The sequence below is a fragment of the Grus americana genome, chromosome 2 (genome assembly GCF_028858705.1).
Source record: "Grus americana isolate bGruAme1 chromosome 2, bGruAme1.mat, whole genome shotgun sequence".
Taxonomy (NCBI): Eukaryota; Metazoa; Chordata; class Aves; order Gruiformes; family Gruidae; genus Grus; species Grus americana.
In genome coordinates this window covers 16,952,812-17,096,990 of record NC_072853.1, presented here as the reverse complement: position 1 = coordinate 17,096,990, position 144,179 = coordinate 16,952,812, and positions in this window count along the sequence as shown.

Here is a 144,179-nt window from a genome sequence, read left to right as displayed (position 1 = left end):
TTTATTGAGGCAAAACACCCACAGAGATCGGTGACAGCCTTTTGTGTTCAGTCAGTTCATTGTTTCCTGTGCTTAGTGAGCTGGGCCACGATCCGACAATTGGATCAGCGGTGCCGGCATGGGCTGAATGGCAGGATCAAAGCTCATGCATTTTATCCCTGTTTTGTGCTAATTTATACAGCAACAGGGAAAAGAGGGAAGTTCTTTCAGAACAGAAGAAATAAAAGGTTGGACTCTAGCACAGGCTGAGTGCTGTAAATGATGTTTAACTCCTCTTCTGAAATTCCCTGTGTTTCAGACATGTATCTGAGTTATTATGGCATAGAAGAATGAAGCTGATGAATCACACATTCCTTAAACAAAAATTAATCAATGCAAAGAAGAATTTTCAATTATTGTTATATATAAATAAACACATGTGTATATATATATATATCTATATAAACCTTAAAAACAGCAGAAAGAAAATAAATAGAAACATTTGGAACAACTTGGCACATAACACATTCAGTATGAGCAGCTATAAGACTGCCAGTCCTTGGCTGTTGCTGAAGGCGGCAACTTGATTTGGGGAGAAGCTAGGCAACGTTTATTTACCTCACTAGTAGTGAAATAACACTGTCACATTTTAATGCAAATCCCTAACCGACAGCCAAAATTTTGTTAGCATCATACACTTTTGTGTTCGTGTATACTGCTAAATCCAACCTTAATGAAAACAGATAAATAATGCTCAGTATTTTTTTAACGTACTATGCAATGTGGAATTGAAATAGTATAGACAAAACAGAAGAATATCATCCTGCATAGTCAGCAAATAAGAGGAAAATGTTTATTATCACCAAAAAACCAAATTGTAGTTTATCAGACATTTAAGATATATTTATACGACCCAATTTCAGCCACCCAATTCAGGCAAATTAAAATTATAGTTGATAAAATTCCTCCAAAACTACCCATGCAGAGAGGAAGGTGTCCCAAAGAGTATTTCAGCTTATTTAAGGTCTGCTATGACTTTTCCATAGCAGATAGAGGAAACCTAGAGCAAGGGGCAAAATTTCTAACTGTGACTCATATATCTAGCGTTAAACAGGCTGATATTTGACTCAAATCAATCAGGATGTAGACTTCTGACTTAAAAACTTTCTTAGCCTTAGTTAATATGGGATAAAATTATTGAAAAACAGCAAATGATCAGAGCTGAACAAAGATGTTTTTCAATTTAAATAACACAAAATAAATCTGAGAAAAAACAGCATGTTTTATTTCAACATTTTGAAAATAAAACATTGATGTTTGCATAAAATCAAAATTCAATTTTCAAATAAAACAAAGTAATATATTTGATTAATTTTCCATTTTTTATGTTATCTCAACTAAGCAAAATATTTCAAAACACACCTCACTTTTTCCCCAAAAGTACTTGAGAAGTTAAGAAATTTTTTTAATGTTTCTTTTGTGTACCCAACCTCAGGAATGAAACACACTTCCTTATTATTGTTGCTAAAGTTTTGATGGTGTTACAGTAGGGAATAGTAACTTTTATTGGACCATTTGGTACCTTTAGAAAAATTGAAAGAGCTAACTTTTTTTTTTCCTCCTATTATATTTTATCCAATAAAGAATATTACTTTTCCCTGTAAACTGTGGTCTTCTTTATTAATATGAGTATATTAGACTATGTGAAAGAAACCTCTAGATGCATACATTTCAATGATTTATTTAAAGAAGTACTAGAAAAAATGAGAAAAAAACAAACTGGGCTGTCATCAGCACCTTTTCTGGCATCATAGGCTACTTACAGGAAAGATCACAAACCTTCCAAATTACCTACATAGGATATATTTGTCAGAAATAGCAAAAACAAAGTAGTTTATAATATCTCAAATGTCAATAAGAGCCTACCAAGTGAAATTATACATCTTTTGCATCTTGGATCTCCGTCTCGTACTGTCCTTCAGGTTTGCACTTTGTAAACGGATCTAGGAGGTCACCAATTTTCTCCTTCACTTTGCCATCAAAAGATACTTTCAAGTAACCGTGCTGTTTTATGAGACTTTTTTTTCCATGACTCCTCTCCTCTCTGCATCATGGAAGCAGCACTTGCTTGTTGGCTCCTCTACAATTCTCCCTCTCTTTTTCATTTTCACTTTGAATACAAATATCACAAACATGATCTATCTGACAGCCATCAAGCTATTTGATATGTGGATCAAGACCCATAGGACATAAATGGTCCCTAAGAGCTCCATAAAGAAAGATTAAGTTAAAACTGCTGAGATGAAATCCTGGCTTTGTTGCAGTTAATGGATACTTGGTATTTACCTCAATAGGGCCCAGGTTTTATTCCAGTATGTGTTCCAAGTTATTTAAAAATTGCTGTGACTTATTCTGTTTCTAGACCATTCTTTCATTAAGGTAAAGGCAGCTCTCAAATAGACAGGAAGTATGATGGAAAATAGTTTATATGATGGAAAATAGTTTATATCTTCAGTTCAGATGCCATCCATTCTTTTAAACATTCTTATTCGAGCTCTGTAGGAAACAGAATCTGAGCAGGAGTCTGTTAAAAGTACTTTATCTTTTCTTTTTTTTTTTTTTTTCCTTCCTTCCCAAACACTGCCATTGCTTGTGGCTTAGTCTCACTTAAAAGTACATAATCCATACTTTGGGAAAACGCTCCTGGATGTTGATACAAAAGGGCTATTTAAGCGATTAATTGATGTGTTGGATTGTACAGATTACAAAAATTCATCATATGACCAGAACATAAACTTTTTTTCATCAGGAGGATATGGAGTCATCATTCAAAACTGTAGGTGATTTAGGAAGATGCAGTAGCTACCAAAGGTAATACAGAAAATCTTAGCTCAATGCCCAGCACTTGATCAGATTTTTCTGAAACTACCAAGTAAATCTGTAAAAGAGTAATCTGTAAATATTAGTTAGACAAAGAAGTTGTGCAGCTGACAATGCTAAAACTTGCTGAGGAGAGGCTGACTCTTCACTGGTTTTCCGTACCTTAGAGAATCATTTATTTTGTAAAAAATGGCTGTAACATGGTACCGGTCAGACACTATCTGCTTACATAGGGTTTGTATTATCACCCAAAGAACCTCTCATTACTGTCAGAGAATCCTTGATCAGATATTTACATTACTATCAGTATCTTATACCATCTTTTCCAAGATTTAAATTATTGCACAATATAGAGAACTGAGTTGAGTAAGGCAAAATCCTTAGCTGAATGATCAAAGTCTTATTGACATAAACAGTAGTGCTAGAGAAAAAGAAAGGAAGGATTATATCCTCAGGTTGAAAATTCACCAAAAATCCAGCCTAAGTATTAAAAAAAAAAAAGAAAAAGAAAAAGAAAAAGATAAAAGTAAGTTTTAGTGCTCATATCAAAGTATATACTTGATTTTGAGATATGCAAAATAACTTGCAATTTACATCTAAGATTAATTTACCTATTAAATATTTTTTTCAAAACTGGAATAGCAATTACCCATGGTAAATTTGTGTGGGATTCCTTTCATCAAACTTAAGTTCTTTAAATATTAATAACTCAGTGCTGACTTTGAGGTCTCTGGAGAGAAAGGTAGCTCCAAAAGCTGAATCACCTATGTTAGAAACCTTTCACAGCAAAGGATGAATTGCACTTTTCAAGGTGTCCGTTTCTCTTCATTGACTGTAGAAGAAGCTTGGTTGAGTAGCTTAGACCACATGCAGCTTAGGCTGTATTTAAAGCAGACTAGATTTAGACAGCTGATGTTGGATAAAATTATTTCCACCCTTCTTATACGTAGCCTGTTTTAAAGTGCAGCGCGCTCAGCAATTCTCACCGAAACCAATTACTGCACATTAGTTTTTGATTATCCAGCTTTAGATTTAGGAGCCTATGGCCGGGGCATGGCTTTCCCTTTGCAAGCAGTGGTGCCTGATGTACAGACTGCTGTTGCTTTCCCTCCCACTGCCCCACAGCAATTTGCTGCTTCTTTTCAGTTGCAGGTTACCATCTCTTCACCTCTGCCAGCAAAAAAGATCATGTACGTGCTCTTCCTGGTCCCTTGCAGGCAGGCAGGGAAGCAAGCGGGTTACACAGAGGACAAAGGTGTTTGGAGTGTACCCGGCTGACTTCATCTGATACGGACCTGAAAGCCCTCCCACAGCTCCTCCATCCTGCAAAGCAGCAGGGGAATTACCCTGCGAGCTGAGAGACAGACTGGAGGCGAAAAACATCTGCAGGTAGTGCAGCTACATCCACAAAAGAGCATCCCACTTCAGAGGATTTTTAAGATCTTTAATATTTTTCTTTTTTTTTTTTTTTTTTTTAAAGAGGGAATAAAGTCTAGCGCGGGATTTTAAGATGTTTACAGTAACAATTTAAAGTATCTTATTTAACATTTTGAAATATTGTGATTGCACAGTTATTAGAATACAGAAAAAAATGTGGAGTTAAATAAATATCTTAATTATTTTTAGTGATGAATTGGAGTAAAAATGGGGGGAAAGTCTCTTTTGCACTCTAAGGATAACAACATTACTCTTTTTAAGTGATCCTTTGTCCTTAATCAATATTCTACAAAAATAAAAAAAAAGATCTTATTAAGAGAAATAATTGCCACAAACCTCCTAAAGCATTGAAAAGCAGATGATACACTTTCTCGTTATGAATGGTTATAACAATTACCTTTCGAAGTGGGATTTGAATGAGTCATATAGAAATTACTGCATCAACTTCCACACACTGAAGCCTTTTCTTATATGTTTTGACCTAATTTAAAATTAGAATTTCAATTGTGTCACAACCAGATACTAGAACATTTTGTTCTATCTTTTATGAATGCAAGCAATTATGAATACATATTCAGTAAAACATTACTGTGGGAGAAGTAATTTTGTTTCACAACTACTGCATTTATTGTGAAAAACTTATATGAAAGGTCATACTTTTGTACATGAATAATCTGTCTTTGAAGAAACAGTAAGGGTGGTTTTCAGCAGAGTAGTGAAGTTATAGTTTTAGAAGCTTTAACAGACTTAATATGACACTTCACTTTCGGAAAAGTTTCTCATGCCAGTGAGGGGGTTCATAAGGAAATGTATTTGGAAAAGTGGGTTATAAATGTCATAATGAGTTTTCAAATTAAGCTGTCTTGCATAATGTTAATTAAACATGAACATTAATAGTATTATGCCACAACAATATCATGACAAAGAAATAAGTCATCAGACTTCCTTTTTGGCAATTGTAGTCCCATTTTTAAGGCCTAGGAATTGTTTTATTAGAAGTATATAGCATATTTCAGTTTTATTTTCTTGTAATCCAATTTTTCAATTTTGCTAAAAATTACAGTATTGGAAAAGAAAGGATTTATATTTTTATGAGTATGTGAATTTCAATACTTAGAAAAAATAGTGACAGCAACTTGAATATATTTTAAGACTTCAAAGTCTATTGTTCTTGAATGTGTTGGTTACTTAATTTCTATTCCGTTATTGAGGGTTACTACTAAAAAATTCTCCAAGCTCATCTCTCTCAAAATACTAAAGCATACTTGAGACTGGTGATTAGGAAAGTTACTTTAATCTGACAACAACAATCCAGGGCAAGATGCTGAAACTGAAGAAGAGTTTATTTTGCTCCCAGGCTATCTGTCTCTGCAATGAGGTTTTCTCACACTCATTCTGATGCCGATTTACTCTGACTTCTGTCGTGCACATTTTCTTATAGAAGAGCTCAGTACCTGTGTCCACAATCTTCAGTCACCAAGAGGAGCTGTGTTACCAGCAGGGAGTGTTCTTTTATGTTATGCTGTGCCTAGGGTAAACAATTATTTTAAACCAAATATCTGCTCACTTCACATTTTATGTCTGCCTTTGCAAAACCATGAGGATAAAGATCACAGGAGAACTGGTTAAAAAGCAGACAGGAGAACACCTGCACAGCTCAAAGAGATCTGTCTAAAACTTCTTTAGCATTTATCACAGAAAAATTTAAACAAGATGAAAAGTGAAATCCTTCCTATTCTAGCTATTTGACTTTGAGAAACAGTTGGAAACCTGCCAGTCTGTCCCCTCCAAAAGTTATCATACACACAGAGAGTAGGGAACTATGAAGACACTAATCTGTTTTCAAGAGCAGATACCCTGGGTGCTTGAAACGATACGTCAAGCACATTATCTTTTGTTGCTGTATTGTAGGTATTATTTCAAAAATGTATAAGAAGGCAAGAAGGACAAACCCATGCAGTGGCAGCCGAAGCGCTGGTTAGCTGGTGGAGGTTACCCCACAAACGCAGTAAGGGCGCCGAGGGGGTGCAGTGCCCCTCCCGTTGTGGTGTGTACCTCTGCCCTGGCGTGCCGTGGTGCGGGGCTGCGGCCGGCGTGTGCACCCTCCCTGCCTCGCACCGGCGGGAAAGGACACGCAGAAGGAACCAGGGGGCTGTGGAGCTCTGGTGGGAGTGGATGCCACTGACCTACACGTAAGACATCTTGCCTGTGTAGAAATGGAAAGTGATTTATTGTTTATTTACTAAAGTTCAGTAAAAGAAAACAGGTGCAAATGCATAGGGGGTGTATGCAAAAGATGAACAGGAAGATTAGCGGTTTTAAGAGAGGGTTAGTCAGAAACAAATAGAGAAAAAACAAGTTTATGCTGAAGAAAGTTAAAACTGGCCCAATTCTCTTTATATCCCTGTGATGCAGCAAGTTGTACAGTTGAATGAATAGAGTTTGGCCTGTATAATAGCTACTTACAACAATAACAACAAAATCCATTTCAAACGAAACTTTAAAATGTTATTGCAATATATTGGGCTTGCATTTTTATCCCAAGTGTCATTTGTGGAATTCAGATTGCATTCCGGGATCCACTTTGAGTATAATCATGATTATGTTTCTCACTATAAGCTGCAACAGTTGTCTGTGCTTGTACCATTCCTATTCTGCTCGGCCCGGGCTAATTACTGATTGCACTATACGGTTAGCCTCCTCTGTGAAGAATTCTGTATGCAAGGAGGAGAGTTAAAATTAGAGACCAAAAAAGAAAAGGCAATTTCAGATTTCTTTTAAAAATAAAGGCGATGTTTAGTAAGGTGCAGTTTATCTTTTCAGTGAGGATAGGAGGACAGCACCGGAGCCTCAGACCTCATAGATCTTCAGTGTCTTTTCCCTTCTACTTTTGCAAAGTGCTGAGTACTTTCAGAGAGATGCAGATGTGGGTTCTTTTCATCTGCATCTGTAACTTCTGTGCTTTCTAAAAGTAAGGCATGAGGTGTTCAACAACTTCTCTCATAAAAAAATATATTTCTTGTAGTATCTGCCACAACATTAATGGGGAATACAAAATATCCAAAAAGACTGGTGGGACTCATGCTACTTAACAGTAGACACCTACATTGTAAACATTTATATACCTAGTCACTCCAGATTCCTCTTTGATTTAATGCAGAGAAACTGGCAACTTTAGGGCATGAATCACTGATCTATTTTAGATGTCAACTTTTGGATAAGATGAAATGTGCTCTAAAAGGGCTTAGGGTTTTTGGGTTTGGATTTGGGGGTTGTTTTTCTTCTTTTTTTCCTTTTTTTTTCTTTTTTTCCATTGACTGCAAAGTAGAATATATTTCTGGTTCACATCCAGTGATTAACATTTTGAGTGGTGTGGGGTTATGAAGGACAAGTACTGTTTACAGCAATGCCAAAAGGAATATTGGATATATGTACCTCGGCAATGCTTTTCTATTACAAACACCAGTCTATTGCTATTATAGCTCCTACTATATTTTTCCACTATTAAAGTTTTCACTGAAAAGATATAAATTAAAAAAAAAATAAAAATAATGTTTGTTCCATAAGACTATTGATTTAGTCCATCTTATAATAAGCACAGGAATAGCTTCCAGACTTCTTATTTCAGACTGCTTCATAGCAAGTCACTTGCTGGACCTACAGCTAGCAAGGGTACAAGGGCTTCTGCGATATTCAGGCTGCAGGTGACGTGCCTGGGATAGAGACAGACTGGAAGATCATTCTTCAGGAAGGTTAGAGATCTTCACTTTTTCTTTTTTTCTTTCTTTTTTTAAATGTTTTATTATTTGTAATAAATTTTTTTTCCATGTGATATTTGAAAGTTCAGTTCCTCAAATTTTCCCCAACTTCTCAAAGTTTCTAAACAGTACTCTAGTCACAAATTAGATTCAAAGAAATCATCAGCTTGTAGGACTTAGTAGCTGGATACTCTTCCAATAGCCTTAAACTCCTCAGGAATTTATACTGGGTTTTCTTGCAAGAAACTGTAAAATTGAATAAGATTTATGGAATGCCAGTAGATTACTAATTGAAAAGTCATAATTTTTTTCCTGAAATTTTAGAAGAGCACTTGTTCTGTGAAGTAAAATTCATTTTCCTGGCTTAAATTTTGAAAATTCCAATGATTTTATGCATAATCTCCTACATGTGGTAGGTATATTGTGGTACTATTGTGAAATTGCTAAATTGTAAACTCTATGTTGAAATTCCAAAGTTGATTACAGTTCTGCAATTTAATTCAATGAACAGAAATGAGGTTAAAAGGGTTTGGAATTTGTTTTTAAAATCAAATTTTCCTGGGCTAAATGCTTCCATGAAATCATGCATCGCTATTTTGCCTTGTCAGCTGCACTCTTTGTGCCAGTAGCCTTCACAGTTTTTCTTTCACCATCAACAGCTTTAGGGATTAGTTTTACTGACCATTTACTTCTTTCCCTTCAGTTTTCAGAAACATTTTGGGTCGTGTTTTGATGGTGGTTAAGGGTTTTGTTCTCCAAGGCCTTTGGATAGATCTATTACTATCCAATTCTGCTAAAACTGAGGTACTAATCTGTGTTCTTGACCAGTGTATCTTCCATCAAGAATCTCTCTTTATTTTTTAAATTAGGTTTGGAAGGTCATAGCCATTCCTACATTTTTCCAAAAGGCAGAAGTTATTGACTTTCAGTAATATTCTTCCAACTATAGAGTCTACTATGCATGAATATCTTCGATATACAGTGTTCCTTATACATAAATGGGGTCTAATTCTCACCTAACTGTGATTAAATGCTCACTTTTTAAAAACATTCATTATAACATCAGTTTATTAGTTCAGAAGAAAAATAGATGATATGGAAAATGTGGTGTAAGCATTCAGAGCTTTATCCTAGGCTTAATAAAAAAATGGCAAAGTTTCTATTGACTTTAATGGTCCATGATCTGAGACTCAGGAAAAAGGTTGGTTGCAGAAGGGTTTTTATTAACTGTGTAAGACTTTGACACAGACTGACAGGCTCAGACTTCTGTAAATGTCTTTTATTCCAGGCACTGCCTTATGAATGTTGCATATTCTCACCACTGCAATCCCTCCTATGTTTCTCACTGTCATTTTTATAATATGGCACCTATTCATGTAAAAACCTATATAGAATAGAAGGGTTGACTGTAAAAAAGCAATGGGAAAGCAGTGACATTTTCTCAGACACTACTGAGGTCAAAGATCAGTGTCTCTTCCCTTTCATGTGACTTCGACAGCATATTCAACATCTGTTATGAATTCTGTATCATCTGTGCTACAGGAAGCAGAACATAAAACTATGCACGTTTTAGAGTCTTGTACTTCTTTAATTGTTAACTGAAAATGCTTTGCAGTGCTCGTGGCTTCACAGTAGTACTGCTTGTAATTGCGAGTAAACTACAGACAGGGAAAGTCTTCCTACTGGAGTGCACACACGCTGTCATTCAGAGGAAATGACAAGAATGATTTCTGTCCAATTAACATTGAAATGTATACCTCTTTAAGTTGCAAAAATTCAGATATAATCGAATGGGAATGAGCTTCTATTCCTATGACTATGTTGATGCAAAGGAAGAGCTGAATTCCAGCCTAGCTACAGGAAGACCTTATCAACCCACCGTCTGAGGCTGACGAATTTTTCAATTCTGTTCTGTTAGTCTGCTAATAATAGACACTAGAGCTTTAATCTTATTTATTTATTTGATCTTGCCTGCTTTAACTGGATAATTGTTGATTGTTAACTTTATTTGGCTCTTTCAATTAGCCTAATTTTTAGAAAATGTTCAGACACTGGGCTGGATTTTGTCTATTACTGTTTTATAAAATAGGGTTGATTCAACAGAAATCAATATGCTTACTGCACTGTACTTTAAGGGTTGGATCCTGCTCCCATGAACTTTTATTGATTTAAGCTCATAATTACAGATTCAAAAATATACAAAGATGAGAAAATTTCACCTGAAAAAATGTTAATTATTTTAAGCTTAATATTACAGTGGAGGCACACTTGGCAATCCTCACAATTAATTAGACACACTAAAAAAGAAAGAGAAGGAGATGGAACACCAACTATTTTGCCAGATAAAAGGAAGGAAAGGAAAAGAAAAAAGGAGAAAGAGAGGTAGGAGGGAGAGAGGGAGAGAAAGATTCTGGTTGTCCTTGGCTTCTTAAATGAAGAACTTTGTACTTGGCTGGACTGGGAATCATTTTTGCTGGTAGTGTTTTTTTCTGGCTGGGAAATGGGTTAAGAATCTCTCTCCCTGGCAACTTCTTTCTTTTTTTGGGTTGCTAGTTTAAAGAAACACCCTTGTTTATTCTGGCTGTCCAAATCTGCCTGTTGTAGATAGAAGAATCAGAAAGAGAGGGATGTAACAGCATATCTGCAAGTGAGTGATCAATCACAGGCACATACTGCAAACAGAAATAATGTTTAAAAGTATTAGCAATGATTTGGTGATATTTTAGATCTATTTTTCTTTTAGAATATACATTTCCAATACATCACTACTAAGAAGCTTTACTTTCTTAGCCAATGTAAAATTATTTCAGTGCATTAACTCTGATAAACTTTCATTTGTAGATTCTTATTTTATCTTCAAAAGAAGACAACAAACATCCTTCATTACTTTCCTTACCACCCTCCCTCCCCTAAACTTTGAACTGTGTATTGATGTCCTTGACAACACAAGAATAAAATTCTGTGTTAAGCTGGGAGGAACGATCCAGAATAATTAAAAGAAAGCTGCATCCTTTCATTTCCGTGCAGCCTTTGGAAAACTCATGCTGCGAGAAGAATTTCTAACCATACATAGAAGACTGTGAATTGCACATGATAAATAACTGTGTAATCTCCTCCAACTCCTCCCATGGAGGGACTGAAAAGAGCAAAAATTCCAACCTTTTGGTCCAAATGTTGACAGGAGGTGGGAGGGATGAAGCAACGTTGTCTTATCTATCCTTTTAGTCCCATGAAAGGCACTGCATGCAAGCTGTCTGCAAACGGAGGTCTTTAGGTTTTGAGAGAGTGCAACTATTCAAGGAAAGGGCATTGCTAGAATGGAGAAATGTTCCTCCTCACTGAAAGCCACAGGCATTTTCTTTACGTAGTTACTGTTGACATTGGCAGAAGTGCTTTGCACGATTCCCACTCTGCACCTGTAAATTCCCCCAAGGCACGTTTGAAACCTTAGGGGATGGCTAGCCAGGGACAGCACATGGGCACGGTCTGGGCCTACGTGTGGGTGAGATGCTTTTCCAAGCATACCTCAGGGTTGATGAATCCACGGGAAAAACATCCCGCAGAAGTCCCTGTGGGTTCACAGGGCTGAGATCCCTGCTGGCTCTGTGGGTGTCCGGACCCATCCCCCCCCCACATTCCTCAGCACATGATGCAGTGGAAACTGTGGCTCGAGCCTGCAGATCATTCTGCCTGATTTTTGGCCATCCCATGACTTTTTTCCATGGGAGGATGTTAGCTGAGCCAAAGCGTTTAACTGAATCTGGCAATTCTCAGCCGTTTGCTGGCAGCCACCAATTTGGTGAATCAACATAATTTGTGACACTCTCAGTGTGGGATCCTAAATGGAGACATTTTTATTTTAAAATGAATTAGCTCAACTCCTGTGAAGGAAAAAAAAAAAAAAAAAGAAGAAAGAAAAGGAAAAGAAAAAAGATGTTTTCCATGGCTAATTATTTCTTGCGCCTGAAACGATGACACAGGCAGTATAAAACTGTGGGATGAAGTGGAAAACCACCGCTCCTAAACAAGACAAACCAAGACTGCCCACGCCCATTAAAAATTCTAGGAAACAGGGACAGACTCCACAGTCTAAACTGTAACCTTAGCAATGTGCTGTGCTGTCAGTAAGAGATAGTACACAATTACCTAGGGAAAGAGCAATTTTTTCCTGTCTTTCCTGCAACTTCTTTTCTTTGGGAAAAGAAACACTACCTTTTCCTTGCTTTGCCCTCCTATCTTCAGCTGTTTCCTAAGTGATTGCTTCTTTGACGTACTCAAATGAATGTTGCACATCACAGGAGCTACTCTAGCTGCCAAATTAGACGTGGAGCTGGAACTACCATTGTTTTGGATGTCCTCTTATTTAATGGCTTCCCCTTGCAAGCCTGCTTTTGGTCCCTCCTCTTCTGATGGAACAAGAATCATGGTTTGAGCCCCTGCTCAGTAAAGGCTCCCACCACCAAAACCAAATAATCAAATGCTGCCCTTGAAAGGGTGCAACACTCAAGGAAGGCAAACTACAGTGGAGTAAAAATCACTAAGTAGCCTAGCGTTCGCTCTCTACAGCAATGCTCTTCTGGCAGCATCCTCCCTCTGGCAGTGGCCAGTGGCCAAAGCATTTCCAGAATGCTGGGGGTTGCATTTCCACCTCTCTCTCCCCTTGCCATAGCTCCAGGCAGATTTATCAGAAATATACAGAATCAGCCTCAATCACTTCAACTGATTTTGAGCCCAGAATTTTCTTTGTCTCTATGAAATTTATTTCACTGTGTTAAAAAGTATTAGGTGTTCATTTTTCAAAAGAAATGAAAATAGCTTGTGGTCTGGGATTTTTTTTTTTTTTGCTTTCCATTTAGACATGAGAATCACATGAAAAATACTGGCTAGGGTCTAAAATAAGTAGATTCAGGACAGCAGGGGAATGAAGCGAAGGGAAACGAGTCTTGCAGTGCTTTCTGTTTAGCTCTACGCTTTCCCTCTAAAAATCATTACAGTTGAATGCTTGGTATGAAGGTAGTGTATTATACCAAAAACAAAAAGCTATTGGCCAAATCTGCTGCCATTTATGTCCCATACCAACTCATCAAAATCTTGAATAGAATGATACACCAACACCAATTAAAAGTAACACCACTGAAATTAAAACATCTTTCTTCACATGGGCACCAATGTAACATGGAAGAGATTTGACACAAAATCAATACAGGACAAAACTGGTTTTATTTGACCATGTACAGTCTTCCCAGTGTGTCAGCTTTCTAACAGATATCAAATCAAAAGCTGAAATAAAGGTGAAATACAGAATTCAAATACTTCAATATCAATGGCAAGGCAAAGAAATTCATAATTCGTGTTTTGTTCGTTTTAATTATTCTTAGTTCTCTTTTTTACTGTGTCCTCTTACAGGCTTACCAATCTTTTTTTTTTTCATCTTCAGTGATTTGAATGTTTGATCACTGAAAATATTTAACCAGTCAATTTTCGTCTCAGAAAGAAGATTAAGCCAGAGAAATGCCAACATTTTATTTAACATTAAATTATTTTTTCCCAAAGATAAAGAGCATTGTAATAATCATTTAGGATATCAAATGGAGTTATAGATCACTGCCACATTAGTGATAACAAAATAATCACTAAAAGTTCATATTTTATTTATTTTATTTGATTTTAAAATATTTAGTAATATAGTATGCTCTCAGTATTTGGTCATTTGATCCAATAAGTCTCTTACAACATATAGACCGCTAGCTACTTGAATGATTTATGTATTCATGTTTATTAAATTAAAGCTATGCTGCAAAAAAACTAGATTCATATTATTTCTTGTACTTTTCTGAATATATAATTGGTGGGTTCAAATTTTCACCATGTCCCTTATTTTCTGAAGCTATTCCTCTGCGAGTTTATTTTTCTTCATTCTTAATGAGTAACTATCCAGTACTTTAGTGGCTAATAACAAATGAAAAAATAAATCTGGAGTCAAGTGCAACTGTTTTTCTAGAAAGAACAAGGGGAATCTTATGCAACAATCTCTACTGCTTGTTTTCAGATACTATCCAAGTCTCTCTGCACTTAGTTATGTTAAGCAAATCCATAAAATCTCCTTGTTATCTCAATTTCTCCAATATTCTCTCTCTATGTATGAGCTTGACTTGTGTGAAATGAAATTATACCTTAAATAAATTTTCTTTAGTGTACTTCAGATTGAGGTGCTTGATCCTCTTTTCCACATCAAAGCACATTCCTTTGGGGTAATTTGTCTCTCCAAATCCTGGTCATACTCTATGCCATTAGTAAGATTTCTTTGCCAGAAACGTTTTCTGAAATATGCATATAGATCAATTGTACACTTTTTATCCATTATCAAAACATCATTTCTATTGAAGTTAATTTTCTGATTAAGAAAACTTGCCTTATGTTGAGGAACATAATGACTATTTTGAATGTCCTACTACCAGGAGAAAGTGGCCCAGTTAAACTTAGTTAAGATTTCAAAACAAGATTGAAATGTTCCTGTGTTTTTACATTTCTAGAAATACAATCATAATTTTTATTAGACTTGATATCCTCTATGTTTGTGAAATTCACTCTGCTGTTGGATCTACAGCCAGTTTAAGGCTTCTCAGCATTAGAAAGGAACCTCAAGAGCAAGGGACCTGTGCTAGGCCATGGTTACATCATTTCTGCCACAGGGAGGAAAAGGTGGGAAGTTGCATGGAAGACCATGGAGAACAGGTCTTTCAGTTCTTGCTGACATCCAGAGGCTGGGAAATGTTGAAAGTCACAATCAGTGTTCCTGCTGGGAAAGAAAAATGTACCAGATATTAGCTAATAGCTCACAATTCTTCTTTTAGTGACAGCAGTATTACTTAACTTGACGTCCCAGAGCTTTGGCTTAGGCGAAGTAGGCAATCTGACCGTAGCAATCTCACTGCCACTAGCAGTCTGCTTCCCAGGGATGTTGCCTCTTTGTTTCTGCCTGGAATTATCCCTGATCAAATAAGATTTATGGTTTCCCCATTTGCAAACAAGAAAAGACATTTCAAAGTAATTGTCAAAATCAATGATTTATTCAGAAACTAGAAGGTACTGTCATTTAAGTAGTACATGTCTATATATACATTCAAATACACAGATGACTTGATCTGACTTTTCTTTTAAAAGATAGGCAAAAGATCCTGAAACAAATAAATATTCTTCTCGAAACATAATATTCAAAGGTACCAGTTTGTGTTAATGACCCAGCAGAGATCATTTTATTTAGCCTAACTTCTAGAGAGTAATTGAGTTTACTTAGTAATAAACCTGTAGTTTCAGATAATCCAGGCATATATAGGTCAAAATACTCACCAAGGAACAATAAAAGCATGTCATTTCTGTTAGCTGATCCTTTAGAAGCTGTCGTCTTGTCATTCCGGGCCTGGATCTTCTGGTTTTCAATGGAATTGTTCCATTTTATCGGAGATGTAAAATTCTTTGAAATGGAAATCCTAAATCATTACCTCTTGACAGCTTCAAAGGATTGATAGCCCACTTTGAATCTCTTTGAAGTACTTATTTCAAATTAAAAAAATAAGTTACCTTGAAAGAAGACAATTATACCTTTAGCAATAGACATCCTTTTTCCTTCTGGAAGGTTTTCTGGTCCATGAGCATCTTTGAAGTATATATTGTTCATCAATTGTACCTCAGAGTTTAGCCAGTAACAAACACTCCCTTGTAATATAAAGATGCAATCTGATATTCTATAGTCAAAGAGGAATTACAGTTAGATTTAGTTACTATGTACAACGTTGTTCCAAATAACCAAATTTGAGGAGATCGGCTATTACAGGAATAGCAACAAAAAGATATCTTCTAACTGTCAACTTCATCTCAGACTAGAAATTACGGGATTATTTCAGATAAAAAAGTACAATGTTTCCTTTCCCCCTGCTTTTCCAGAGGAAATGAGCTCCTCATTTTGACTACTTCTTTATTTACTTAATCAACAAATAACTCCTAAAATTCAAGCTCATAAGTCCTATATTAGTTAAATCCATATTCAGGGGGAGAGGTACTGTTTCTGAAATTTATACATCAAAACTAGATTAACAAAATCTCAGGGCTGAATTTTTACATTCTTGATTTTATTTCAAGAAAATGGTACATGAAAGGTTGTGACCAACTTAGATTTATGGGTTGTGTCCTTCTACTCCTCTCAGTTATGTCTTGGGATTTTTTTACCCCTTTTTTAGTTGTAAAATTAAAGAGTAGTGGTGAAATAAGTATAGTAAAGAAAAATCTAAAGCAAAGATTTTGAATATAATTAGTAACCATTAAATAAATAAATAGCCTTTCTTTTTTAAAAGTTCAATATTACGATAATTTTTACAGTTGTTCATCATCCAGCCATACAGGGACAATTAATTATCTATCTAAGAGACAAATAGAGTTGAAATGCTGTTTCCTTCTTTTTCCCATAGTACCTATGAGAATCCTAAATATAGCAAATGGCCTGTTCGTTGAAATCCCTGATCGTTCCTGACTGACGTCCATTTTCAAAGTTTCCTTGCCACGTGACATTTTCAGTGTGTTTAGAAGAGTCGTCAGACTTGGGTGGACTGCAGAACTAATAACAAAGAACAGGCAGATCATCCTTCCCATGCAAGCTATATGCTTGTTTCAAAAATAGAGTTAATTCCAGCTGATTTGCAAGTGTATACAATTGGCAGGTTAGACTCATAACTTTCGTGGCTGGCAAAAAAATACAAGAGAAAGTTGGACCCTATATCAGGAGAATTCATGCCTCCTTAAGAGGAGGTAAGCAGCTGGCAAGCATCAAATATACTATGATCTGGCCTTTACTCAAGAAACATGATCTTGACAGTATATAAACTATCTTTACAACCACTCTCTAGCATTCCCATTCAGAGGAAATTCCTAGAGAAGATGGCAAAATAAAAGCCATTGAGGAGGTGTTTTATACTTCATCCTCCAAGGGGAGTAAAAGGAGAAAAAAAAAATCTCACTAGTTCAATTGTTGATCCCACATACTTAAGTGTAACAGTATTCAAATTACTCTAATTATGCCACTACAGACCTTGCAGATCAAGATCAAAGTGAGATTCAGTGTAGTTTAGTCCATTTTTTGCTGGTGTTGGTAATGTTAATCCATTTATTCAGATTCCTATTGGGTTTTTTGAATTGGAAACTGGTTTACTGAAACAAAACACAATTTCTTTCTAGCTGTTAACATAGTAACATCTAGGTAGAGCATAAGGAACATAAAGCAGTATACGTTTTTTATTAAGCATGATAAGGGAAATACTTTATCAAGTGAGCTGATGTTCAAATAATGATGTTGAAATGCTGATCTTGCTATTCTTTCCAATAGTGACAGTAATGAGTAACATAAAATGTCAGCCTAAGATGAATAGCATGAAAGTCAAAGGTAAAGGAATCCCACAGCATCAGAAAATTTAACATCATTTACAGAGTGCTGACTAAAAATGAACAGGAGGCAGGGGATAACATGAAGAAATGCCTTCACCTTTCATTGGTTTTCCTCTTCCGTACATCAAAACGAGCACAACTATGTGAATTCAAACTTTGAATTGAATAAAATTGACAAGCACATTAAGCGTTTGAGCAAAATGTTACTACCAATGCATAAACCACAGACACTTCTCTTAATTTCTATGGGATCTACCTTTTTATTTGAAAAAATCCACTAGGAGCTCCCATGGAAACACACATAATTTTAGGACTAATCAAAGTGAACTTCAAATAATGAAGTCAATTATTTTAAGTTTGTTCAATGGAGATGGCAGAGAGAGGGAGATTTGAGGGTACTAAAGGCTTCTTGTAAATATAATGCTGTCAAAAGGGAAGGAATCTTGAGGCTCTTTCTTTGCCCCTAGTAGAATACCGGTTCTCTTCTGAGTGCTACAGACAGAAATAACATAACCCTGGATGTCATACAAATACTTCTGAAAATCAAATCTCTGCTTACAGTATAATCCAGAGTATGGAGAGAGCTCAAGAGTTTTAACAGCAAAATTTCAAGTCATTGGGCCAAAAATCTCTGTTTGTGTGTATGATAGGGTCACTGACCTGAGTGTACTGGAATCATTTAATGCCTGGGGAGGGTCTGCCCTGTGTTGTGTGTTCAGCCTGATTTGTAAAAAGGCATACCTACGGCTTCAACTGTTCCAGGTTTCCTCTCATTAGGATGTGAGGTGTGAGGGGGTTTTATTTTTTTTTTTCAGTTTTCAAGCCAAAAATTGGTAGGCACATCAGACTGACAAGATGGATGATAAATAGCAGATTTTTTGGTTACCAGAAAACTCTTTATCAGTTGGAGGAATTGCAAGATATAGTGCAATAATTTCCAGTGTGAGGTGTGGGTGGTTCCTGTAGCTATTCTTCATTGCTGGAGGTCATTCCTCCCATTCCACCACCTTTTCCATAGTCCATAGCTTTCATCTGCTCTGTCTAGGTGCTTTTGAAACATGATCAAGTCTTTCCTGAAGGCCCAAAATTGTCTTCTTTCAGTAATTGTCTCCTCACATACCTGAATTACCTGGCAAGTAAATAGGACAAGTGTGTTTAAAAGGACAATTTTGCAGAGTTTTCCCAGCTCTAACTCTGATTACTCGTAGAGAGCCTTACTCATTAGTCACAGGCTCCCTTCCCCCCCCCACCCTCCACCTTTGCTTCTTTCAATTTTAGCTCAGTTCTATCTCAAATATTATACAAAAACATGTCCAGGTGTCTTCCTAGTGTGCCACCAATACTATAAGCACACAGATTGCAAATGCTTCAGAAAATCACAGCAAGTAGATAATAGAAAGAACATAGGTAACTCATTTTAGCCAGTGTAGGTCTGTTTTCCATGATATACATTTAGTTCTTTATGCCTGTCTCATATGAAGTAGCTCCTGAAACAGAGTTATCTCATTAGGAGACACATTCCTAAACCTATACATATTACACTGTAAATATTTTCATAGTATCCAAGCTGTATCTTTTTAATTAATTTGATCCTATTACTATTGGATACATTCCTCCAAACTATACCTACTGTTTTTGTATACATTTGGCAAATGTCTAGCGATTGCTTAGACAGAATCCTCACTGAAGCCATGCTGATTTATACCAGATGAGTATCTAGCTCTTTATGTCTACTAAAGCAATCATTTTAAATCTTTCCATGCACCTTAGTCTCTACAGATCTCTGTCCTCTTGCAGCTATTTTCCTGACTGTTTTAATATTTTAAAAATATTTTTATTTTAAATTATTTTTTGCAGGTAAGGAGAAGCCCAGAATTAAAAGCACTAGTCCAGATGTGGTCACTCTTTGGTAATATGGAGTGGAGCTTTCCTCTCTCTGTTCTGTTGATGTGACATCTCTAATATAATATACTCTAAATTTTTTAGCTGCCATTTTGCATATCTTAGCTTTGTCCATTATTAGAACTCCAAGTGGCATTTTTAAGTATGTTTCTCTTCTGAATTTCTCTTTCCCTTGAATAGTTGTGGTTTGGAAAGCATTTACCTCCCAGGTATAATATGATAAAGCATCATTTGTTTCTGCTCTCACTTGTAATTTTATCTAAGGCAGGGAACATACAAAGTCCTAAACCTGCGGCAAATCAAGATTTACACAAGAGTTGGTGCATGAATGGTATAATGTAGCCATGCTGAAACAGTAGCAGGGATATGACTCTTGATGAATGAGGTCTAAATTTGGTCTGCTTTCAGTTTGTGCTCAATCATTTCTCACACTTTGAGTGCACAGGTTGCTCGGTTGTATCCAGTTCCTGCAATGGAATTATGTCGAGATGTAAGGCAATGGATTTTGCTTCTCCCTGTGTATAGGAAAAATCCTTACCAATCCCTGTGACTGCTACTCCCAAATTTTAATAATTTCTTTTGTTTAATTTTTTCTGTGTTTTTGTTTTATCCTATTAAGCAATAGTCAGTTGATTTTTAACAGACTTCATGACTCATTGCATGTAACGTTATCCATTTGTTTTTCTTTTAAAGCAACATATAGTGTTCCACATACTTAGTACATAGAGTATCTCTGACATATTTTTTTTGACAGTCCAGTTCAGCCTTACTCTAAGTTTAGAATTTCTGCTCCTCTTCAGCTGACTCTTGTGGCCTTGAGATATCTGGCAAAGACCTCAAGGTACAACCTAACTCACTTAAGGCATAACATGATCTTAGCCCAAGCAGCTCTGACTGGCAAGGTCACGACAATAACTATTTGTGTAATCGGTCCTAAAACACACGCATGAATCTCGTCCTTGTTGTGTAATAACTGCAGTTTTTAAGCTTGGCTATATCTCCTGGGGGAAAAGAATGATGGATGTTAGATCCCTGCAGGAAAATTAACTTCCAGGTAACATCCCCAAGGTATAGTTATGTTCTTATAAATCTCCCTGAATCTTCCAGGACTTTGGAAGCTGCTCCAGAATCAGAGCTCTCAGCTTCCCAGAAATGTAGACAAAATCAAATTTTGTGGAAGTAACAAAGCAAGGACTGAAAAAGAAGGAAGATGATATGACTGGGAGGAATAATACGTAAGTCAGGAGCCCTGAGGGAGAGCTGAGCGAAGTCATTTGGGTTTTGAGGAAGGTGAGGGAAAACCAGGAAACAACAAAAGGAGTTTCAAGGGACAGTGAGATGTAGAATTTAGTAGCATTTTAAGGGACTGCAAAGAAATTCAAAGGTATTTGAATTATTGGGCTTTGTCTTTCTTCCCCACTCTGCTTTACCATTGCCACCTCCACTTCCCCAGCTTCACTTGGGAACAGGATTTTAACTTACACAGAGTTTTCTTTCCAAGACCCACTCTCTTTGAAGTAGCCCTTTATTCACCATACCTTCATTTTCTGGACTGACACAAGGAGGCCAGATGTGGAAAGGAGGAGTAGGATCTGCTCTAACTGGAGCAGAAGAGAAAGAGGCAGGAAGGGGCAGATGTGGGAGTCTCTGCTCCTGAGGTTGCTGCAGCCTCCATACGGGTTGCATCCTCACAAAAATAGCCAAGATTTCACAACTGCTGTCAGTGACAAGAGGAGCAGCTCTTGGGGAGCAAGAGATCGGCTATTTGGATCACACATTACTTGAGTAGCCAGTGGAAAGAATTGACTGTCTCTTCTCTTATTGTCATGGCCTCTTTTCCTGCCACACAGAAATTGGAATTTAAATGTAAACATCTTATAGTATCTTAATTTTTTTCCCATCTGCTGTGAAAATTGTCAAGTATTATAACCTAGAACCTAGTTTCATAATATGAAAACTATTTGACTCATAACCTTAAGAAACAGTGTATAAATGATGCAAGGATAAATAGCCACAAAATAGGTCATTGATCAGCAGAATATAGAGGTCAATTGGAGTTGGTCTAGGGGCATTTGCTTTTGCAAATACCAGATAACATTTATCTTGTATTTCAGAGACATGCTGTGATAAAAATGTTTGAAGATTCAAAAAAAAAATTACTTGAAAATAGTAGTTGTGTACTGACAGTGTTTAGCTTTCCCACTGTATTGTGTCTGGCTGAGATGGAGTTAATTGTCCCCACAGCAGCCCCCATAGTGCTGTGCTGAGTATTGGTAGTTAGCCAGGTGTTGGTAGCCCACCAGCATTTTGGCTGCTGCTGAGCAGTGCCGGCACACATCAAGGCTGTCTCTCCAACATTTCCCCTCCCTCACCAGTAGGCTGGGGGTGGGCAAGATCTTGGGGGGGGACACAGCCAGGAGAGTTGCCCCAAACTGACCGAAGGGATATTCCATACCATAGCATGTCTGCTCAGCAATAAAAGCTAAGAGAAGAGGAGTAAGGGGGGCATTTGTTAATTATGACATTTGTCTTCCAGAGGAACTGCTACACATACTGAAGCCCTGCTTCCTGGGAAGTGTCTGGACATTGCCTGCTGATGGGAAGTAGAGAATATTTTTTTGGTTTTGTTTTGCTTCTGTGAATGGCTTTTTGCTTTTGCTTTATTAAACTGCCTTTATCTTAACCCACAATTTTTTTCCACCTTATTCTTCTCCCTTCCCTGTCCTGCTGAAGAGGGTAGTGATAGAGTGGCTTGGTGGGCACCTGGTGTCCAAGGTCAACCCACCACATTTGCCTTTAATGTGTCTGAGACAGTATTTAACCAGCTTTTCCACTGCTAGCCCAGCACTGCTAAATTTCTAGTTATATTCACAGTTTTTGCTGTTATGTTCTTCCAGTATCACTAGTCTCATTGTTACAACCTGTATGGAAGGAATCATACAGTTTGGTTTATGTTTCACAGCTCGGTAGTCATAGTTATTGTAACTGCAGGGTGAAAGCCTAGGGACAATTCTCAGAGTAATCTTTTTTTGGAAACTCTACTGCATTGCTAACTCATCTGTCTAATTCTTATACACATTTTGCAACGTGTTGTAATTAAGAGGTGACTAGCCAAATGAGAGACTATACATCTGAAGATAATCTCAGGAATAAAAACCACAGGACTCAAAGGACATTCCTCTGTTAGCAATCCAGCCCTGCGTGCTACTGCAAGCAACTGCTTTAAGTCTTCTATTTTCTTTTGTGTTCTCCTAAAGCATTCATTCACAGTCCGCTTAGGTAGTCTTCCGCTTCATTACCACATTTCCATGCTGTTTATTATTTCAAATAGCCTGAAGATATTTTGGTAAAAAGAGCACTACTGTGTATGTCTGTTCTTAGAATCACAAATGCTTTTAGTTCCTTATCTCTGAGGAAGTATTTTGCCTGCAGCATTTCTAAGTCACAGAGGTCGTGCATAAAGTTTTGTCACACTGAACTATTCAGTTCGAGCAAGATTAAAATGCACACTCACAAAAACAAACTTTATCCCCCATCTGCAATGATTGGCTTCATTGAGTATGTTACAAGCTTCCTCATTTTCCATTCAGGAAGAGCCAATTATCGTTAATCCACTGAGTTGGAAGTCGCCTCACATACTATCAAGTCTTCTGATCCTCTGATTTATAAATAGCTTTACTCATTTTCTAGTATCATCCCTTGTGAAGTTACAAAGATGCTCTGTACTAGCAGAACTTTCTACTTCAGATCTGGTTTATTCTATTAATAAAGATCTATATTTGAAAAATAAATTAATTTAACTGAGTCAACAATATCTGATTTGGTTTTTGTTACAGGCTGAGACCTTTACTTACATAAATTTTCATAGCAGAATACAAATAATAATTATAATAATTGAAAAATATAATGTCAAGCAATAAGAATCTTATTTGCTGTTTTGATTTGGTTTGGTTTTTTGGTTTTGGTTTTGTTGTGGGGTTTTTGTGGGTTTTTGTTGGGGTTTTTTTTTTAATCTCCGGATTCAAGAGAGAGATCATGAAATGCATTATTCATGTGATACTTGTTTCAATGTAAAGATTCATGGGTGGCAGAGCAGGGAAATTCCATCTGCTCAGAAAATTTCCATTAGTTTCCTGACTAATTTTTCCTAGGCATCCTTTGCTCTCATATCTCCTATTGCTTTTGTAAATTTGTAGTAGAAAGCTAGACACAGTTCTCCCAGTGGCTGACAAAGCCAACCTGTCGTAAGGAAGTTCCTGGAAGTTCCTGAAAGCCTAACAAGAGGAACTTAAATTGGAAGATCACTGGAAGAGTTCTTACCAAGGCAAGCAAAAAGTGCACATAGTATTTCTGCTTAGCAATTACAAATTCAAAAATAAAACATTCACCAAGGAATTCCCTGAATGAATAAATAAATAAATAAATAAAAAACCAACCAAACAAACACCACATAGTCTTGTTATCTACAAAATTTGTTTTTACTGACAATAGCTAGTCAAAATATTAAAAAAGAAAAAATAGTGTCAACAGATTATTTCTGTTAGTCTTTTGCTTGATCTCATCTCAGAAAAAAATTATTAATAATTAATCCATTTTAATATTCACTTCAGTGAAGGACAATGTAACCATTTGTTTCTAAATCCTGAAAAGATACTGGGCAAGCGGTACACATAAGAGGTTTTGGGTGGTTTCAATCAAATCCAGAGATTCAGCTTATAATTGCCTATTGAAGATCTAATTTAGTGACTCCGCTCATATCCTGGACATGTAACAAATCTTGTTTATACATGCAGTGCACACATGCTTCAGGAAAAAAATAAAGGAGAATAAAACTGCTTCCTCAATGAAACTTCAGGCTTGCCATTACTGCCAAGGGTATATTGCTTCTTTTGAATGTGATGCTTCTGCTGTGACAAAGTTTCTGCCTGCATTTCCTCTGCTGCTTTTTCTGTGGGTGCCTCCGCTATTGCTGTTCCCTGGGGCCATGAAGTGTGGAAGAGTCAGAGCCTTATTCTCAGGGGTATCAACAGCCTGATTTCAGTGCTCAAGAGAGTGGAAGGCTGTTGGAAAAGGTCACTAAGCACTTCCAAATGCTACCAATTAATGTGCTTGGTGGATTGTGATAAGGAGTACGGAATAGAGAAGGAAATCCCATATCCTGTCAGTTCAATACTGCAGGCTCAGTGGTCACCCAAAGTGGCTTGTAAAATAAAAGTTGCCAAGAGTTTAGAGGTTGGTAAGTCTGTTTTCTTCTTCAGCTCAAAATTAACATGACATTTATCCCATTTGTCAGTTCCCTGATGTTTTCAGTCTAAAGTACTGTTACTATATCTCTCTGACTTTTTAATCTACATTCCCATTATATATTTAATCTTTACATTCCCATTATAACATTCATTCTTATCACCAAAATCTTTATTTTTATATATACATGAAATTCAGAATTATAAGCTGTATTTGATACTTCCTGCAATAATTGTATCTTGCCAAAGGTCAAAGATTGACTGTCTTCTAAACAGGACAGTGCTGGGAATAAGGTCACAACACAGTAGTCCGAATTCTCTGTTTTCTTTACTGGAAACTTTTCATGAGGGTTTGAAACTTTGTGGCAAACCTGGATGTCTGTAATGAATTTCCTATAATGGCACTGAATTTAACCCCTAGAACTTTGCTTTTCCATTTGCTTCTGTAGGTGTTTAGATATCCATCATGTTTTTAATGATCACAACTATAGGTTAAAGTGGAAATGTTAGAGTTTGAAGATTTATGCGTTGTTCTTTATACCCCAAACCTTTTGAAATTGGTGTGTGAAGCTGTCAGCAAGCTAATTTGTGATGTTATTTCATTCTGACTTTTCCCATTACAGATTGATTCACCTCTTGGTCTTCCACGTTGCTTATATAACACCTGAATGCAGAATTGCAAGGATCCTTGTTTGTTTGTTTCGAAATGAATTACTAGAATCATTCTTTTCGGAACAATGAACAACCTTTGGATCTCTGTTTTCATTCTAGTTGAAGTGCCATTTGAAAGGACCCCATCAACAATAAATCTAAATCCTCTTGTGCTGCAAAGCCATGAAATGTCTGGGCTGTATCTGTGCTTTTCCTCATCATTAAGTCAATGGAAATGCTAAACTGGAGAAGTGAAGGAATTGAATCTTGTTTGAAAAGGACAACATAGCAAAAAAGAGAACTGCTATGCAGTTTAAATTAACAACTTCAGCCTTCTTTTACTTAGACTGTACAAACTACATCTTGATATAAAGGCTTGATGATGTTAAATATTTTTACTGGCATTCTGCAACACTTCAGACAGTATGAAACTTCAAGTAAATGAGACTGCACTCAGTCTGGCATCCAAGCACATCAGTGGTCTAACCACAGTCACATTTTTTGTAGGCATCGTGGAAAAGGAGAATTTTAAGTAATGTTTCGGAGGTGGATGATGAAGTGGCACTGTGGGAACACTTCCTATGCATCAAGAGGTACCAAGAAACAAAGTACAAAGACTTTTGTTTGGAAAAATATAGCATTTGGCCAGTGGAGAAATGTCACAATGGAAGAGAGGCCAGATTCTCAACAGTAAGAGAGGCAGTATGAGGCTGCAACAGAAAGATCTCAGAAGCGAACACATACGACTTATGCAAGATATGCTAGACAATAGATAGTCATTGAAACAATGTGAAGAAGAGGTTAAGGTTTTGAAAGAGGAATATTTTGAGAAAAAGAGATGTGAGCAGATTCCAGGAGCCCCAGTCCCCACTGGGACCAGTTTCAATTTCCTGCAATGCGATATAAGATCTAGGTATTTCCCTAGGTCCTAGTGGGAGGGAGAAAGAAAAAAAAAAAAAAGGGTTGAAAAAAGCTTTCAGAAATTGATGAACATCCCCACTGTGTTCCACCTGAGCAGAAATTGGTACAGCCCAGGTGCCTTATTAATCAAGACTACATATTTGTAGGAAGACAAAATGACTTAAATTCCTTCTGATAAAACTAAGGAGAAGAGGAGGGAATGGAAGTCATTTAAGTGGTGTGGGTTTTATCCATCCTTGATTTTCAGACCTACAGTGTAAAAAGTCCCGAGGAACCTACTCTGACCTCCTAATCCTTCTTTGGACAAGATATTGAACTCAATGACATCATGAGATCCTCTCCAGTCTGAATTACCCCAGGAATAAAGAACGGGTTGAGCTAGCCATGTTTCTTCCCAGGAGTGAGCCAGGAAGCATGTCTAGCCCATCGAGTTATGGTGCACTTATGGATCTCCCAAACAATCCCTTTCAGATCTGAAAGTTACAAAATGGAAATGTTATTACCTTCAGCAGAATCTCAGTCTGCAACTTCTCATACTCTGATCTTAAGATAGAATTTACTATTTACTGTGATGCATTTTCATGATGAATCATATTAGATAACCTGATTTTTCATTCTGTCCTGGTTTTTATGTGTACATGCAAAGTTTTTACACATAAGACATACAAAAGTGTGTATACATACAGAGCACAAAAGGATGTATACATACAAAGAGGACCCGCTCAAATTTTATTTCAGGATTTTTGATAGAATAACTTTAAATTATGTTAACATTGACACCCTAACATGTCACTACATTTGTTTATGTAATTAATGCATTACATAATAATTGAAATGGCATGATTACTATATAAGGGTTTATCATTTTTCATCAGAATGCATTTTAACACATACATTTTCATCTGATAGCCTTTCTAAAAAATCTTAGTAAACTTTAGTGATTGCCAACAGACCATTCTACTTTTTTTAGTGAGGATGAATTAATTTTGATTGGAAGGTAGATTTATTGCTTGTGCATGCTGTACATCATAGACCAAAAAACCCATCAACCAGTAGATGCATTTTGCAGATTAATTATGGTCTTTAAAGCTATCAAAACCTGATTTGTTACTTTTTTTTTTTTCCTAGAATATTAACACTTTAATGACATGAATTCTCCATTCTCAGACTTTTAAGTCAATGAGTTCAAACGTTTATTCCAAATTGGTGGGTTTGGTATAGAGAAGGACTGGGCAAGAAAAAAGGTACATAGCTTTGTTTACTTCACTCAGGGACTGGGAATTAGAAATGGCTACTATTTATCAACAGTGCTTTATAACCTGCTGTCAGATATTGCACAATATAAGCATTGGTACAACATGACCTGCCCTTTCTCCAAATAGTTAACTTTAGATAGTTACCGTGTGCATTGATTTGAGTGTGCTGGAAGGCTTCACCTAAAGCAGTGTCTCACGCAGTGGTTAAGTTTAAAAACAGCCAGGGAATGATCACCGAAGTACACCGCACATCTAACAGGAACAACTGCATTCCCTACCGCAGCCGCACCACACACACAGAAACAAATCGTTGCATCAGTGGGATGAAACTAGTGAAACTTACTTTATTTCAGATATAGATTCTTTCTCTCTTGATCCTGTCACCAGACTAACTCTACCTCTACATATTATTTTCCCTTTATCAGTCTACTAGACTATTTCCAGTCTAAGGTATATGCTAATTGGTCAGTTGCAAATTTGATGACTGAATTCTGCCTAATTTTCACTCAGTGTGTTCAGATGTGTGCAACTCCCTGGCCCCTCCTCACATTTTCATAACATTTAAAGCATATGTACTTTTAGACTCTACCTGTCTTCACAGTATGACTAAAAGTGGTCAGGTGGTTTAAAAGCTGGTTTAAAGAGAACAGAGGGACTGGCATGCAGACTGAAAGACAGACAGACCTATGATTGCATTTCTGGGCACTAGCCCAGGGTAGGAGCCAAGATGCACCAGGTCACCAGCACTCCAAGCAGCTCCTAAGAGAACAGAATTATGCAGTCTTACAGTTCTGTAGTATCTTGCTAGCTCTATATTTTCAGTTTTATCACAGCATTTCTTGTGCTGCTATTTGGCAAGAACACCCTTGCTATGGGAAATATGGTGTGATGTTATCATATTATCACAAGTTTTCAAGTATTAACACTGAGTACAGTAATAGGTTTATGCATGTATGTTCATACTCTTTGTATCTGCAGACTGAATTCCAGCCAAATTATTTGCACCCAGATTGCAATTTCTACGAGTAGGAAGGAAAAAACTAATAATGGTTATTCTCTGAAGAGGAGACTAAAAGTGTATTGTTGTTACCTTAATAATGTCAGTCTAGGTGATGCTTACCTTAGCTCAGAAGGGAAATAATTTACTCTAATGTAAAGTAACTCTTTCTCTAACTGATACATCCTATCATTGAGTGCATAACCCATTACATTGATTTTGATTATGTGCATTTTGAGGAAAAATAAGAAAGCATAAGCAACAAATATTTTCTTGCTCATCATAATATCAAAATAATCATTAACTAGTGTCCCAATCATTTCCTTGCTATGATGGAGAGAGAACATCGATAGCACATAAAAACAGTGCCAGAAGTTATAGGAATTGGCTCTTTGCCAATTTTTCAGAGATTATTCCCACGAAGAAAATTTAGATTTAGACTTTACGTGTTTATGTTTTGTAAGCAGAAGTTTGAATAGTTTTTTAGATTGTTATTGACAGCTTTCTTTATAGAAATAGGAGATTTTTCAGTGTAATACCTATCACAAAATACCAACCTGGTGAGGAAACTGGACCAAACCAAAACATCCTACATTTTTTCAATCTCCTAGTTTCAATTAAGCTTTCATATAGAAAGATATTTCAGACCAAACTGCATTTTAAAAACAAAAGTAGGCAAAACACAGTTGGGCAGAACAGAAGCTCCTAGAATAATGAAGAGTGTTGTAATTAGGTCACTGACTTAGGAAAAAGGAGATTAAGCTTTTAAATTACTGCTCCATGGGAGTCACTTCAAGGGTTCGAATCTTGTTGTTGTTCTTTGTAGGTGAGTGCCCTAGCCACTGAACTATTAGCTGTGTTCTCTCTGTCACTATTGATGGAGATGTCCTTTTATGTGCATATAATTAAAGATTTATTGAGACAAAAAAAGGTATATTTCCATTCATTCATTTGTGTAGATTCAATTTTAAAAGCCCCATCCAAATATACACAGCTAGCTCTGCATTGATGACCACCAACCCAGCATTTTCCCCCATTTAAATAATTTTTCATTACCTCCACCTTCACTGAAGGCTCTATTATGAGTTGCTGCCATGCCATATTGCCAGCAGAGGTAACTGAGCTTAAATGGTGAGCAAACCCCATGAGGATGCATAAAAAAAAGGATATAGTCCTGCTTCTGAAAACAATGCCAATATTCAGTATAACCTTGCTGCTAGGGTTATGTAAAGTATATTGTAGTCTGCTCAGTGCTGGAAGGATTCACTGTATAGGATCCAGTCTATAGTTATCTAAAAATCAAACTTCCAGGTACTGAATTACTTCAGATGTAAAAAGGAGAAAGGCATACAAACAAAAACACTGGCAAGTGTTGATATACCAGTGATACATGAAAACAATTAGAAGTATCTAATCTAATATTTTTTGACTAGATAGTGGTTGATACTTTCAAAGAAATCCCAAGAAATACTATTGTCAACACCTATGGAGCAAATGATTGTAAGGTAAGTTTCTTCATGGATTAAGAGTTGCTTTGTAGCTTAAAACATGAGAGCTTTCTTTTTCAGGTAAGAAACATAAAAAGTTTAAATTCAGCAGTAAAACCATTTCATTTCCATCTAAAATGTCAAACTCTTTATTTTTTGTGTGCTTTTACATTTTTTATCCTCAGAAAGCCTTTAACATTTCACTCTAGACAAAAGAAAAAAGAAAACAAAACAACAAATATTATAATACTGGGACTGCTGAAATGGCAGAAATTCACAATTTTAGGCAGATCTATCCATAAGATTCTGGTTTTACACTCTCTGTTAGACTGACTGTTTCCTCAGTTCCTGTAAGAGAATAGCCATGGGCAGATTGTAAAGGCGTGAACCAGAGATAATGCATACGTATTTAGAATATATGCATTTCATAAATGAGAATCTAGATCCTAAAGCATATTTTTTAAGCACCTTAAAAATAATTGGCTACAGTTTGAATAGTGCCAATCATTCATATCCCCATGTGGCATTACTAATCTTTAGAATTATAGGGTTCCTATAATTTCACCAAAGTGTTTGCAGTAACATAGACTCAATATAGCATAATTCTTTTAATTTATATGTCTTTATATTTTAAAATATTTTACTGACACCTTATACCCTGCTATGATCCCCATTATAATCAACTTTATTTTTTTAAGCCAGTTAAGTATAGCACAATTATGTCCTATTTTGGATGCAGTTCAAGTGTTCCATTAGTTTCAGAAGACATCTCTGTTACTTCTATAAATTTGTCCATTTCCACTGTTGACATTACATAATCTAGAAGCTATTTGATTCAAAGCTGTAGCTTTCAGTTCCAAAATTCCACTTCCCTCTTTTGCCACAGATTTCTTCTTCTCTTGTACAATTTATTCGGTGGTGGTGGGTTTGTTTGTTTGGGTTTGTTTTGGGTTTTTTTGTTTTGGTTTCTTTTTTTTTTGGTGAAGTTTGCATTTTTAACTTGATGTATGCATGTAACATGGCATAGTGTTTTTATTTACAGCTATGTAAAATCTTTTGGGAAATGTGCATCTCATCAATAGATTGGCATGTGACCATATTCAGTAAAAATAATTCTCATTGAGCCAGTAAAGTAAAATGTGGGCTTGTGTTTTTGCTGATTGCTTTTTTCCAGCCTCCTTTCCCCCCTTATTCTCTTCTTTTTTTGTGTTGTGCCATTTGCTTGGAAATAACAGTGCCATATTTTAATTAAAAAGTTGATGGAAATGTTTTAAGCTTGCTTTTGAAACAGTGACTCATTGTAAATGATAGCTGTTGTCAGCAACCCATATTCTTTGCCAATAGATGTCATATGGAGTATTGCCGCTTTGATACTCAGCTTCACAGCAAAGCCCAAAAAATTGATAATGTGGTTAACAAAAACATGTTAAACATCTCTTTATAATAAATCTCTTTTCTGGAGTACTCATGTTTATTGGACAGAAGGTAAAAATTAGGAGATCATATTACTGTTTTACTTTATATTAATCCAGTACCTAAAGACATCAGTTAGAATTCAGACACTGCTTTGCTATGCACTGCACAGAGACTTCACTTACACATTGGTCACTAGAAACAATAGTGTATTTCCGTATGCATAGCGTATATAACGTACAATAGAAGTCCACTGCACTGAGGGATGGATAAGCACAAAATAAGCGTAGGGATATGACAACATTCTGTACTGATTTTTACTGGGATAGAGTTAGTTTTCTTCACAGTGGCTTGTACGGTGCTATGCTTTGGATGTGTGACCAAAACAGTGTTGATGATAACACAGCAATGGTTTAGTTATTGCCGAACAGTGCTTAGACACCACCAAGGCCTTCTCTGTTTCTCAAGCTGCCCCACCAGCAACCAAAGGGATATTCCATAACATGGCGTCGTGTTCAACAACAAAACTGTCGGAAAGGAGGAAGAAAGGGGAAGTTCAGGGTTATGGCATTTGTCTTACCAAGTAACTGTTAAGCGTAATGAAGCCTCGCTTTCCTGAAAATGACTAAACATCTGCCTGCCAATGGTGAGTAGTAGATGAATTCCTTATTTTGCCTTGCTTTCATACACTGCTTTGCTTTACCCATTGAACTGTCTGTATTCCATCGTTTTCTCATTTTTACCCTTCCAATTCTCTCTGCCATCCCACTGGAGGGAGTGAGTGAGCAGTTGTGTGGTGCTGGACTTCCTTCCAGGGTTAACCCACTGTATACTCATACAGTCACAAACAAGGAGGAACTCATTGGTGATGAGAAGGTTGAAGGCAACTTTGACTTCAGTGACTATGACAGCCAGGAGTTCAGCATCCTGAGATGGAGGAGCAGGGCAAAGAGCAGGGCAAAAAGCAGGACCACAGTACTGGATTTCAGGAGAGCAGGCTTTGACTGCTTCAAAGATCTCCTTGAAAGGGTCCCATGGAAAAAGGCCCTGGAGGGAAGAGAAATCTGATTAATATTGAAGGATCACCTCCTCCAAGCTCATGAGCAGTGCATCCCACCAAGTAGGAAGTCAGGAAAAAATGCCAGGTGGCTCGCATGGATGAACAAGGAGCTCCTGGCCAAACTCAAACACAAAAAGGAAGTATACAGAAAGTAGAAGTAGGGACAAGTATCCTGGAAAGAATACAGAAACTTTGTCTGAACAGGCAAAGATGATGTTAGGAGAGCCAAAGCCCAAGTGGAATTGAATCTATCCAGTGAAGTGAAAGACAAGAAGGTATTCTATGAGTGCGGAAGTGACAAAAGGAAGACTAGGGAAAATGTGAGCCCGCTGCTGAACAGGGCAGGGAACCTGGTGACAGAGGACATGGAGAAGGTTGAGGTACTGGATCCCTTTTCTGCCCCAGTCTTTGCTAGCAAGCCCAAACTTCAGGAATCCAAGGTTCCAGAAGTCATTATGGATCCACCAAGGGGAAGTCATGCTTGTCCAACTCAATAAACTTAGACAGTGAAATGAGGGGAGAGCAGTGGATATTATCTACCTGGACTTCAGTAAGGCTTTTGACGCTGTCTCCTATAAGATCCTCATAGAGAAAATTATGAAGTACAGGTTGGGTGAGCAAACAGTATAGTAGGCTGAAAATTGTCTGAACAGCCACACTTAGAGGGTAGTGATCAGTAGCAAAAAGCCTAGTTGGAGGCCAGTGACTCTGTCTGCCCACCTGCCTGCCTTCTTCCTTCCTTTCTGCAGCTATCCAGTAAATGTGGAAGACATTTGATCATGGTTTCATTCAAACTGAAACTACAAAAATTATAATGATAGTTTGGTTAAGCACTTAAGCATGAAGAAGGTAGCAGAAGCCTTCTGAATGGATGACAAACCTAAGATAAATTTGGGGAAATGTTAGGCATCTGTTTGAGGAACAGATATTATACTTCTGAACTTCTGCAAAATAAAAATGTGGATCTGCTTTCATTATAGGCTTGGACTATAGTTCAGGCCTATTCTTATTTCATGATTCAGACATTTATAAGTATAAATCTTTCTGGTCTGAATAATAAAAACTCATGGAAGTGACTTAAGAGTTAAGGGAGAGATTGAAACACCAAGTGCCTGAACTGGAACAAGAGGTGACCCAGTCATACAAAAATGCATCATGTGTTTAGAGTATGAGGAGACTCAGCAGAATTGTGTGTAAGGTCATCCTTTACAAAATAATTTTGAATAATGTTGAACACAGAAAATTTAAGCAAGTTTTGTATCATCCTCTATAAATTTTCTCCAGCCCCTTTTAAATATTCAGATCAAATCTATAAAATCTAGAAAATCCTGGCCTTATTGTATTTGTATTTTTAATAATGTCTTATTTGTGTGTATCTATCTGTACACCTGAAGACAGACTAAAATTTCTATAATCATGTTATTCCTTTTCAAAATGCAATGTGTTACAAGCAGACACCAAACTCTCCAGTGGAGTTCTTAATGAAAGTCCCAGGCTTACTATTACCCCTATCTTCATATCAGGTTAATTGGTTTCCTGTAATTTCCTGTGTAAAATAAAGTAACCTTCCCATCAACAGGTGTCTGAGATCTGTTTTGTGCCTCTGCCTGACATTTTTCAATGTTCTCAAAAATTGTGTACATTGTTAAAAAAAAAAAAAAGTGTTGAGCTCTGTTATACTATTGTACCTTGGCAGCACCTTTCCCATTAGTGTAATATTAGACAGCTACAGCAGGTTTAGTACAATTGAAATCCTGGCAAACAGAAGAAATGAGCAGAGAGTGTCATGTGCAAAAGAAAAAGAAATTTAAAACCTGAAATAAGCCAGAGACAGGCACTCAGTGAGGTTACTGAGGGGATAAAACAAAATCCATTTTCAAAACTAATGAGAGTTGCTACGCTGTTATCACACCTTGAGGCATGGGGCACAGAGATAAAAGCTCACATGAAGACCGCCAATAGCCATATACCATTCTGTCAGTGAAATTGCTTAAAAACACTTTACTGAAGACAGCTCATGCTCTGTCTTCTTCTCTTTCTCTCCCTCTCTCACACAAACATCCTTCTTGTCTATATTTTCAAATTTTCTTAGTATAAAATGTTTGAACTTTGGATTATTGAAACAATGATAAAAATGCAAAACATAAGTAAGGTTACATTCTGATGAGATGAAATTATGAGTATGTATAAGTGCATACACACGTAGTGTAATGTAATGGTTCTATCCTTTACCAGGACAAGACTGAATTCAGCAAGAGTTATATGAGTTCTCTAGAAATTTCAAACCCAGAAAAACCTGTGTCTATTAATTTATTTTGTTTTATTCAAATGCAGACGAAAATATAATGTCTATCTATATGATCTGTGTACCCTTGATAAAAAAATTTAATGCCTCATAAGCAATATCTTATTTAAATCTCACCATCAAATTAGGAAGAATTAAAAATGTCATCATAAGCAACTTGAAGTTCTTATTGCTTCACATATCATGCAAAGTATTAACACACCGAAAAAGCCTTATCTTAAAAACAAAGAAATAAATATGTATTTACAGAAGGCTAGCATACTGGAAAGTACAACTCCTTCAAATATTTCTGTTCTTGCAGGTTCCACACTCAGGTAATAACTAGCTTTTGTTGAAGTACTTGTTAGGTTATGTTTGTGAGTATTTGCCAGCTTGCTTGCAGCAGACATTGTTAATACGTAGGCAACACTACAGAAATGGTCTTTTCAGTAGACTGCGTTTGGCTTTTGTCCTTATAAATGTGGTGGTTATCCAAACAAGAAATGTGTATGTTGGTTCCCAAATCAGTACAGCACTTCAATATACTTTGTCTGGCAGTAGAGAGCTTATTCCATTACTACTGCTGTCTTTGTTCATCCTGTATATATTGTATTTTTTTTTTTCCTGCAAAAGCTCAGCTTATGGTTGATGCTTATCATCTTAAATCTGATTGGGTGTACTTTGTAGGTGAAAAAATAGCTTAAATTGCAGATGCTAACAGGTAGCAGATAATGTTGTGTATGTGTGTGGGTAAATGACTGGAACTGAACTGTTGAACCCTTAAGGAGAAGCCTGCTACTTCCTAGCTGCAACCAGTATAGGCTGCATATAAATTTTGATAAAACTTGGAATAAACAAAAGTGGCACATCCTAAATCCTCCAATTAATAAAGAAACGTGAGATAGAACCAACAATTAAGAGGGTGATCATATGTTGCTCTTCTGCATATAGACTATTAAGATTGGGGAAACTGAGGGCTTGGGGCCTAAAAGAAGGGCTCCTGGAAAGAAGTGGTGTTGGAAAGAAAAAGCAGTCTTTGAAAGAAGAAGTGAAGATCCTGGCTGGAGGAAAGGTCCTGAAACTGGAGGACATACATGCAGACAAACCCCTGGGGAAGCCCAGAGATCTTAGCCAGTAACACTGATGGGTGGTAATTGTGAGTAGAGGAACAGCAGGAACCAACATGACTTCGGGGCCCATATCCCCAGAGCAGCAGAAACCCCCGTGCAGGGAAGGGAAGCCAAGACCTACTGAGTGCACTCAGGGGGACCAGTGTGAGACATAGTCAGGTAGGTTAAAAGCTCTAATCTCCTTGGTTCTTAAAAAAAAACCATTATACAAATTTACTGGAGGTTACAATTTACTCTGTCTCATCTGTAACTGTGTCTTAATTGGCAGCTGCTAGTCTACCGGGTCTTTGGTTGTGTTTCTGCTATCTTGAGTCTGTTAGTACCTCATAAAGGTTACGTGCCACTGCAAGACTTACTTTTCTGTTTATTAATATTTCATGTGGCAATTATCAGATGTAGATCTACTTATCTGTGTATATGTTGCCTGGTCTTTGGCTTCTTTTCTTGAGTAATCTGTCATTTTCTTAAATTATTATTTTCCCCATGTTCTTCTGATGAATGGCAGCAGCCTACCATTGAGCTTGCAACCTAGGGCACAGGTCCTGGTCAGCTGGTGAGCTATGCTGTGGGGGGAAAATTCCTTCCTCTTTCTTTTGCTTTTGCTATCAGTTTTCCTGGTTTCCTCCACTGTTTTCTCATTGTTTAGAAAATAGATGGAGACAGTTGTCGTTCTGGTTCTGGTTCTGTTTTCCTGCTCTACAGATGACTATTCTGGGCTGACTTTTCTTTTGTGAGTCTACTCACATATGCTTAAGTAAAAATGTACTATGCCATTGTTCATGCTATTAGAAGCTCCTGTTATTGACCTCAGTTTCCTCAGTGTGAGATCATAAACTTGTCCTTACACATTCTTCTGCTGCCTGTCTTGACTGGACATAGATCCCTAGCTCAGGCATTGCAGGATAGAAGGTTGGGTCCTTAAACGGTTCAGTCACTGAGATACCTCAAGTACTGGTTCCTCTTCTGGTCCAGTTTCCAGTTGAAGATTTGTGAATACCTCCCAAAGTTCATGAAGAGACTTGCATCCTCATCTTTAATAAAGTATTTCTTCCCTCTTTTTTTTTTTGTTTGGTTTGGGGTTTTGTTTGCGTTTGGGGTTGCCTTTTTTTTTGTTTGCGTTTGGTTGCCTTTTTTTTTTTTTTTTCCGAAGGAAGGGAGGACAGAGAGATAGGAGGGGTAAAAAAAAAAGGGTAAAATAAACTATCTTCATACATAGGCATTTTCATCAGCTGCTGGAGTATGCTTGATTTTATCCCTATGAAGGGTTATTCCATTCAGTTCCTGCTATATTCCTTTCAGTACATCATTAAATAAAAAGCTTCACTTTCTCATTCCTTTCCCCCAACAGTAGATGGTTTTTAAAGACTCATTTCTTGGTGTCATGTCTTCCATGCCTGTACAGGTTTCTTTAAATGTTAGCATAACATTCCCTGTGGTCTTAGGACTTTGATAATGCCTCTTCCCTACATTTCAAAGTGGCTTATTTTTGCTGCTGTATCACATTTTTATTGAGTTTTGCAGATATCTCTAAAGTACTCCCTGTCATTAGGTTTCATACACCCTTGAGAAGACTAAAACTGTTTAAAGGATGGTCTTCAGAGATGTTATAATTACAACCAGCATTGTAGTTGCATGTACACAGATTGACTTCCTGACATGGGTTTCTAATTGTTCATCCTATAATCTATAATATTTCTTCTATGGAATTTGCTTTAAGATTACTTATTGTTTTAGGAAGTCAGATCTGTGATATCATTACTTGCCCATACCTTATCATGCTGGCAATCTCAGTTGTTCAGACCTTAACTTCCTTAGAACAGCACATTTTAAAAGCTCCTTAATAAACTTGCCTCCTACTGCTATGTACCTTGCTCATTCATTGATAATTATATGAAAAGCACAGTAAAGAAATATATACTACTAAAACATCAGAAAACATCACTTAGTTACAGGGGCCCTAATATTTTATTTTTAAAATTATTGTCCTGGTTTCTGCTGGGATAGAGTTAATTATCTTCCTAGTAGCTAGTATAGGGCTGGTTTTTTGGATTTAATATGAGAATAATGTTGATAACACAACTGATGTTTTAGTTGTTGCTAAGTAGTGCTTATACTAAGTCAAGGACTTTTCAGCTTCTCATGCTCTGTCAGTGAGAAAGCTGGAGGTGCACAAGAACCTGGGAGGGAGCACAGCCAGGGCAGCTGACCTAAACTGGCCAAAGAGATATTCCATAGCATATGACATCATGCTCAGCATATAAACTGGGAGGAGTTGGCTAGGGGCGGCAGCCACTGCTTGGAGAATGGCTGGGCAATGGTCAGCAGGTGGTAAGCAATTGTTTTTCATTTGCATCATTTGTTTTTCTTGGGGCTTATTTCTCTCTTTTTGTTATATTCCTTTTCATTACATCATCATTATTATTATTATTATTATTACTACTACTACTGCTACTACTATTGTATGTTTTATTTCAGTTATTAAACTGTTATTATCTCAACCCATGAATTTTCTCACTTTTACCCTTCTGATTCTCTGCCCCATCCCAAAAGGCCAGAGGGGGAGTGAACAAGTGGTGTTTAGTTGCCATCTGGGGTTAAACCACGACAATCACTTAGAACCAGGGTAAATGACAACACAAGGTCTGAGACAGTGAGGGTTATATTATTCATGGTTTTGTGGAAGGCTTTAAGATTTGTAAACAATTCTACAGGAGAAAACAATGAAACAATAGCTATAATTCTCAAGGGAAAATCTGAGATTTACTGAAAACTAGGACACATAGTCTGTTCTAGGAGCATATAAGAGTAAAATCCTCTGATATATAGCTCATAAACAGTAGTTATTTTGCTGCTGTTCTTCATGGAATCTCAACTACAAGCATATTATCAGGAATTATATTTTTGTAAATAAACATAAATGATATTAATAATCTGGAACTTGCTGCCTATTTATTTTCTCTAACAAAACCTGCTTCTCAAGCTCAATTGCAGTAACTGTTCAGCAACATGGCAATATTGAGAGACATTAGCCACTGAAACAGCCTATAGCAGAGGACAAGTACTAGCCAACAGGGTGATTTGGTGATTTTTTTTTTCCAATGGCTATGTTTCACTAAAAAAAAAAAAAAAAAAAGGAAAAAGACTTCGTATTATAGGAAATCTGGGAGAATTAAATGGTGATGCAACGTGATAATTTATATTTTGCATTCAATAGAGAAGGAAACACATTAGCTATTTAGAGAACCCATGAAGAAAACAATCACTGGCCAATAGCTGCATTATTTCTTTGTTCACTTGCTTAATGTGAGACCTTTGCAGGGACTTTCCAACAGATTTTCCATTATGTTTGAAAAATGGGTACGTACATTACCAATAAAAGAACGTTCTAGCATAAAATGTCCATTAAATCAAAGCATCTAACGAGCCTGTTGGGGCAATGTGATGGTTCCTTGCCACAGTTCAGATAAGGCAAGTAATGTGAATATTGAATTTAATTCAGTTACTGCAAGAATAGCATAAAAATACTGCAGTCTTCCAGGAAGCAGGGATAAGGAGGTCCTCTAAGTTCCCAGTAAAGCAGGCATGTTAAACCTGAAGAGTAATCCCATGTTTTCTGTTATCATGCTGGAGCAACTTCAGTTAGCACATGCTCCTCTCAGCTTTTTACTTAGTGGTCCTCACTAGCTTCCTTGCCTGCTGGTTTGGCTGTATTAGATTTGGAAGTATGGACTCACATCTATTATTAATCATATTTACTGTCATGTCATTTAACTAGTTGTTAACAAAGTTTGGCAGAAGCATGAACACACATTCTCTGCAAACCACATGCACAAGTAGATCTGTGAATACATTTTAGTACTCATGATTCCTGTACACTATAGATTTGTAATTTCTGTTTGTATAGAGACTCTGCACTGCTAACTCAGTGCAGAATTGTGGTGCATTATGAAATGCACAACAGTCATTTCTCTGGAATTTTTGGAAGCCTGGCACAAACAAATTTTATTGGGCTACCAGATATGGTGAAATAGTTCTTATACTCCAGGTTACATTTCTAGGCAGAAAAGAAAATATATTTGACAAAACCCAGAGTATTTGCAAGTGGGATTCAGTAGTAGCTACAGTAATGTTTTCTCAGAGAACCAGCTCACCAGAGGAGGTATTTATGGCAATGACCTCGTATCAAGTATATCAGCAGACACTGCACTCCTCCAAGCTTTAGAGACATTGAACTCTCCTTTTACCATGAATATTTGAACTATTTGCATTCCTTCTCTCCATTAAATACTCTACCTGCAATGACTTGGCAAGGATATAGGGAATATTAATAAACAGCTGAAGAATTACTGGTCTGAAAAGCAGGAAATTTCATAAGTAGCTAGCTAGGCAACTTACTGTAATGACTACTTAATTATAAAAGATGAGTCATTGAATCAAGGCCTTATATTTCAGATTATGTCTAAACTGTGGGACCTGGATCACATCCAATGCTCTCAGCCTAGAGTATACCTTCATTGAATCTCAATTTTATATGTGTGAGAACCAAGTAGGTGTTAGCCTGCTCCACACTTCATTTTCACAGAGAGGCCAGCCAGCTTTTGATATCAAGCTGATACATCACCAAACGAAAACGAAAGAAGGAAAAGGGAAAAGTAGTTATATCAGTGAAAGACACGGTGCCTAGCAGTAATCAAGTTGATGTAACTGTGAAAAAACAATTATGATCTTGGCATGTGTCAGGTAAAATGTGGGATGTGTTAGGTAAATTATAGGTCACAATTCTGGCCACCTGCATGCAGAGAAAAAACCTAATTTGAACAGAAGGAGCGGTACAGATAAGATGATAGGAACTAGAGCAATCCTATTTTTTAAGGGTTCAAGAGCATGTTTTGAAAGAGATAATGTCATGGTAAAAGAATTAGCACAGAAAAAAGACGGAATACAGTCACATCAGGGAGACATTGTTGAGAAACAATTTTGACTAGCTTAAAAAGTACATCCGCATTGACAGCTATGTTACTTGTGGGTATCTGTGTTGCACTGGCTAAAGCCTTATAAGAATTTGCTAAATATTTTTGAATCATATTTTGTTTATAACTATGTCCTAAGAGAAACTGGCTACAGTTATGATTCAGTCAATAACTATATAATTAATATAACATAAAAGTTAAGTCCCAAATATCCTTTAGCTCACTTTTTAGGTCACAGTTCCACAAAGTCAGAACTGTGCAACTTGCAGAGGCTTATGTTGAACCTAAGGTTTGAGAATTCTGGTCACCAAACTCAAAAAGAAAGCACCACAACCATCTTCCTTATTTAGAAGGACAGCTAAAAGCACAGTTAAATCATATGTCTAAATAAATTACACAGCGGACAGTGAGCAGCTGACTGCAAACTTAGGTCATACTTCTAGCTGGATGGCAGAGGATCAGCTGGTATCTTAGTCATCCTTAATTTTGTTGCTCTTCCTCTTCTCAAGAATGGTTTGAAGAAACAAAAAGAAAATAAAACAGGCAGTTTGATGTTTTATAATTATTTAGGAAGAATTATTGCTACTTTTTGAATTATTGTCCTTTTTTATTTGTTCATTCTGGAAATCGTCACTAAAGTTCTGAAGCAATACTTTAGTTTTACCTCATATCTTTTTCCTTCATTTCCATTTTACTTTCTCGCTGTTTATTTTGTCATTAGAAACAGTGGATGAGATGACCATCATCATAATAAATGTTAGGAAAAATAAAGTGGAGAAGTGGCAAATGGGGCAGGAAAATGAAGGTAGGGAGAGACAAATGAAAAATAGCAATCTAAAACAATGGACTGTTTATTTAAAATAATAGTCCTGAAACATTGAGAAAATAAAGGGGTTTTTTTTCCACTGAAATCCCTTCCTTTTCCTTCCCTTCCCCATTTCCCTTCCCTTCCCCATTTCCGTTTCCCCTTTCCCCTTTCCCCTTTCCCCTTCCCTCTCACTCCACCTTTCCCACCTTGCTCACATATAGATGATTACTATACATTTTAAAATTTTTAAAATGATGATTTTGTATTGTGTGTGTGTCAGTGGTCAGCTGGGATGATGGGTCTGAAGGTTTGCAGTCTCAGCTAACAGTTCTTTTTTTTATTTTAAACCATCTATATTGTCTCCATAAGAGCTTCCTCTAGGATGAACAAAGACGGAATTCGTACCATCTCATTTTTAAATATCTACAATGTGGCATCGATATTTGAGATAACTTTTTAGGCTCTTTTCACAATAGATGAAGAGAAATAGTTACTTGTGGAGCATCATTTATCTGATCTTTTTTTTAAAGCTGTACTCGACAAGGAGATGAATCTTTCCCAGATGCATGTATGGCAGCATCTGCACTAGTAAACTAAAACTGATTAGGCCATGGGCTTGAACCCTAGCACATACAGACCTCTTAGTCACCCTTTCGCATGATTCGGAGGAGTGCCAGCCCACGTTCTCCCAGGCAATACCCAGACGCTCTCTATTCATTCAGCAGCAGGGGGGAAGCGTGAATAATGCTCCCTTGAGTTTTGTCTGGAGCACAGGGGAGGGGAAGAGAATTTAGAAATTGAAGTATGAGCCAAGCTGTGCCACTTGTCCTGAGGTCTGCCAGTTGGTTCTTATCCCATTTTATGTATTAATGCAGACACAGCTCCAGCAAATTCTCTATATTCAAAACTACCAGTCAAAATTCACAGCAAAGCCCCAGCTGATGATCTGTTTTGGTAAACTCATTCAACCTGATATTTAATTCAACTGCTCCTAAAACTAAGCTTACAGAGCACTTTACAGTGACAGCAAATACTGTACGAATATTAACAGCTCTGTTATTTACTCTGCTTTAATGGAGTGCATTTACACTTAGTGTACCAAATAAAAGTCTGTGAATAAACATTTCCAAAGAGGCATGTACAGTATCTTTGCTTAGCTTAAAAAATGCAATAAAATGGGAAGTTGACCAAGCAGATGAAACACTCCCAAAAGCAAAAAATAATTAACCACAATGGCATCCAAGTTTGGTAGCACTCTCCTCCTGTGTGCAAGCAACAGAACCATCATGCATTGCCTTTGAGCTCCTGAAAAACAGTTGATCCTTACACTGAAAGTCACCATATTCTGTATGTTTTCAACCAGAAGGTTCCAGTGTTGGAGTTGTCTTCATGAAAAACCTGCTGAAATGCCTTATTAGGCTGCCTAGATCTTGATACAGTAATGGTTATGGTAGTGCTTTGGGTGAATAGTGGATATCATCTGTAATCATGTCACAAATTTATTGCTCTATATATTATAATCAACAATTTCTATTGCACCAGAAACCTATAGACAGTTAGTATGGATACTTGAGCCAAGATATCATGTTGTTCCTTATGATACACCATTCACTAAGCATGCAGGCTAATGTTACTTTCCGTACTTGTCTGTCTCCATCAATCCAGGTAAAAACATTATTCATCACGGCTGACAAAAAGGAAACCGTGTTCCTGATTTTCACACCAAGCCCTCATTGTGATTGCAGCTCAGAATGCTGTAATTATTTCATTCCATTAAGTCACACAGAACAACTCCTTCCTCAAGGTCATTCCTTTCTATATTGTTTTATCAGCTAAAGGAAAAGAAGAATGAAAGTCACTGAAAAATAAGATGAAAAAGATCTATTGGATCATCTGCTCCTTCTCTCTGCCAGAGTGTGATTGTTCCTTATTGTTCTCTTGAGCATGTTTTCTCAAGTCTAATTTAAAAAGACATAGGCAAACAGTATTCCATCACTTTCCCTTGGAAACAATTCCATAGACTAGTAGTTAACTTTGTCAAGAAGGTTTTCCTTCTTCATGTAACATTTTATTTGTCTTAATTTTATTCTATTACTCCTAATGATAGCCTTTTAAAATTATACAGTGCTAAATAATAATTTACTATCATTGATGTTTATACCCTCCAGATATTTATAGATTATGATAGTACTTTCGTATTTTTTGGTTAGCCAAGCACACACATTCAATCCTTCTATTACTTCAAAATCTCCAGAAATTTTTCAAAACATACAGAAGGATACACCCTGAAATGCAATGAGTCAAGAATGTGCCCATAATGTAAATTTTTTAAAGAGAAAATAATAGAGTAAAGCTCAATCCAGTAGAAAATATTCAGGCAACTTAAAACCAAGTCAGATATTGAGGAATATGATTGCATCTATTGGAGAGCAATTCCATACTGTCATGCCTGAGTGCATAACATTGTCTTTATTTATAAATCAGGTAAATGGAATGGGTCCAGTAGAATATGGGAAGTTGTGTAACAGTCTTCCAAAGCTGAAGGATTAATTTAATAGCTAAGGTTAATAGTATAGCTACATTCCAGTGCAAGTATCTACATATTGGATTTGTTTACTTGGAATAAAGGAGTATAAAGGTTGCCTCCAGTCACAGCTAGTATCAGACAGCATACCTTCTTCAGCTAAAGTAACACAGCCTGATTTCCTCAAGAAAGTGCATAAAGTAGTTATTCCTAACACTGTAAAATATTAATAAGTGAGATGTGAGTTTGGCACATATTTGTGAAACAGAAAATTATGAGCGCTGATGAACTGAGGTTTCAAGGAAAACTCTTTTTTCTTAAAAATAACTAAATTCTGTCTCAAAAAATGACATTACTGCAGGAAGCTAACTTGCATCTTGTTCTTTTTGAGAGGATACTGTCCAGATTAGATATATTAAGATGAATACATTTGATTCACATTTAGCAGATGTTATTGAAAATGTTGGTCTTCCTGTCTTAAATTTCTAAACCTGGCAGGCATATCCTTAAAAATTGATTAAAGACGACCTGAAGAATAATATTATGAAATCAATGGAGTTGGTAAGGGGGTATTGCATCACCTTAGTGATCACATTAAAATTGTGACCAGCTCTTCCACAGAAGTTCTGCCAAAGAGTTGTGTTTGATGGACCACTTCATGATTAATCAGAAAACCACAGTCACATAACAGCTTGCACTTGACATTGTGCACTACTCAAACTCTGATGCAACTCAATTGATGTCACCTGAGTTACAGAAGAATTGCTTTTTTAAAAAAATCCATTTTGTTTACTTTACACCAATTGCAAGTTACCCTCAATGAAAAGCACTGAGATATTCATACAGTTTCTTAAAGAAACAAGACTGAAGTCAAATATTTAAATACTGGAGGATAATGTTGAAGTGTGAATTCATAAGACTTTAAGTAATTCTATTTGGTCTAAATGCATGTTTCATTTCTGTATTGACGAATTTCAACAATACTGAATTTTCAAGAATACTGAATGCAGGGAAACTGGAAACAAGTTATTTCTTTGTACTAGCAATGACAGAAAATGTTAAAAAGCTAAATTATGGCTTTATAGTTCTGTTTATTTTGCAAAGAAGAGTCATTGGAAAAAAAAAAAAATAAAAATCTGTAGATACAAGAGGAAAAGAGAAATATTGGCCAATGAGAGAAAGAGCAAGAGAGTTAAAACTGCTGGCCAGCAACACTGAAATGACCAGTGAAAAATGCTTGATTCCCATGGTGAGGGTCATTCATAGCATACAGTAGAAGTGCTGCATGGGTATTATGGGTTTTCTGGGCATTTCTGCTAGCATGTAATAAATCTTATCAAAATTTGAGGGAAAAAAAGATATTTTTTTCCTGAGTATTTCTGTTACTGTTAAACTACAAGCACCTGTTACATTTTCAAGGCAGCAGAATGCAGGCAGAAGTAGGTAAGAAGAATGAGAAAACAAGTGAAAGAAAAAGACAGAAATGGGAACCAGAATGAGATTAAAAAAAAGGGAATCTAGAGTACAGTTTCCTGTTCAACATATTGGAACAATTTTAAATTATAGCAACCACAGATTGGTCCCTATTATTAGCTATTTAGAAATCTTTCATAACTTTATCTTTCTGGCTTGCATGTTCTAACTTCAAATTTTAAGTTTTTGAAAATGTCATTTTACAGGTAACATTAAGTGACATATTTAGGACATCAGAATGTCTGGAAATAGTTAACATCATCCACTAAAGTTATTGAGACCACTCTTGAAATAAAAACTGCCTGAAAAAAAGGAGCATTGCTACGATCCATGCAAATAAAGGATTTCAGAATTGCCGGTACTTTGATTTTTTTGTTAGTACTGAAGCTCTATCATTAGCTGGATTAGCAAGAATATGTGACTATACCTTTTAAAAACAGATTTTATAGCATATCGGTTGATAATATTATATACTAAATGAACTATATTAACATTTAAAAATATTAAAATAAAATAATGTATTAAATAATATACCATATGTAATATATGATTCATTATAATCATTATTTTATTATTATTAATACCATTTTAATAGACAGTCTTTTTTCATCAGTAGTACATCTTTGCTGGAAGTAAGTATATAGAACAACAACTTGGAAAATTATGTTTCCTAGATGCATGTACAGGAGTTTGTGTAATTGAATTTCAGAGGATGAAATCCAGACTTTGTGTGATACATAAGAACAGTGCCCGTTGTAGGCTCAGAACTGAAATGCCAAATGCTGTCTGAAAAGCTTCAAATCCAGAAAAAATAAAAAGAGATGCGTAGTTTTCATGTCATATTAACATAGGCTAAAGAATACTGGCACCTGAAAAAGAGATAAATGATGGCTTTTTTCTACCTCAACCATTTATTATTCTAACAGCTTTGGCAGTGTTTTGGGGAGCAATCATGGTTTGTTTTTTTTTTTCCAAACTGACTCATCTCCTCCTAATTAAGAAGATAATACAGTTCTTGAAGGGTAACATTCTGATTTATCAAAGAGTTGAAATAATCCAGTAAGGGTTTTCTGTTCATGGTTAAGGTAGCTGTGTGAAACAAAGAAATAAGAAATAGTTTTATGCCCTCTTTCATGCTCCTCCTTTCTTGAGCTAGGCTGTATGCAGAGTAATAGTCACTTGTGTCAATACAAAAAAAGCCAAAATTCAATATCCTTTTCCATCTGCTTTGCTGTAGGCTAAGGTTGTCAGTTACTCTGCTAAAAATACATTGTTTTGTGAAGAATTCATACACTACTGACAGCAGAAAGTAGCTGTGGGCCTGCCATATGCAACACAAGGTACAAGTTTGCATGGAAAACTCCTTAGTTTTCTAGGCAATTAATGTTCTCTTGCTCTAAGCACTGCTGTTACAGTGCCAAGAGTATTGGCAGGAAACACCTAACGATTAGCAGTCTTAAAAATAAATCTCCCAAACTTGAATTATATTGACAGGTTTGTATTGATGGTGGATAGAACGGTGCATGGCCAGATAAGAGAAAAGAAAAAAAAAACAGAAAGGAATGGAAGGATGTCACCAAAATATATGAGGCTTCTGCAACTGCTAAAGCTAAGAAAAATTGGTATTATTGTTTCTGTGATTATTAGGTACTGGTAGGGATTAAAAAGTTATATTATATTTAAGTCATATTTGTAGGTCAGATGGATGGACCCACAGGTGGGGTAGTTACAACTAATAAAATGTCCTAAGTTCAAACATTCTCTGCTCAGCATTCCCTGAACCAGGAAGCTCATCTGACTTGTTTGGGTGTTTGTCATGGTTTAACCCCAGCCAGCAGCTAAGCACCACGCAGCCGCTCACTCACCCCCCACCCTACAGTGGGATGGGGGAGAGAATCAGAAGAGTAAAAGTGAGAAAACTTGTGGGTTGACTCAAAGACAGTTTTATAAGTAAAGCAAAGCTGCGCACACAAGCAAAGCAAAACCAGGAATTCATTCCCCACTTCCCATGGGCAGGCAAGTGTTTAGCTATCTCCAGGAAAGCAGGGCTCCATCACGCCTAACGGTGACTTGGGAAGACAAATGACATCACTCTGAACGTCCCCTCCTTGCTTCTTCCCCCAGCTCTGTATGCTGAGCATGACATCATATGGTGTGGAATATCCCTTTGGTCAGTTGGGGTCAGCTGTCCCAGCTGTGTCCCCTCCCAACTCCTTGTGCACCCCCAGCCTACTCGCTGGTGGGGTGGGGTGAGGAGCAGAAAAGGCCTTGGCTCTGTGTCAGCACTGCTCAGCAGGAACGAAAACATCCCTATGTTATCATCAGCACTGTTCTCAGCACAAATCCAAAACACAGCCCCATCCTAGCTACTATGAAGAAAATTAACTCTATCCCAGCCAAACCCAGCATAGTGTTATTCAGTCAAAAAAGGTGGTAGGTCTGAAAAGGAGTTAGCAATAGATGGTACAGCAAAAACACAATGTTGTTTATTTCCTGTATCCATTTTATCTGAAGTTGTTCTGCCAAAATAAAATCCCATTTCACACTCAAAGGATCAACAGTTGTTCATACTGATTAATGGATCTTGGAGTCTTTTAGCCAGAGTATTCCTCTATTGTTCATTGTATGTGCTTGCATAATGATTTTATGCTTTTTAAATTATTCTCTTGGCTAGCTGTTGACCCCTCAGATTCTCCCATTTACTCTGTTTCACTGTATTTACTTAGAGAGTGTTTATTTGCATATGAATGCTCTGTCCAAGTAGTAATTTAGTATGTCATAAATGTTTGTGGCATTCTTCCTCTTTGTAGTAAAGATCTGTTTCTAATATCCTTGTTCACATATTTTATTACCTTACTACTCATGTCATCCAGTAGGAGCTATTCTGCCAAAGGTTATACAGTCAAGTTCCACAAATGAATAACTTCCTATTCATTTCCCAAGCTGTACTAGGGCAACATATCACTGATGAAATAGTCTGGGGACAGAAGAAGAAAAGTGAAATATTTCCTATTTAAGACTGGATGGACGATGTACATGAGTTAGGTGTTGGTTTTTTAAATCAGAGATAACAGATAATTCTTTGAAAACTTCAGCTCAGTGCTCTGTAGCTGTCAAAAAGGACTCAAATATTCTGAATATTTACAAATTTGAACAAACCAGAAAAGATCATTATACTATTTTACAAACCATGCTATGCCCACACATTGACTACTGCATGCAGTGCTGATCCTTTATCTCAGAAAAGATGTAGAAGAATTGGAAATGTGGAGAGATGCAGGAAGGATATTCAAATGTACAGAATTGCTTCTGAACTAAATAGGTTAGAATTTGTCAGTATTGAAAAGAGAGGCATGAGAGCTGTGAAAGAAATGAAGTCATAACTGAAATGGAGAAGGTTAAAAGTAAATCTTACTGCTGCTTCTAGGTAAGGAATGGGATTTTTGAAGATAGAAGAATGAGAAACAAACAGTAGAGGAGGCAGTCAGGGCTCAGTGAAGCTGTGGGAGATGCAGTCACAGGGCACTGCAGGTGTTCCAACCTCCAGGGCCTGACAAAGCCATGAAGGAAACTCATAGAAGAGCTTATGCTCCTTCCTCCCACCCTCTGTTAAACAAGGTAACTCCCCTGACTTAGAAAGCCATTGAGCTAGAGAAGTTTAGAAAGTGTATCAGAGACATGTCATGTGTCCTTCTACTCTCCTCTAGTCATGTGCTTACGGTTACTCTTGGAGACAGATCCTGGGCTAGATGATTCTTAAATTTGACCTGCTCTGAGCAGTCTAGTCCTACGTTTCTATGTTTATAACAATTGTATGAATGGGGTTGTTGTATAAAATGATGTCATTATATAAAATAATAAATTTTATTTTGGGTTTTTACTAATGCATTACCTAGAATAATTCAAGGCACCCATTTCTCATTCTCTAACTCCCAATAAACTGTGTATAAGTATTCTACATCTCATTTTGAGGAGACACTGAATTTAAACTGTTGCCATATGGTTTAAATTCCATAGTTAGTTGCAAGGTAATGTCTGTAGGACAGATTGCAGGCCATCAGCAAAAGTATAAACTCAGCTGCAAGAATTCTAAAGGATTAGAAGAAAACCAGAAGTAAATAGGAGTATCAGTAATTTCAAAGCTTGCACAAGCATCTTGAAGCTGAGGCTGATGTTAGACTATGTTTCAATTATTTTAACAGGCTGTCCATGAAGCCTTATTTCTATATGCTCATGCAACTCCAAAAGCTACAAGTCAGATGCTCCAGTCTTCCCCTTTAAAGATGGAGAATAATAATGAGAAGTTCCTACTTTTATATAATGCTATTATCCAGAAAATGTGCTGTGTGCACACTTTTATCTCCCAATATGCTAAGAGCACCTCCACAAGGGGAAGGGTATTAGTAAATGTTGGAATATGGGGACAGGCTGTGGTACGGCGTTAAATGCATATTGCAGATTACAGTGAAGGGAACAACTGTGATTGCTCCAGTCTGTCTTTTTAGTGTCTGTCAATGTCACATGATGTTAAGAAGACTGAAACATAAATTACCATTGTAGACAGATGAGCAAAGGGAAAGGAGAGAGATGCACTGAAGAGCAATTGTTTCTAAGTTCTCATGCAAGAAGAACTAACATGTTTTAAATTCTTTTGTTGTTACCATACACCATGGAGAAGTTGGTGCAAATTAAAAAAATAGAGCCCTGAATTTTGATGGTGATTGATAGACAAACCAAGACATGATGCACATTTCTTCTGCAAATCATGCTCTTTTCTTCATCCTTCTGAAATCCTTCATCCTTCCTTCTTCATCCTTCCACAGCAACATAAACATCAAATCACAAAAATTTTCCTTATGTAAATGCAGCCAAACTTGTAATGACTAAACTACAGAACAGCTTAAGTAACAAAATAACCATAGCAATCAGATTTGTTCCCTAAATTTTGAGACTTAATTGCTTCTCTAAAGTCAAGGATATGTTCCTTGTTTACAAAATTATTATTTGTCTTATCTGAAGTCTAATAATGATCAGTCTTGGATCAGGCATCAGGAAAATCTAATCTTTCTTCACTGAATCCCATGGGACTATAGATGTGATTTATATTTGCAGGCTAAAGCCCTAAATGGCATTTAAGAAACACAATGTGAACAATAAGTAAGAAATGTAATATCATCCTTGACTAAAACACAAGTGTTTTCCAAGATAATTCATTTCATTAGCAAATTCATTTCGTGATTCTCAGTGTGCAGTGTTACAGGGACATTATTTACTTTGAAAGGCATGAAATAGCTACTTTTAAAGACTTGATACTAGGCAGAAATGGTTTTGCAGAGTGAATAAGAAATTAGTAGTTTAATTGTTCTCTTTTAATGTCTTCTGAAAGAGTTCATTAATCTAAGAAGCTGACAGCATAATCATTATTCCAAAACAATTGTATTCAGAGTGTATTCACTAGGTATTTTCTTTCAGTCTTGGGATGATTTTTGTTTTGCTTTTGTTTTGTGTTGCTAAAGCACATGGGGAGCTGCCACTTAGACTTTGGTAATGGAGCAAATGGTGCTCATCATTTTCATCATGAGAAGATTCATACAAAAAAAGTATAACAGCAACAAAATACTGGTAAAATCAGTTTGAAACATGCAGAAGTACAATATCAATAATTGCTTGCAGAACCTGCCATTATTCATATGACTCAAAGACTTTGAAGCAATAGGTATTTTGGTGCGCCTGTGGTCTGCCATACTTGCTGTTAGCTTTCCCCATAGGTCTTTTTAAGCAATTGCAGATTTGAAATATCTCCTAGTCCATTGTGGGAACTTCAGAAAATGAAGCAGTTGGACACAGCAGTCAGGAGAACTTTTTTCCTGTTCTTGGCTTAGACATAGACCAATTACATTACCTTGAAGAAATCATTTGAACTTTTTCTTTAGTAACGGTGGTGTATTTTGATAGCACGTCTTAGGATGGGCACCTTTTTCACTGTGGTCTAAGCAATGTTTAGGTGAAATTGTTCAGTGTTAGTTGAATCTTCCTGGCGTTGTAATACAAATGAAAGCATTAACAGAGGTACAGTCTATGGATCAGTGAAAGATAAGTTTAATATTGTCATTAAAATAGGGATTTAGAGTGATTAAAGAGAGACGTGACTGGTTAGTTTGTGATGGTGAAAACTTCTGACAAATGTTTCAATTAATTGTTCAAAACAAAAGGGAAATCTCAGATAAAATCATCTGGTCAAATATATCACAAAAGCAAATCTCTGGCAATTTGTACAGTTGTTGTCAGCAATTTCTGTGAAGAAAGCATTCTTCTATTGGGAAAGTACTAACCTGAGGTATTGAATAAGGTATGGAGACAGGCTGATAAATCTTCATTGTGTGGTTTTGGTTTGGGGTTTTTTTTATGAATAGCTAGAAAGGGCATTAGTGATTTTTTTGTGTGTTTGTGGGTTTTTGTTTGGGTTTTTTTGTTGTTGTTGGGGTTTTTTTGTAAACTGAGGACTATTAAGACTGTAGAAATGGCAGGTCTGGATATGCATCCCTTTTTTGCTCAGAGAACAGGTGTAGCAGAAATAGTTGCAATGTGAGTTTCCCCATGTCGTCCGCGAGTGTGTTTTAGTTCTTGCTGCAGAAATTACTTCTAATGGCAGGTCAGTTCAGACTCCATGCTCATTTAAGCCTCTCTTCTGTGCTTGGCCTCCAGACTGCCAACCAGGATGTCAATTAGTGCCAATTGTTCAAAAGCGGCAATTTGTTGTCCCCCAGCAGCAGCCTGGAAATAAGGTAAAGAAACCTTGAAAGGGATCAGTTATCCTGTACGCAGCCACCTTCTACTTAATGTTGATTTCTACTGTCACGAACAAAGTGGGTGGTAGTTTATTCTTGCTGGCAGCAGGCATAAACTATCAACTGCTTGGTTTGTGAAAGGAAAAAGAAAAAAAATCAATGTTAAAAGGAGAGTGGCCATGAACAGGATGACAGATCATTGTAAAGGCTTTATTTTATTTTCAGAATCCTGTTAGTGGACAGTACAATGACTCTCAGATTCATTCATTACTTTCATAATGACAGTATCCACACTAAATCTGATTATTTGCTTTATCCAAAGGGTTATCCTTGAAACTATTTCCTCTTCTTAGCTTTTTAGAGAGTATCAAGACTTTTAGAGATACGAAAAGGAAAGAATAAAAAGGCAGCAGGCCTCCTTAAATTCTGGCAAGGTAAGGGGATAGTATTGTGTGGAGAACAATCAGAAACTGCAAAAGCGACAAAATAGATAAATGCAATGTACTCAAGTCTATATGGAGACCACCTGACACCCGTATTTGTTCAGGTAGTGGTTGCCAATTTATTAAAGCTGCAAAGGAACCAGTCTCCGAGGGTTGGATTGGGTTTCCCAGGCCAGTCCAAGGCCATAGTCTGACCTATTAAATGTGATTTGAGGCATGGAGAGATGCCAAAAAAAGGAAAACATGAGCTTGGGACTGGTGGTTTTATATAGCTGGTCAATGAGAGGCAATATGACAGAAATGGGTATAGGAAAAAATGGTAGTCAGGACTGAGCTTTCATCATTGACAAGGGAAATAACAAACACCACATTGTCAAAGGATAACTGCAGGATATTGAAGCGTGGTGAAGCTCAAACTGACTATAAATATTTGCTTCCATGACACACTAACCTCAGTGCAAAATTCGTATGTTTTTGCAGAGAGCATTGGTGATGTAGCTCCGCAGCCCCTTCGCCCGTCTCTGTTGCCGTGTGGGTGCTCCCCATGTTGCACAACAAGAAGGAGGGCTGCACAGTTTCCTCAGTCATTTCAGCTGCATCTAGCCAGGGCTGATAGCACACGTTCAAGGAAAGACTAGACATTTGGCTGGCTGAGGAGAGCAATTCGCAGTGATGACAGACCTTACAAATTTAACCTTAAACTGGCAGATTTGTAGCTCATCTGTTAGACATGCTGTAGTGTGTGGGGCTGAATTTGTTGTTCACTTTTTTTTTGAAGTACTGGCGCTATCTATTGTCAGAGTGAAGATACTAGTCCAAATCCACTGTTTTGAATTTTCCTGGCAGTTGTGGCAGGTTCTTAACACAATTGTTCACAGAAATGTAGTACAGGAAATGACTGCATTTACATCAGACTAGATGAAACAAAAAAGAAAATAAAGGCATTAATAACTATGAAGTAACTTCCAAAAATTAATAACTATGAAGTAACTTCCAGTACTGTGATGTTTTATAAATCATTTTCCCTGCATGTATTCTAGGATCCTCATAGTCATAGGATGTCTCCTCAATAACTTCAGAGAATTTTTCATCTGGATAGCATGGTACTCTACAAAATAATGTATTTTTAAGTATCCAGTCTGCTTCTAAAGGTGGACAGGCTTAATTGGAGATATTTAATTAAATTATTTTAACCATGATCTAAATCAATGAGCAAGAAACCTTTATTCAAACACTTTTACACTTGTACTGCTGTAGTTATTTGCCAAAATTCGATTCTTGATAGTTTATAACTATTGAGACATGCTGTCTTACAATTTAGCACAATACAACAAAAGTAGTACTATATTTTCCTAAACAGGTTATGCTATATACACATTTAACCAGTTTTACAGTTTGACATACAGTTAAATCAAGTCTTAATTTTTATTTTATTATGTTAAAAAGTAGTGAACATAATTTCTTCTTTAACAGATGAGTCATTTTCCACTCATGATCTACGTGAAATGGCTTCCGAATGGAAACTGGAATTCAATTTACATGCAGAAAATCAACATCTTAAAATTGTTTTATTAGATAAATAAAAGAACACCAAGTTGCTGGATACATAAGAAAAAAGATATGTTTTCAACTTAAGTTAAATGATCTATCAAATGAAGGTAGTAATATCTGTAGTTGGATATTAAGTGCTTCTTGTCATACTGTCCTTCAGTTTTTGTCGAATAAGTAGTTCTCACCTCTCAGAAATAATTCTTTTTCATAAACCAAATAAACTGCAATAAAGAAAATCTAAAGCTGTGTCTGCAGAATAGGTAGGGCTGTCAAAAGAATTGTTTCTTACTTCAGAAACCGAGTTCTTATGACACTACCTGACCTGGAGGCAAAGTTGCCCAAATAGATTGTGGAGAATTATCCTTCTGGGCTTTCAAAGCTCAGCTGCATAGGTCCTGAGTAGCCTGAGATCCCAAAAGGTCCCTTCCAAAATAAACTCTTGGGTAATGTTTTGATTCCATGTTTCTACTTCAGTAGTTTGAATTGAAAAATACAGTAGCAAATCTGTATTGCTCAAGTGCTATTTTTTATTTACCTTAAAATATTTAACAGGTGATAGTACTAATATAGATTATCATCCTTTTAAAATATATTTTAATATATTTGAAGGAAAACAGTTTTGAGAAAAAAACCTGACAATTACATATCTATTTTTACCATTTTTTCTTTCGAATTAAAGTTAAATATATTCACCTACTACTTTTTCTAATAGAACATTTGCAGTTAAAGTCATGAATGACAGAGAAAGAACATAGATTGGTTTAAATTGCCAAAATGGACTTGGGATGGCTGCCAGCTGTGAATTAACATTCCTTATCCAGAATGATTGAGAGGTATTAACTGGTTTGTCAGATATTTTCTTTGAATATTATCTTGTATAATGAACAAAATCATGTATCTATGAACAAACAGATAATGAGCTACAGAAATAAATATTCAGATTATCTGATGAAACAATAATAAAAGAATCACTGCTGTCTGTCATGTACAGTGATTTTAGAATAGGGCTAGGCTGCTCTGTATTTTTTTCAGATTGCCTGTGCAGGGCATACATTATGCTGAATTAAACAGAACCACAACACTGAAGCAGTTAGAAGAACATATAGGAATTGATACAGTCAAGTGGTTATGGATCATCCATTGTACACAGTCTTTAAATTAGATAAGAGAGATAGCCAAAGATATGTAATAAAGCCGCCAGAAGATTGAGGCTTTATCCAGTTACTACTTAATGAAATTCTATGGCCTATGTTATGTGAGAGGTCAGACTAGACTAGACCAGCATGTCTCAGCGTTTCAGTCTGTGCTTCGCTTCAATCAATTAAAAGCATTTTGAGCCTTGTCATCCAGAAAGATGCCAAAGAGGAATGGTAAGGGAGAATGTTTTCTGCCTCACTCATAGTTCAGTGCACATCACCAGTTGAAAAGATTAAGGTAGCAGTGAATGCCTGATGCTGTTGAGGTCAATAACAGTTTTTGCCTTAGTCTTTAGAGGACCAGGATTTCTTGAAGACAGAGAAATGAGAAATTATATGACTGAACAGGAAATATGCACTTGCTAATTAGTTTCTGCATTCACATCCAAAATGGTATGCTGAATTTCTTCTCCAAAATCTTTACATTATATGTTCTCAAAAACACTCCACATCTACTAATTTCAATATATAAGCACTATTTCAATGCAGACACTACTTTTTGGTGGAAAATAGGAACAAAGAAGTTCACTACCAAACTTTATACTGAATAAGATGACAGTATTTAAATGGAGGTCCAGCCTTCAGTTTAGAGGTACTGCCAGTGCAGTTATGTTTGTTCAAATAAGCATGAAAATTCAGAAAATGTCAGTCATATCACTTGCTCTTATTAAAATGTGAATGTAATAGCATCTGAATATATTGTAGGATGTATTCAATAGAGGGTTCCTCTTAACCTATTAATCTCTGAACTGGCTGTGTGTGCAGATCACCAACGTTTCCCCAATAAACATTTCTCTCTCTCTAACAGCTCTGCTTATGAACCTAGGAAGAATTCAATTAAAGCAAAATGGAGAAAATCTTCAAGAAAAGATAAAATGTTATAAAAAGCAAATTTTTTCTTCTTTCTGCACCAAATCTCTCTTCTTCACAGACATCCTCACCATTCCTGGATAAACTAGACACATTTCCCAGTATAGAACATACTCTGAATAAATGCCATCAAGCTTTAAAATTTGCTTTTCATTCAGACCATAAAGGGCAAACAAAGAGCTTGTAAGACTGCCCAAGCAAGCAGAAAGAGGCTGGCTCCTAATAGTGCAAATCTTTTGTAAACAGCTCACTGCAGCCCTATTTCATACAGTCCACAGTAGACTGCTCTGCATTTATAAGTTTCCAGCCTTGAATGGTGAACTAGCCAGGGTTAAATTTGCTTTATTTACTTTCAGTCCAATGCTGCAAAATTCTTATTGGTTCTCTGTAGGCAGTCCAAAGTCTGCCACATTATGGAGTCAAAAAGTAACAGGTCTTTTCCATGCACCTTCAATGTAAGGATGGTTTCCCAGAAGGGTAAGAGTCAAGAAGTGGATCTATGTGTCAAGTCACAATAATAACGCAAAGCAGATTGTTATTTGACAAGGTTTGGAGTTAGGTACCTTAATCAGAAGCAAACAAAGATAAGTACCAATGTTTAAGTGACATTTATCTATTAGGTTAAACTGTTTGCAAAGGAAATTTATTTGCCAAGGTCATAAAGATTCTAAAAGACACTATTTAATTATCCCTCAGTTGAACAAAGAAGTCCAGAAAGACCATGATACGGGACTAATGGACCAGTAAAAATGCAAAGTACCATTCAGCACTAAAGTAATTGGGCAGAACACAGAAAGAGACCAAGATAAATGATTACTTCATTAATTTTAAAATTAAAGGGCAAGATAAGGCGGTCACTATCATAGAGAGTTATTAAGGTAAAACCGGCTAATCAGCACAATTTAAATGTAAAGAAGTCATCCAATGCCTACCAATTTCAGAAGAGCATGAAATAAAGCAATTTCATGTAGCTTTATCAATCAAACCATTCAGATAAGTGTTTTAGTCTAAGAGTTTTCTAATTTATTGTAGCCTTTGTTTAATACACTGACTATTATATATTGAGGATGGACATCTCTCAAAAAGTTTAGGGTTTGATACAGGCCTATGCAACACTTTGTAAATTTGAATGCTCTTCAGGAAATTCCATATTCCTTGCCTTCATAATGCTCCTATTAAAACTGTCATTACCCTTCCACACAAATTCAGTCCTTGTATCTGACCTAACCTACTGGCCACATTTTTAATCTGTTCCTTATAACAAAGGTTTTTATCTTGCTTTATGAGTGGCCTTTCCCCCTTTCTGTTGCACTGACTCATCATTTTTAACGTAAAAAATGGACCTTCCTCCCCAAATGCAACATGTATATACAGAAGTCACAAGATGTCCTTTTTCACTCTTCCTCTATGAAGTCACATTTTAAATATAAGGCGTTTTATTTTTGTATGGGCATCTCTGTGAATTCTGCTAGATCTGTCTTTAATATAAAATAAATAAAAATAAATAAAAAAACCATACAAAGGTTCAAGTAGCCTTGAGCCTTCTTCAAAAATATAATCTTATTACTGGGTGTTTGAGTAAGTAGGTTAAATGGTATCAAATCCTAGAATACCTCCTGTATCTCTTTCAGTCCGTCGGTAATATTCATTTGCTTACTTCAGAAGTATTTAATATGCCTTAAATCCAATCCAGCATGCCTGACTAGCAGACTGTAACTTTTCATTTATTTATATTATATCCTGGTACTGCCATGAAAATGTAATGTCTCCTGAGACTAAAAGCCTTAGGGCTTGTGCATTATATGCTTAATCTGTTATCAACACATCATTTTGTTTCCCCTTATAGCTGTAAGTGAATTCTGGGACAATAATATGTTAATAGTTTCTACTGACAGACAAGATAGTATATAATGAAAACAGGGGGCTTCAATTTATTAACAAAGATGCACTTTGACAATAATGTTTAAATGGAAAACTGTATAATAAAATTTTAAATGTCTAAACCTGAAAACATTCTTTTTCTAGGCTACCTGCCAAATGAAATTTTATGAGGAAGGTTGGATAGGTATAGACATAAAAGCACACAGATGGAATAAAAGTAGTGACAGCATCTCTCTTTTTTTAAAACATCAAATTTTGACAAAAAATTGGTTCTACAAATTGAAGACTGAAAAGGAAAATTAGAAATTCTGGATGATATTCTCTTGCTCGTGTTTCAGTCTCATTTTTTAGTCTGGGTTTCACCTATGGCATATATGCATTGATTTAAAAACACTGATTAAAACCTTGAGAATTTTCATAGCAGATCTGAGTAACCATTTTGATGACAGCTTTCTAATTTTACACTATTAATGAGATGAAGCTAAGGTGTTTCCAACATGTGAAATTCCATTCAAAAATTATTTCCTCAAAAGCCCTCTGGAGGACTGGCAAACTCCAGGAGTCTCATCTTGGACTATGCTGCCAAACATAAAGAAAATGTGTATTGTGACCTTGAAATTTTAGAAACACTTTTATGTTTTGAAACTACTTCTGTAAGTACAGAAAACAAGTGGAAAAAAAAAGTGCAACATTCTGAAAGACATTTGATTGTTTTCTGTATTCAAAAGTAAATTTCATAAAGAGCCCTGCAAAACTCATTGGTTTACTCTGGTCTGCAATATGTAACAAATGTTCCTTTCAGATAGCTCTACCTTGTATTGATCTGAGACACAGAGAATATCATCCTGTTCTTTTGGTAAAATACTCATGGATACCACTGGAGTATGCTAATTGGTGCTATTCATTGAGTTATAATTAGGAAAGGCACTGAAATGAAAAGTCAAATATGAACATCTTTTCATTCTGAAAAAGTTTGGATTCAGACCAAACTCTGGATCAGAACTCTGCAGCTATCTTTAAATGATATGAAGTTGACGAGAAGAAGCTTGACAGGCTGGAGAGGTGGGCCCGTGCGAACCGCATGAAGTTCAACAAGGCCAAGTGCAAGGTCCTGAACGTGGGTCAACGCAATCCCAAGCACAACTATAGGCTGGGCGAGGAATGGATTGGGAGGAGCCTTAAGGAGAAGGACTTGGGGGTATTGATTGATGAGAAGCTCAACATGAGCCGGCAGTGTGCGCTTGCAGCCCAGAAAGCCAACCGTGTCCTGGGCTGCATCAAGAGAGGTGTGACCAGCAGATTGAGGGAGGTGATCCTGCCCCTCTGCTCTTGTGAGACCCCACCTGGAGTACTGCGTCCAGGTCTGGGGGCCCCAGTACAGGAGAGACATGGAGCTGTTGGAGAGAGTCCAGAGGAGGGCCAGGAAGCTGATCAGAGGGCTGGAGCACCTCTCCTATGAGGACAGGCTGAGAGAGTTGGGATTGTTCAGCCTGGAGAAGAGAAGGCTCTGGGGAGACCTAATTGTGGCTTACCAGTACCTGAAGGGAGCCTACAGGAAAGCTGGTGAGGGACTGTTTATGAGGGAGTGTAGTGACAGGACAAGGGGTAATGGGTTTAAGCTGAAGGAGGGTTGATTCAGATTAGATGTTAGGAAGAAATTCTTTACTGTTAGAGAGTGGTGAGGCACTGGAACAGGTTGCCCAGAGAGGTTGTGGAGGCCCCATCCCTGGAAGTGTTCAAGGCCAGGTTGGATGAGGCTTTGAGCAACATGGTCTAGTGGAGGGTGTCCCTGCCCATGGCAGGGGGGGTCAGAACTAGATGATCTTTGAGGTCCCTTCCAACCCAAACCATTCTATGATTCTATGATTCTATGATTCAATATCCTGTAGTTCCAAAATACTATAGTTTCTAACACTGTACTTTAAGGTACTTTTGGCCAGTACAGTTGCATTTTTATACTATGGTTTACCAAGAAAAATATAATAGATATGTACATAGACATTTAAAAATGGTGGAATCTTGTGACTTTGGACATCTGTCTGACTTGCACTCATTTTAATGCAGATATCCATAAAGGTATGTGGCCTGAAATTAAAGGGTAAAACACTGACCCGTGGCTTCACTGTCTTCTGCCATTCTGTCTTCTCAACTTGCAATGAAGGATAACATTTTCTATGCCTGTAAGATACTCTTAGAAATTAATCCTTGTTGCTAATTACATTACTGTCCATATTTTGTGTGGGTGTCAGCCACAAGACAGAAAGTAGATAGTGATGTAATGTTTTCACTGATGTGTATTTTTATATTTTTTTTTTTTATCAAGATATTTAATGCTCCAGAATTATAATGGTTCTTTGTTCCTGCTCATTTCTTTAGTTTTAAAAGAACTGGGAGTATGGTCCTCATTTCTGTAAGTAATATGGAGTTGTTAAAAGGGCTGTAAAATAAGTCATGTATTTAAATAATACATAAGGTGAAGAATTGGATCTACGAAATTATACAGGGCAGAATCTATATCAGGCATGCAGATACATTTTAACGAGCTCCTTGCAAAATAAGTCTGGGAGCATAGTCTAAAGACAGCAATGTCAAATAGTTCTGGAAGTAATGAAAAGAGGACAATGCATTATTAACTGAATAACAGCACCATACAAATATAGCTATCTGGCTTACACACCCAGGATGACTTGTGTCCTTGGTTCTGCACTGCACTGTATGCATTCACTAGCTTCTGTTCCTGGCAGCTTGGGCACAGCTCACGATAGGTTTCACCACAAAATGTAGACACATCTTTACGTGCTTCACTAATGAGTACCTTTGTTCAAAAGGGCATTTTGAAATGAAGTATTCCCCTAAATATCATGACAGCAGGGCCTGAGCTAGGAAGGCTGTTTTGGGTCAACAACATGGTAAGTAACCAATAACCCAGCGTTTAGGGAAGCTTCTCGAGAAATAGAAGGTCCCCATTCAAATCATTGATTTGCTCCAAACCTACATATTCATTCTGCAGCTCATCCAGAAGAGGCCAGCCCTGTCTATCCCATGGCATATGACAACAATGTTCATTGAATTAGCTGGCACATGGGGATACACCCCAGGTTTCGGAGCTGACCTTACTTACCCATCTAATTGGAGGCGAGCTACACGGTAGGAGAGGTTTCCACTGGTGCTTCTGACGGCCTGGTTTAAGTAGCTCCCTGATCATAGCGGGGGCTGCTGTGAATCTGATTCCTATAATCTTTACATTCCTGAGACTTTGAACAGTTGGTGTCATTACATGGTGCAATTCCTAAACAATAAGCTTGAGTTTCTCTTCTTTCAGCACCGACCTGAGCAGAAACTGAGGCAGAATTTTAGTGTTTAACCCTGTGTACTGTATGAAAACCTTCCAGAGCAGTCTTGTAATTTTACTTTAGGTTTTTTTGCTGTACTTCTAAATGAATTCCACAGTAGCAGTTGGTTAGATCACTAATTACCCACAAAGCATATCACTGTCAAACAGCAATGTGTGTACCAAATAGATATTAGAAAAATAATGATTTTGGTGCTGATCTTTTCTATCCATGCCAGGAATGTATATTAATAAACAGTGATGTACTTGGCATGAAACACGACAGTTTATCTTATACTTAACAGCCTACCATTAAAGTCCTTATTAATGTTGGTTTAAATCTACATGTAGTCAACTCACGTCTATGCAAAACTGTAACTTTTTTTAAGTCCCTGCTCTCACATGGGTGATCCTTTCAGCAACATATTGCATGATCCTGGCCTTGGGCTCCCCAGCTTTGACCCTGGGCCTGAAAGTGCCAGCACTTTAACTTGTGACCTGTGGCCCTTTTATAGAGATCTGAATAACTTCAGAAAGGGACGTTTAAGCTCTTCACAGGAGATAGGGAGCAAAGAACAGTTATAGTTAAACAAGACAGCTTTTATAAAGGGAACCTGAGTTTGTAGCTCACCTACATATTAAGTTCTCAAGTCAGGTTGTCAGCTTAGCAACTCTCTGTTTGTCAGATAACAGAGCAGCTATCTTTCCTTCTGAAATCCAGGAAGCCTCTCCCCCTGTGCCTCTTATTCCAAACATTTTTCTCCTGCTCATTTTTCAAATCGTGTTTATTCTAATCTTTTCTTTGATGCCCTTTCCAGGGAAGGTTAATTCCTACAAGTTAATGTCTGATGGATGAGGCACCAGTGTAATATCCAATACATTTCCCTGAAATATATTTTAGGTATGAATGGTACATTTTGAAACGGAAAACCACTCAAGTCTAGGTTAGATGCGTATGTACACATATCCCCTAATCCTTTTGCTTTCCAGCCCAAGTAAGGATCTAACTCATTGTCTCTTATTATAAATGGTTGAACAGAAATGTGAGAAACTGCGACAAGCTGAGTGAACGTAAAAGTATTTCTGAATATTTTCGTATGTTCCATAAGCTCTTATGAGGTGAGCTGAGCATGAGGGAGGTTTTCTTCTAATTATTGTGTTTGGAGACTTAAAATGTGTCAGTGTTACCTACATGGTTTTGTGGCTCTGGTTCTATGTGACTTGTCTGGGATCCCAAAGGAAAATCTAATGCCAGAAAAGGATTCCAGTATATTTCTTCCATTCTGTCTATGACCTTCTTTATGAAATTCCCCTTTTCTCTAATTTTTCTTTTTCTTTTTTTTCCCGTTATAAACTCTAGTGAAGGTATATACAGATTACAGTTTAAAACAGAAATATTGAAATAATTATTTCTGTAAAACATGAAAAATATCCAAATAATGGAGAGTACGTAAAGCCAAAACAGAACATTCATACTGCTTTGTGACACTTCCGAAAAATATTCTAAATATTGAATTTTTCGAACTCAAGTTAACAGCTATTTTCTGCCTTTCAATCAATTTTGATCCACATAAAGGTCGAGCTATCACAGGACTGTGTGAAAGATTATGTCTTAGGCCTCAAAATGATATTTTAGATCCTATGAGCTGTGATCATGAGATTATCCAGTAGAGCTATGCTGAGATTAGTGGAATCATAGATGTAGAATACGGGAACAGACTGCAGTGCAAAAAAAATCCACAAGTTCTGTTCAGTAAATAAGAACTACCCCTTCAATCAGGAAACATGCATTGCTTTGGAAGTATACGTGGCTTCATGTGGAGACTAAACAAGTTAACAGAAAAGAAATCCAGAGGCAGGTGACTGCACTCTGGAAAAGTATGTGGTGAAGTATTGTGTCTGCTCAGTGTGCTCTTGTAATCTTCCATAACTATCTGCATACCTTGTCATAGATAGTATAGTTAGATGGATTTGGAGGTCTGTGTCACTACAGCTCCTCTTGCCTTCTTATGACCTCCTGTATGTTCAGAGTGGATACATATTCTTTGTCCAAAAAGTAGATGAAAAAATAATTCACAGAAGAAAAAAGCAAATTGCAAAACAGATGTGTATGTACCATAGAGTATTATATGGCATCTGAAATATTTCAGTGAAAAAGTATGTGTCTGTTGCCAGCTGATTACAGAATAACATGGACTACCTATGGGCTGGCAGAACACGTGGTGAAGGGTAGAGCTATGCCTGTGAGTTTCTAAGGACATAACGTTATGTCCTGTGCAATTATCATATGTTCTGTTGACTATTAGGACATGTCTGCAACACATAGTAGGGTTCAGAGCAGAGTTATGAGCAGAAAGCAAAATCTGGAACCAGAAAAAGGGTAGACATCTTTGCAAAATGTGCTGGGTTTGGCTGGGATAGAGTTCATTTTCTTCTTAGTAGCTAGTACGGGCTATGGTTTGGATTTGTGCTGAAAACAGTGCTGATGATAACACAGGGATGTTTTTGTTCCTGCTGAGCGGTGCTTACACAGAGCCAAGGCCTTTTCTGCTGGGACACACCACCCCACCAGCGAGTAGGCTGGGGGTGCACAAGGAGTTGGGAGGGGACACAGCCAGGACAGCTGACCCCAACTGACCAAAGGGATATTCCATACCATATGACGTCATGCTCAGCATATAGAGCTGGGGGAAGAAGAAGGAAAGTGGGGACATTCGGAGTGATGGCGTTTGTCTTCCCAAGTCACTGTTATGTGTGATGGAGCCCTGCTTTCCTGGAGATGGCTGAACACCTGCTTGCCCATGGGAAGTGGGGAGTCAATTCCTTGTTTTGCTTTGCTTGTGTGCATCTTTTGCTTTACCTATTAAACTGTCTTTAGCTCAACCACTGAGTTTTCGCTTTTACACTTCTGATTCTCTCCCCCATCCCACTGTAGGGGGAGTGAGCGAGTAGCTGCGTGGTGCTTAGCTGCTGGCTGGGGTTAAACCATGACACACAGTTAGTAGAGAAACATTGATCTCAGGACTTAAGCTCATATCTCCTCAGAGGACTGCAGTGTACTATGATAAAAAACCTACTCAGATAGAGCTTTCTGGGGTTCTTTGAACTACATTTTACAATATGGTAGCAACAGGCTTTCAGTCATGTCATCTGTTTTAAAAAATACCAAGGCTAAGAACATGGACTAGACCATAGCAACCTTACTGTAACAGGTTTATTACATGAGTTTTTCATGTAAATCAATGGGAGGTGTTGGTTGTTTGCAATTTTTAAATTAAAGTAATTTTGTTGGCTAAATATGGATTGAACTCATACACTCAGACTTCCAAATATTTTCATTTAAAACTATTTATAATTTTCACATGTGATAAATGTAATGGATAATGGAACTATAGTGTGGAATGGACCTGTCATGTACAGCTTACTTCCCTTTTCTCAGAGTTGTTAGATGATTGCAAGTCACCTTGGCAACAGAAAGTTCTCTTGTCTTTATGCAAATGTCATACTTGTTTACTGCTGGACCAACAACTAGAATTATTTAGTTTTGAACTAAAGACAGTTTTAAGGTCTAATATCTCCTGGTTATTTGTAATTTAAGAATTTAATGAAAAATGCAGCAAAATGTGTCAGCTTAACAGATAGTCTAGGTGACAGCTCTAATATATGACATGTAAGTGATAAAATGTCAGTTTGAGAGAATTATGAAACATTTTATATCATCTTTGATATAACACTCCTTTCTACTTTAATTTAGAATGCTTCACCCTTGACAAAAGGTCAAATACAGGTAGTGAACAATAAAACAATGGTCTTATCTAAGTTGGTTGATGATTAGTTAATTTTTATGAATATAGCTTTCTGCTGTAACTAGTTTAGAATGTTAACTAGTAATTTAGCATGTAACTAGTTTAGAATTATTTCCTTCATTTTTTTAAAATTCATTCTAATGGTCAGCCTTGGAAAGTAGAGGAAATCATGTGCCTGTGCATGTGAGAGGAAAAATATGGGATTCGTTTATCAAAAACAGGCCAAAGTTACTTATTTGTTGGGATTTTACTGTTCATTTAACAGCATTCTGTGAATTTTTACAAAGCATTATTTTCTTTTTGTTATTGTTGCTGCTGTGGGAACAAATGAAGGTGGAAAAGTAGTTCACAGAGGAAGGATAAAAGTGTTGATAGATTATTTTCAAAATGGAGAAGGTAGCAAATGGAGAGAGAATTAGAGAAGACATGAAGAAAAAGGGGGGTAGAGGGGGAAGATTCTGGGCCAAAACATGCTGACAGCCAGGGTAAGATCAAGAGTTGAGGGCAGGAATGAAAGAAACAGAGAAGCCTACTGAGGTTTTTAAATAAAGACATTTGGCTGCAGGTAGAAACATTAACTACTAACACTAGACTCCCTTCTGAGAGGATGTAGACCTAAAGAGGCACTCCAGTGAGAGGTGTCATAGGAAGATACAAATTGTCATCCTGGATTGAAGCAGGGGTCTTGTTAATCAAGTACCTTCTCAACAGGATCCAGCTGTTTCAGGGAAGGTCTGAAAGACTGAAGGTTTTGGAATACCAGTCCCCAGAGTAATCTCCTACCAAATCCCTGTTACCAAGGAATTGGCTAGTACTCGTATTTTGGGTTGCTTTTTTGCCTTTAGCTGGTGTAACTGAGAATTCTGGCAACTCACATGAGTGGACAACTCTTTTCTAATTCCTTGAAGTTCTTTGGGTGTGAACCTGGCTGGAGTCAATTAAAGTTCTAATTCTTATCCTTGTTTGCAGCAATATGGTGGCACAACCACTTTTAAAAGGGTAAAGGTGTGCTGTGAGAGTGGCCTTTTACTGTATCCAGATTGGGAGTTGTATATCTTGGGTTTGTTTGTTCTTGCTGGGGGGGGGGGGGTGGGGGGGGTGGGGGGGTGGATGGTGGTGTATAGAATTCTTCTACATCTTTTATGCAATTATAAGCAAATTATGATATGCTACTTGTATACAACTCTCATTATCCTCAGTGTGGGATCTCAATTGGATTTTATACTAGGGATTTCAAAGTACTGTCAGGTAAGGGGACAAACTTTTCTTGTTGTATTACATGGGATATTGTATATGCGGTTAACATTTCAAAAAAGAAGATATTTACATGTATAGAAGAGGAGCTAGTTTTAAATGCTCACTTTAGCAAATTTTCTGTTCTCTTTGGTGACTAAAGTAATCTTTTTCCCCTTAAAATGTTTTAGAATTTTCCTTTTGTATTTAGATGTGCATTACGGTGTTGTACAAACAGCCAGTCCTCCTGTTACCTTGTCCCATTCTGATCCTCTTCTCTTTCCTCCAAACACTTTTGGAGACATCTACGTCACTTTTTCCTCCACTAAGCCAACCTTTGTCTCATGAAAGAAAGTATACAGATGTAAATGTACATGCACAGCATGACGAAGTACTAAGGTTCTTGTTCATGCATGCATGAACACACGTGGACTCCTTTCCAGGTGCCATGGTTCATGTTCAAGCATAAATATCTTCACACTTGCGTAATTCCCTTTTTCATTTCCCTGTTTTCTCCCCCAGCACGTAACTCAGCGTATTATAGTCAGTCATGCTGGGGTTTCTTTCTTTGCCTCTCACTTTCCAAGCTTTGTTTTCATGATCCATTTCACAGAAGTCTATGTCCTGTTTGCACACTCTAGCCTCTATCCAATCCATTTAACTTGAGGCATCTAACTGAGCAGTCTAAGCCAGATGCATTGCTGCCCTGGGTTGTCTATACCTCCAGAACGTGATTCAGTTCTTAAGTGGGTTGAATTACCTTTTGGAAGTTCCTGTACCTTCCTCTGACAGAAAAGGTGCCTTGGGTAACGCTGTTGCTAATTTAAGCGATGTCTGAAATTAGGTGGAACTGAAACAACTCCCACATCTTACAAACAGGATGCTGGAAGACAGACGGCTTTCCAGCAGAACAGGCAGTTTCAGCTGCAATTCAAATAGATGGAAAAGAGGGGAAATTCCGTTTTCATGCAGCTCTGTTCATAACACATGGCACTGTACAGGCTGATGTTCTAGTCCTAATGATCATGCTGTGAGCATATAATGCATCATAGTTTTAAAGAAATACCTCTTTTGTACTAGTGAACTGAAATAATTATTTGCCAGTGAAAAGCACAATAACCAGAGCGGAAGGTCCCTGATCATTTATCTGTACTAAGAGACAGATTTGTCACAAGAAATGCATGTGATTAATATACAAAGTGGAAAAGAATAAGCCATTAGAGGAACTGAGATTATGCTAAGAAAAATCATTAGATTACCAATGTAGAAAGCCAAGGCTGTGTTATCATGTATCCTGATTAAAAATTCAACTCTAATATTCCTTTCTTCTTTGATGCTTATAAGACTATTCCTTGCATTGAGTACTGAGCTGTCGTTGGTATTTTCAATTCTACAGAATTATGTAGCTTGGATTTTTACCATCTAAATAACTAAGTGTGTTAAACTTCATCAGATGTCATACTGACTTTGAGTCCAAATTAGTAGCAATAAATTTGTGCTGTGTCATTGCTAGTTCTTCATACCCAGCCAAACCAAACAGAGAAATGAGGATAAATAAGAATGGAGTCTTTGCTATACACGTGTTGCAAAGGCACTACATATCAAAGCTTGCATAGTCAGCAATATGGCAAAACATTTTATATCAATGTTCATAATGCCTTTGGTTTGCAAATAATATAGAAAGTGATCAAAATATGTTGGGATTTGTGTTGGTTGGGTTTGGGTTTTTTTCACACTCTCAAAGAAATACAGTTTCTAGTCTTTACGGCAGCCCCAACCAATAAGTATCTCTTGGCATTCTAGCTTTTTCACTGTTTTGTTAGCATTATATTGTACACAGTGTCCACAACTTTTTCTGCTGCATGCTTGCAACTAGCAGCTGTTTCATGTTGGTTTCCACTATGGCTGTCCCCAGGCTTTATAGCCTCATCCATTAACATTATCCTTCAGCTCAGCGGCTGATACAAATGCTCTTAGACCTGATTCCAAATGTATTTATGCAGGAAGTGTGGATAACTCCTTCCTTTGTCCTCATTCGTGTAATAGTGGGGTGATGAGGCTTATAAAATACAGTAACACTTTGCCGTTCTGCTGAAGAATGAGTGAATCAGCCAAGTAAATTAAATGGAAATTCCTAGCAACTAACTGAATATCACACAATTGAGTCTCACACAACTCAAGCTAGAGCTGTACATGCTGCTGAGTTGAAACATTTAGATGACGTGGTTCACTGCATGCATGATGCCTGTCATGATATTCATTACAATCATGCAATTTATAGCTTTTATACTGCCATCATGACTAATTATTAGTCAGCTCTGCCACCGTCCATGCAGAAGCAGAGTGTATGAGACTTCTATTTGCTATTGGGTACCCACATTCTCTTCAGAGTTGAGACGTAAGCAAGCGAAGGTATGTCTAGACTACATAAACCAAGGCATTAGGAGCAGATGCAAGGGAGCTGGTGAGCACCTGCCTGGAGGATAGTGGGCACTTCTAATCATGTAAAGAATAATTTGAATGAGAATAGGTACATAAAAGGCTATTAGAGAAATGGAGACCCTATCTTTTGAGGGGAAATTAGAGAGGTTGATTTTTTAGTCTAGCAAAAGGGAAGGTAAGCAGGGATATGGTAGTGAAACATCTGCACCAGGTGTGCTGGGATGACAGCAGAACTATTTAAAGCAAATTTGTTACCCCATCATATGTATTTGCTTCTGTTGATTGATGTGGGACACTGTTCTCCACTGCCTTACTCAGAATGCTCTATCTGCCTTACCTAGGTTAATTTAGAGGTTAATCAACTCCGTTACCATCTACTTGCACCCTACTGTTTATAGCCACTGACTTACACCCATGATATGTTCAAGGACTCAAAAAAGCCTGTATTTTTTCAGCAGTCTTATGTCTTACAGGGCTGGAGACCATTTCCAGCCCTGGAATGTATGTATGGAATGGATTGTAGTAGAACCTGCTTTATATTTGGTAAGAGAAAGCCAGGTTACCTGTGATCCTTCTGGTTTAAGTTCCTTGCACAATGGAACTGATGCCAGCCCTCCTAACCCTATACCTTCTCACCCTTGTATGCAATTTTAATTAAGAACTTTTTACTTTAGGAATCTATCCTGACTTGCTCTTTTGTTTCTCCAAGTCTCCCCTCTCATGCAAAGCTTTTGTCTTCAGCTCTTGCAGAATCAGAAATCTGTCCCAGCTGTTCTCTATGTTATAATTTAGCATCTGGAAAAGGATTTGGCTTATACATATATATGCATGACAAGGATTTATCAGATGAAATTACCCTTAACTTACACCAACTAACTACTAAATCACCTTCATTGATTTTTCAGTGCTTTAAAGTATTACAGAATATGTTACAAACTGAGTTCCAGGTTCCTAAGCAAATAACAGGGCAAAGGAAATGTCTAATGATAGATTTTTCAAAGACCACTTGCATAAATAATTAAAAATACTACTTGCCCTTAAGCAAATAGAAGGAGTTTGAGTCTCCAGTGAGTTCAGCAGCAAAACTTTTTTTTTTATTATTTCGGAGTAGAATATATCAGGATCAAGCAGCTTCTATATGATGCTGCTTAACTTTACACTGTGTGAATGTAGCAGAACTCTGAAAATAAACTGTCACATTAGAAACAAAATTTTAAAAGGTCTCAGAAATCTTCCCACCAGGAATAAACTTAGAAATTATTTTATATGTCAATAAAATTGAAGGGTTCAATATCATGATTTTTATACATCAAACAATCTAAAACCAAGCAGTCAATTAGTAATGGACAGGAAAACCATCCATAAATATAGCTGCTGAAAACAAGGCAATGTCATAATGAAGAAGCTGCAAACAACATATGTGAATAGTCCATTTGCTGTTAATATAATGCGAAATTAGATATTTAAAGAAGGAAATGGCTATCAGTACTACATATCAGCAGGAGGAGCTGCTATTACAGGAGTAATTAAAAAAAAAAAAAGAAAAAAAAGCAGAATAATATGGAAAGACAAGAAGTTTATATTCAATGAACTAAAGCACACATACATTCTTCCCCAGCACACATCATGTTTAATTAAACTAAGAAACATTTCCACTTCTGCTGAATCTGAAAATCTAATTTCTCTAGTAAATGTTACAGCATTTGATACCCAAAGGCTTTTGAGTCCCATAAGACCTTAGAGCATGAAGACAGATCTCAAAGAACTTGCAGGTACATCACTAGTTTTGGTTATTTTACCAGTTACATGATCAAAAAACAGTTTCCCAAGCGGATTATCAAAATTATACCTGATTTCAAACCCAAGTGTCTTGTATCTCATTTTGTTCTCTGTTGTTGTTGTTATTTGTTTTGTTTTTCAGGGAGGAGTTGTATTTCCTGTATTTCTGTAGGAAACAGAAAATCTCTTTGACTTTTCTTTGTGATCACAAATCTCTCACAAGCTTAGGTTGAAGTGTTGGGAATGCAGCATATGTATAAGACTGATCATTTATTTATTAAAAAGAAATTTTAAAAATATAAAACATGTTATAACCCTTTTTTTTTTTTTCCTTTGGGACAATGAAGGAAACCAAGGATATGATTTTTCTCAAGTTTTGTTGTTTAAAGTAACTCTACCATATAGAAAACATTTGCTTCAGTTGATGACTTCTAGCTAGAGGTCGAAAAGAAACATTATGCAGCAGTTTCTGGGAGTGCTTTGAAAAATTCTGGAAGACTCCAGTCAGGGTTGCTACTGGAACCTGAAAGGGGCGTACTGTAAAGAAGAAACCTGTCACCTTTTCCACTGTGAAGTAGTATCTGAGACTCATATTAGCTCTGTATATAAACCAGGGGAAGTCTAATACCTAGCAGGTCCCTATTACAAGGCAGTCAATCCATAAATCTCTGCCAAGCTCATAATTTTCCGTTAATAAGCCCCTTTCCTCTCGTGTTAGCAGGTACTTGAGGACATTAACACAAGTAGTTGACTCCCCTGCTTTTTACTGATCTTGGGCCCAAGTTCTTTGAACTTACTGCTGGCCTTTGAAAAGATTTCTCATTATGCCCAGTACCTGTGGGTCACAGCTCATGTGACTTGACGAGAATGCTACACTGCAGAGAGGTGTCTAAACATTTGGGAAAAATGGGTGTACTCGAGCAGTCTCCTTGACCGTTGTCATGGCTGATAGCTCAGAGAGTTTTCCAAGCTTTATTTTTACCTTTCCCAGACTTAAGGTTGACCATATCTGTATGACGATGAATTTCCCAGTGGAGATCTGAGATCAGTGGAGTCAGGATCTAGATGCTGCAATTTCTAGTTCCTTTCTCTGTGACAGTGTTCCTGCATAGTATGTTTAGTATCTATCCCTTAAGTTGTAAGCCTTTTTCAAGAGCAGACAAATAGTATCTAGAGCAGGAAGGACTCAATTCATGTGTAAATGAAGTCAAATTTCTGTTCAGTAACGGTCACAAGCTCTCCCAATTCCAATCCTTTCCTGGACAGCTGTCTAAGACAGGTTGTTAAGGCTACATTTACCTAACCTGTGGCATTAGATATGTTAACCTAAAATCACTGTATATGTGTGTGTGTTTATGGACCAGGACTCCCTCCTGCTTCCTACAAAACTTGCATGTTCTCTAGCACAGACACTGCTTGGATGCTATCTTGCTGCTGGTGCTGGCCCTAATCTGTCTCTCCCCAGCTCCCAATATCCTTGACCCTCCCTGAAGGCTCTGCCAGGATCTCAGAAAGAAGCCAGCTCTTTTACAAGGCCAGGAGATCTCAGGGCTGCACTGAAACTCTCAGCTCAAAAAAATCCTTTTTTTTGAGTGAAGCTGGTCTGTCTTTTCCGTGAGACTTCTTTCGGTGCCATGGCCCATGGGCTCAGTGTGCACTTCCAGGAACTAGAATACCCGAAGAGAGGATTAAAGAACCATTCTCAAAGTCATGAAAATTATTGTAATCATAATGCATTTATATGCCAGCTATAAAGATATATGGGACTTGACAACACCCTTATTTCAATATACTTAATAGTGTGGAAATTCTACATATGTAAGAAGAAAACAATCTGAGAACAATAATTCACTGGGGATATCACAGGAAACTTTTAATTCCATAGATACAATAAACCTTCCAGAGTAGTAGTAGTAGCAGCAGTAGTAAATAAATGAATAAAGCAACTAGACCCTCCCTCCTCAAGCATTTAAAGGCTCATTTTCCAGTGTCCAGACTGTCTACCAGAATTTATGACAGACATTGTAGTGGTTGTGTATGAAAAAAGAAGTTGAGGCTGCCAAAAAAACCATTAAAAAAGGTAAAAGTAAAATAGATAATATGTATAAGGGAGTTACTTGGTTGTTTGCTGTTTACACTATAAACATAGCATTTGGCAAGCAGTCATCATTCATATTTTGCACAGAAAGCAGATGCCCATGAGTAATTTCCATTACTCCATAGCTGATCCAGCAGAATCCTGAAGCACAAGCATAGGGAAAAACAGATACTAACAGTTTATTGATTCCATGAGTACTAAACTGTGTGTTTGTTCTGCTGAAACAGGGCCATAAACTGGAGATTGGAAGTTTGTCCATGTACAACGTTGAAGACTGCAATGAAGTTAGCTGTCCCACATGAAAACAAAGTGTATTTTCCTGGCTTTCTGAATGATGAATTAGTAGAAAGGTAATAGTGGTAATTTAATATTTTAGGCAAAGTGCTGCTGCCAATTGATTACTTTTTTTTTTTTTTTTGTGCAATGCCAGAATCAAGGAAATAGCAATTAATAGGCAAAGGGATGGAGATATCTTTTTCCCCACCTTATATTAAATTAATGATACTGGATATAACCCCAGGAAGACAATTTCCTTTAAAATTCCTTGGGGTGAGAGGGCAGATACATAGAAAATTGCTTCCGATATAACTTCCAGTGATTACTTTTTTTTTTTTAGTTTAAAAAACCGTTTAACAGTGTTGAAAGTGGGCTGACATATATTTTTCAGAAATGTACCTCGATCAAAATTTCAGTAGAGTAAAAAAAAATAAATAAAAAGAATGTGAACAAAGTATTTTTATAATAATGAATCAGCTTTCAGATGCTTGCACTCTACTCCTTAATGTTTCATGGGACTTAACAACTTTCTATAGAACCAGAAATAGAGAAAAAAAATGACATAACTGAAAACACTTATATTTAATTATATTTAATCATAATCTTATACTGAAACAGAAAAAATAACATTCATACTTCAAACCACTTAGTTTGTACCTGAAATGAACCAGCTTTAGTAAAAATGGCAAGTTCAAAATGAAAACACAGTAAACAGACTATTTTTTCTAATCTTTGCTTAATACATAAACACAAACATGTAAAACAGATATTTTCTTAGTTGGCTTGACATTGATTGTAGAATCTAAGGATATTTGACTCGCATTCACTAAAGATGTGAAGCCTAATTGCCTTTGTCAATCATTGCCTAAGACAGTGACAAAGGAATTGCAGAGGTGCTGAGAAACAATAGTATTCCGAATCCTTCAGATTCTTACTTATTGATAGAGAAAAGAGCTTTTCTTTTTTTTTTTTTTTTTTTTTTTAAAACACCAAGGCCTTCCACCATGCCATTTGTGCTCTGCTTGACACAGGAAGAGAGTGGAGAAAAAACTGAAACTAAACCCATAGGGATGCAGCTGTTTTTCGTAGTTGTGAATGGGGGCTAAATTTCATTAGAGGCAAATGCTAGTAGGTCTGGGTAGAAAAAAACCCCAACAAACCATACAGCCTCATGAAAAGTAATGAAATTTCAGAATACACTTTATTTAATAATTGCTGTAAACTTAATTGACATAGAATAAAAAGAGCCTTACAAAATGTTTTACTGTTAAAGAAAGTATATATACCTTCATTGAGGTAACCAATAGCTTGGTGCTTATACTCCATCTTCAGCTCTCGGAAATAAAGAAACTAACTCTTCTACATGACTTCCCTACATATACAGAAGCATCTTAATTACTAGGCAGTATTAACTGAAATTGATTGAATTTGAATTAGATTCCCCATTCCATTTCATTGTCATTTTTTCAGCTTAAGAAAATGTCATTCAATCATCTGTATGCGTAAGGCACTGCAATTACGCCCTGAGAATACTTCCACATTAGAATCAATAAATAAAAGAAAAGAGTTTGTTTGAGCAAGGATTTTATTGGACCGTGTTGTTACAGAAATGTGGTATCTTGCTCCATGACATCTTGCTGTATGGATTGGGCCTTCACGTTAAGGAAATACAGCACTTTAAACAGCACGTCTTTAACTGAGTGGAGCTCTGCTATGGAGCAGAAAAAGAGTAAAACAAAATAAAGTGTATCAAGTCAGGAAGATTCTCTGTTCTTCCCCTTTGAAATATTCAGAGAGCCATGACAGCCTGTTTCTGCAGCTACAATGAATTATAGTTTTCATCTTCTACCAAAGCTGTATGCATGTTTTTTACCAATAAGGCAAAAAAGGAGGGACATTTTTCTTGTCTGGAATGCCATCTTCTTTGGCTAGCACTATTTCCAGTTAGGTTTAGAATGTCCAGAAGAGTCTTCCCTTTTGTTTGTAGCAAATTTCTCTAAAAATGAAAAAGAATATTTTCATTGGCCATTTCGCCTGCCCACTCTCCCAGTTGAAAATCACCATTGCGAGTACACTGTCACTTTTAGACCAGAGTTTCAAAGGAAAAGAGTATCTGCTCCAGTGAGTTGAGGTAACTATGGCTTATATCCCATATATCCCAGGAGAGAAAGTAAAATAAAATAAAATAAAATAAAATAAAATAAAATAAAATAAAATAAAATAAAATCAATAGAGTCAAGGACAGGACAGAATTTCTAGATGTAAGTGCAAGATAGGCATAGAAAGTAGGCTCAAATGCTGATGATTTTTTGGTACTCAAAGTTAATGGTAGCCTTCTTCAACTGATCTTTAAAAAAAGGAAAGAAAGAAAAGAAAGACTAACAACGTAAATAGAGTGTTCACTTTGTCTCAGAGGAAACAAGATGGTTTATATTGTCATTGAAAATTTTGGTGCTGTTACAATGTTTCAATATGGAATTTAAACCATGGGCAATGATGACTTCTCTCAATGAACTATTATTCCTTCTGTCATGGGTGATCATAATTCTCAGGTTTTTATTTACTGTGTTTTCCCAGAAATCTGGGTGCTTTTATCTAGATTGATTTAAACATTTATGGGTAAATGTAAGGACAGCTGCCTACAGTGCTCATACTTTAAAAGAAATCAATGAAAAATATTGCACATTTATTCAACCAGTATGGTATGGAAGGGAACTTTACCTTTTTCTCCTCCATTCAGTGAGGATGGTTTATGGCTCACTACCAGAAAAGGCCCAGCCAGAACATGCCTTCATGCTGACACCCTTTCCCAGACCTGCCAGCAAGGCACTCCTCAGAGTTACAATGGCTTATCAAGAAGTTTCAATTAATTTCCACTCAGAAAGAATCATTCCTATGTGATTCTAACTTGAATTCAGATGAAATTCCTCAGGTCATGACCACCCCAACAAAGAAGAAAAGGAGAGTTATAGTCGTAGGGGCCTCCCATCTGAAGGGTACAGAGGGCCCGATATGCAGGGCAGACCCTCCTTTCAGAGAAGTCTGCTGCCTCCCCGGGGCCCGTGTCAAGGACGTCACTAGGAAACTCCCCAGCCTGGTACGGCCCTCTGACTATTACCCACTGCTGCTCCTCCATGTGGGTGGGGATGAAGCAGAGGCACGTACCATGAAAGCGATCAAAAGGGACTTCAGGCTCTTAGGACAATCACTGAAGGATTCGGGAGTGCAGGTAATATACTCCTCCCTCCTTCCAGTTGAGAGCAGCAATGGTGGGTGGAACAGGCGGGCACAGTCCATAAATGCATGGCTCCGTGGCTGGTGTCAATGCCACAACACCGGGCCTGATGAACCCTGATGGGATTCATCTCTCTCAAAGGGGGAAGAGGATCTTTGCCCAGGAACTAGTGGGGCTCATCGACAGAGCTTTACACTAGGCTCGAAGGGGGAGGGGCTTGCCAGTGACATGTTGTGGGAGGATGTGCCCAGGTTGGAGGGATGGGGAGCTGGCGAGGGCCCTCGGCCTACTGCTCAGAGAAGTGCTGGATGCACTACAGCACGCTCGAAGCCTAGAGGAGATGAGCCAGGGGCCCCGGATGCAACAGGAACCAATGGGGTAACACTGGGAGAATACATCAAAAGAATCCCAGCCACCCCAGCCAATAAGTCAGCCTCATCGGGGGCACAACTGAAATGCCTCTAGGCGAACGCACAGAGCATGGGGAACAAACAAGAGGAGCCGGAGACGTGTGTGTGCCTGCAGGGCTATGACATTATTGGCATTACAGAGACGTGGTGGGATAGCTCCTATGACTGGAGTGTTGGGATGGAAGGGTACAGGCTCTTTAGGAAGGACAGGCAGGGCAGGCGAGGAGGGGGTGTCGCCCTCTATGTCAGTTACCAGCTGGAGTGCATGGAGCTCCACCTGGGGATGGATGAGGAGCCAACTGAGAGCCTATGGGTCAGGATTAAAGGGAGGGCTGGGGCAGGGGACATCATAGTGGGGGTCTGCTACAGGCCACCTGACCAGGGAGACTGAGCAGATGAAGCTCTCTATAGGCAGATAGGAGCAGCCTCACGCTCACAAGCCTTGGTCCTTATGGGGAACTTCAACCACCCTGACATCTGCTGGAGGGACAACGCAGCTGAGCGCAAGCAGTCCAGGAAGTTCCTGGAACGTGTTGATGACAACTTTCTCCTCCAAGTGATAGAGAAGCCCACGAGTAGAGGTGCCATGCTGGACCTTATTCTCACCAATAAGGAGGGCCTAGTAGGGGATGTGAAGCTCAAGGGCAGCCTTGGCTGCAGTGACCATGAAATGGTGGAATTCAGGATCCTCAGGGCAGCGAGGAGGGCACACAGCAAGCTCACTACCCTGGACTTCAGGAGAGCAGACTTTGGCCTCTTCAGGGATCTGCTTGGTAGAATACCATGGGACAAAGCCCTGGAAGGAAGAGGGGCCCAAGACAGCTGGCTAATATTCAAGGGTCAGCTCCTCCAAGCTCAGGAGTGATGCATCCCAACAAAGAGGAAGTCAAGCAAAAACACCAAGAGGCCCCCATGGATGAACAAGGAGCTCCTGTGCAAAGTCAAACAAAAAAAGGAAGCCTACAGAAGGTGGAAGCAAGGGCAGGTAGCCTGGGAAGATTACAGAGAAACTGTCTGAGCAGCCAAGGATCAGGTTAGGAAAGGCAAAGCCCTGATAGAAATTGGTCTGGCCAGGGACATCAAGGGCAACAAGAAAAGCTTCTATAGGTATGTCAGTGATAAAAGGAGGATGAGGGGAAATGTGGGTCCCCTCCAGAATGAAATGGGTGAGCTGGTTACCCAGGATATGGAGAAGGCTGAGGTACTCAATGACTTCTTTGCCTCAGTCTTCACTGGCAAATGCTTGAGCCACACTGCCCAGGTCACAGAAGGCAGGGACTGGGAGAATGCAGAACCGCCCACTGTAGGAGGAGATCAGGTTTGAGAATATCTGAGGAACCTGAAGGTGCACAAGTCCATGGGACCTGATGAGTTGCATCTGCGGGTCTTGAGGGAACTGGCGGATGAAGTGGCCAGGCCACTCTCCATCATATTTGAGAAGTCCTGGCAGACCGGTGAAGTTCCCACCGACTCGAAGAGGGGAAACATAACCCCCATTTTTAGGAAGGGTAAAAAGGAAGACCCAGGGACTTACAGGCCGGTCAGTCTCACCTCTGTGCCTGGCGAGATTATGGAGCAGACCCTCCTGCAGACTATGCTCAGGCACATGGAAAATAAGGAGGTCATTGGTGATAGCCAACACAGCTTCACTAGGGGCAAATCATGCCAGACAAACTTGGTGGCCTTCTATGATGGGGTTACAGCATCGTTGGATAAGGGAAGGGTAACTGACATCATCTACCTGGACTTGTGCAAGGCATTTGACACTGTCCCGCATGACACCAAGCTGTGTGGTATGGTCAACACGCTGGAGGGAAGGGATGCCATGCAGAGGGACCTTGACAGGCTGGAGAGGTGGGCCCGTGCGAACCGCATGAAGTTCAACAAGACCAAGTGCAAGGTCCTGCATGTGGGTTGGTGCGATCCCAAGCACGACTATAGGCTGGGCGAGGAATGGATTGAGAGCAGCCCTGAGGAGAAGGACTTGGGGGTATTGATTGATGAGAAGCTCCACATGAGCCGGCAGTGTGCGCTTGCAGCCCAGAAAGCCAACCGTGTCCTGGGCTGCATCAAGAGAAGCGTGACCAGCAGGTCGAGGGAGGTGATCCTGCCCCTCTACTCTGCTCTGGTGAGACCCCACCTGGAGTACTGCATCCAGCTCTGGGGCCCCAGTACAAGAAACACATGGAGCTGTTGGAGCGAGTCCAGAGGAGGGCCACGAAGCTGATCAGAGGGCTGGAGCACCTCTCCTATGAGGACAGGCTGAGAGAGTTGGGGTTGTTCAGCCTGGAGAAGAGAAGGCCCCGGGGAGATCTTAGAGTGACCTTCCAGTACCTGAAGGGGCCTACAGGAAAGCTGGTGAGGGACTGTTTATGAGGGAGTGTAGTGACAGGACAAGGGGTAATGGGTTTAAGTTGAAGGAGGGTCGATTTAGATTAGATGTTAGAAAGAAATTCTTTACTGTTAGAGAGTGGTGAGGCACTGGAACAGGTTGCCCAGAGAGATTGTGGATGCCCCATCCCTGGAAGTGTTCAAGGCCAGGTTGGATGGGGCTTTGGGCAACATGGTCTAGTGGAGGGTGTCCCCGCCCACAGCAGGGGGGTCAGAACTAGATGATCTTTGAGGTCCCTTCCAACCCAAACCATTCTATGATGATGATTCTATGATGAAATTTGCCAGTTACTTGAAGCTGACATAACAGAGAGATTGTAAAAGCGACCTTATTTGGACATTTTTAATTGAAAATATTTGGGGTTTGAAATTCTAATATTGATATTTGCAAAATTTTTATTATAGAAGCAGTTAAAAGCACAGAATGAGCTTAAACATTTCAGCGTTACAGTAAATGGTTTAGTCACCTTATTGTTTTTATTTTGATTTTCTAGTGATCCTTATAAAATCAATTCAGGAGACAGATATGTCTAGACGGTGATTTTTCCTCCAGTTAGAAGGGCTGACTTAGGATGCACTAGTCTAATCTAGGACCTATTTTAGGCTCAGTGTGATTTAGAGCTTGTACCATTCCGCTGACACTAAGAACTGTTCTGTGTTTAACACATAAATTTTGGTGTCAACAGGCCATCACATGAAACTGAAAGCCACAAGAAAGCCCAGTACAATGTTGCACTTTCCAGTCTATTCTTTGACAGTAATTGTGGCAGTTGCTGCATTGCGCTTAAGATTTTTCAGACATTAATTTTCCTCCTAGCTCTTGCGACAGAGTAATGGAAAAAGAATCTTCAACAGGACTAGAAGAGATGTATTTCAACCAAAAAATTTTGGTAGGGGAGAATCAGAAAGTGTGAATTCAGCCAAACTAAAAAGGATTGGAACGTCAGAGTTCTCTCTTCTACTCAGCATACTTTTGTGAAAATTCTCAAGGAAATGAACAATTCAGTTCACATTCAAAATTATTTTTAATTTCAAATTCTAACATACAGACTGTAAAAACATTAAACATTAATATATTTTTAAATAAGTGAAGAATTTCAGTGGACTCAGACTGTTCTTTCCATTCCTTTACACCGGAAAGGGCTCAGTGTGAGGGACTCTCACTGAAGATTCCTATCATCAAGATTTCCTCTGTCCTCAAAAGAGACAGAAATTTCTCCACTGGGAAAGGCATAGCCATCTTGAACTCAGCACATATGAAGACAGTTTGGGATTTACCCTTAAACTTCAACCTGACCCTGCTCCTTCATCCCTATTTTCTTTTTCCTAGAGCTAATCCAGAGGCCCAGAGAAAAGATTACTTGTACTCTTTTTTTTTTTTTTTTTGTGGTTTTCCAGCATATATTGGATGTGGAGTTGAGAAAAAAAGTCCACTCAAGGTGCTCTGAGGATAATGGCAGACCAAAAAATATCTGAAAGTATTACCCTGATGCTGACTGCATCCCTTCAAGGAAAAAAATACTGCTTTGGTTTTAAAGATACAAAATCAGTAATGATGTAAATCCAGGTTTAATATTTCTAAATATTGAAGCCTGAGGAAAGGCCAAACAAAAATTTACTGGTAAAAAAACTCCAGCTGTAAATTATGAGACTTGCTAAAATCAAAACAAGGACTTTAAATGTCTTCCATTTTACTCTGAGCAACCAAAGTTCAGGTTTGTTGTTGTGGCTTTTTTCCCCTCATATTGAGCTAGTATCTCTGGGTGTTACGTTTTAGGCTTACTGTGCCTCCTTTCATGAAGAAGCAGCAGTTTTCTGGCATGAATCAGTCTGCTGTGCAAATGAGCAGATTTTGTGATAAGCGCAGCTCATGTCCTAGAAGTACTTTCTGCCAACAGGAGGTATCTCATTCTAACATATTTAATCTTTTTAGTCTGAGTATAGAAAGACTCTTTGTTGTCAAAACATTTAAGTTTTCTGCAAATGCCAATACTTAAAGAACCATTGAACATCTCATTTCATTACTTTCTAGGGTCACTTAGGTTAACACAACCATTTAGATCAAAACCACAGTGTGGCTGCATAGTTGCAATAGTCCATTAACGAAGGTAGTAGGAATTAATTTCATTGAAACTCCCAAAGTTTGCTGTGCAGACTTACATTGAAAGTACTGTTGTTATTTCAAGTCAGATTATTCTCCTGTTTGAGATTGCTCTTGTATGCAGCTAGTCATTTCTTTAAAAAACTAAGTCTTGATGACCTTTCAAATTTTTAATGGAAACCTGAGAACTTAGACACATAGTTGAAGTCTGACATTCAGTAATCTTAGATTCCTTTTGAAAAATACTAGTGATGTCATTGTTCTTTATTTGTTATTATCAATACCTTAATAATTTCCTTTTATCATTTATTTTTAGTTTTATGAAATATACATGCATATGTAAAAAAATACTAACTTGTTAACGATATAATGAACATTTAAACCAGAGAATGAATGTGAAAGCTAAATCCATCTAAGTAAAAGATATTTGGCTTTGAAAATTATAGATATTTCTAAAATCCTATTTAGCCGTACAAGAAAAAAACAACACTTTATTTTAATTACTAAAAATACAGACAAAAGCTAAATTTTCGATATTTAGTCTCAAAACCAAAATGTTTGGCTGTACAAGAAGACTTTTCTGCATTTTTACTGTGACTCTGTTCTCAAATATTCAAGAAATATTTAATCCAACTGAGTAAAGTATTGTTTACATTAGGGAGGGACAAAATCAGCTATGCAAGTATGCACCTGGTTTGACAATTTAATCCAAAGTCTCTAAATTTCCTTAAATGTGCTTGTGGAAAGTTGACCTTGGCTAGATGCCAAGTGCCCACCAAAGCCGCTCTATCATTACTGTCCTCATCTGAACAAAGGAGAGAAAATGTAATGAGAGGTTCATGGGTCGAGAGAAGGACAGGGAGAGATCAGTCAACAATTACCGTCATGAGCAAAACAAACTCAACTTGGGGAAATTACCTTAATTTATCACCAATCAAATCAGAGTCAAGTAATGAGAAATAAAACCAAATCTTAAAAACACCTTCCTCCTATCCCTCCTTTCTTCCCAGGCTCAACTTCACTCCTGATTTCTCTAACTCCTCCTTTCTGAACAGCACAGAAGGACGGGGAATGGAGGTTGTGGTCAGTTCATCACATGTTGTCTCTGCCACTCCTTCCTCCCCAGGGGGAGGACTCCTCACACTCTTCCCCTGCTCCATGGGGTCCCTCCCATGGGACACAGTCCTCCATGAACTTCTCCAACATGAGTCCTTCCCACAGGCTACAGTTCTTCACCAACTGCTCCAGCGTGGGTCCCTTCCACGGGGTGCAGACCTCCAGGAACAGACTGCTCCAGTCTCGGTCCCCCATGGGGTCACAAGTCCCACCAGCAAACCTGCTCCAGCGTGGGCTCCTCTCTCCACGGGACCACAGGTCCTGCCAGGAGCTTGCTCCAGTGTGGGCTTCCCATGGGGTCACAGCCTCCTACAGGTGTCTCCACCTGCTCCAGCGTGGGGTCCTCCACAGGCTGCAGGTGGATATCTGCTCCACCATTGTCTTCTCCACGGGCTGCAGGGGAACCTCTGCTCCAGCGCCAGGAGTGCTTCCTCCCCCTCCTTCTTCACTGACCTTGGTATCTGCAGGGTTGTTTCTCTCACATGTTCTCACTCCTCTCTAAACATGTCTTCAGCTATGTTCCCTAAGAATTTGGAGGAATTAGAGGATAAAAAGGAAAAAAATGCAATCTGAACATCCTCGATGTTTGACAAGGAGATATTTTGAAAGTCTCTTTGTATATGCATACAAATTGAATTATATTCTTAGGATGATATTCTATGATTTGTGTTCATGTCAGTATTACATTAATGTAATAGACAGAAAGTGAACCCTTGGTTAAAAACAAAAAAAGAAATGAAACAGAGTGAATTTTTAAACACTGTTTTGAACCTATGATCACCAGAAGAGCAGCCAGTTTAAGTAAGCATTTGTCCTGATTTCCAAAAATGAGCACTCGTATATAGCTAATATCTATTGCAATGGTATTTGCTATTAAACCACATCTAACAAAAAATGACATCATTGTTCCATATGTACTTTAGATTCTAAACCAAATACCAAGCAAAGAATGTTATTAAAAAATAGACAGTATAAATAGCAACAGGAATTCAATAAAAATTTAGCCAAAATAAGAGTCACTGAAATATGGTTTAGCCTGCAAAAAGCTCAGTACGTCATTTGAGGTTCGTCATGTTATGCTTTTAAAAGCATTCTTGAAAAAGATATCATTTGTATTCATGTCTGTTCCGATCTGGAAAGGCCCAGGCCAGGAAGATTCGTTGTTATACCCAGAGCAAGATTAAGACACAAACGAGGTCATATGCCGCTAACCGGAGGACTTTATTGAACAAAGTATTTATTAAGAAAGTAGCAATAGGAAAGGGAAAGAGAGAATAGAAAATGAGGAAATTTAGCAAGCAGTCGGGATAGAGTTGCGAAAGATAGTCACCACCATGGATCCAGCGGCGTCCTGTTGGTCCGTGGTCTTCATGTACTCCAGCGGTGAGGGTCCCCCTCGCCATTTGACTGAGCAGTCTTTTATAGGGTATTCGGGGAGGTCGTTCCCTAGATTACAACATGTACTGCATCCCTGCACATGCTCTCGACAGGCTGGGGTGGTCGCCCCTGTCTAGGCACACCCCCACCTCACCCCCAAAGTGACGTGACTGTTCTTTGACCCTTGTTGGTCTGTTCATGGCAACTGGGCTCAGCCAATCCGGTGGGGAGTCTCGCGAAGAGCCTATCAGGGTTGCGAACAAGCTTTGAGAGAGTCCACTCAAGATGTGGTCCCTCACAATGTCAAACCATGAAATGTGAAAGTTCTTAAGCAATAGTTTAAATTAATTGCGTAAAACTGTCAAACCTTGATCAATAGGCCCATCTTGACTCCCTAAGTTACTCAGTTCATGAAAAACCTATATGACGGTTTTGATTCCTCACAAGTTCCTTTGTGCTTTCTTTTCTTTGTGTTTTCTTGGTTGTCCTCTTTCAGTAAAGAGAAAGCAAGCTGGTTTTGTTCTTTTCCAGTGGGTTGGGCAGTACTTGGCCTTACACAAAGCTTTATGTAGTGACAGTTTGGCAGGAATAGAAAAAGTTGATAATACGTGGACTATGTCTATATATAGTCTTTATTTTCAATTAAGATTATTACTCACGTAGACTCTACCCAGTAAGACCCTGGTCTAAAATACTGTTCTCTTTTTGTTGCCCAAGCTAACTCTTTTCAATCTATCTTGATTCTTTTTCTGTTGTATTGTATTAATATCAGTTAGTACCAGACATTTGGAAACAACATACAAAGTGTTTAGATGCCAAAATGCAAGAACATCAACAGTATTTTTTGGTTAAGGACAAAAAGAAAATCACATATTCAATATGTTATATAAAATATGTCATAAAGCTGATGAAAACAACCACCCCATGTAATGTGTTCAGAAAATCTAGGTTAGTGAAGATTTGCAGAGGTCAAAGTTCTGTTTAATGAACAATTTTGAAAATTTTTATTCTCTCTGAATATTTGGAAAAATTCAGGTAAAGAAAACCTTTGGATTATTCAAAACTCTTCAAAACTTTTAAAAACATAGTCTGTGTGTGTGCCTCTGCATATATACACACATAAAGAGTACATCACTAAATTTTAAAACAGAATGAAGCCCAGAGTTTTTCCATAAAGCTTCCATTACATAATGGGATTTTAAAAAAATAATTTTAGAAAAAAACAAGCAAAATTTCCAGAGAAGGAAAATATTTTGAGGACTGTCAGTGGGCATAGAAAAATGGAGATCTGCGGTGTCACTCTTACCATCTGACTTCAAATAATTTTTGTTCCAGTTTAGAATTTGAATTTAACATCCTCGCAGATTTTTTTGAAAAAAAAAAAAAAGCTGGGAATATATGCTACAGACCACCTGATCATAAAGAGGAAATAAATAAAGCTTTCCTTAAACAACTGGAATAATACTCATGACCACAAGCCCTAGAATTCATAGGAAGCTTCCACCGTCCCAACATCTGCTGGAAAGACAATAGGACTGGGTATAAGCAATCCAGAAGATTAATGAAGTGCATTGAAGTCCATTCCTTGATACAGGTAACAGTTAAGATAACTAGGGGATTTACTTACTGTACTCAGACAAGGAGGACCTGGCTGAGAATGTGAAGGTCAAGGGCAGACTTGCAACCAAGTGATTGAGACAAATATATAATCGCAGCCCTGGGCTTTAGGAGGGTAGCTTTCAGATTATTCAGGGATCTACTTGGTGGGAATGCATGAGATATTTCTCTGAAAAGCAAAAATGTGCTCAAAATTGCTCATTGATCTTCAAGGAAAATAAGTGCACAAAGATAAGCAAGTGGGGCAGAAAAACAGAATGGATGAACAGGGAGCTCCTGACTGAGCTCAGTTGCAGAAGTGCAGTCCACAGACGGTGGAGGCAAGGACAGGCGACCCCAGAAAGTACAAAGACATTGTTCATGTCTGCAGGTTGGAAATCAGAAAGACAAAGCTGAGCTAGAGCTGGGACTGGGAAGAGATCTGAAGGGCAACAAGATGAGTTCCTAGAAGTGCATCAACAGCAGGAGGGAGGCAAAAGAAAATGTGCCTACAGCTTAATGGGGAAGGAACTTAGTGAAGAGGGACACTGAGAAAGTTGATGTGTAACACCAGGGAGGCTGAGAAGGAGTTAAATAGCTGGTTCCAAGAGCAGTCTGCAGTGGGCCTACAGACCATGGCCAAATGACAAAAAACTCTTCCAGCAGCTCATACTGAAGGGAGGGGGGCCAATAATGCAGAAGAAAGGAAGCTTGAGATGACAAGGACCAGCAGAAGAAGACTTCCCCCAAAGCCTGAGGTGTCCTTGCAGAACTGCTTCACCACTCTGCAGACTGAAGAGGAAAGATGACACCACATCAGGAGAGACAGTGGAGCTGAGTAAGGCAGCCAGATCTATTCCCCTTGTAACAACCAGCGCAACTAAGAAAGGTGACAGGTGACAGTAGTAGGTGACTCTCTTCTGAGAGGTACAGAGGCAATCATTTGCTGACCTGACACACTCTGTAGTGAGGTGTGCTGCCTACTCGGATCAGGGATATCACTAGAGAGACTACCAAGCCTCATACAGTCCACTGACTATTATCTGCTGCTGCTGTTTCACGTGGGCACCAGTCATACAGTGAGGAGCAGTCTGAGGAGCATCAAGAAGGATTACAGAGCCCTGGGAGCAATGGTAAGGGACTCTGGAGCGCAGGTAATTTTTTCATCAGTCCTCTCAGTCAAAGGGAAGGTGTTTGAAAGGGCCAGTCAAATCTGGCAAATCAACAAACGGTTACAGGACTGGTGCAACAGACAGAGGTTTGGCTACTTAGACCATGGGACTTGCTTTGAGAAACATGGTCTACTGGGGGCTGATGAAGTCCATCTGTCAGAGCAGGGCAAGAGCATCTTTGGCCATAGGCCTGCCAAGCTGGTGAAGAGGGCTTTAAACTAAAGTTGCTGGGGGAGAGGAACCTGAATCCATCCCACTCCTACCAGTTTGACGCCTGTGCCAGCAATACATGCTGAAAGATCACAGGTCAGCAGGAGAACACCTGAAGTGCAGCACAAAGGACTTCCAACCAGCAAGTCAGCTTCAGCCAAGGGCACAACTAAAATGCCTCTATGCAAATGCACGTAGCATGGGGAATAAACAAGAGGAGTTGGAGACATGCACAAGCCTGCAGGGCTGTGATCTCATTGCATCATGGAGACATGGTATGACGGCTCCTATGACTGGACTGTTGGGATGGAAGGATACAGGCTTTTTAGGAAGGACAGGCCAGGGAGACAAGGAAGGGTAGTGAGCTTGCTACATGCATTTGCACAGAGGCATTTTTAAATCTGGCCAGGGACGTCAAGGGCAACAAGAAAAGCTTCTATTGGTACATCAGTGATAAAGGAAGACTAGGGAAAATGTGGACCCTCTTAGGAATGAAACAGGAGACCTGGTTACCCAGGATATGGAGAAGGCTGAGGTACTCAATGACTTCTTTGCCTCAGTCTTCATGGGCAAGTGCTCAAGCCACACCACCCAAGTCGCAGAAGGCAAAGTCAGGTACTGGGAGAATGCAGAACCGCCCACTGTAGGAGAAGATCACGTTCAAGAATATCTAAGGAACCTGAAGGTGCACAAGTCCATGGGACCTGATGAGATGCTCCATAGGTTCTGAGGGAACTGGCAGATGAAGTTGCTAAGCCACTCTCCATCAGAAGAAGTCCTGGCAGTCCGGTGAAGTTCCTACTGACTGGAAAAGGGGAAACATAACCCCCATTTTTAAGAAGAGAAAAAAGGAAGACCCAGGGACTTACAGGCTGGTCAGTCTCACCTCTGTGCCCAGCAAGATCATGGAGCAGATCCTCCTGCAGACTATGCTCAGGCACATAGAAAATAAGGAGGTGATTGGTGACAGCCAGCATGGCTTCACTAAGGGCAAATACTGCCTGACAAATTTGGTGGCCTTCTACAGTGGGGTTACAGCACTGCTGGATAAGGGAAGAGCAACCGATGTCATCTACCTGGACTTGTGCAAATCACTTCCACACTGTCCTGCATGACATCCTTGTCTCTAAACTGCAGAGACATGGATTTGATGGATGGACCACTCGGTGGATAAGGAATTGGCTGGATGGTTGCACTCAAAAAGTTGCAGTCAGCAGCTCGATGTTCAAGTAGAGAACAGTGACGAGTGGCGTTCCTCAGGCGTCAGTATTGGGACCGGCACTGTTCAACATCTTTGTCAGCGACATGGACAGTGGGATCGAGTGCACCCTCAGCAAATTTGCTGACGACACCAAGCTGTGTGGTGTGGTCAACACACTGGAGGGAAGGGATGCCATCCAGAGGGACCTTGACAGGCTGGAGAGGTGGGCCCGTGTGAACCAAAACCAAGTGCGACGTCCTCCACGTGGGTCGGGGCAATGCCAAGCACGACTATAGGCTGGGTGAGGAATGGATTGAAAGCAGCCCTCAGGAGAAGGACTGGGGGGTGTTGGTTGATGAGAAGCTCAACATGAGCTGGCAGTGTGCGCTTGCAGCCCAGAAAGCCGCCTGTATCCTGGGCTGCATCAAAAGAGGCATGACCAGCAGATTGAGGGAGGTGATTCTCCCCCTCTATTCACTCTCATGAAACCCCACCTGAAGTGCTGCATCCAGCTGTGGGGTACCCTGCACAAGAAAGACATGGATCTGTTGGAGCTGGTCCAGAGGAGGCCGCGAAGCTGATCAGAGGGCTGGAGCACCTCTCCTAAGAAGACAGTCTGAGAGAGTTGGGGTTGTTCAGCTGGGAGAAGAGAAGGCTCTGGGGAGACCTTCTAGCAGCCTTCCAGTACCTGAAGGAGGCCTACAAGAAATCTGGAGAGGGACTGTTTACAAGGGCATGTAGTGACAGGACAAGGGGTAATGGGTTTAAGCTGAAGGAGGGTCGATTTAGATTAGATATTAGGATGAAATTCTTCACTATGAGAGTGGTGGATAGAAGTAGGATAGATAACACCTTGTTTTCACTATTTGAGCATACCAATGTGCTAGATGTTTTGTTTCTTCCTTATGTGCATAAGTTTCTACATCTTCCTTTTCATTAATCATTTTGCCTTTCTTCTCACAATCAACATTATAATTTTAATGGAAATATATGTTTATCAGGTTTGTTAAGCTTAGATCCTCAATATGAAACTCTTAATTGTCCCTGAAAAATCAGCTTCCTGCAATCTCCAGAAGACTTGCAGCTTACTTAAAGCCTAAACCATCAAATCCTGAAAATATCTGCAGTTATACTTCTTCAAGTATAATCACAACCAGATTGCCAGAAACAGTAGCTATCTTGTTTTCCTATTTTTCAACTAGTGGAAATGAAATGATTTCCCTAGTAATTTATTCACAGGCAAGACAAAAAGTGAAAAAAAGAAAAAAAATTTGAATTGAAACTTGACAAGGAAGCTCTCATGAAAGATCACTGATCAGATCAATTCCTTCCTCCGATGCATTGACTTTAGTGAAGACCCAATTGAGCACAGGCAGAAGGCAGCTGCCAAGTATTTCTAAAAATGACTACATGCTCTATGCACAAGATGAAAACCAAAAACCTTTGATTTTCTCTTCTGAGCCACAGACGTGCTACCCAAAAGTTGGGAAATTAAAATATAATTATAGAAAAATGTTGATCCTGGGAGTAATGAGACATTCTCATAGATTGTTTGCTGAAGTAACTTTGTGTGTGTAATAGACATCTCAAATCTGTATTTTAGAGGTTTTAGTCTCAATTAGAAGGACAGGAAGAGTTTATGCTGTACTACTGTGCTTGTGCTCTCATTATTTCTTTGACCTTGCTACAGTAGTGCATTAGCAAATGGAGACAAAGGTGAGTGACAGGTTCTCAGATTAAAAGGTGTGAGGACTGTAAAATATATCATGATTAAATTCTACCTCTCTCATTCTCTGTAATGATTCATAGTAACTATAAGGAGACAGAAAACCTGTATCAAAAAAAAAAAAAAAAGTAGTGAGATGCTATTTCATATATATGCATTTGAAGTATACCCACCAGGTACCAGCCCTGATAGACATTCACACCTGGATCAGATGTGGATCCAGTTGTGACTGTAAGGCCCTGATAACAAGTGAATGTCGCAAACACCCATCTTGACATGGGCAGGGATGGGCTGATGATGACCAGGGAGTGTTGAACAAGGACAGAGCCTGCGGAGGCAGGATAACGTCTTGTGAGACTGCTCCTCTATTCCTGAAACACGTAAGCAAAGACCATCTGTGCCCTGTGCGCCATGTGCCTGTGACAGATCACCCCTCACTTGGTCAGCCCTGGGGGGAGCGAGCAGTGAAACCCCCAGGACCCCCACAACCCACTGACTCATTTCTAGAACATTTCTGAACATTCCTGAGCACATGCTGTGCCTGCTCAGTGATGACAGACCCCCGCCTGTGGGGCGGGCACATTGGGTTATAAAAAGTGGAAACATAAGTTTTCGGTGCACGCCCACCACCTGAAGATTACAACTACGAGCAGAGAACATCGCTGGATCCAAGTGTGGTGATATAATTTCTTTTCTCTCTCTTTCTCTCTCTCTCTCTTTTCTTTCTCTCTTTCTTTTCCTATCACTCTCTTTGTCTCTAACTTAATTTTCGGCACGTTAGGGTAATATTGTCACACGTTTTGCTAAACCCTTACCTTTCATAGTTCTGCTAGGTTTTAAGCATTGTTATGACCTTTGCCAAGCCTCTATCTTTTGTAGTTCCACTGAGTTTTAAGTAAATTTATGATTGGTTTGAACCTCTAAAGTAATTGTTGTTACTCTTGATTACCGCGTAGAGAATTAAAAAGTTAACCTCACCCTCACCCCCTGAGTGGGACGGGACAGTGACACACAGGCTTGTGTTCAGAACCAGAATGGCTCTGAAGTTAATATGAAATCCATGCAAATCATAAGCAAACAAGATAATAACGCAGTTTGATGGCTCTAATTAATGCTAGAGTACCTTGGGGTCCGGGGAATGTCATCTTCAATTGGTCATATCTTGGCTCAGCCCTGACTTCAGTACCTGGCCCAGTCGAATGTTACCCTAATTAAAAACAGGCAGAAAGAAGAAAAAAAATTCCTCAACCCTGCAATACATGTACCCACCTAACCTTCACAAAATGTCAGAAGCAGAAGCAGCTTCCGGTGAGCTTATACCTGACACAGTTCCTGCCACTGATACTGGCCTCTACATGGCTAATTTCACTGAAAATGCTACCAACCAATGAGGAAGGATTTTTGTTTAATAATGTTCTAAAAGTACTCATCTTTCTATTGCAAGCTGGGCTTTTTACTTTATTTATGTGTTTATTTTCTTGCGTGGGTGGCTTGCTGCTAGTCTCACTCTTCCAGAGAGACTGTGAAACAGTCAACTTTTAATAACCTCCTCCTTCCAAGACACTATGGCGACCTTCCCTCCAGCACATAAGGAAGTCTCCTCCAGAATTTGGAAACTCTGTGCTCCAAGCAGGATAAGTGCAGAGGTTTATGAGGTGTCTTCAGCATCTCCAAAGCCTTTGGATGTGCAGACATTTCTATGTGAATTAAGTATTCTAACTTTTTGGCAGCCTATCTATCTGAACTGCCTGAAAACTAAATTGTCTCCCCTTTCCCTTTCCCCTACTTTGCTTTGGCATATGCACATAATGATTATATTCCCAAGCAATTCTTTAACTTGTCTGTAAAACATGATATTTATTGCATTTTAACAGGACATAACAATATTTCCATATTAGACTATCAATATAGATTATTACCATTATGTGCAGTAGATGGCAATAAAACCACCACCTGCTATTGAGCTTTTGCAAACCACTTGGCTTATTTTCCTTGTAAAAACAAAATAAATGTACATCAGGATCCGCTGTTACACAAAGCAAATAAATGAATCCCAGTCATTTTACACATTGCTTATGCTCACGCAATAGCTGTGCAGGCTAAAAATGACTGCAATTAAACCAGTTCTCAAAACTGAAGGTTCCCAAAGAGGATGCACTCTCAGGGGAAAAGTAAAGAAGGATCTCTGTCATTTGTCTCAGTGTTACTTGGTTACTGCTGCTGCTATTGGTGGCAACAAACAGCAGAATGGTTTAATCCCTGTCTGAGAAGCTCACTGCAGTACAGTTAGCATATCAACTTTTTTCCTTCCCAGCACTCAGTCTTGCTCAGTCTTGCTTTTCATGCTTATTTTTCCCTTCTTGCTAAGTATTCCCTGAAGTCTGCAGAAAGCAGAAGCCATTACCCTAAAATAGCTTCATTCCCTACTATTTGGTTTGTTTATTTTTCAAACAGTGTTTTCCAAGCCCAGACAGTAACCTTCTTTGCAGAACATCTCACAAAATGAAATTTCATCCTACAGTGAAATTCGATCTTTCAGGTGCTCTTATAACCATATACAAGATTTGGTCCTGTATTAAGGCATTGACAGTAGCTATCTTTCCATCAAAACACTACCCAAATATTTTCATTCTACATTTATAGGAAAATGCTTCTTAAACTTTCAGCACAATATTTGCTCTTTTTGGAAGATCTTAATTTTCTCTTTGTTCAAAAGTTCACGATACCACAATTTTACTGAAATCAGTATGTTATAGTAAGTATGAACAGTAGGAATAAACTCTATGAATTCCATTAGCTCAAAATACACTTGAAAAAAATTGCTATTTCCTCAGAATTTCCCAGTTAATCAAAATGATAAAGTTTCATGGAAAGGGACTATGATAAAATTCAAATAAAGGAATCTGGACAGGAGCCTTATAAAACCTGCCTGTCAGGTTTTCCTACTTTCTTGGCAAACCTGTCTGCCAGACTATCTATGATTTGAAATACCAGGGCTTCTGTGATCTCTTCTGGGGGCAGCCCACTAGACAAACAGCCTTGGAGTAAGGGTGCTATTCCTGTTCATCAACACGTCAAAGCTTCTATTTTTTTTTTTTTTTTCCCCCAAAGTGGAATGCAACCACATTTCAAAATTCTTCCCCAAACCACACTAACTTTCCCTACTCTGTTCTCAAAATATGTTTGGGCAAGTATGATGGACATCCAACAGAAATCACCAAAACAAGGAAATGGCTAGTTTCAGGCTACATCTCTACAATTCCTAAAATGCACACAGGATGTTTCCAGCGACAGACAGACATCTGAAAAATTCACTTCTGCTTAAGGAAACATTATGAATGACATAAAACAAGAGCTTAACTGCTGCCTGAACAGCGATAGCAAACAACAGACACATGCATGAAATAGATAATTGCTCAACATATTCTGTTGAATATGAGAAAACTGTGAGGACACATTTCCTTGTAGATATTTCAGATGAGAGATACTGTGTGTTGTTAGAGATATTGGAGTTTATCTTTTTTTTGGTCCACTTGGGTTTCCAGAATCTCCACTTTTTCCCATATTATTTTAGTACGCAAACCCAAAGCCTATTCTTCAATCACCATTAGTGCTACCCTCGTATTAAACACCTGAATGGCTGAGTCAGGAATGCCCTAGCATCAGGAACGCCTCACCAACCAGATGCTCTGGAAATACAGCTATTTGTCTCTCAAACACCTTGCTTGGATGATCAGACATGAATTGTAGACCTAATAAATCTTAGATACAACTAATGATTGCCTGGGAGATTAATTCCTCCCAGTACAAAGGAGATTGAGAAGATTCATGTGACTTTTGTAGTTTAACAAAGGAACAAATTCATGTTTTTCAAACAGTCTTAAATTCACTAATCTGACAGAGTTGGATTAATTTAACAAGTAGTTTGGTAGAACACTGTTTCACATCCCATTTCACAGATCAATCCTTACTGTAAACATATCAACAAACTAATTTGTATGGTACACTGATACAAGTGGCATTCTAGCCATGTTAAGCAGCACAAGGTATAGTGACAAATGCACAATAACTACAGAGAAATGGGAGTAATTCTCATGAAACCACTGTCTGTGCACAGTAAGTAGATACAACAACAGAAATACAGAGTAGGAATTTTCTACCTTTATCCTTTACTTGGAATTATTTGGCCTTATTCAGGAAGGACCAGCTCCTGTTTCTGTTAACTTCACTTATAAGGAATCATGTCCCAAGTCTATTTGTGATGTTGATACTCTTTTACTTCATGTAGCACAGCATGACTGAAGCCAGCTTCCATATGGTGGTAGGATCACTGAAAACAAGAATTTAAAACTCTTCTCATCACTGTGATTTCCAAACTGTAGGTTACTACATTCCTTCAAAGCTGCACATCAACATTCTTCCCAATTGTAGCACAATTATCACCTAGAATTCAGCTATCTGAAAGGGGAGGATTTTTATAAGAGCACAGTACAATTTCTCTTCCAACTCCCTGTTTTCTGATACAGTGATTATTTTTTTTCTTTGACTTGTTATTTCTGATACAGGCAAAATATTTGCACTGTCATCATGTTTTCAAAAAGCTCCAGGTAATCCTGGAGTGCCTCAGGTTATGTACAGGTTGTATTTGGAGACTTCGAAGCTCTGCTTATAAATTAATCTCTTTTCTGTTTTTTTTCTAATTGTATTCTTTTTATACTCCAAAGATAACATTTTGATGTAAAATGCAGTAGGTCATCTTTTTGCTCTCACCTAGTTGTACAAAATTAAAATGGCACTGTATATCCGCATTAGGGACAGTTGTCATATGGTGAGGGTTTGTTCTTCAACATCCTGAGTAATTAAGTACATAGAGTGGGGCTGGAAACTTTCTCATTGTGCAGCTCTGCACTAATTGTAAGTTTGACCTCCTTTTATTTATAGCCTAAATTGCACCAAACTTTCTTATTTACCAAACATGCTGATTAGTGCAGCCTTCAGCACATGTACAATTAATAATTAAAAGCTAATCCATGAGGAAATCTCAGAAAGGCCAAGATTTTACTTTAGAAAGGAGAACTAAATAGATCAGTACAAAGGCAGTAGCTAAATCTGTACCTGCTATGAAGGTTGCACTGTGATTAAGTATAAAAAGTAAGAGATAACCAGAATACAGCTATAATGCAGTCCATATTTGAATGAGATGGGAAAAATACAGCTGAATATAAGACCATTGGTAGTTCTTACAGGTGGGCCCCGGCTACTATAGTCCCGAGTGAAAATCAGTCCCTAAGAGACCACCTCAGAAAGCAGATTATACGGAATTTTCTGTGAAGAATGCACTGAGAAATTGACAGACTCACAAGAACACTGACAGAGGAAAGAATTGCCATGAAGTCAGATTTAGCTTAGAAGAGTTTGTTCAGAAGTGCTGAAATAATCTGCCAGGTACACTGAGGATGAAGATGGACACTGAGCGTTTGGCTTAGAGACAATTAGAGTCTGCAGCATAAATTCAATAGGGCTAAAAATATACTGAAAAACTGTAGGATGGAACTGGGAAAAGTGGTTGCAATCATGCATCTTCTGTTAGATATAAGAGGAAGGGGAAGAGATAGAAACAGCTGAGATAAAAAATATAATTTAAAGTAGGATAGAGTAAAAAACACATTAACACCAATATGGCTTTTTTACCCTCCATTGATCATTTCAGTTTTGTGCTTTCTTCCTGATATTCCATGTGCATAAGGAAAGCTTTGGCTGAATTTCAGAAAAGCTACATCACTGTGTCCATTGACCCATACTTCCTAGCCACCTGGCTTGCTTTCTTTTATATTCAAATAGCGAGCTGTTTTGAAGCCTCAGCTGTTTTGTTCTTATACACATACCACCTAAGCCAATTCAAACCAAAGAACATGTTCTTCCTGACTTCATTAAGTTTTTAACCAGCTCTCCTCTCAGTAAGGGCTGTCCTTTCAAATTCAACTCGTTTTTTAGGTGTATGTGCAGTTTCCATTGACTTTAAGAGGATTTGAAGAATGTGCTTAGGAACTCTAGTAAACAGGTGTGGAAACGAGCATGTGTGTAAGTGCTTTCAGGTGGGTCCTTAGCAACCTTAGTACATAACACTATAAAATCACACACACACAAAAAAATACAGACATTTTGAACTTGGAGGCATTGAATACTGCAGCCATTCACATCTCGTATGTAGGCATTAGTCTCTGTTGCTAGCACAGGACACAGTTCATCCAAAGCAATTATAAGAAGAACTGGACTCTCAGGAGTGTATAACTTTGGTAGGTCTCTTATTATTCTGCCCATCAAGAAATTATTTTAAATATTTCTCAGCATGCTACCTGATCCCTCCAGTCATTATAGCCTTAACTTTCTTAGAAATAATTAAGATACTGACATCTGCTATAAGTTGATAGGTCATGGCCTCTCTGAGAGGGGACTGCTGTATTTAGCATTTCTGACCACTTTCCTGAGATGAAGTATTATAGGTTTAGGTAACCCATTGTAAGCAGACTGATTTGAAATTTCTGAATTAAATAATTACTTTTGCAAAATAAAATGAGCATTTTTTAATAACTTTAAATGTTGTATTTTAATGAGAAATAAATCTTTCATATTTATGTAAAAAAGGAAAAAAAATGCAGTGAAAAATGCTGCTTATTCTTGTTTCAAAAATTAGCTCTATCATAATTATTCTGAATATAATAGGAACGCATAGCTCCAAGTTACCATTAAAGTGGCAAAGCTTGTACATGTAAAAATGTAAAAAGTTTACTGTAAAAAAAAAGGTTTTTTCATGTAAAAATGTTTACATTATTTTCTCTTGAATATATTGTAAATATACCTCTTCTTACCTATATCGTAAATGTACCTCTTCTTAAAGGAAAATAAACAATGTTAGCCTGCTAAAAGGAACTGCTCTACTGATCAGAAATAATTTAATCATATTTTTTGATTAGCACCAGTGTAAAGTTGCTACAAGTGAGCGATGAATCAGGTCTCCACGTTTTTCCTTTATGCTGCGACACAGTGTACCAGAGGTATATAAAGGACTCATGAAACCAGGAAGCAACCCAAAGCTATTTCTATGGAAACAAGCTCTGGCTGCAGGGAAAGCAGTAAATCAACCTCTTTTGTGTTGTGTTTGAGACATGTTTGGATGTTTCCAACACTTGGCTGCCAGGTTACCTAACCAGCTAGTGTCTCAGGGTTCAGTGCTAATGACTGAGTCTGATCCTGAATTCCTTGCACACCTAACAAACAACTGTAGCTTTGCCTGAGAAAAGCAGGCAGGCATAAGTCCTTTTAATTTTTTTTTGCTTCATTTTTTTGCCTTTTTTTTTTACCTGCAGAACTAGTATCTGTTGACTTTTGCTATATTGTTACATGTTCTGTACCATTTTCTTTTTAAAAAAGGAACTCTCAAAAAAAACCCCAAACCAAAAACCACTCACAACAACAACAACATCCACTTTAAGTTAAATAGACCTAGTGTAACCGAAATAGAGCTAAGCTTTCCTGGTACCCCAGGCCCCAGAGTGAGGCCAACACGGAATCGCTGTTTGCGAGCACAGGCTGCAGAGGGCAATGTCCCTCAGCAAAGCACTGTGCTTCCGAAAGAACAGCAAAGGGGACCTTTTGGGTTATCGTGAGAAGGCATACTTTAATTTTTCCTGGGTTGTCAGCTGTTAGTGGTGGGAAGAATCAGAGGTCTGGACTCTTAATGCTAACAGTTAACAATATCCAGAGATTTAAGGAACACCGGACAAGTATTCTACACATTTGGAGGATAGCAAACTTCCCACAACATTTCAAACAAAATTAAAAGTTGTTTTGTTATTCCATCATTAACCAATAAAATGAAAACTAGGCAGCTTTCTTTAGTTTTAACTGAAGAACAGGAAAGTCAGGATATCCACCCTCTTTATCCTTAGAGCTGCAAAAGCAGAATGCAGAAATGGTTAGGGATAGAGATTCACTTCTTCTTTGGTGAAAAAAAGGAAAATGTTAACCAAACTCAGTTTTTCCACAAAAATATCAGCCAGCTATATTTGAGAGCAGTGTCCAAGATCAGAGGAATACAAAGACTGCTTTTGTCATCAGTCTTTCTACAGATGCCCAAGGTTGGAGAAGCTCCATGCAATATTGCCAACCACAAGCCCTCAGAAAATATGAAGCCAGTGTCTCCAAATTATAAGACCATCTTTTAAATCAAACAATCTTCAAATAGTAATAAATTATATACTTTCCTTTGGGGTTAAGTTATTTGGCCTTGATCCACCATCTTAAGAACAAGAAGTTGAGTGTTAAAAAATGAAAGCCAAAATTCTCACATACCCACTGGACTGCAGCACTAGGAAGGAAAAGAAGAGTTAAATGAGAATGAATGAAATAAAAGAATAGGAAATGGGGGTGCAAATGGATAACAAAGCTCAGTAAGAGAGAGAAAAGGGAAAGGTAAGATGTAAAAGAGACTGCAATTTGTATGCTGTGTAACACAATGTTTTGCCAATATTGCTTTAGGTCACAGAGATGACTCTTAAGAGTCATTCTGGTTCACTGTAATAGCCAAATCATTATTTAAAATTAAAAAAAAAAGTTGCACATTGAGTGTTGAATTAAAATATATACACACAGTACAACTCCATGCTGTCATTATCTGACTCAAGAAGACACATGAGCATAGATTGCCTAATTTGTGCATTAACACTAGCGTTTATTGGACAAGATACTGTCTAGCTCCATCTGGAGCTCACAACAGTTTCAGATAAGTACATGATGTTATGACTAACGAGATAGAGTTCTATAAATATCTAATACCTGCTGCAAAGATACGTGTGATTACTCTAAGAAAAACACATGGAATGAAAGAAAAAGACATCATAGGTTTATCATGACCTTTGGTTAATGGCAACAAGAAAATTCTCAAATGGAGAAAAAAAAATGAGAAACATCTTCAAGTTATTTCATGTACAATCAGGTATTCAGATATTAAAAAAAAAATTGCCTAACTATTCTCAGATACTAATGTAGTATTAATATCCAAAATAACCAGGGGTTTTGGTATTTAGGATAACATAAATACACTGACTTAAAATTTCCCTTCTCTTCCACTTACTCCTCCTCCCTCAATGCTTTTAACACACACTGAATATTATTTTTTCCATTGAGCTCTCTTCTCAACACTGTTTCCCTCTCTTCTCAGACATAAATGAGGTGCTGGGCAATGTTCTGACGTCAATGTGGTGATTGCCCCAGGGGGGAAAACAGAAGTTTAAAATAGAAACGGAGACACAGACAGGCATATTCGTATAGACACCTGTGGGTGCCAATAACACTGATAGACCCAGACTCCTGGGAACCTCTGGCAGACTTCAGATGCCAGGTTGCTTTCTGGGTCCTGTATGGCGTTGTTCTCCCTGCGTCTTGGCAAGGGTTGAGCCACAAATTTCAGGACTGGCATTGGATTTGGAACTTCTCCAAAGATTACCAAGATTCAGTGGGTATGGCTGAGATCTGTCTCTAACTACAACTGCTTTTTTGTTTGAGGGTTATATCTTGCATATTGTGCATATAGTCCTGCTTTCATTTATTATAAGACCAGAGCTGTTTGTTTACAGATCTCTGGGAAAATGACAATCTAGTGTGTAATTTCTTCAACATCTCTAATGGAAAATCTTCTGATAAGAGTGGTACCATCACCAGTTATACAGAGCATGCTAGCATATCACAGTTAAAAGAAACATAAAGGAATAACATCTAGAAAAGAAACTCCAGAGATAGGAGGAAAAAGTCTGGATTTATTTCTCTTTTCCCTCTCTGTTTCAATCTCCAATAGACATTAATTAGGACTAGAAAAGTTGCAGGGTAGATAGTTAAAGAAATATAAAAAATGGTTTGTGAGCAGATGCTAGAAAGTTTGGTTTGTTTAGTCTAGCAAAATGATGCCTGAGAAGGAACATTAGCAAGTCTTTCTGAAAGAATCAACATATTAACTGTCAGATAATAAGCACAAAAGAAATGGGAATGAATTGGTGATTAATACATTTAGAATGGAAATTGGAAGACTTTTTAATCATCTTTCAAGAGAAATTCTGGCATGGCCTTCTAATAAAGAGAGAATTTTTTTTTAAAGAGAGTTTGATAATTTTATGCATGAATTTCAAAACACACAGAAGGAGGTCTTTCTTTGGACGATAAGAGAAAATAGTTGGAGCCCTTCACCAGAGGATGTTAAAGATCAAAACCATAAATGAGTTCAAGAGAAGACTAGTAAAATACTTGGAAGAGAAATCCACAGAATGTTTCTAAACAGATAAAAAACATGAAGCTGAAGAAGGGAAAACATACTGGGGAAACATCGTGTATGTTTGCTGTGTTTTTACTTTTCTCTCATGGCCTGAAGATTATTTACAACATAGATATATTCGTTTCTGAGAGAAATCTGTACTTAAGAGACTTTCTACAAAAGTCACACCTCTAATTTTAAGCTAATACTAACGAAGTTCAAGATCGAACTATATACAAATTATTCTGTACTCTAAGAAAGAAGTAGAGGTAAGACAAAAAGGCTTGTAGTAGTAATCTGTGTGCAATTCCACACTGTGTTGAAATTTGTGTCTTTAATTTTTTTATCATCAGGTCGGTGTATTCTGATCACCTTCAGCTGTCTTCAAAGAAACTTCTTTCTCCAAAATGAATAAAATATTTTATCTTAAACACTCACAGGAATTAGATGTTAACTTGAGAGTAAAACAGTCTTTAAGAATTAGATGCATAGTGTTCATCTTAGTCAGGAAGCAGGCAGCCTGAAAAGAGACCTTAAAGTTTTTGTGGTCTTCCTCCTGCAAAATTAAAATTTTGGTAATGGAGTGCTGCAGGGGCGGCATCTGTGAGCAGAGCAGGGGCTCTCCCATGCAGGACACAGCTGGTTCAAGCTGGGTCCAACAGCTCCACCACAGGACACAGCTGATTCTACCAGCCAAGCTGGTGTTGCCCCTGTGAAAACATTTAAGAAAGGACAAAACACTACCAAGCAGTGAGCAAAAATGTGTGAGAAACAACTCTGTGAACACCAAGGCGAGGAGAAGGAGATTCCCCTGCAGCCTGTGGAGGACCCCATGCTGGAGCAGGTGGTTATACCCTGGAGGAACTGCAGCTCATGGGCTGTAGTTCCTGCCAGGAGCCTGTTCCTGTGTGAGCTCTCCATGAGCAGGAGGACAGAGAGGAACTGTTATGAGTGTAACACCCGTTCTTCATCCCTCCTCCTCATGCCTCTCAGGGTGGGCTGGAGGTAGAGGAAATAGGAATGAAGGAGTAAAGATTACTTGGGGGGGGGGGGGGAAGGAGGGGGAGGTGTTAGTTAAATTTGTCTTTGTTTCTTGCTATCCACCTCTATTTTAATTGGCAATAAATTAGATTAATTTTCCTCAAGTTGAGTCTGCTTTGCCTGTGACAGTAACTGGTAAGTGATCTCCTTCTCTTTATCTTGACCCAAAAGCTTTTTCATCTTCTTTTCTTCTCCTGACCTGTTGAAGAGAACAAATGAGAGAGCACCTGGGTGGGGGTCTGGCAGCCAGCCAAGGTTGACCCACCCCACCTTCTAAAACAGTTTTTTGTTAAATATACTGGAAAAATTACTTCCAAACAGCTTGAGAGAAAATTTTGGGGAGCAGGGCTGATTATTAAATTATAATATTTGAATAAAATGTTTCTTGAAAGTTTTTAATTTTTTTTTTTCCCTAGCTAGGTGAACTTAGAAAAAAGATTTTTTTTTTTTTAAAGAATAAGACATACATTTTTCATGTAAAAGCCTATTTTTAAGCCACTCCAGTTCTTGTATTTTTATTCATATTTTTAATGCTCGAGTTCTTTTTTCTGGGCCTTTAGGAAGTATTCCTTTTCCATGTAGGATTCAAAAAACAAGTTCTTGGAGGCAGTCTGGGCATCTCACAATAATTAGTTAACACCATGTCAGCATTATAGGCAGAAATATTTGGAGTACACCTTTTGACTTTTAAACTCCTTACTGACCACCAGCTGCTGCCATCACTGACAGAGGCACTAGACATGCACCGCAGGAATTTGTGTATCTGTCAAAAGAACAAACACGAGAAAAATATTTTGTAGCTGATGCACAGAATCAGAGGACTGTGAAGTAACAGTCTAAAGTAACATGCAAGATGAAGGGATAGCAGTTAGCTTCCCTTGCAATTTCCCTCTTTGCCCTTTAGGTATTAGAAACCACCAGAACAATCTTTCTTCCTAAATACAAGCTAAAGAAAGAGAAATCTTTCTATCCATTGCAGGACCTTGAATTAGCCACAGTTTTGTGCCACAGAAATAGCAGAAGACCTTTGAATACCTAATGCTATGCGTTATTAAAATATAAACTATATAACTTTTAAAATAGTGAAGACTCGGATTTACTTGGTGGACAGCTTACTATAAAAGGTTTTTCAACAAGTGTTTCCCCTGAGTCCTTGCAAAGCCAGTCATTTTCTCTCACTTACAGTCTAGCACCTTTCTGTAGTTTCCAAAGTTTGAGCAAACCACACTCAGCCCTCTCTGGACCTTTAGAAAAAGACATCTTTTTTTTTTTTTTTTTTTTCCTTTCAGAAGTCTGGTTGTGTGGCATTGTTAGGAGTCTCCCATCTGCCCTCATGCTGCCAGCTTACCATCTTCCTCGGCCCCTGCCTGCCTCATCCCAAAGTCCAGATACCACCTTACCCCAGCTCTCCTTGCCTAGTAGCTGGGCATGCAGCAACCTCCCTTTCTTACCATCGGCATTTCTTCCCAGGTCAAGGTTTCACTTCACTAGTGTCCAAGGCAAACTGGCAGCTTTCATCTTTGCTGCCCAAAAACATCTTTCTAACAGAATGTAACATGCAGCAAACTGAATAGATGAAGTAGTAATATCATTCGTCATACCATCACACCTTATTTATTTAAAAAGTCCAGACAGATTAATCTCTGAAGACACTGATTCTTTGTACACACAGGCACACAGAGGTCTCCTCTCATCTTAGGCAATCACTAAGTAAAAAGTATATGTAATACTAATTTTTTCTGTGTAAAAAAATCTGCATTTTGGGTGACTCATGCAGCTGAAAGTAAGCATCAGTGCCTAGAACCACCTGTGAGTCTGAAAGAGTTGGCATAGGGTAGGATGTGTATGCAGTTGTTCTTGTCCTAACTAGTGCCGTTTCAGTGCTGGGTACAACAGCATGAGTTGGTATGAATATCTAAGTATGGAATTGATCTCACAGTTTGCAGTTCAGGCTCCTTTTTTCTCAATGTATCTCTCTAGTGAGATTTTACTTCATATTACTTGATGGAGTGAGTTCTGTTTTGTAATACCAGGACTCCTAGAAATGCTGTCCTCCCCAATTCTACTTCCTTGTATTTCTGACACTAACAAATATTTTCTTTTTTTCTTTGTTGTGTTTCTTTGCTTCGTTTCAGAGTGTGTGCAGCAGGGCAGTGAACTCTTGGGAAAACAGCTAGTATACATGAACAAGGACCAGTATGGCACCTCTCCTCATTGGCTCCTCTGTCACTTGGAGAAGGAAGTTATCATCAACGCATTCCAGGAACTTCCTGGGTTTGCATATGCCCTGCTGTGTTGTCCCTGTACAAGATATCAGGGTGGTTGAAGTGCCTCATGAAGACCAGGGTTTGTGAATGTGAGGCTGCTCCTATTTGTCTATAGAGGGCCTCTTCTGCTCAGTCTTCCTGGTCAGGTGGCCTGTAGCACAACCCCACTATAGTGTCACTGGTCCCTGCCCTCCCTTTAATCCTGACCAATAAGCTCTCAGTCAGCTCCTCATCCATCTCCAGGTGGAGCTCCACACACTCCAGCTGGTCACTGACAGAGAAGGTGTATTGGGTTTGCATGGCAAGGTTTTGGTAGCAGGTGACTTTCTGCAAGAAGCTGCTAGAAGCTTCCCCTATGTCTGATAGAGCCAATGCCAGCCGGCGCCAAGACAAACACACCTCTGGCCAAGGCCAAGCCCATCAGCGCCTCTGTGATAACATATTTAAGAAGGGAAAAAAACAAGTTAGAGGGAGCTTTTGCAGCCAGAGAGAGGAGTGAGGAGATGTGAGAAATTTTGCAGACACCAAGGTTGGTGCAGAAGGAGCGGCAGGAGGTGCTCCAGATGCCGGAGCAGAGATTTGTGAGGCAGGCTGTCCCCCTGCAGCCCATGGAGGAAGGATGAGGGGGTGTAGAGATTCCACCTGCAGCCCGTGGTGAAGGCCATGGTGAAGCAGGCTGTCCCCCTGCAGCCCATGGAGAAAGGTTGAGGGGGTGTAGAGATTCCACCTGCAGCCCGTGGAGGACCCCACGCTGGAGCAGGTGGAGGCACCTGAAGGAGGTTGTGACCCCATGGGAAGCCCACGCCGGAACAAGCTCCTGGCAGGACCTGTGGCCCTGTGGAGAGAGGAGCCCACGGTGGAGCAGGTTTGCTGGCAGGACTTGTGACCCCATGGGGACCCATGCTGGAGCAGTTTGCTCCTGAAGGTCTGCACCCCGTGGGAGAGACCCACACTGGAGCAGTTTGTGAAGAACTGTAGCCCGTGGGAGAGACTCACGTTGGAGAAGTTCGTGAAGGACTGTCTCCCGTGAGAGGGACTCCATGGTGGAGCAGGGAAACGATGAGAAGAGTCCTTCCCCTGAGGAGGAAGAAGCAGCAGAAACAACGTGTGATGAAGTGACCGCAACCCCCATTCCCCGTCCCCCTGTGCTGCTGAGGGGGGAGGAGGTTGAAGCCAGGAGTGAAGTTGAGCCTGGGAAGATGGGAGGGGTGGGAGGAGGTGTTTTAAGATTTGATTTTATTTCTCATTCCTCTACTCTGTTTTGCTTGGTAATAAATTAGATGAATTTTCTCTCTTAAGTTCAGTCTGTTTTGCTCGTGATGATTGGTGAGTCATCTCTCCCTGTCCTTATCTCGACCCACGAGCCTTTCGTGATACCTTTTCTCCCCTGTCTAGTTAAGGATGGGCAGTGACAGAGCAGCTCTGGTGGGCACCTGGCCTCCAGCCAGGGTCAACCCACCACAGAGGGTGACACCCCCTCCTCATGTCCCCTGCTTGTCCTTCCTAAAGAGCCTGTATCTTTCCATCCCAACAGTCCAGTCACAGGAGCCGTCCCATCACGTCTCCATGATGCCAGTGAGATCACAGCCCTGCAGGCTTGTGCATGTCTCCAACGCCTCTTGTTTACTCCCCATGCTCTGTGCGTTTGCATAGAGGCATTTCAGTTGTGCCCCCGGCTGAAGGTGACTTACTGGCTGGAAGTCCTTTGTGCTGCACTTCAGGTGTTCTCCTGCTGACCTGTGATCCTTCTCCCAGCTCTGGGCATGTATTGCTGGCACTGGCATCAAACTGGTAGAAGAGGGATGGATTGAGGTTCCCCTTCCGCAACAGAATGATCAAGAAATATTTCAAAAGTTAATGTTTTGCGTACCCAGATAACAACCTCAAATATCCATATACAATATATAAAAAACAACACACAGAGCAATTTTTCTGTAATCACATCTTGTCCTGGCTCACCCATTCTCCCGTTCCTATTGCTTTCTGAGGATTTTCAACTGTGCTTAGCCTTTGCATCGCTTTCTTTGATCTTAAGTAAATGGCACTAAATCCATTTGCTTAGTTTTAGAAATAATACTCCCTGACAGATTCAGTCTGCTAAAGACTGGGCACTGATTGAAGGTTTTAAATGGAATGGAAAATATATTTTCATTGAGGAGAAAGCTGCACGCACAGAAGGAGGTTATTTCTTTGCCAAAAAAGAAAAAAAAAAAGTTCCTGCTATGTACATTATGGGAAAACTTGTTCAACAGTAAATCTGGAAATGGTCATTAGTACAACACGGCCTGTTTTGGACAGTTCACACCACTTGCCCAATGTGAGGTTCCACCTCTCTGATATTCCTCTCTGCCTCATCAGTTGAAGGCAAGAGAAGGAGAATATGAATCTACCTAATTCTGTGCATGAAGTTAAGGTGTTTATGTTACAAGGTTCATATTCTGAGAGGTCCTTTATCCTCAAACTAAAGAAAACTATCAGTTAGATGATCCAGAGCGGGAGCCTGAGGCACTCAGTGCGTATTCTGGAAGAGTCTGTTCATCACATTCTCCATCAGCTGTACACAAAGCTGGGCCTCTTAATCAAGATGCCTAACACAGACTGTGAGAATACCTTCAGTGTCTGTGCTGCTTTGAATGTGGAAGCCAATTTGTATGCTTTATGGGTTATCTCAAGTTGGGGGATTTTGGCAGGGATTTTTGGTTGTTGTTCCAAGACTCATATTTTGCATTAAAGTTTGATTTGGGAATAATTTATTATAATTTTTAATCATATTTGCATATCCTACAAACTTACAGTATAGACAGTTGTTCCCTATGTTTGCATTTGCTTTGTCAAAACAAAGAACTGCTATGGTCAGGAGAAGGGAAAAAGAAAAGGAAGCAACATACAGTAGACAATAAAGATATAGAAATGATACAAAAGTTATTGAACAAGTTATTAACTACAGTGCATTGTTAGTGTAACTCTTTTTACATAAAAATATGAAAACAAGAAAAGAATCAATACTTCACAGTTTTTAATTACTTTTTGTGACTTTTTGTTTTCTCTGCTGCTTTTCCTCGAGAGCTATATGTTTTTAGTGTTTTCTTAGAGATCCTCAGAAGCTATTGGGAACCCTGTTTTCAAGTTCTGCCACCAGTCAGTTGGCTGCTTTTTCTTTTGTAGATGGTCTTTCTGAATAATAATGACTCTTTTAAGGAAGATCCATCTTGCATCCAAAAAGACTACCATCTGCACGTCAATTTGGAAGTCTAAAAGAAGCTTTGAGCAATTTGACTGTGTTGATGTGAGCACAACAGAACTAAGCACTAGCTGAGCAGCGATTTGTGCTGGTCACTTTCAAATGGTAGATGTAAGTGCCTGGAATGACAACTGGGCACCTTAATCCTTTTGTGAATCCAGATCTTTGAGTTGGTTTTGTGAATCTAGCTCTTCATTGTTAGCTTTTTCAACTTGAAACATTTGGGTTGTTATTTGCAGAAGTACTGAATATTCAAGGCTGTAGCTAAGGTTTATAGAGAATCTATTAAAAAAAAAAAAATAGAATTTGAATTACTCTGAAAAAACAGAGTACTTACCTTGACAGTACTTTGGCAATAAAAGAGTTACTGCTTTTAGTTTGATCTCAATATGCTTTCATCCATTGAGTGAACAGGAAATAAAAAATAATGCCTGGAGTCACCCATAGACTGAAGAAGGTAAAAGGAAATGTTCAGCTGTTTCTGGGGTGTGATAAAGGACCAATAGGGAAAAAAGAAAAAAAAAGCACAAAGTTATGTAGTTAACTATTTTATCATATGCAAATATTAGTAGGAGGAGAACTGATGTTGTCTGTGCAACTTTAATTTTGGTATTTCTTAACTTTTAAGAGGCAACTTTCCAACCTGAAGCACAATTAAACATAGCTGAATATACTAGTTATCAGGAATCTGCTCATCTGTTTATATACAAGCATCATTTTGAAGTTTATGTCACTAATCTGTTTTCTTAACTGTTTAAGATCAAACATTGAGATTTTAAAAGAAACTTTCATTACAGCTGTACTTGCGTATTGTAGAGGATGTATTTCAGGTTGAAGGGAGAATTGAAAATGACTTCCATGTGCAGTGATGAGGTGTGGAGTAACAGTATTTCTCCCCTGAAAAGACGTAGCTGGTGAAGGGATGCATAAGCATATGCCAGTTGTATCCATCCCAGGGAAGAGGGACTGAACGTGAGAAAGGTGTACAGATGGCCAAGGTATTTCAGCTCAGGTGAAACTATCTTTTATACCAAACTGTGATCTGGGAGACCTGCATCAGTACTGACATTGCATATGAATGCTGAAATGTCTGAACAGCTTGTTAGGGAAGAGTGACAAATAACCTTTGATGACCTTGTTGCTACTTGGACTGCAGTTCTGCTTCAGCAGGCCTGGTTATGAACAAAATGGGTTTCTCTAAGCCATATGCATCCTTGGCCTAAGGAAAACTTACTAACGGCCACCTGGCTGACAAATTGATTTATTCCCCAAGTTTCTTTCCAGGTTGCTAGTGATTACCGTGATTTTTACATAAAATCATAAGACTTGGCTTTCTATTTTACATTTTTTTAAAGATGCTTTGGATACAAGTAGAAATGCTTGGCTTGATTTTTAACAGAGTTTTGTGTTCCACTTTTGTGTATTTTTATTGCTTCTGACCTTAATTCTACTTTCATGTCCAAGAACACAGAAATATTTTTCTCAGCACCAGCCTGACCTAGTATTAGACGTTACAGTACACGAAAAAGAAATTCTGTGCTCAAGTCACTCTACAAAGATTCAGCTTAGGTACCTGGCAGTATTGTGGCTTTTACACTCTAATTCATTTGCATTATGCACCTATACAGTAAGCACTTCTTCTTTTCATTTGACAGTTGTGGAAACTGAGGCACACAGAAATATGTTGCGTAAACTTCTCTAGAAAGCTGGGGATTAAAACTAGGTCTCCTGAATTCATCTCTGAGTCACTATGCAGTCTGTCTAAATAGATGACTGTGCCCTGCATCAGCTGAAGCTCCCAGCTGCTTTGAAGTGCATGATCTCTGTAGGTATTGAAGAGCAGCTTGTCAGAGGAAGGAAAAAAAAAGGTGCCTCCGTGACTAAGGATTGAAGGCTAGGGAAGGGAACAAAGAAAAAGAAAGCTTTTCTTCCATTTAACCCCAGAAGAAAAACAGAATATTGAACTTTTATTCCCTGAAAAACTGAATATTGAACTGATATTCTCTTGGGACCCAGGTGTGTTTGGCTATAAGGCACTTTTTCTAATTACTAGAAGAGGAGGGGAAGTGCCAGAACACTGCACAGCCTTTGTGTGTCTCTACTTCAGTTGCTTATGAGCCTTGTTCACAGTCTATGTAGGGACTATCACAAGCCATTCTTAAAAAAAACCCGAACAAACCAAACAAACATTTTTGGCGTCCTTCACAGATCGTTTCCATTCCCCAGCTAAAGGAGGCTCAGAGAAGTGAAGAATTACATGCCATTTTTTCCAACCAAAGAACAACTCAATTTAGCTTTTGTTATAAAACATTTGCTCTCGTATCCTTGTTTTCCACAGAAGTTACTCATCTGAGTACTGATATTGCCTTCTCACTGTGCAAGATCACAGTCTGAGGACTGTGACACCAAAAAAAAGGGTATCAGCAGGGTTTAATAGATTCCAATGGGTTTTGGATGAGGACCAGAGCAAGCTGCTATTTTTAATGTAGTTACCTTGAGCTAGACATTCTCTCTTCTCTGCCTATCTTTTATGTTATGCTGTGATTTGGTTCTGAATAAAGTTAGGTGTGTAAGTCACTGAAATTCATTTTTTACTTCCTAAGTTACTACTTTGGCTTATCAGGTAGAAGTCTGTGCTCTTGAGGCTGGAGGTCATCAATTCTATTTACAATGCTGAACACATGAGGTTGCCTGACAATCTTGCTGTTCAGAGATGGACACGGATCATTACAATAGTAAGGGTAGTACAGTCTTTTTTCAGAATTTTTTACTTCAGGGTAACACATCATATCTAAATGGAAAGGAAAATTAACACTCAGACTGCAGCTTGAATTTCTGAGACAGAAGGCAATGTGCAGTCTGACACATGAATCCCATATATTTTCAAAAAAGTTATAAAAATCCTCTTCACCTTTTACTGATTTTGCTGCTCAGCATTTCTATCACATAAACCTTACTGTATAATTTCACTGATCTGACACATCTTCCTTTGGGACTGGGCATAATGCCTTTTTTTTGTTTGTTTTTATAGTTTTTTGTTGTTTTGGGGGTTTTTTTAGAATGAGGAGCATTCTAAAAGAGGAGCAGATTTTAAAAACCACTGCCATTTTAATAGAAAAAATCACACACCAGCTGTTTCAAACTGTATGCAAAATATGGCATGTGTGAATGTGCCATTTTACAATGTGCTTATGTGATTTGCTCCAACAAATAATCAATGAAAATTAAACAGTTTGGGAAATAAGTGGTGCATTTTTTAACTTGAGGTTTAGATAGTATTCCCTTAAAACCTGAAAGATCCAGAGCACAGTATAGTTTGAAAGTCACTGTCAGAGGCTGACACAAGCATTTCCTGGGATGGCATCCAATTAGTGGCAGCACAGATACAGTCAAACATTTTCCTATTGGTCCATCTATCTGCTCCATTTGTTTAATAACTTCATCTGTCTGGCTCCTAACAGTACAGTATCTGAATGCCTCCAATTTAATGCCACAATCTAAACAGACTAAAGAATATTTTTCTTCATCCTCTCTAGAGAGGAAGTCCCAAAAGAGCCCTTAAAAGATGCTATCATATGGATGAAAAAAGTTATTTACAAAGTCTGAAATAGAGAAATATTTTTTTCAATTACTTCTGAAGTTTGTATCTTTTGTACAAGTGGGTCTCATTATCTAGGCCCCATCTCTGAATTTTTGTCTCATCCATCAGTCATCCCTTCATTTTTCAGCAGGAAAATAGTTGTCATGAGATGGCTTGATCCATGGACACAGATCAGATGCAGACCTTTGAAAAGAGACATTAGTGTCAAAGAGTGCTCCAGCTTTGATCTAACACTAAACTTGTCTTGGTCAAATTATTGTTTGCCTCAGGAAAGGTGGTAAACTCCAAGTGTTGTAAGTCTTTTAGTATGGGTCCCAGATGTTCTACTTTGACATTTATTATCCAGAAAAAGCAGAGGTCAGCAGAAACACAGGTGGTCTTTTTTGCTGTCACAATTTTCATGATTGCATAAGTAGATGAAACTCTTGGAAACATTGTGTTTCTTGCCCTGGTCTCAGGGATAACGAAGGTGAAGGAAGAAATGTACTTTAGCCATAACAGATTCTTAGTATTGTGTTTGTCTTTGGAATTATTTGCATATTCTCTACTCTTTATATTATATATAAAATAAGTTATCAGTTCATGCCCTAGAAGGTGGATGTGTAAGTATACATATTGTTTTAATTTTGGGAGCAGTGGTTGAGATGTAGGTAACCTTATTGCTCGATAGCTAATCTTAACAGATTTATTGTATCTATTGTCCAAATTACTTTGCCAAAGGTCTCCAAGAAGTTATAACAGGGAGAAAGTGAATATTTATTATCCTGGAAGTATGGTTTATTAGCCTGTAATCTAATGTCTGTTATTTCACACATAGCAGATGATGATTTTTCATGGCAAGGAAATAGCTAACCAAATCATCTGCTGTGCGGTAGGTTGAAATCCGTCATCTTGTCCTAAAAATAGTGGAAGTGTTTTGACTGAGACCAACTGGTATGAAAGGCCAGCATGGGAAGGTCTTTCATCAACACTTATGAAAATAGAAAATGTTGTCACGAAGTCATGTAAGGAAATGGAAGTATTGATCCTGGTAACTGGCAGAAAATGTGTAATGCAGCATCTACTTGCAATGAACCAAATAAGACTGGAGCCAATAAAACTGGTATTGTTTCATGTATCAAGCATGCATATAGAAAGTGCTACCTCTTTAAAACAAATGGCACTTTAAATAGGCTAAAATAAGCGTAAGTTGTGCATAAGAATAACTTATTGTCTGCAATTCTGGGGAAGAACAAATGGGACAACAAACTCCACAAAATAAAAAAGTGAAGTGTTTTGAAGGAATGCTAAGAAAGCACGGAGATAGCCAGTATACACACAGCACAACACATTGTAGCCATGTTACTATGAATTTACAGTTTTGTATGGCTTTACCCAAGCATGTTGAACAGTACATTTTTGTCATAAAATAAATTTATCTATGGTATATGATGGAGTATAAAAAAAAAAAATCAGCTTCAGCCATGCTACTGATGTCCTATTAGCAAGTATGTTAATGAAAAGGAAAATACCTTGAATTCTACACTTAGCAGTGTGTCACTAAATTTACAAATGGTAGAATCAAAAGTGAAGGGATGTATTCAAATATCTCTTAAAGACCATACAAACTTACTGGTTTGGGAAACATTTGAGAAGATAATCAAGGAGCAGAAATTTGGAACAAGTTAAAGGAAAAACACAAAGATACATGATTTTTTCCTTGTAATTCATAAATACATTACATTAAGCATCATTCTTTTCTATGATCCCATAATCCATTATTTCTAATTAAAAAAAAATATGTATCAGATCATCATGAAAAAATCATCATCCTGCTTACCAACATTTATTGATACTAGACAACTTGAGGTATGTTCTTTAAATGCTTGGCAAAAATAAGTCTGAATTTATACACAATTACAGACTGAAAGATAAGACAGAATGCTTCATTATCCTGAACATCCTTTTCAGGAACAATATCAGCAGGTTTAATATTCTTTTTTGTTGTTTTTTTTTCTTTTTTTCAGGGAAAGCATCAAACTGTAATCCATTTAAATACTAGCAAATGGCACACTGCAACACCATCGAGTTGTTGAACCTGAAGGTGCACAAGTCCATGGGACCTGATGAGATGCATCCGTGGGTCCTGAAGGAACTGGCGGATGAAGTTGCTAAGCCATTCTCCAGAAGATTTGAGAAGTCCTGGCAGTCAAGTGAAGTTCCCACTGACTGGAAAGGGGAAATATTACCCCCATTTTTAAAAAGGGAAAAAAGGAAGACTAGGGGAACTAGTCAGTCAGTCTCACCTCTGTGCCCAGCAAAATCATGGAGCAGACCCTCCTGGAGACTATGCTCAGGCACATGGAAAATAAGGAGGTGACTGGTGACGGCTGTCATGGAACCACACAAACTAGGCCAGTCCAGTTAACAAACAAACAATCAAAAACATTTATTTTACAAGATGGAAAGGGAAAAACTAGGTTTTGTTCTAACTGAAACCACTCTGGCTCCAGCTGACATTAACAATCCACATGTTCAGGATGTCGGTCAGGATATTAATACTACACCACTGACTTAAGAGCTCCTAAGGTTTATAACTGATGACCCAAAATGCGCAAAATCACTCACCCATGTAAGATGAGGTGTCTCAATGTGTGCAGAAGATGAACTGCAAGTGGCATCCCAACCCATGGAGAGAGCCTCCGACTGCAGACCCACTGCCCTGAGGGAGACCGACTCAAGATGGCCCCCTTGCGGGACTGCATTTATACCCAATTCGAATCTGACCTGTGGTCATATGTGGTCACGTAGGTTCCTATTGGCCAAAGACCCCAGCTTTGTCTCCCGTCAACTGAAACTGCCCATGTCCTGTGGGCGTAATTCAAACTGTGGCGGGAAGGTTTTACTGCAGGCTCTGTTGGGGTGGGTGCATCTGCCACAACAGCCAACATGGCTTCACTAAGGGCAAATCGTGCCTAACAAATTTGGTGGGGTTACAGTGTTGGTGATGTCATCTACCTGGACTTGTGCAAAGCACTTAACACTGTTCCATATGACATCCTTGTCTCTGAATTGGAGAGACATGGATTTGACAGATGGACCACTCAGTGGATAAGGAACTGGCTGGATGGTCACACTCAAAAAGTTGTGATCAACGGCTCAATGTCCAAGTGGAGAACAGTGACAAGTGACATCCCTCAGGGGTCGGTATTGCAACCAGTTCTGTTCGACATCTTTATTAGCAACATAGACAGTGGGATTAAGTGTACTCTCAGCAAGTTTGCTGACAAGACCAAGCTGTGTGGTGTGGTTGATGCACTGGAAGGAAGGGATGCCATCCAGAGGGACCTTGACAGGCTTGAAAGGCGGGACTGTGCAAACCTCATGAAGATCCACAAACGCAAGTGCCAGGTCCTGCACATGGGTCGGCACAATCCCAAGCACAACTACAGGCTGGGTGGAGAATGGATTGAGAGCAGCCCTGAGGAGAAGGACTTGGGGGTATTGACTGATGAGAAGCTCAATATGAGCCAGCAATGCACACCTGCAGCCCAGAAAGCCAACCGTGTCCTGGGCTGCATCAGAAGCATGACCAGCAGGTTGAGGGAGGTGATTCTGCCCCTCTACTCTGCTCTCATGAAACCCCACCTGGAGTGCTGCATCCAGCTGTGGGGTACCCTGCACAAGAAACACATGGATCTGTTTGAGCGAGTCCAGAGGAGGGCCACGAAGATGATCAGAGGGCTGGAGCACCTCTCCTAAGAAGACAGGCTGAGAGAGTTGGAGTTGTTCAGCCAGGAGAAAAGAAGGCTCTGGGGAGACCTTCTAGCAGCCTTCCAGTACCTGAAGGAGGCCTACAAGAAACCTGGAGAGGGACTATTTACAGGGGCATGTAGTGATAGGACAAGGGGTAATGGCTTTAAACTGAAGGAGAGTAGGTTTAGATTAGATATTAGGTTGAAATTATTCACTGTGAGGGTGGTGAGGCACAGCAACAGGTTGCCCAGAGAGGTTGTGGATGCCCCATCCCTGGAAGTGTTCAAGGCCAGGTTGGATGGGGCTTTCAGCAACCTGGTCAAGTGGAGGGTGTTCCTGCCCATGGCAGGGGTTTGGAACTTTGAAGTCCCTTCCAACCCAAACCATTCTATGATTCCATGATTCTACCTTTAGTAATAGAGTTGTACAAATGATCATACATATTAACCCATGTGCCACATCAACCATGAACAAAAAGTCATTCACATCCTGAAAAAAAGTTATAGACAATCAATTTATTGGAGAAAATATACTGATGTCAATGAAAACAAATATATATATGCAGTACATTTTATTTATCTTCTGTTGAAGATAGAAAGTTTATGAAATTGTATTTTCATGAAAATTGGCAACTGAATATCTTAAAGGACCACAGCAGTCTGACTCTCCAGTGTAATAATCTTTTACACTTGATCAGTGAGTAACTGTTACATCTGTTCCTAATGTGTATAACATGAAAACACATGAGATTGTTTTTAGTTAGGTCAGCCGAGGCCAAAAATGTGTCACTCTTGAGATAAATAATGTAACTAAAGCTACAAGCTAGCTACACAAAGATGAGTGCCTTGAAGCCCTGAGTTAGGGCCATGATCTGCCTCTAGGGGCAGAGTTAGCTGCCCAAAACAGTTTCATGGAATCCAGGCTGCTGAATGGGACGTTCTCAAGCAGAGCTTGAAGAACCACCATTCAAAGAGAATAGTCCGCGACCTCTGGCTGAAAGAAGGCAACTCCTTCCACTTTCAATTCACATCTATGAAAATTCTCACTAAACTACACATGTGCATCTCATAAAATATGCCACCAGCTCTTGGTGGTGTTCCTTTTTTATTCAGCAACATTTAGCTGGCATATGAGATGAAATCTTACTTCTGCTCCCTGAGAATTTAGCCTTTACTTCCCAGCCCTCTAAGTACTCCAGTGGCTGGCCATAATGTATTTCTTGGTATATCTTTGTTACTTTTGTCCTTTCTGTTCCGTCATTCCACTTTGTACACCCAGCTGAAGATTTCAGCATGCTAAGGAGGAATGAGAAGAGAGCAGCCAGGAGCTAAGGCACTCACTACCCACTCACACCATGTTTTAATGAACTAATCATTGTGCTCACAGCAGTTTCCTAAGCAGATCCCACAATGAAACAACCAGCAAAATGTCAAAATTGTAACTCTATAGGTCTCAAGTACAAACAAGACAGCTAATGAGCAGCACAGCCTGGGTGTGGGTGATTCTTGGAGTGTCCATAAGCAGACATTTAAGTATCTAGGTGAGTATCAAGAAGCTCTTATTCTGAAAAAAAATGGAGGGAGCTGCAAGGTTAGGCAGCAAGAAACTGGAGTTTGGACTTTGATGTATCTTTAAGTGCCAAAGTATTTTTGTGGGGACAGCTCAGAGCATTCAGCTATGTTGAGTTTACACTTGTCACAGCTGAGAGGAAAAGGTAGCTTCCAAATCAACTTTATACCTCCCTTGTTCCTGGGAGTAGTAAGGTGCCAAACCATCCGCTGGCACAAATAAATCAAAAAATCAAAAGCTGGCAGGTGGAATTATGGGTAAATTACATGCAAATAAGGCTGATCAGAACTGGCTTTTCTTCTTTCCCCTGGTAAGAAAAGCAGAGTACTCTATCCTCAAGGCTTTCTGGCCAAGAATCATACAAAAGATAGTCAAATAAATGTCTATAATAGTTTACTATTAACTGGACTAGACTGTGCAAATCTTGCTTCTGTGGATGAATACTTATTCGCAGTAGTCACTAAGTTTTTTTGTTGGGTTGTTTTGTGGTTCTTTTTTTTTTTTTTTCCTCCTATTGAAACTGGTAAGCCTTCTTTCCTCAATAAGTTTATATTAATATGAATAAAGACTGTGCAATCAAGCCAAAAGCTATATTTCAGCTACTCAGAAACACAGGCTTGTATTTTTTCCTTGTTCATGTCTTTTATGTTGGGAATGAGCTTAATCTCATTCCAGCCCCCAGCCATAGGCTAACAGTTCACAGAAGAAATCAACCTCAAAAATGTCAAACACAATGTAAATGTAAGGAAGCACATTCGCATAAAAGCCATTCCTGCGGGTCCAGATCTCACGCACTCTGCATCTTCTAGTTCAAGAGTCGGACCCAGAAGGGACAACTAAGTAACTCAGAACAGTTTCTTCTGGATTTTAGCCATCTTTGCTGAGAAGCTGATAATATAGAAAATATTTTTTAGCATGCCCGGTTTTGTGAGGTGTTTGACTCTTTATTTAGGAAAAGATGTATGCTGCATACAATATTATAATTTATCTCAAAAGAAGTTTTAATGATTTTCCAGGTTAACTCTCAAATAGTGGTAAGTAAATAACAGCAACAAAAAAAGTAAGAAACAACTGTGGCAGTTTGAGAAGTAGGAGCCCTTAGTTCTGACAGAGACCTGGTATCAGGCTTTGCTTTCTTCTGCTTTGATTAAAGAAAACCAGCCTTGCCTACAGAGTTTCATGTCTACTCCAACAGCATTTTCAAATACAGGAGTTATGCAGCAGGCAAATCAAAGATTTTTTTCACCTTTCCTTGCCCAAGGGATCTTATTGAATCCTCTTAGAAAAAAAAAACACTTCCCGGAGAAACATTCCAACTTTTTAGGTGGAACAGGATTTCATTTCTTTAGTTAACTAGTGTTAGTTAACTATCTAGAAAATAGCTCTAATGATCTCTACATTCATCTGTTTATATTTGGTCTGGATTTTTTTTCAAATGTAAGCTATTCCTCTCCATTATACAGAAACAGCTTACCAATGCATTTTAAGTCAAGACATTCTCCATGTGATGCAAGACATTATTGTGACAAGACAGAAAGAGGATAAGTTCCTGGCAAAAAAATCAAAATTTTATCTTTTTTTTCACCTTCCACATGGTAAACAAAGATTTCTCTCTACTCTCCCTTTCTGTAGCACCACTGATAGATGATAGCTGAGTTGGAAACCAAAGCAGTGATAAGAGCTAGCTGTTTTTACTGTCTGGATTTGGTGGTTTTGTTTGTTGGGGTTTTTTTTTGGTTTTTTGGGTTTTTTTTAAAGTATGTGCCTGAATGTTTGTTATTAACTTCATCATACAACATTACCTGAATGCAGTCAATTTACAGTTTTCAGTACATCCTTATACTGGTGATATATTAATCATGAATTCAAGCTATGAAGTCTTGAGGCACAGCTACTTTGGGTTTCTTGCCCTGCTCTCTTTCTTTAGAAAGAGAATTTGAGATCATGATAGCATGCCTGAATATAAAAATCAAATATTGGAAACTACCCAAATTATACAATAACTCTAACTAAGCAAAAGAAAGAAATTTTCTGAAGCAGGGAGTGAGCCTTTTCAGCCAGCATTCAGCACTTCCTTCTTTGCTTGGCTGAAGCTGTCATTTTCTGCTCACACCAGTATTTTTAAAATTCTCAGAGCTGGCGTATACCATTATAAAGAAAAATCAGAAGAGATAAAAACTCTCAAAAATCTGGGGTTTGGGTAAGATTTAGAAACAGAAGTTTGTTTTTCTAATCCCTTTTAAAGGAGACTAGTCACATGGAAGACTATTTTTCTCTCTGCTTTTCATATGTCAGTAAAATTGTAATCAGAAAATCATGTTACTTTATTACCAGGCCAAAACTGATTTCATTTTGAAAGGGTGCATTTTCTTTAAAGGAGCGTTGCATTAGAATAGTGGATTGATTTAAGTTATGGTGCAATGTCATTATTGGCTAATTTCCCTCAAGAGCTTTCAAGACTATGGGAATCTAAAATAACATCTGAAAATTAAACCCATACATCCTAAAATCCAGTGCATTACTTACAAAATTTTCCTGTGTTCTTTAGTGCATTCTATACATCAGTTTCTTGTTGCTTTGAAATGTATGTGCTATTTTTGATAAATACCAGAATTATATAGTAGCTTGTCAACAATAATTGCCAAAAATTGGGACACAATGCTAATGTGCCTCCCATTCCTCTTTAGCACTAAAATAAACAAAAATAGCAAGACCAACTGAGTAGATGAAAAACTAGAAAACCTTCTGAAAGCAATGGGAGGCAGCAGGATTCCAGAATGCAGTTGGTTTCAGCCAAGAATATCGTTCCTTTTTTTGCAGAAAGGAATCTCGTAACAACTGAAAGTACAATGAAATAAACTGGAAAATGGTGCAACAGACCTCCCATGTGGATCCCAATGCGTGGCCTAAATGGAAAATGACAATTGTGACCATATTCAGAACAACCAACATGAAAGGGAAAGAGCTGCATCCACTAAGTGACATCCTCTCCGTGATGAATTTGGCCACCTGTAAAGTGAGCTATCATCCTTGGCTATTTGAAAAATAGAGCAGGAATGTAAACATAGGAGCATTTAATTTGGAAACATTTTTTATGACCAACAGTTTCTAGATTTTTTCACTATATATATTTAACAAGATTTGATCATATTCCCTGCACTAAAGCTCTAGGAGTGGCTCTGGCTTCTTGTTTAATGAAGTTTTAATATATACACTGATGACAGGTTATTATGGGCCATCAGACACAAGAGTACTTGACTTTAGTTAAAAAAAAAAATCCTACCACTGTACGTGAGAAGGACAACCTGACACAGTGAATAAAATACTTGCATCTCACTACTGCGATCAAGGTTCAAGGCTGTGGATGACCTTCATAAAATGGATTTAACTCAGCCTCTTCGTCTGCCATGAAAAGGAATATATCACCATGCAGAACCAACATGATAACTTAAATTGAAACAAGACGCAAACCTATGAAGAAATGAATAATGAACTAGTTCTCAACACCTTCAGAGACCGTTGCTTTCAGGTAGAAGATGAGGTCAGTGTTAGGTCAGTGTTCTTCTGAACTTCATCTGTCACAGCTTTGGCAGTATTTAACTGGTATCAATTTAGCAATCTTTAAAAGTAGAAATATTCACAACACAATTAAAAATAATGAGATCCACCTGAACACATATTTACAGTGTGCAAAAGACCAGAACAGCTCTGACAGGGTATTTGTCAGGTAAATAATACATGTTCTATTTATAAATATTTACCTATTATACCGGAAGTCTTATTGATAGCCTTTCCAGTCCCCTGTGCACATGATATGCTTTTAAAAATAGGAACTGATAATATATCTACTGAAGAACCAGACTACACTGAGAACATAACTCATTTTATATCTTCTTATAATATTTTCTAATAGCAGAATAATTATTAAAATGACAAGTGAATATTGTTATAACAATGATGGAAACCTAAAAGAGATAAGATGAGCCAAGGCTATACTGCTATGCTAGATTTCACCCCATTTCCATCCAAGTAAGAATGCTTTAGGCTGGAACAGCCTACCTACATGCACCATACAAGCTCTTATGGGACTCCAGAACACTCCATAGATTTCTATGTGGTGCAGGATGAGAATTGCTTGGGCATACTACCGAACTCACAAGTAATAGCAACTCCCAGGTAGGACCCTTCCAATACTCCCCTTGAATCATAACATATATATACCACATGACATTATCCCATCAGCCAGTATTAAAATGCACCTCATAAATAAATGAAACTGTTTCCCTGTAAGTTATGGAACAAGTTAAGGGTCATGAGTCAAATGTTAAATATTGGGTACTAGACTTCCTTAAACTGCTCCTATAGGGCTTAGGTGCCACATGGGACCTAATATCATCCTGATGGATTTGGATCACCTAAAAACTTCCCTTTTTTTTTCTTTTTTTTTTTTGGGGGGGGGGGGAGAATGGGGGTCAGCGAGGGCTAAGCTACTTTGATGAGTTCCTAGATGTTCTTCAGTTAGCTATCCTAGTGTGCATTAAAGCATAAATATTTTTCCATGAAGGGAGATTACAGATGTGTTTGGGAACCCAGACACATACCAGTACAAATAGGCACAGCACAGCATGGGCTGGGAGACTCAAAACAGATCTGTTCAAAGGCAGGAGGCATAGGACATAAGGCTCTTTCCCACATCAGTGTGTCAAAGGAGGCAGTGGAACAGGTTGCCCAGAGAGGTTGTGGGGGCCCCATCCCTGGAAGTGTTCAAGGCCAGGTTGGACGCGGCTTTGGGCAATGTGGTCTAGTGGAGGGTGTCCCTGCCCATGGCAGGGGGGTTGGAACTAGATGATCTTTGAGGTCCCTTCCAACCCTAACCATTCTATGATTCTATGAAAGGACACAAGATATTTTACTCACTTTACTCCTGTTGACTTTTGACTTTGTGACAGTTTACGACAGAACACTTTGTTGTCTTCTGCCCTACAGTCTTCAGACAAGTCCTCAGATAGCAGGAATCCCTATAGTTCAGTGCTCTGTTTTCAGACAGATGCCACAAAATGCTCCCCATGGTAACTCTGAAAGTCATGGGGAAATGAAGCCTAACCTAGTTTTCCTGTGAAGGAAAAAACCCACAAGAAGTAGGCAATGTCAAGAGAAGTCACTTTCAGGAATACAAGCAGTTTGTGTAGATAGAAAAGTATATTCTATGCTGTACAGAGCAACTCAAAATGCAAAACAATGCATCCAAACACTCGTTAGGTTTGTGTTTGGCTTTCCCCACAGTATTAGACTCATTGTCCTTTCATTAGACTTTTCCAGATATCTTAGATGCCACCTTTTCTGTACTTGGCTCTGGAGATGACAGAAGAAAGATTTTGCATTATACAAGATATAAGAAAGTCATCTTCTCTTTCAGATCAATCATCAACATGGCAATTTTAAAAAGGAATGAGACTAAATGAGGCTGTGAATCTTCCCAGAGAACCATCTTTATGCTGTTAGTTCATCCTGATCTGTAACAGCTTTGGCTTTAAAAAGACACATATATTTCCAAAGAAAGACAGCCATTTGAGAGCTGAAATAACCCTGCAAAGAAGTGGGAGAGCTATTTGCAGTAGTGGAAGCTCTTAAATCGGGGGATGAATCTGCCTGGGGCTATGTGTGCTACAGCTGACACAACCCCTGCCTTGTCACAGAAATATTGGAGAGAGACTTTCTCAGTGTGCAACCAGTGGCAAGCATGGCCTCCTTTGACTCAGCCAAGGCAGCAGAGGAAGTGCTGGCAAGCTCCTGCCACAGAATAGTCCAAATTGTGTCACAATGCCAATCTAATTCCCTGTCCTTTCTAAATAGCTTTTGCCCAAGATGCATCTTGAAATTAAGCTGGATGACGGCAGGTCAATCTGTGGTAGAGATGTCCGTAAGACTGCCCTTGATATTGGAAGACAACAATAGGACAAGAAGTTAGTAATGATCTCTTAGAATAACTGTGTTATCCTAGGGCTGCTAAGACTCTCTTTTACTGTGGACTCACTCACCAGCATCTTAGGGCTGTGTTCCATCTTGCCCTGCACTGCCACTTAGAGATGAATAAAAGCTGATCTCTGCACTGTACAAATAAAAAACAATCTTGTTATGTTTTTCTCTATTCCTGCAGAGGAAACCTGTCACCTGTTGAAAAGTGATGTCACTTGATGTTTGGGTACTGACCTCTGTCGGTGGGTGGGACTGCCAGGTCTTGAACTGGTGGCAACGATTCACAACAAGGGCCAAGTGTTTCATGCCTGGTGCCACCAGCAGAAGCAGAAATGAGGAGGTTATGCTGCCCTTCACATTGTTTGTGGGGGACTCCATGGTGTGAATGGTGTGAAGCCTTGCCATTTCTCTTCTATTACCCGTGTAGTTCAATGGTATGGTTCCCTCTGAAACATAAACCTAAGTGCAGTTCTCAGGGTATTCTGTGTCTAGGAAAGCTCCAAACACACAGTATAGCCCTGTGCTGCCTGTAAAATCTTGGATTTTACTCCTTTTGCCCCATATGTCCTTTGAACTCCTTGCAGGAGTTACCCAGAATTCAGGAGGACACAATACCACTAGGAAGGAAAGGAAGGGAAAAAGAAAGAGGAGAGAAAGGGAGGAAAAAAGGAAACAAGGAAGGAAGCAAGGAAGAATGGACTCCAGCCTATGCCAAAAGGACACTTCTGTCTGCTCCCAAGGAGCTGGTCCTCAGAAACATCATGGGCACAACCACTGTGGAGCGTTGGTCTGATAGCTGAGGCCACTCACTTGACATCATTGCTGTAAATCTGTCAGTGTAGGTAAGTTCACTGCTGTGAATGGAAAACAGACCAGAGGAATGGGTTGACTTGCCAGAGGCACATGGCCAGTGATGCTACCTAGGTGGCCTACAGAGCAGCCCAGAATTGCCAACACACGTCAATGGTTTAGAACATTCTGATTTCTTTAAGCTCTCACTTCCAAACCACAGAGCCTAAGAGGGCATTTTTTTCCTAGCTACCTATTTATTAAGAAAAAAAAAAAAAGCTTATAGTGATGTTGAAAAGTTATATTTATTCTCCTCTCCAAAGCACCTGGAGTGACTTGCCTCAGAAGTTTCATACCTCAAAAGGCAAACAAACCCAAACATTTAGGCGAGACTAAACTTGGAAAATTTTACCCTCAAAGAAGTATTGTTCTGAAATTCACCTGCACATAAAAACAGGAGATTGTAATGAAAGCCTCAAAATAACCTATAATTATAGTTTGCACTGTATCACAGGGAATAATATGCCTTATTACTAATGAAGCAGCAAGTGATGTGGCACCCAGTAGATGGAGAAAACCTTTTGTAGTTATGTTTAATTATATATAATTTTTGGCCATGACTTCACAGTAATTCTGAAATTGAGTGGAATTTTTAGTCCAGCTATTTGTCCTTGCATGATTTTAAATTACGGTACTCCATTTAAGAAGTCAAAGAACTTACTATGTTGTGCAGTTAAATTAAAATATGATATATGTCTTAAAACTATAAAAGTAATTTTGCTAGTGTTCTTTGCATGACATTTTTGTGCAAAGCAGAAAGATTAGAGCTGCTGCTAATAACTAATATGCTGTAGCATATATCTAGCTGTAATTCATTATCAATGTACACTTCTGAAAACTTGAAATGAAAAAAGAAAGTATAATTCTTGAGATTCTTTTGAAGGCAATTGAACAATTTTATTAATCTGTACTGTAAAACACAATATTATACTTGAAGTCAATGCTGGATGAAAAGGAAGATTTCTGCTTCATAAAAATATGTTTTCTATTGTTTTTGTTGTGGTTTTTTCTTTTGTATTGTTGCTATTTTTCATTTGGTTTCAACTCATGCACATACCAAGTACTTCCTTTGCCCTTTCCTGAATGTAGGAGGATGATAGAGGATGACACAGACTCATCAAAACGGAAAAAAATTCCAAGCAAGAGCATAAACACCATTCCTGCCTGCCTGTTCTCCTCCTTCTTCCTGTTGGAAGAAGCAGACAGTTCCGTCCCTCTTGGGATGTCCTGGGGCTTGTAAACTGATGCAAATATGTTGATAACTTTCAGAGCCAATTTATTGCATAGGTAGAATTAACAGCTGCCTGGAATGGTAACTTGTTTCGCATAGGCATGCTTTCTGATCTTCTTATGCCCAGAATACAGAATTAGTATAAATAACATTAGTGCTATGGAGAAATGTGGAGCAGGGCGGAGGGAGGCAGCAGGGAGATGTAAAGGAAAACTAAATCTCTGCTACAAGAAATGAACCTTTTCTGCAACATCACTTCAGATATAACCCAAGACAGCAGAAGGTGTAGAAAGCCCTGGATCTTGGACCACCGCATCCTGATCCCTAGCCACTTTCCTCTTCTCCTCCTCCCTTTCCCTTTCCCTCAGGATGCCAAGAGGTGTAAGAGATTAAACAGGGGCTTTTGGGAGGAATAAGCAGAGGCAATGAATTCTCAGGGTGGGTGCATAAAGGCCTGTGGGAATATGGAAGTGGGGGTGGACCAGACGGAGGAAAAGGGGCAGAGATTCTGAGGAAGAAGGTGAGGAGGATAGGAGTGTAGCTCCTAGATAGGAGAGAATTAAAGAAACTAAACACCTGCCTATGTGTTCCCTGACATCTGGCATAGTCTGATGAATACCTATTGTCCGCTCTCCTTCTCTCCGCTGAGGTGTCTCTCAGCCTCCCTCACTTTGTAATCAGACCTTTCACTGAGCACTTTCCCTTCTTATATCTCAAGAGCTTCCTTGACAGTAAAAATGTATTTTTCTTGCATCGCAAGAAGCCTAGAGCTTGCTCTGTTACAGTCAGTCCCATTTACAGACAGCTGACGACTTCTCTGTATTATGAACAAAATTAATTTTTGCTGTTCTCAAAACAGGGAAAAATGTCTTTCATATAGTCTAATTCCTGTAAATAGTAAAGTCTATGGTGGTAGCAAAGGGTGAGGTTGCATAGGAAGACAATAGAGCTCTGCATGCGTGTTACTGGGAAGTTTGCATGGTCTCTATAACATGAGCCATTTGGGGAAGGTGGTGCTTGTAGAAGGCAACTTCTCAAGAAATAACATGTTGAAGAAGCTGCAGCTGCCTTTGTGAGATCAGGAAGACCTCCTTCTCTTTTGCTTAAAACTGTGATGTCATTGCTCTCCTATGCCTACTGCCACGGACAACAGGCTGTGCCTAAAGCAAGACCTTTAATCAGAGTTTACTAGTCTGTACATTTGAAGTGGGATTCATCTAACCAAACGTAAGTACTTATTGTGTATTGTCTCTTCACAGAGAGAATTACGGACTTCTAGCAAGTGATTTGTCTAATTCTGCTAAAGTAGACATCTGACACAGATGAGATGAAAAGCTCCCTGAGCATACCCAAACATGTTTGTCTCTCATAGGACTGCCTCTAAGTTGCCTAACTTATATACAGACAACTGCCCATCCTATCACTCAAAACGCCTGAGCAGACACAAAGAAATACTTTCCCCACCTATAGATAACACAGACACCTTTTTGGGACAGCATAATAAATCCTGTGGTAACAAAGAGGAAGAGAATTTTCCCTGACATTTCTATTCTGAAGGCAGAGAGTTTTCATCGTTTATGGCTATTCTATCCCAGCTTTCTTTTCCTGAATTTTAACTTTTTTAAGAAAAGTCATGAAGGAATGAAAGAAAAGTATTATCTAGAAACAAACAAGAACATTTTAAAAATGAAAAATGAAAAGATAATTGTAATAGTAACAGTTGAAATTATGGCTATGAACATAATTATCATAATAAATAACTGAAAACATAATTTACAGCATCCAATTTTTCTTTTCTACTGAGAAGTTCATGTCAAAATCACTTTTATTATAAAACTAAGAAATAAAGATTATTAGTTTGTGAAGCAGTAGTAAGCATTATAGTCAGGAGTTTCAGAAAGCAACAACAGTTAGGACAAGCTTTGCAAAATACTTTTGTTTCCAGATAGTGGAAAAACTTTCAAAAGAACTCGCTCTCTAGCAGTTAATCAAATCTAATCTATGCATTGTAATGGGAAAGGATGAGTGAAAAGAAGCTTTGAAAACCTGATCTTTAGTCAGGTATTGAAAAAAGATTAAAAAAAGCATAATATCTAAAATATTGGTTTAATGATTTAACAGTTCCTGTACTCATGCAGTCCCAGATAAAAAAGATTCTTTTTTTCCACTGGCGGAAAGTGTAAAAGTGAATCTGCTAGTTTCACCTCCAGTAATTCAGTTACAGTGTTGTGATTAATGCAATGGCCATTGCTGTACCTTCAAAAATTCAGACAAAATATAAGGATTTATAGCAGCCAAACTGTCTTCTTTACTGACAAGATCATATTTAGATCATACCTATAGAAGTAGGAAGTTAAGATTACGATGCTGCTTATTTTCTCTAGGCAAAGCATTGGGCATTTTTACACATATTTCCTTATTTTGTCCTTTGCAACAACAGCAGTGACAACTTTACACCTGTACTGGGATGTTATATTCCCTCTTTCTGGATGGGTGGTTTTTCCCCCAAGGAAGAAAAGCCTACCTTTGGCTAGCTCAGCAATGAATTCCTGTACGCCAGATTGCTCAAATATAGGTATGTGAGCCCCGCTGCAGCTTTAGCTTCAGAACATGCCACAGACCAGTTCCTTTCCCTAAAAGCAGATTCTTATGTTGATTCTAAAGAATTACTCTTTCTTTTTTTTTCTCTCTTCATCATTATTTTCTGTCCTCTCTTTAGTGTATATTCCTAATGTGTTTTCTTCCTATTTTAACACATATTCTCTCCCCCATTGCACTGCCATTCAAAGATTCTGTTTTAAAAGATTCTTCTTCAGCAGATGGAATCCTGCTACTGTGCTCTAAAAGGAAGGATTGGGACCTGTCCCTTGTTGAAAAATCCCCCTAAGAATCTTTTTTTTTTGTTTTTTTTGAGCATTCATCAATACTTCATTTAAAAAAAATAACTTCTCCTAATGGCTCTTCCCAACTGAATATTACTATCTCCACTGACTTTGATTGATACAACATGAGACCAATCACTAACCCTGAAATCACAGTGCTCAAGTCACCATCATTCCTCATCTTTTGTTTTCATACCTTCACACCTGGCTGGAACAATTAGATACTGTATAGCGTGTCAAAGGCAAAGCCTAATAACTGCATAACAATAAGCTTTATAAACCCAGGAAAGATTTGATTGCCTGTCTGTAAAAAACATTTTCTGCATCATTATTAGTCAGCTATCATGTGGATCATTTTAATCATTAATTGAGGAGATGTCTTTTCCTGTTTTTTCAGTGATAGCTATTAACACAGAATAATGCAGTTTTAATCAAAAGCAGAGGTCTCATTTGCAATGGTAACCACTGAGCTCCACACACAGACTTTTGGTAGTGGCTGATTTCCCAGCTCTATATGGCAGTGGTTTATAGGATTTGTAAACCAGTACCAAGGCTGATATTTTTATTTTATTTTTTTTAAAATGACTTCAAAACTCTTTTATTGCTCTGTAATAAGCAAGAGAATTCTCAATGACACTCGAAAGAAAAAAGATCCAAGACACAGGTCAAATACATATGAACTGCAGACTCTCCACACTGTCTGCACAGTGTTGGTGTATTTGATAGCATAATTGCAAACCACCCGTGAGGCAATACCCTGCCTTCCCCAAAGTCATCTCCCCAGGTCTGTGCAGATCAGGTAGAACAGCTTCCTAACAGATCCTGACAAAGATGAGGCCTCCCCAAATGCCTGCTTTCTGAGCAGAGCCCACGCATAGTCTTCCCTAAGGTACAGGAAAATCTCCTGTGAAGTCTCCATGCACATGTGGATTTACCAAACTTGGCGCTGGGTGAAGAGTAGATGAACCGGAAGATCTTTTCTATCTTTTGCCTCTGTTATTCTTGGATTTGCACTTCTGAGGGAGTGTTAAAGCTGGCAGAGAGAAAGCACAGTCTGCTTCTAATCACTCCAGCTGATGATTGCAGCAATAACCAGGTCGGGACAGAGTCACTGATCCATTTAGCATAGCTTTATCTGAAAGTTTGTAAAGTTACATAAACAGATGTATATGATTCTAAACTTAACATTACCAATGGACCTAAAGATTTATACTTTAAGCAACCGCCTTTCACTGCCTCATATATTGTGGGGCTGCTGAAGATGGATTTTAAATGTTTTTTATGGCAGTAAAATGATTAATATTTCAAATTTGGATATCTTCCCAAACTGCAGATACTCTGGCCAATGGTGCACTTGTGTTTCAAGCCTCAGAAAAGTAGAAAGGTCCTGCTTGGTTATTAATGATTAATTTGTTATCCTTTGAGATGTCAGATTGTTTTACACTTACTAATGTCTTTTTTTTTCCATACTACAGGTCAGCTATGGGGTCTTATGTGTAGCTGTGACACACCAATTACTATATAAGTCTGTTTGCAGCACTCCAAGTGTATTTCATTTCATTTGTTGCTTTGTTGGTTTTTTTTCATTTTCAGGCAGTTTACTTGATTTCTTCTATTATTGATACTGAGTGAACCCCTATCACTGAGCAATTAATTAAAATCCCTCCACATCCTCCACCGAAACTTCCCAACCCAGCTGCTCCCTCCCCTTCTTAAACTGTCCTTGGATCAGCCTAATACAAGAGGAAGAGTTCTTCACATCTAGTCTCTCAAGATGAAAACCTTTATCCTGTTTTTTGAGCACATTACTCTTTTTGGGTGGTACATAAGGACTCTAATAGAGTCTGTGGACCACTATGTTAAAAATTGTGCAAACGATAATTAAAAAAACCAAAACCTTCTAAAATTCTTATTAGTTTAGTAATCACTTTGAGCTGCTCAATACCCCCCTATCTTACTGCCTACCCTGCTGTAAAAGACATACTTCGAGGCTTAAAAACTAGTCTCCAGGCTAAGGTTCTTTCCAATACCCTAATACCTCTAGGCCAACATCTATTTTTAACATATATCACAATATATCTGTTGTGAGGCTTAGAGTATAAGGAGATAAACACTCAAACTTTTTGAGGATGACCTAAATTAACACCTCTAATGCTTTAATTTCTTGTTTTGTGCTACCATTCCCTATAATCTATAGTATTTGTGATAGTAAAGAATTGAAGCTTGCTGGGCAGCAGTTATAAGATGTTAATAACCAACTTCTTATTTCAAATAAAAAAATAGCTGCACACTTGACAGGTGCACCTGAGAATATCTGAATAAGTTGAATTGTCCTGTGGTCTTGAGATTGTTCTGTTTTGCTCATGGCATAAAAAGGATTAGCAAGTTGGCATAGAGCAATTTGGGTGGAGAGACAAATATTAGTGGGGAACATGCTGTGTCTCTGATCAGGTAGTAGTAGAAGTCGTTAAGTCCTTACTTTTAACCATCTTCTGACTGGAAAAATAATTTCAATTGTTTTTAAACAAATGTCTTGTTTCTGTGGATAAGATTATGTAATTTCTTGACTAGTAAACAAAAACAAATAGAAATCGAACTATGCACAAACATTTTGGTGAGTACAATTTGGTTGCAAAATAAGGAACTCAGACAAACCTTTCAAAATGTGTTCAATGTCCCGAGTAATAAATAACCTTCACACCTGATTTGTTTTAAATTAATGAAGTTTACAGTAGCTATCAGTTAGTAGTAAAATGAAACTGTTTCCCTACACAGTCGGAGTATCATCTATTTTAACAAACAGAGACATTCAAATCATTTTCACAGCAGTGAACTGAGTGATTTAATGAGGCTGAAGAAAGGTAAGATTGATTGAAAAACTCTGGAGTATATGGGATCTCTTTCTCAGATGGCAGTATGTATACTGAAGACGGAAAGTTAGGTAAATGAGGAAATAAGACAACATCAATCAATCCTTTATCATACCCCTGTACCCCTGCTAGGTCTTTGTCTAACATGCCATTGTGTTGTCTGTATTAGGAAGGGAAGAGGATTTCATTCTCGTCAATAAATACATACAAAGCCACTGGGCTGTTAAGGGGCCAATCAGCTACAAACTCTGACAGGTATCTGTTTATCTCCATGTGAATGTTTTTTTCAACACAATAAATAGATAATATCATCACAAGCGATGCCTTTTTGTGTAGTGTGTGGCCTGCATCCATATTTTCTTGATAATAGTAGATATTTTGGTGATTAAACACTTGATTCTTGAGATTGATAAGAATATACTTCGCCTTTCAAAAAAAAAACCCAGAAGTCAAAATGCCCCATATAATTACCAGGAGAGTGTATATGCATAAATATCATTGTCTTATAAAGACAGAAGTTGAAAATATTCTGAATTATCTTAGATTATGGTGCTGTAGAACATCATCAGAGAAATAAAAGGATAGTTGAAACAAGCTAAACCACAGTGGAATTAGTCCAGTAGTTAATTTTAAGCTAATACCAGCTTAAAATACATTGGCCTACAAATTAGTTCTTAATCACCATGGGGTCCAAATAAAGTACACAAGCTGTATCTATGTATCTGAAGAATGGTCTCACTGGAAAGAGATTCAAAGTTTATCTATCCTAGTCTTCTTTCTTCAACAATAAGAAGCATGTTCTTAGAAAACAAATAAGAAATGGGAAATGAGAGAAGATACAAGCATCCAGCTTTCAACAGTCAAAAATATCAGGACTTACTGAGCCAGAGTCAACTTCTGGACTGTTGTACTGGGTTTGGTTGGGATGGATTTAATTTTCTTCATAGCAGCCCATATGGTGCTATGTTTTAGACTGGTGATCAAAACAGTGATGATAACTCTCCAATCTTCTAGCTGTTGCTGAACAGTGCTTGCACGACCTCAAGGCCTTCCCTGCTTATCACTCTGTCACCCCAGTCAATAGGCTGAGAGGGGACACAGGCGGGACAGAGGACCCAAAATGGCTAAAGAGATATTCCATGCTATACAGCATCATGCTGAGCAATAAAACTTGGGTGGTAGTTTTCCCAAAGTTTCCATTGCTTGAGCACTAGCTGGGCATGGGTCTGCCCATGTAGGGAATTACTTGTGCATAATTTGTTGGGGGTTTCTGGCTGGGTTTTTTTTTTTTTTTTCTCTTCACTTGTTAATTTGTCTTTAATTCAACCCAAGAATTTTCTCTCTTTTAACCTTCCAATTCTCTCTCCGACCTTACTGGGAAGGATGAGCGAGCGACTGGGTAGTGCTTAGCTGCCTACTGGGCTTAACGCGCCACAGGTGTCTTACAGTCTGACTGCCAATACCCATTCTTTATTTGCTCTCTGTAATAATGACTCTCAGTATTTTTCTCAACTCATATAATTAAGTAGATTTATTCAATTTTTAATCTGTATCTCCCAACAGATTCTCATTCATGTATAGTGAGAGGCAGACATACAATAAAGATTTATGAAATCTAACAGCCATTTAAAGCATTTATATCCAGTACTGGTAGACTCAACATCAATTTACTTCAGAACCATCTGAAAACACAGAATAAAGGAGGAAAAAGAGGAAACACAGTAGAAATATAGGAAAATATAGGAAAGAGATGAACCAGTCTCAAATCTAGGAGATTTCACCATCATCACATGAGCTCCCCATGCTTTAGTACCCATCTCACGAATCTCTCACCTTTTCTCTCTTATTGTCCAAATGAATGATTTTTTATCCCTGTAAGAAAGAGTGATTATCCCACACAAGAATGTCTTGTCATTCAGACAAAGGATGACTTTCACTGTCTTTCAAAATTAACATACTAATATTCAGTAAGTTATTCTGATGCTCTGTTCTAATTTTTTTTCTAACTAATAAGATTCAGCGATAACTTACTAGTCTGTTGACTAGATGCTGAACTTTAGGAGAAGGTACATTGCTGAGCATGATTGGTGACAACAACATCAGACATCAAGGTTCAGCACATGAGATGTATCCCTTTCTTTAGTACGATTAGCTAGATATCACTACTTTTAGTTGTTTTCTATAAATTCTTCTTCAGGGCAAGTACTCCTTACTGAAGAAAGTTAATCAAAACCAACCATTTTCACATCTACAATAAAGTTAACTTAATAAAGTTAACTTAATAAAGTTAACTTTCGAAACCCACCCACCCCTTTTTTATTCAAGGTTTTTTAGTAATTTATTTCTGCAGGAATGAGCACTGTAATTTGCATAATGATTCCAAGTCAGGCTGCAACAAAACAACAGCACATTTCTTACATGCAGAGGTAGTAAAACAGAGAATGCATAGAAACAAACCTGCTCCTGTAAGAAAATGAACATAGTGAGTCAATTTTTTTATTGTTATTTAAGTTTGTAAGAGATTTCTGTTGCAGGATAGCATCACATAAAAACAGCTAGAACAGAATGACTTATTAATTATTTTTTAGTAAGGGTATAAATGCTACTCATTACAGGTGCTGTCAGCTCTTTCAGTGTGGGGAAATTGATATGTGTTGACCTTACCCTATTTTTTTCGGTCAAGTTTGCATTAATCATATGGATCTCCTCTCAATTTATGTTGCAGGAGCTTTACAGCAGTACTGCTCTGCTAGCCAAATTCTGTTCTCATTCACACCAGTTAGAAGCCAGAATAACTACGATGACTTCAGTGAAACTGTGTTGGCCACAAACCAATGAAAATGATAACAGAATTTGGTCCATTTAGTTTGGTAAGCCTCCCACAAATTCTTTTCAATGTCTAACAGAGCTGGGTTCTAAGCCATTTTGTAGACATTCCTCTTACTTCTGAAGACAATTTCTCTGTCATCATGATTAATATTGTTTGTCATTAATGCCTCTCATTCTCTAAGATACCATCAACGCTTTGTATGGCATCTGTATGCATTATTTCTTAAGAAGTGTGGGCTAGATTCATTCATATACATCAGCAGAACTTCAACATAAATAGCAAAGTAGTCATGCCTGTTGTGGTCATGCATTTTCACCATTTCAATTCAACACAAGCCCAAGAGCCACTCTGGTGATTCTCTTCTTCAGGGTCATGATAAGAAAAGAAATTATTTGAAATTGATAATTAACATAATAATTTTAATGTATATTTTGCAAGCACATAAACTTTATCAATATCAGACTCATTACATTTTTTATGTTAAATGTGTCTCTTGTTTCAAAACATTTCCTCAGTCTGCCATTCTGTGTTGAAAATATTAGGCATTGCTAATTTAGCTGAGAGGTTTTATTCTCCTTTTAAGTAGGACAAAAAAAAGTTTTAAAAATAGTTTTGTTGTATCCTGCATACTCATCAGAAACCATCTGTCTCTGTGACATTAATGAAAAATCTTGGCTTGCAGAGATGAGGCAGGCAAGAAGAAAGATTGCATGAGGGTGCAGGAGAAGGACAAGAGCTACTTCTCCTCCCTGTAGCTGAACAAAGTAAGGATGTGGCTGAGCAAGAAGAGTGAAACTGGGATGAGATGAAGTACATGTTGGAACTGCATTAGAGAGGGTGGCAGAGGAAACTCTGCCATTAGAAAAGGCAGGACTGAGACAGGCTTGGAAGAAAACTGGCTGAAAAGTCCGCGCTCTGTAAAACACCTTCTTCTTCAGTGCCTAGAACAGAACCAAATTAATTCAAGTCTCACTAGCAATTGGCTGTCTGCCTGTACCTGTGACATCTGTTGCTTTGTGTGCTCACAGAGAGGCTGACAGAATAGTACTGTTATCAGTCGCTCTGGTAGCTCCAAAAGTAAGGATTTGTGTAGTATAAAGGCTGGATTCATAACAAAGTTTAACAGATTGGATGTAGGCTTTTGAAATAAATCTCCTAATAATCCCCACTTTCTGTAGCATGGTTATCTTTGGGGAGTGGTTACAAACAGGATTCCTTTTGGGTGGAAGTAAACCAAAAGTTGCATCCTGAACCTGTTCCTTTCGCTAATGGCAGCCAATCCATGGGACCAGATGAGAGCTAGTTTGAAGTAAATCTCCCCAAGATGCCTACAGTGGACATCAGTTCTTTAGTGTGTGCTCTGCAAAGTGGACCCACAGTCATTTCCCTATGAGACATGGCTTTGGATTCCACTACTGCTAATAAGCAGTGTGGTATCCTATTGATCTATCCTCTCTTTTAAACAGGAAGACACAAGTCAGAAGAAAGTTAGCATCAGAAGGGCAAATGAACAAAGTCTAGAAAAGCTACAAATAAGATTACACAGTGCATAAACATGTATACATACCTGTCACGTTTAGATGTTAAGATTGCTTTTAAGTGCTCTGCTTCCCTTTTCTCTTCTCCGTAGAATCCCTCCTTCCTTCATGGATACTGTTCCTAGTTCCAATCGGTGTTTTATTTTCTTGTTAATGTAAAATATGACATCACCTCATCTTCCCTGCGCATTAGTCAGACCTACAGTGAAAACTGAATTATTAGTTTACCTCATCTGATGTTCATTGCTGCAGTGCGGAGCTGTTCAATGGACATTAGTGGCTTTGCACGTTGATACTATGGAGTTACTGGATGACGCTATCTGGTTCTGACAGCTTAGGCATAGGACCATTACACTCACAAATCAGCAGCATATGGACAATTTGGGCAACCCATGAAAAACTTGGTTTTGTGGTGTGTTTAGCATTGCGTAACATACATTGCAACCACCTTTCTGAGTGCTCATCGTATTGGAAAGATGGATCAAGCAGACAACTGTGAAGGTTACATTTTAAAAGATTTGTTGACTGTAAACATGCAACTCTATCTGTGGAAGGACCAAGATCAGAATTGCGGTCTCTCTGCAGATTAAAACTGCATTACCTCTTTCTAACATCTCCATTTGTTACTGTTATCTAGTGATAGTAAGATTGTACAAACAACTTTATTCCAGACATTACTTCATTACCTTATTTTTGTGTCCTTTATTTTGCAATCCTAATATTTGCAACTGGTTTATATAAAATAAATAATAACTAAAATCAATAAATAGAATAAATCAATTTGATTGTGTAGATGTCAGTTGCAGCTGCAAGTGCTGAGCACCTCTGAAGGTACTCCAGATATGTTGAAGGCAAAAACCCCAGCCTTGCTGTATGGCGCAGCACAATGCTATACTACCCCTTCATGACTTATGGAAAGCTTTTATTTTCTTTTCAAAATCTTCGGGATAGGCAGCAAAACCTTTCTTTCGTTACCAAAGAGGAAAAGTTTATAATTACATTTAACACAGTCTTATCTATAGTTTTTTCAGCAATAATATTGTCTCTTATGTGTGAGAAATCCTAGTGGAAACTAAGGATCCACAGTTAATCAATTTAAAGTATATTTAACTGTAGTACTATTTCTATTAACAATTGTGTGTATGCACTTTATAAGGCAATTGAAAATCACTAGTCAGAACTAATGTAATCTTCCTATAATCTTTTTCTTGGATCAGAGATATGGACTTTGCCTCTTTGCTTTTAAAGTCTGGGTGAACGACTTGAATCTAGGAGAATGTCTTACTACTGTTTGCATCAACAGTGAATTTCATTAATATCATGAAAGAAATTAAGATTCTGATGCAGCTAAGAAGGACAGTAGCATATAAAGTTTATTACTTGAAAACAATATCCTATTTTACATCCTTAAAAATCAATGTTATGTGTTTTTAGGATCATACAGGATTAGCCACTGGTGGCAAGTAGACAAATACCACACAGATGGTATGGTAACATCTAATCATTAGAACATGGACTTTGAAAATTTATTTCATTGTAAGTAAAATCAAGAGTTTCCATAAATTTAAAACAACAGTAGATAAAAAGACTCCCTCTTCACAAAGAATAAAATTCATAAAGGATTCAGAGAGGATAATGTCTGCTTTTGCTATGAGGCAGTTATAATAATCAAAGCCATCAAAATGAATGCCCTTTTAAAAATCCTTTCCCTCCTGAAGTACCTGCCTATGATATTCCAAACAACCGTATCTGCGTCTTGGCACCTATTTAAGATATATCTGGCAAATGAAAACTGAATTAACAATAATACTTTAGAAATACCTAAGGCAATATTGAAACTCTATATACTTATAGAAGAAAACAGTTATTCTCCAAATGGCTGGTAGCACCATCTCCAGGCTATATAGTAACAGATGCCAATGACAATTATTGCATATTTCTTTCTTCTCACTAGATAACCTTCAGGTATAAAGATTTCAGGCTCTCTGATTTTTTGGCGTACTTTCCACACATATTACATGCAAAAGCTTCAACACCAAAAAGTTGCATGTCAGTCACATACAGAATACTTGTAAATATACCCAAGGTTTAATTTATTGCTCTGGCTTACTGTATTCCACAGTGTAAATGCTACATTCCTCTGAGGAACTGAAGTGACCCCAAAGGCTGAGTCCAGTCTTTCGCAGAGATGTTAACGGAAGTCCAGAAAAGTCCACGGAAGTGTACATCGTGACCCTCCTTCCCGCACTAGCACTTTTTGGGCAGCTTTTGGCCATTTGTCTCACTCCGCCCTTTGCTAGACCCAGGGTGTTTTAGTGCTCTTTGATCTCTTTTCTTTGACTTGGCAAAGCAGTTCTGCCTTAAGAGCAAAACAGAGGAATCTTGCACTCACAGGCAGAAATCTGGCAACTGCGTTTAAGTTCCTGTTAGGATCCTGCTTATTTAGGTGACTCTTTTACTTTTCTTGCTTAGCAGCTTTGTTGATCTAAATCCATAGGAAGGAAATGCTCAGATATGCATGATATACATTAAGAAATATTATATGTGTTTTATAGTTTATTACAATCTAGTGTACATTGGGGATAATAAAGGCGGGGGGGGGTATGCCTCTATTATTTGAATACATGACAATGTCTTTACTATACTTACTCCAGTCTAAATTCTTGTTGTCAGAATATGGGTAGACAGAATATATTAAAGTATTATGAATATTTTGTAAAGTGATACTAATATTTTCTCACTTCTACTAGAGATTCTGCTATATTTTAGAGTCATATTAGTTATTGCATCCACACTGCTGGCATTGTTATCTTCAAATCATCTAGTGCCTCAAGAATCCTCCCCTCTTCCCTGACTCCCAGGCAAAAAGACTTAACAATTTCTACCACCAAAGGGTTATATCATTTATATTAGAATAATCCACAAGATTATCTACATCTATTTGTATGATAATCTGATTCTTTCCTATATTAACAATAATTTGCATAAGCTGGAAGTACAGTAAATGTACATACAATTATTTCGAATAAAACCATGATACAATTAAACAAAACTGATCCCAACATCATTTCCTGAACCACTCATTTAATTGCTTTTGATCCTAATAACTCCTGTTTATGACTCTCTGTAAAAGAAAATTTTAGCCTTTATTTATCTATCTTTCAATTCTAGTATTAATCCCCTTCTACTCCGTCTTAAATTAGAATTTGCCTTTGCTTAAAACTCAGTAGTGTACATTCATTTTATTACATCTGTCTATGAATAGTTCTCGTAAAAGGATAGTAGTTTAGTCTGACATCTTCTAGCCAATGTACATGGACTATCTTAATAGCAGCTAATAGTAAGTATATATGATATTGTAGTTTATAAAAATCTTATATTAGGTGAAAGAAATGGTCTATCTGTTCCATAGTCCCCTCTGATAGTATCAAATGCTTCAGCAGAATTACTTACCCATAGTAGAGGCATATTTTCAAATACTTGGTAACTTAACAGCCTTTTCATCAGCTTATGATCCAAAACTTTGAAAAGGATTAAACTAGTTAACTCCTGATGATTCTATGGAAATGGTTATGCTAGATGTGTGTGAGAATGGCTCTGTATTTTCTTAGACATCTATATTCCATATAATTTATGTGAAAAACAACATCAAGTTACATGTCTTACTGTTTTTAAATCTTCTAGTACTCCAGAATTAGTATTTCCTGTTATTACTTCCATGTCTTATGGCTTTGTGGCTTTGGATGACTTGCCCTTCTCAGTTTATATGAAATTGTTCACAAATCTGTTTTGGTTTTTTAGACAATTCTGGTCTAATATACATCTTTAACTCATTTCTTGGCCTGTTGAATGAAGATAGAGTTTTCTTCTTAGAATCAGTCTTGGGGGAAAAAAGCATTATTAATATTTAGGAAATTTTATGCTGAACTGTCAATGTCTCAGGTGAAGATTTCTTTTCTTTTGGTTACTTCCTTGTTTGGGCAACAACGAGCTATAGCATGATTGGTAATACAGTCGTCATCACAAATGTAAAACAGCAATCTTGATGTTACCACATGTGGAAAAACTTTTTTTCTGAAGTTATGCTATGATCAAAATGCTTCACTGAAGTCACTAAAGTAGTCAACAGAATAGTTTCCATTTATTTCAAAGGACTGTAGATTCTAACACAATTTAAAAAATCTGAATATACTGCATATTGTTCCTCTAGTGACGGAAAATCTTCACCCCCACAGTTACCACTTAGAATATCACAGGAACCTCTTCAGAGTATAGGAATACAATACTGCATCTGATTTACAGTCTGATAGGTAACTTCTCAATCACAGTTTGACTAAAATATTACAATCCCAACCTCCACAAACTCTCCTCTCTACAGTGAGAAATTTCTGTTACAGAAAATAATTTCTGTGTTTATCATTTGTGGGAATGTAAAGATAGGGAAAAGGTGGAAAGTCACCCAAATACGGATTTTAGGGGATATTTATTGGTCTTAAGGTTTATGTTACAAACCTCTACAATGCATAAGAAGCAGAGATAAGTATGATCAAGATAAAAAACAAATATGGATATGCAACAGCATCAGAATTCAGTACTTTGCAGTATTTCTACACTTTATTCAGTACATATTTTTTCCTAATTTACTGGTCAGAGGCTGAAGGAATAGAAATTACTTTGAAGGACATCCCCACCCCTTAGCTAAATTAAGGGCTTTGATTCTAACTATTATAAGTACAATTTATTTTAATCTAAATTCAACCTCCATACTTAAGTGTCCAGTCCAAGCTAGGCATACACAATGAAGAGAGATAGGTGTCTTCAGGTGATTCATTAGAGATTTAGGGAAGGATGCCTATATTTCTGGGATCAAATCAATTTAACAATGTGCCAAGTATGTGCTCCACAATCTGAAGAGAAACAATTTTCTTTTAGTTTTTGACCCAAACCACATACTTCACAGGACCTATAATAAGCCACTTTAAGTCAGTAAATCTTTGTTTTAAGAAATACTGTAGCACAGAAGTGACAGGCCAGTATTACCTGGCAGTCATAGCAAACCTTTAGCCCTTTAGCCCTATCCATACCAGTATGGAATTGTAAGTACATTTAAAAATTATTTTCCAAATACATCTGACAGGGAATCTATAACAGATGATAGAGTGTTGCGTGTTAGCCCTGGTAGGCTCAGACTCACACAGCTGCTCGCTCGCTACCCCCTGGTGGGATGGGGGAGAGAATTGGAGGGGTAAAAATGAGCAAACTTGTGGGCTGAGTTACAGACAGTTTAATAGGTGAAGCAAAGCTGTGCATGCAAACAAAACAAAACAAGGAATTCATTCACCATTTCCGATCAGCGGGCAGATGTTTAGCCATTTCCAGGAAAGCAGGGCTCCATCATGTGTAAACAAAAGTTACTTGGGAAGACAAATGCCATAACCCCAAACATCTTCACTTCCTCCTTCTTTCCTCCAGCTTTTATTGCTGAGCATCAGTTGGAGTCAGCTGTCCCAGCTGTGTCCCCTCCCAATGTCATAGAATCTGAGAATCATAGAATGGTTTGGGTTGGGAAGGACCTTTAAAGATCATCTGGTTCCAACCCCGCTGCAGCAGGCAGGGACACCCTCCACTAGACCACGTTGCCCAAAGCCCCATCCAACGTGGCCTCGAACAGTTCCAGGGAGGGGGCACCCACAACCTCTCTGGGCAACCTGTTCCAGTGCCTCACCACCCTCACAGAAAAGAATTTCTTCCTAATATCTAATCTAAATCGACCCTCCTTCAGCTTGAACCCATAACCCCTTGTCCTGTCACTACACTCCCTCATAAACAGTCCCTCACCAGCTTTCCTGTAGGCCCCTTCAGGTACTGGTAAGCTGCAATTAGGTCTCCCCGGAGCCTTCTCTTCTCCGGGCTGAACAATCCCAACTCTCTCAGCCTGTCCTCATAGGAGAGGTGCTCCAGCCCTCTGATCAGCTTCGTGGCCCTCCTCTGGACTTGCTCCAGAGAGAGATGTCTTGTGCACCCTCAGCCTACTCGCTGGTGGGGTGGTGTGAGAAGTGGAAAAGACCTTGATGCTGTATAAGCACTGGTCAGCAATAACTAGAACATCAGTGCATTATCAACACTGTTTTGGTCGCAAATCCAAACCATAGCACTATACAAGCTACTACGAAGAACATTAATTCTACCTTAACAAAAAACGGTACGTAGAGGAATGAATGTCTCTCCATTGTTAAATAAATTTATAGTAAATAAATATTAAAATATTAGCTTCCCAAATTTCTTAACAGGCTGGCAATAAATTATTTATAAATTAAATAATTTATTAACTAGGTCAAAAGATTTTTAAAATATTATAAATGTTAAAAGTCACATTAGAGGTTTTTTTCAGCATTTTTTTTCCAACTGGAAATTAAAGAAAGAGTCAATAACATGTGTTTTTCTAATGACATCAGTTATTCATTTGCAATATTTCATGACATGAAGTAAGAAATTGAATAAAATAGGGAAAAATGTGAGTCATGCCTTATTTGTCTAGATGCCTCTCCTGAAGTTAGAACCATCTGCAAAGTTTATTTGCCACATTAGACAAATGAGTGATTTTCTTTCTCAGTGCTAAACCCATTTTTAATTTAATTCAGGAGCACGTAGAATCTGTCCTTTGTAATAACTTCTATAACTATTGTCCCTTTACTCTGACTTTGCCTCAGGCTCATGTATTTTTAAGCTGCAAAATACAAACAGGTATCTTTTATTTAATCGCAGTAAGAACCAAGTTCCAAAAATGTGAGTATGTATTTCATTAAAACATACAGCAAATACACAGGGGAAAAAAATCTTAACATTTAGCATAATCCAGTATATGTGTAATGGCCAACTATGGCAGGATGTATCTCACTTAAAATTGCTAAAAGTTTACATGGGTTTAATAGACTTAGACAAATTCACTGCAGAAAAATCCATCAAAGACTTCAAAATACAAGGGACTCTGCCTTACGATTCAATAAGTTGCAAGGCCACAGTTAACCAAATGCTAGAAGACTATTTACGGGAAGTATCTATATATATTTATTCTATGCTTACATTCTTCCCTTCTAATATAGAGGAGAGACAGCATACTGTATATTATAGCATCAGAATATATTTGCTCTATACTTATATCTTTATATTCTTCTTGGATATTTTATTAGTCATTGTTGCAGATAGGGTGCCAGCCTAGAGAGGCCTTTATTCTGATCCACTATGGATTCACTATCCTGTGTTCTTATATTCTTAACCTCATTTATCTACAAGGAAAACATCTGCATCAGACCTGCAGGGCACCCATGAGCTTTTTGAGGTGAATAGATCTAGGCAATTTTAGAATGTGATTCATCTGTCCTGTTGAATAACACCTCTGTATCCAGAAAATGTACGATGCATTACCTGCAAATGCCAGCCCATAGTATGAATTATCTTTTATGTTTGTGCTCAATGATTATGCCTGTATCAAACTTTTTTATCCTCATTAGTGCTGTGTGACCAGCCAAAATATAACAGGCAGCTGGAATATATTTTTGTGTGATACAATTGTTCCAATAAGTTTCTCTGCTGATTGATTTATTGCAAGTATAGTTGGAAGTGAGACACTTATGCTCTGTCACCAAGCAAATTGACTGGCCTTGATTAAACTTTTTTATGGAAAATGCCAACATTTATGGACAGAACCTAAAATTCCCTCAGAATTCCCAGCATCATTAACCAGATCACCACTGGCTCTGTTCAGAAGACCTTTGTTGGACCCTATGATTTCAGTGTGGTTTGGCTTCATGAATAGCAAGGTAGAATTGAGTTAAGCTCCTGCTGAATCTCATGGTGGATCTATGTTAATGAGCAGAGCTGGATCTTGAATGTGCTTAACATGATGCATGGTTTATATGAGCATTCTGGCAAAAAGCAAATTTCTATAAATGTTTCATTCAGAAAGATGTATAACAGCTGCCTTGTTCATGTGTATCAATCACTACATTTGCAAGTGTCTTCTTTCCAACCATGCTAAACTCTGAATAACTTGCATGTGGAATTTCACAACACGATTAGGTTTTCTCATCAAAATCATACTGAAGGAAAAATTCTCAAGGACAAGGCAAAAAGGACCATAGAGTAATGCCAAGAGCTATAACAATGACTGGATAATGATCTGAACTTTCCTCCTCTACAAAATATAACTAAAAAATGTCAATTCAGAAAATTCAAGAAAATTAAAAAATACTTTGTTCAACAGTACAGAGAAATGTCTAAGCCTCGTACTCAAGTTCTAAGTATGGGACCTATCTCAAAATAATTGTCCAATTAATACTACTGAGGGTAATTGATAACATTAAGTTCTAAAACCAATAATATAGAATCCAGAATAAGACAGTCAGCAATCCAAGTCATTAGGTATTAATTACATAATAATACATTCAATAGATTTACAGCATGACAACCCTTCTGCACTATGAATGGGTATTCAAATGAAGAATTAACTCTTAATCTATGTCCAAATCTTTTGTGAAATGAGTTTTTGTATATTTTGAGAAGGAAATAAAGATAGGAAGTGAGCAAGATGTAAGTTAGCCATCACCACACTAGCAATAACTTTCATGATATGCAACAAAATTTTTTGATCTGTATGTTCTGCCAAAATCTGCTGTTTGGATGTTATATGGGCCGTTCTTCCCTGTCTCTTAATAATCTACCCCTTCCAGAGGAAACAAAATCCACTGAGACGTGTGGGCACAGTGCTCCAGATGCATTCTTACAAGTGCTGATCAGAGAGGAATAATTATTTCCGTCAATCTACTGGCTGCACTCTTGTTTGTATTGTCCAGAAGGGTGTTGCCTTTTTGTGCACCAGGATCTCCAAGTCCTTTCCTACAAAACTACTTTCCAGTGAGTCACACCATAGCCTGTACTGGTGCATGGGATTTTTCTTCCCAAAAGGCAGGATTTGGCATTTCACTTGATTGAACTTCATGAGGCTTCATTCAGCCCATTTGTCCAGTACCCCTGACCTCCATCTTATTGACTGCTCCCTTAATTTAGTATCATCTGCAAATTTGCTGTGAGTGCTTTCCATCCCATCTATCAGGTCATTAATAAGAATGTTACATTGATATTGGCTCCAACTGGCTCTTCACTGACTAATGACAGACTGCCAGCCATGCATTATTATCCAAATAATGATAAATGTTGCTGCAAAAGTACCATTTCAGTAGAACAACTAGCCCTCTCTCAGCTTTTCCTCATAAGAGAGATGGTCCTATCCCCTAATAATCTTCGTAGCCCTCCACTGGACTCTCTCCAGTAGTTTGCTGTCTTTCTTGAACTGGGGATCCCAGAACTAGACACAGTTCTCCAGATGTGGCCTCTCTAGGGCAGAGTAGAGGGGGAGGATAAAATGGCAAAACTTAAGTGGGATGAATCCATCCTCAGTTAAGATTCCATTCCAAAACTGTAGAGAGCGACTGACCTAGCAATCCTTCAGAAACAGATGCAAGTATCTGCAAAGAATTGCAGAATAAATGGAATATAAAGAAGAAATCATAGCTATATTTCTGATTTGGTCAGGTGTCATCTCACTGAGGAAATGCAAAATGAGAGGCATATAGACTGGAGAGGAAGTAAAGGACAATCAGAATGTTCAGGAGTGTTGAAAAGGTATTATGTAAGGAAACACTGAGGAATCTTAAGTTGTTTTGCTGTGCAGTTCTCTCCAGGTCCATGGTGGAGATGGCAAGAAGTAACGACATTAAACCGCAGCAAGAAAGGTAAGATTCAGATGTCAGGAAAAGCCAAGAAAAGGAAGCACTTGAGCAAACTGCATGACATAACTGTGGAATACTTCAGTCCCTTAAGAACATACTAGAGAAACCCCTAACACACATTTCAGTGCCCTCAGTCTCAGAATCTCTCCCAGTCTTATTTTCTATATTTGGCAGTGCTGTGGTTGTTGCATTAGCAGATGCTTCTAGATAAACATACCTCTATTTTGTGGCTAGCTGGGGGGAAACCTTTCTCCCTCTCTCATCAAGCATGCAGCAACTGTGTACCAAGCTATTTGATCAATCTGGACAAAAACATAAAATCTGGCCCTCAAGAGCTCTTGCCTTGACAGCAGGAAGCATCACAAAACTACTATTTTTCTTTCTGACTGTTGGTAGAAAATAAACAAGACATTAATTCTTTTATAACCACTATGCAGTTCTATAAAGGAGTAATTGATGTATTTTATTTTTTCACATACCGTTACTCTTAAGCATGAGGTTATTTAACTGACATTTACCATTCATTTTAGAAGTCTTTAAGCATAAGTATAAGATGTGCATAAACAGAATAATCTTTAGTTCTACAATAGCTCAAATTAAATAAATAGTTTTTGGTACTTG